The sequence below is a fragment of the Crassostrea angulata genome, unplaced genomic scaffold, assembly GCF_025612915.1.
Source record: "Crassostrea angulata isolate pt1a10 unplaced genomic scaffold, ASM2561291v2 HiC_scaffold_87, whole genome shotgun sequence".
In the NCBI taxonomy this organism is placed as follows: Eukaryota; Metazoa; Mollusca; class Bivalvia; order Ostreida; family Ostreidae; genus Magallana; species Magallana angulata.
Genome location: NW_026441642.1, coordinates 1 through 132,000, shown reverse-complemented (window position 1 = coordinate 132,000; position 132,000 = coordinate 1). Strand labels below are relative to the sequence as shown.

General features: G+C 32.4%; 7 protein-coding genes and 1 pseudogene across 9 annotated transcripts; 5 read left to right on the top strand and 3 right to left on the bottom strand.

Annotated features, from left to right (window-relative positions):
• Positions 1-33,814: 33,814 nt before the first annotated feature.
• LOC128169028 (hemicentin-1-like) lies at positions 33,815-55,438 on the top strand (the record flags this gene model as incomplete). The annotated part of the gene is made up of 16 exons (XM_052835193.1): positions 33,815-34,157; positions 34,783-35,061; positions 39,641-39,910; positions 39,985-40,254; positions 40,421-40,690; positions 40,818-41,078; positions 41,235-41,522; positions 43,030-43,320; positions 44,190-44,306; positions 47,266-47,284; positions 47,679-47,731; positions 47,978-47,999; positions 50,058-50,122; positions 50,562-50,580; positions 50,801-50,880; positions 54,835-55,438. Coding segments are annotated over 16 exons (2,739 nt in total), but the record flags the coding sequence as incomplete, so codon positions are not given.
• A 7,187-nt stretch (positions 55,439-62,625) lies between these two features.
• On the top strand, positions 62,626-66,899 carry LOC128169034 (1-acyl-sn-glycerol-3-phosphate acyltransferase alpha-like). The gene is made up of 6 exons (XM_052835201.1): positions 62,626-62,798; positions 64,596-64,729; positions 65,825-66,009; positions 66,182-66,277; positions 66,383-66,455; positions 66,556-66,899. Exons 1-6 carry the CDS (start codon positions 62,626-62,628, stop codon positions 66,690-66,692), a joined length of 798 nt encoding a protein of 265 aa, XP_052691161.1. The 3' UTR covers positions 66,693-66,899.
• A 796-nt stretch (positions 66,900-67,695) lies between these two features.
• On the top strand, positions 67,696-77,947 carry LOC128169027 (kin of IRRE-like protein 1). The gene is made up of 14 exons (XM_052835192.1): positions 67,696-68,029; positions 68,592-68,870; positions 69,373-69,642; positions 69,958-70,227; positions 70,508-70,777; positions 70,955-71,224; positions 71,412-71,528; positions 71,930-71,948; positions 76,213-76,265; positions 76,584-76,602; positions 77,049-77,113; positions 77,211-77,229; positions 77,325-77,398; positions 77,641-77,947. The coding sequence occupies exons 1-14, from the start codon at positions 67,762-67,764 to the stop codon at positions 77,703-77,705; spliced, it is 2,058 nt and encodes a 685-aa protein (XP_052691152.1). The 5' UTR covers positions 67,696-67,761; the 3' UTR covers positions 77,706-77,947.
• Positions 77,948-79,117: 1,170 nt separating this feature from the next.
• Positions 79,118-82,571, bottom strand: LOC128169033 (uncharacterized; annotated as a pseudogene).
• Positions 82,572-84,167: 1,596 nt separating this feature from the next.
• On the top strand, positions 84,168-88,104 carry LOC128169030 (uncharacterized). The gene is made up of 9 exons (XM_052835197.1): positions 84,168-84,318; positions 84,546-84,644; positions 84,724-85,140; positions 85,342-85,689; positions 86,898-87,008; positions 87,126-87,147; positions 87,237-87,313; positions 87,412-87,460; positions 87,557-88,104. Exons 1-9 carry the CDS (start codon positions 84,246-84,248, stop codon positions 87,591-87,593), a joined length of 1,233 nt encoding a protein of 410 aa, XP_052691157.1. The 5' UTR covers positions 84,168-84,245; the 3' UTR covers positions 87,594-88,104.
• Positions 88,105-88,192: 88 nt separating this feature from the next.
• On the bottom strand, positions 88,193-106,066 carry LOC128169029 (amyloid-beta precursor-like protein). Of its 2 annotated transcripts, none has more exons than XM_052835196.1 (11): positions 105,910-106,066; positions 100,885-101,052; positions 97,761-97,878; positions 97,016-97,228; positions 94,059-94,255; positions 93,653-93,748; positions 93,177-93,335; positions 92,476-92,704; positions 90,642-90,737; positions 90,342-90,532; positions 88,193-89,983 (listed from the first exon to the last, which is right to left on the bottom strand). In XM_052835196.1, exons 1-11 carry the CDS (start codon positions 105,961-105,963, stop codon positions 89,720-89,722), a joined length of 1,785 nt encoding a protein of 594 aa, XP_052691156.1. In that variant the 5' UTR covers positions 105,964-106,066; the 3' UTR covers positions 88,193-89,719. The 2 variants fall into 2 exon arrangements, with proteins under 2 accessions (XP_052691156.1, XP_052691154.1); XM_052835194.1 differs by having other exon boundaries at positions 105,889-106,049.
• A 167-nt stretch (positions 106,067-106,233) lies between these two features.
• On the top strand, positions 106,234-119,902 carry LOC128169032 (sialin-like). 2 transcript variants are annotated; one of them, XM_052835200.1, is made up of 14 exons: positions 106,234-106,391; positions 108,461-108,653; positions 108,939-109,024; positions 110,460-110,553; positions 110,916-111,061; positions 111,841-111,928; positions 112,467-112,560; positions 113,289-113,418; positions 113,784-113,933; positions 114,134-114,266; positions 114,519-114,664; positions 114,766-114,858; positions 116,889-117,099; positions 117,695-119,900. In XM_052835200.1, the coding sequence occupies exons 2-13, from the start codon at positions 108,506-108,508 to the stop codon at positions 117,051-117,053; spliced, it is 1,473 nt and encodes a 490-aa protein (XP_052691160.1). In that variant the 5' UTR covers positions 106,234-106,391; positions 108,461-108,505; the 3' UTR covers positions 117,054-117,099; positions 117,695-119,900. The 2 variants fall into 2 exon arrangements, with proteins under 2 accessions (XP_052691160.1, XP_052691159.1); XM_052835199.1 differs by having other exon boundaries at positions 116,889-119,902.
• A 10,041-nt stretch (positions 119,903-129,943) lies between these two features.
• LOC128169031 (uncharacterized) lies at positions 129,944-130,746 on the bottom strand (the record flags this gene model as incomplete). The annotated part of the gene is given in 1 exon segment (XM_052835198.1): positions 129,944-130,746. A coding segment is annotated over 1 exon segment (668 nt), but the record flags the coding sequence as incomplete, so codon positions are not given.
• Between the last annotated feature and the right edge of the window lie 1,254 nt (positions 130,747-132,000).

Genomic DNA, 132,000 nt, shown 5'->3' with positions numbered 1-132,000 from the left:
ACACAACCTTTTTTGATTTGTTTAGAGTACATATTTGGGAGTTGATTTTAATCAACTCTCCTATGCAGTTACCCAGACAAACACAGGATGAATGACCATCTTTAAGTCCTCCTTAAAGATAGCTTAAAGGTGTTTAAAGGTAGCTTAAAGACGATCTTTAAGCCACCTTTAAGCTATTTAAGCCACCTTTAAGGACAACTTATAGGTCCTTAATGTCCAAACTTCTTTAAGCCACCTTTAAGCCACCTTTAAGCCATTAAAAAATTTTAATTCAATATTGTGCTTAATTTCCAACAAAATGTATTAACTTTATGAAAGAAAAGGTATTAAAACGGTTTTTGTTCTAGAAAGAAAATGAAAAAAAAACACAAAAAAAAAACCGGCCACGGCGAGAATTGACCCTTGGACCCTTAGTTTACTAGCAACACCACTCTTCCTCTGCGCCACGGCAACTTACATATATATGAGTGTTTTTATATCCTATATATCAGTGGATATTGAATCACTGTATTGAATGTGTTTACTTGAAAAGATTTTGACAAACCATTCAGTTTGTAACAATCAATTATATCTAATTTATAAATTACATGCATGCATGTATTTAGAATGAAATACGGAACTTCGTCTTCAGTGAACAAAAATATATCATACCTAAATGGAAACCGTTAGGTTTACTATAGTAGGCTTTCTTAGTTAATAAATTTAAACCGAGTAGATATACGTTCATCTAATTTATAGCTATAAAAATATAAGAAAGAAAATGAAATCATTTCTTTTATTAAATGCATTGATACTATTAGAGTATTTGTTCAATTTCCCGCAATTTCCCGTTTTTCATGATCGCGGCGCCGTTCCAATATGTTTAAATATTTACATGTAATTGTATGTACATGTAATTTAAACTATCAATTCTATAACAAACAAAATTACCAATTACCGGTGACGTATTTACTGCATGTGGCAATTGCAAATGACTTGTACATACAATTGTATGATGTGCCAGGCCGGGTATATTTGACATATTTACCCTTATACATATATTTAAATAATCAACGCCTATTTATGATCACCGGTACATTAATTAATTAGCCTCAAGATTTTACTCTTACATACATGTATCGTTAATTTGTAGACGTAACATTTTTGAAACCCAGAGCTAGGAAATAATACTTTGAAAATGAATTACAAATGTAAATTAACTTTTATTCACTAGACTTATCGGATACTCGTACATACTAAGATTCAACGCCCTTAGAAACCCTGACGTGCACCTGAGCACACGACACACCTGTTGTGTATATCTTGTATATTCTGTGTTAGTTCCAGGGATTTTATTAAGTTGGACAAACAATAGACTTTAATTAGATATACACAAACATGCACCTGGGCACACGATACAACTGTTGTGTATATCTTGTATATTCTGTGTTAGTTCCAGGGGTTTTCTTAAGTTGGACAAACAATAGACTCTAATTAGATATACACAAACGAACAAAACTATGTCTAGACAAACAAAGCAGTAATATCCTGCCCGATATAACAAAGGCAGTTGAGAGTCTTTTCATCTTTAGCATGTATCTAGCAGATCTAGGGTTAGAAATAATGAAAATTGAAAAAAAAAAAAAACCTTAAACCGATTATCAAATTAAATCATGCATTTTTGGTTCATTATCTTTATTTTGTTTAATAACCGGATGAACAGAGAGAGAGAGAGAGAGAGAGAGAGAGAGAGAGAGAGAGAGAGAGAGAGAGAGAGAGATTGTTTTCACCGATTAATTTATAATAGGAAACAAACATACTTTAATTATTTTTATGCACATATCAAGATACAGAGACTGCGCACATCCCTACAATAATTTTGAAACCCCCAAAAAATTATAAAGAATTTTATAACGGCAATCTGTGTCCATCGGAGCGGTGCTGATGATAGCGATCTGTGTTTAATGGAGCGACGATATAACCGCCTGGAACACCCCCCCCCCTTCCTTGGAAATTATATTATCACTCGGATGACCCCCTCCCATCCCTATAGAAGAGCTTTTGCATTTAATATATGTTTTTATTGTTCAGCTTGATCAATATTGACTTAAAGGCCACTTAAAGACAGTGTAAAGGGAGTGTAAAGAGAGCGTAAATGCCACTTAAAGATGCTTAAAGGTGGCTTAAAGGTGGCTTAAAGGTAGCTTAAAGAAGTTTGGACATTAAGGACCTATAAGCACTTGCTTAAAGGTGACTTAAAGGCGGCTTAAAGGTTGTATAGCCTTTAAGCTCCTTTAAGTCACCTTTAAGCCACCTTTAAGGACTTGCTTAAAGATGGTTTTTCGCCCTGTGAAACCGAAAGTGAAACAGTGTTTGGACCTCAGCACAAATCATTGCTGCTGACAAGACTTAGTTCTTGAAAATAATTGATAAATTCGATGTAATGTATGCCAAAGCATTGTTTTTCAAGAAAACTTATTTATGAATACCTTGAAAACTGTCAGATTTTAAATGGTACGAAGAATTTAAATATTTTTTGTAGTCGTATGTATTCTTACGCCAGAGTTCAATATAGTCTCGTTCAACTCGAAGCTCGGCTGTCTCCGTAAATCCTTGTCGGAGATTAACGGAGTCAGTCGAGCGTTTTGTTGAACGAGACTAGAGTTCAATATTGCTTGGATCTATACTATTTTCGAGAAATATTTCTACATGTATTACTGATACATAGTTTGATTGAATTAATTTTATCTTTAAATATTATTTAACATGATTCATATGGGGGTTTCTCGACATTCTTGTCGAAAAAGTCAAAAAATTCATATTATAAAAATGTGCGTAATTCAAATTAAAAACTACATGTACTTGTCATGCAAAATAACTTATCATTGATTTTAAAATAAATAAACATCGACAAAATCAACTCCCGTCAGTTCTTCAGTACTTTGATTTATGCTTAGATCTACCGTTATTCACAATTATGTTATATTGGATATCATTGAATACACTTCTTGCTAACCAATTCAGCTGTTTCAGATGATCTGTTTGAGACAAATTAAATCAGAAATTTTGATTTTCCTTGAATGTTGTCCATAGTTGTTATTTGTTCTTCTTTCACCATATAGGCATGTATGGTGAGCTAATTTTTTTTTCGATCTTTACTTTTTTACTACCCCTTCTACTCTAAAAAGTTTTAATATGTCTACAAAATCCAGTTCATCGTAGAACGGATTACAATTTAAGGTGAACGAGTCTCAAAGTACAGTAACTCGATTTTATAGCCATTTGGTAAAGATGGGGCACCATGAAAAACCCAACACCAATTTTATGACGGAATTTTTCATTTCGAAGTGGATTTTTTTGCTATACATTACAAATGATATAAAATTTAAGTCACTGGAGATCAGAATGATACCTTATTTAACAATTAATCTCATCGGGTGAGAGTTTTATGGAATTTTAAAATAGTATCAGAATTAATGGATCACCTTTTACGTATGAGATATTTAGTCGTTATAAAGAGATGTTAAGCAATAAACCCATCTTCGCTAGCCAAGAGTTTTCTGCCCTAAGAGTTTGCTCCCCGTTAACCCTCCTCAGAACTCAGTGATGCCGTGGCGCCATCTAGCGAGCAACTTAAGTTGCGCCCCTTCCATATTTACATTTTAATTGAACAAAACAACGGGTAATATACACGCTACGGCATATATACAACTGGAAAACAAGTAGACTAGCTAGAATCGGAACGTAATTAACGATGCTATTGTACTGACGATATCACCTAGAGAAAGCAAGGAATGTTTTATTTAGAGCTGCTGTATAGTGTTTGTACGGTGATTGGCTAGCTGCAATAATGTAGCTCTCTCCGATTTTTTTCTATATCTGATGTTAACTGGAGAGGGCTACAATTCCATTGGATTTCTGTAATGGTGTAAAATTAATTTTAAATCCGGCGGAATTCGGTCTAAACAGATCATTTTTATATATGACTTTTTTCAGATAAAATGATTTTAAAATCAGGTTGAACAAACTCACCTTATATAAATCAAAACCAGAGAAAACACATCAGCATGTTTACTACTGCATCAACCTCTAATAAAAAAAAAACCCGCCGCTTAATGATACAAATATCATTAAGCGTTGCAATTGCAACCCCTAATGCTAAAATTTTCTTGCATTAATATTGACAACATCAACCACTAATGATAAAACGCCACTTAATGATAAAATTTTATCATTAACCGTTGTAAATGCACAGCAGACCTAACGCTTAATGACACAAGCCAAAAGCTACATTGTCAACCCCTACTGATATAAACACTTATATCATTAAGCGTTGAATTTGCACTCTTAATGATATAATGATATACCTTAAAATATCTTAATGTAGAACACTGGTCTACAATGAACGTACGACTTGTTGTGAATGTCTTCAGTGGTTATAATACAATATAAGTTAACGTTATATACATTTATAAAACTCAATCAAAATCGCATTTTATATCAAAGAACTTATCCCCCATCTAAAAATGCTGGGATAAGTTGCCAAATAGCGACCTACGTTTCAGAATAACATATTTGTTCTGATTTCAAAAATTATAGTCGAAATGAGTGTCATATTCAGAAGTAAAATATTATGTTTCAGATACAATCGTGAATTGTGAAATAACATAAGCAACATACACATAATATAACTTCAAGAAAGCTTTTCCTTGAAGATTTCGCATCCGATTATTTTTTACAATATCTACATGTATTTACCGTTTAAAGAGGGCATATGCTGCAGCGAGTGATGCAGGCCACTAAATTATTGCAAATGTTTAAAAATGAATATCAATAGCCATTATATGCAAGCTACAATATTTAACATAATGTTTAAAGGTGAATTTTACATTCAGTTCTACATGCCAAAATATAATTAGATAATTTTAAACGGTATATGTCGATAGTCATTTATTGCAAGCTACACGCATGATCACGATTTTGGTTAATTTTTTTCCCAAATTTAATGTTTACAATACTACAGTAAGGAAATTTAATAGTCAACCAAAATTTTAGTTTTTGTCGCCGTATTATAAGTGACATACAGAGCTCACAATTCATAGTGCTATGTTGACAAAATTTACGTTATGTTTTTAATGTTGAAGTCAAAAATACAGTTTGGGACTTAAAATTAATGCGATAAACGCAAGGGGCTTTTTATTTATGCTTCAAACGTACACAGGATGAATGACCATCTTTAAGTTCTCCTTAAAGATAGCTTCAACATGCTTAAAGGTAGCTTAAAGACGATCTTTAAGCCACCTTTAAGCTATATGTGTTGCTTAAAGATGGCTTAGAGAAAGCGTAAAGATGGCTTAAAGGCAGCTTAAAGACTCCCTTTAAGTCACCTTTAAGCCACCTTTAAGGACAACTTATAGGTTCTTAATGTCCAAACTTCTTTAAGCCACCTTTAAGCTACCTTTAAGCCACCTTTAAGCCATTAAAAAATCTTTTATTAATTCAATGTTGTGCTTAATTTACAAACAAAATATATTAACTATATGATAATGATAGAAAAGGTATTAAAAACGGTTTTTGTTCTAGAAAATAAAATGAAAAAAAATAATCAAAACGCCCAAGACGAGGATTGAACCCGGGACCCTTGGTTTACCAGCATCACCTCACTTTTTTTTTTTTTTTTTTTTTTTTTTTTTTTTTTATCTTTTATTGATATTCATCATAATACACGCTGTACATATCAATTCTTAAAAACAGCAATGTCAGCATCACCTCACTTCCTCTGCGCCACGGCAACTTACATTCTTAAAGAGGTTTTTATATCCTATATATCAGTGGATATTGAATCAATGTATACAATGTGTATTTTTTACATGAACAGATTTTGACTTCCATTCAAATTGTAACAATCAATCATATCTAATTTAATATGTTTTACGGTGTGACCGTTGGGGCGAGCGCAGAAGGAACCAAATATTTCTCATCATTGTTAAATTCAACGTTAACCCGTGGACTTGCCCCAGCCTAAAAACTTTGGCTTTGTCTCGAAAACTTTTATCACCGCAAGGAACCCGAAGTTATCAAACCTTTATTCCAATTGTCCATTTTAGGCTTATACACTTAAACAAACTACCACTGAGCATAAATTAAATGTAAAACAGACTTATTAAAGTATGTTGAATCAAAGCCGTTTGATTTATTTTTCATAAAAAGACAATCATGTTTTATCAATCCTTTACGTTTAAGTAATGGTCACTAAAATCAGTAAAGAATAAACTGCTTGTCTGAGTGTGTTATTTCCCATTTTGTTCCTTGTTGTTATTTTCCTCTGTATGATACACAGGAAACTAACAACAAGGAACAATTTTGTGAATTTTTGTGTTCTAGATATATGCGTTGTAGACATTTTTAAAATATTTTTTGTCACCTACCTCACGCATGCATATTACATGGATCAATATGACAGTAAAGTAAGTATGGAACTTGCATGTTTATTTACTAAGCCAATATATGATCAAAACAAAACCAATCAGCCGAAGAGTCACCATTAACACTGATACTGAGTACTAACTACACGTTACACCTAGTACATTTGCTTGATCCACCACTAAATTTATTGCGCGAAGTCACTGTGACGTCATACTTAACTTTGTTTTGCGCTCGACAGTTCTCGTAAATTGTCGGAAAAATTGAGGAAAGGAAATGACGTCGTATGTCAGCAAAAGTACAGTTTTTTACGTAAGCATAATTATGTGTTGTTTACTTTAGTGTTTTTAAAGGATTTTTGTTGTTATAAATGAAATAGATGCATACGATTAAGAGGTAAGAATTTTCCTTAGAAACGCTTCCTGTTCCACCATGTTACTATGCACCGCAAAGGATTATTGGGATATGTAGCCTAGAACTTGTTCACGTGGCCTCATAAACATTTCTTTGAACAATGTGCAGATTTAACTCGAATTTTCTCCGTACACGTTGTATATGGAGCTCGCTACGCGAGTGGCGCTTCGTGCCGCCTCGCTGCGCTCGCTATAAATTACATGCATGCATATATTCAGAATGAAATACGGAACTTGGTCTTCAGTAAAAAAAAATATATTATACCTTAATGGAAACCGTTAGGCTTACTTAAGAAATATATTTAAACCGAGTAGATAAACGTTCATCTAATTCATAGCTAAATGAAATGCGAGGAAGAAGATGAAATCATTTCTTTTATTAAATGCATTGAAACTATTCGGGTATTAGTTCTACGGAATTTCCCCGGTTTTCATGATCACGGCGCCGTTCCAGTATGTTTAAGCATTTAATTGTATACATGATTTTTAGACTATCAATTCTATAACAAACAATATTACCAATTACGGGTGATGTATTTACTGCATGTGGCAATTGCAAATGATGTATACATATACTTGTACAAACAATTGTATGATGTACCAGGCCGGGTATGTGACATATTTACTCTTATACATATCTAAACAATTACCCCCTATTTATGATCACCGGTACTGGAATTAATTAGCCTCTAGATTTTTCTCTTACATACATGTATCTTTAATTTGTAGACGTAACATTTTTAAAACCCAGAGTTAGGAAATAATACTTTGAAAATGGACTACAAGTGTAAATAAACTTTTATTCACTAGACTTATCATATACACATACATACTAAGATTTCAACGCATTTAGAAACCCTGACTTGCACCTGGGCACACGACACACCTGTTGTGTATATCTTGTATATTCTGTGTTAGTTCCAGGGATTTTCTTAAGTTGGACAAACAATAGACTCTAATTAGATATACACAAACGTGCACCTGGGCACACGACACAACTGTTGTGTATATCTTGTATATTCTGTGTTAGTTCCAGGGGTTTTCCTAAGTTGGACAAACAATAGACTCTAATTAGTTATACACAAACGAACAAAACTATGTCTAGACAAACAAAGCAGTAATATCCTGCCCGATATAACAAAGGCAGTTGAGAGTCTTTTCATCTTTAACATGTATCTAGCAGATCTAGAATTACACCTAGAAATAATAAAAATTGAAAAAAAATAAATACATTCAACCGATTATTAAATTCAAGCATGTAGTTTTGGTTCATTATCTTTATTTTGTTTAATAATCGGATGAACTGAGAGAGAGAGAGAGAGAGAGAGAGAGAGAGAGAGAGAGAGAGAGAGAGAGAGAGAGAGAGAGAGAGAGAGAGAGAGAGAGAGAGAGAGAGAGAGAGAGAGAGAGAGAGAGAGAGACGAGAGAGAGAGAGAGAGAGAGATTTATTTCACTGATTAATTTATAATAGGAAACAAACATACTTAAATATAATTTCATGCACAAATTTAGATACAGAGACTGCGCTCACCCCTACAATAATTTTAAATAATTTTGAAACCAAAAAGAAAATTATAAAGAATTTTATTACGGCAATCTGTGTCCATCGAAGCGTTGTTGATGATAGCGATATGTGTTTAATGGAGCGACAATTAAATCCGCCTGGAACACCCCCCCCCCTTACTTGGAAATTATATCATCACTCGGATCACCCCCTCTCCTCCCTATAAAAGAGCTTTTGCATTTTATATATGTTTTGATTGTTTAGTTTTATCACACTTGACTTAAAGCTGCTTGGTCCGATTTTTTTGTAATTACAGTATCAACATTTTTCCATACAAATCATTAATCTTAGAAAGTAATGGACTTTCTCCTATTTACACTAGCAGAATCAGTCTCCTTTCAAAGTTAGAAATATTCAAAGTAAATAAAAATTATTTCTCTTTGGGCAAAAAAAAACAACAAACCAAAATGCATCACGGGAATGTTTAGAAAAGGAAACCGCTTGGTTTCGTCCCCCGAATGATTGGGGTTATTCAACCCGCATGCTATGCATCGATTGTAAAGAAAGCAGACTTTGGAAATATTAGCGAACAAAACTTACACATGTTTATTTGTAATTTGTCTGATCATTTCGACCTTTATTTAAAGCGATGTCAAAGTCGTTATACAACTATACCCGTCTCGTCGTCACGGGTGAAATTTAACATGGGGCGAAATAACGCGGTACCTTTTAATGTCGTTTGTTTTGTTAGCAAATTTTGTACGCATTTTTCTTCATTGAAATTTGGCATTATTGACGGGTAAAACTACTGCAATGTCTATTATTATACATATACTAAGCATAGCCATCGTTTAAAAGCATGCATAAAATTTGATATAAAATCGGACTAAGCAGTTTTAAAGGGAACTTAAAGATGGTTTAAAGACAACTTAAAGGAAGCGTAAATGCCACTCAAAGATGCTTAAAGGTAGCTTAAAGATGGCTTAAAGGTGACTTAAAGAAGTTTGGACATTAAGGACCTATAAACTCAGCTTAAAGGTGACTTAAAGGTGGCTTAAAGATTGTATATCCTTTAAGCCGCCTTTACGCCACCTTTAAGGACTTGCTTGAAGATTGTTTTTCGCCCTGTGGTATTTTCAGAGAGAAAAATCAGCTTGAATAATAACTTTTACCGGTATACTGATCCAATGTAAACTAAACCATGGCATGAGCCTTGTTTACATGACAACGTATTGTGAGCTCTTTAATTTTTTGCTTATAACTCTACGACTGACACTCAGATTTTTGGTTTATCACTAGAGATCTTTTCTAAAGCATTGCTATCGATAAAAAAATATTTTAAAAGAATTGTTTAAAGGTGAATGTCAGTAGCCATTATTTATATGCTACACTATTTTTAGATAATTGCAATATGATTAAAAATGTATACCAAAATGAATATCTAGCTAAGATAAAAAAAAGATTAAGTGATTTAGCCATGAATTTACATCTGAATATGACACTCATTTCCATTATGATTTTTGAAATCAGAACAAATATGTTATTCTGAAACATAGGTCGCTATTTGGCAACTTATCTCAGCATTTTTAGATTAAGAGGTTCAGATTGGGTTTAAATGTATTATTGGTGCTTACCATTCAAGGGTAAAAATAGTCTCATCTCTAATTATTTTCTTATAGGGACATAAAAATGCTTTTGAAAACTATGTGCATTCAATTAAATAAAGCCTTCTTTAACCTATCTGTTTTGTAATTAAATATGTTCTACCACTTATATCATTGTTTAAAGGAATGTGTGTGCAAATCGTTAACAATATTAGTATTTCAATTAGACTTATAGGCATACGCATTTCAATGTCATATATGTACCATTGTTATTGTTTTAAATGAATGTTATGTTTAGTTTTCTCTTTACTAAAGATTTAAGTAACAGTCCAAGGACACATACACACGTGAATGTATTCATGTGCAGTACCATTATAATGCATTATTATTAAGTGGGGGATAAGTTCTTTGATATAAAATGCGATTTTGATTGAGTTTTATAAATGTATATAACGTTAACTTATATTGTATTATAACCACTAGAGACATACACAACAAGTCGTACGTTCATTGTAGACCAGTGTTCTACATTAAGATATTTTAAGGTATATCATTAAGAGTTCAAATTCAACGCTTAATGATATACGTGTTTGTATCATTAGGGGTTGAGAATGTAGCTTTTGGCTTGTTTCATTAAGCGTTAGGTCTGCTGTGCATTTGCAACTCTTAATGATAAAATTTTATCATTAAATGGCAATTTATCATTAGCAGTTGATGTTGTTAACTATTAGTGCAAGAATTTATAGCATTAGGGGTTGCAATTGCAACGCTTAAAGATGTCTGTATCATTTAGCAGCGTTTTCTCATTAAAGGTTTATACATACCAGTCTTTTTCAACAGCCTTGAAAGTACTCGCGTGGTTTTATGGGATTTACGCTTGGACCTTTGATGGGCTTGAAAACGTAAATGTCATTGTAATTAAGCTATCTTTACTCTTTCTTTCACTGAAACATCATTTAAGAAAATGCTAAACAATAGAAAAATCATATTTACCACGTTGAATATGTTTAAAGTAAGGAAACTTCTATATTCAGTTCAAGATCCGCTCCTGAATTCCCATTTGCTGTCCCAAAATTGAACTGATCAAGGTCAGTAAACATGGCGGACAAATTCAACTTGTGTTGTTGACTTAAACGAACCATAACTGATATATGGACTACACTTGATATTTTTGGATTAATTTATACCATACACAACTACAATGCTTGAGTTTAGGTATGAAATACAAAAGTTATTGTCATTTATCAACGATTTGAGCCGAAATCGTTGCGGAAGTAAATCACTCAAGCACTTGCAACATTACGGAGATCCTATGGAGTTGTATCCCTCCCCCTTCCAAAAAAAAATAGGGAGAGGGCTACATTTTTGCAGGTAGGTGGTGTGCCTGTACCGGGAGTGAAAAATTCGCTGATAAATGAAATCATTCATGCCATAAAGCCAGGTATCGTTGTTGTGAATATTGCAGACAAAAGAAATAAAATATAGCTCATTGAACCTTTAAAAGGAAAAACCATATGCAGAGACGTATATACTAACATGATAGACAGCTTCTACATTCGCCACATTTACTTCCCATACAATCACGCGAGCCTTAACAAGTTTGTAAATCTCTGTTAAATCCCATGATGATACAGTAAAATATGTTGGTTTTCAAGTGAACAGGTTACACCATCGTTGGGGAGGCACTGTACAGGAGCACTTGTGCATCACCTTGTTAAAATCAGCGAATGTTTTACAAAAGATCACACGTGTTTTTTTTTTATAGTTTATTTACAAGCGTCTGTTTTAACGCTGCAATTGGATCAGCTACTCGCAGCTGCAGCCAATCATAAAAAAGTTTATGAGGAGCGAAGTGGACCGAAAACGCTTGGCTAGTAAAGATGTAATAAACCGTACGAACGAGAAAATAAAATATAATAAAGAGGTACGTACGATATCAAAAGTCGTTATAACGAGATATTATATCGTAACAACGAGATAACTGCTGTTCGTACGTTCGAGATAATAAATTGTTATAACAAGATAATAAAATTTTAACGAGATTACAAGTGATGCTTAAAATATATTTTAAAAATGTATTAAAAGTTATTTGCATGAGATAAAAGCCCTACTTGTTTTTTCGTACTTACCACATATTTTTTTCTCTTTGTAACGTCCTAGTACGACTAGATCGCGTTTGTACGACACATCATATCATGAAACAAATTGTCTCGTACAAAAACTGAATCTTTATTTAATGACTTAGTATCGCATTCATACAAATTATTATCTTCTACGTACGACATCATATCTCGTTATAACGACTAAACAGTATCTCATTATAACGACGAAGTATCTCGTTTAAGCAACTTATTATCTTGTTATAACGACTTCGTTTCTCGTTAAAACGACTAAGCATCTTGTAAGAACGACTTATCTTTAGTCGTTTGTAAGTATTATTATTTCGTTTGGGTGACAAATTATCTCCTTTGTTGTACATATTAACTCTTTATAACGATTTATCATCTCGTATTTACCACTGAGTATCTCATACGTACAAGTTAAAATTTATTTTGAATGGCAACAATGCGCTTCCATGCATACTCCCATTCCTTTTTAGCTTAAATGACATTGAACATTCACTGCTCAAAATTTGTTTCTCAAAAAGTTTTAGATTTTGATGATTAAATACAATAGCTGAATAGCCGACTGTTTGCTTATAAGTGTCTTTATTTGTTTGATTTAACAGTGTATTGTGGAACAACCATGGTTTTGGAAACAGATTCTTCGGGCTGCATATCTTTTCCCTTTCAACAAACAGAAGTGATTGCTGCTTTTATAGTGCGAAATGGAACGTCTGCTTTATGCTACATTTATCAAGAATCAGTCTTTATGGTACAGTTAGCTTGGAATAGAACATTTACATGTACCTATTCTAATGCCACTTTCAACCTCTGCATCTCTGATCTCAAATTTTCGGATGCTGGTCTCTTCTCCCTTAAAGTATTCAATATTATGGTGCAGAATGTTACACAGGGCGAAAAACCATCTTTAAGCAAGTCCTTAAAGGTGGCTTAAAGGTGACTTAAAGGAGCTTAAAGGCTATACAACCTTTAAGCCGCCTTTAAGTCACCTTTAAGCAAGTGCTTATAGGTCCTTAATGTCCAAACTTCTTTAAGCTACCTTTAAGCCACCTTTAAGCCACCTTTAAGCATCTTTAAGTGGCATTTACGCTCTCTTTACACTGCCTTTACACTGTCTTTAAGTGGCCTTTAAGTCAATATTGATCAAGCTGAACAATAAAAACATATATTAAATGCAAAAGCTCTTTTATAGAGATGGGAGGGGGTCATCCGAGTGATAATATAATTTCCAAGGAAGGGGGGGGGGGGTCCCAGGCGGTTTTAATCGTCGCTCCATCAAACACAGATCGCTATCATCAGCAACGCTCCGATGGACACAGATTGCGGTTATAAAACTCTTTATAATTTGTTGGGGGTTTCAAAATTATTGTAGGGATGAGCGCAGTCTCTGTATCTTAATATGTGCATAAAACTAATTAAAGTATGTTTGTTTCCTATTATAAATTAATCGGTGAAAAAAATATCTCTCTCTCTCTCTCTTTCTCTCTCTCTCTCTCTCTCTCTCTCTCTCTCTCTCTCTCTCTTTCTATCAGTTCATCTGGTTATTAAACAAAATAAAGATAATGAACCAAAAATGCATGATTTAATTTGTTAATCGGTTTAAGGTTTGTATTTTTTTTTTCAATTTTCATTATTTCTAACTCTAGATCTGCTAGATACATGTTAAAGATGAAAAGACTCTCAACTGCCTTTGTTATATCGGGCAGGATATTACTGCTTTGTTTGTCTAGACATAGTTTTGTTCGTTTGTGTATATCTAATTAGAGTCTATTGTTTGTCCAACTTAAGAAAACCCCTGGAACTAACACAGAATATACAAGATATACACAACAGTTGTGTCGTGTGCCCAGGTGCATGTTTGTGTATATCTAATCAAAGTCTATTGTTTGTCCAACTTAAGAAAACCCCTGGAACTAACACAGAATATACAAGATATACACAACAGGTGTGTCGTGTGCCCAGGTGCACGTCAGGGTTTCTAAAGGCGTTGAATCTTAGTATGTACGAGTATACGATAAGTCTAGTGAATAAAAGTTAATTTACATTTGTAATTCATTTTCAAAGTATTATTTCCTAGCTCTGGGTTTCAAATATGTTACGTCTACAAATGAACGATACATGTATGTAAGAGTAAAATCTTGAGGCTAATTAATTAATGTACCGGTGATCATAAATAGGGGTTGATAATTTAAATATATGTATAAGGGTAAATATGTCAAATATACCCGGCCTGGCACATCATACAATTGTATAGTTTAAAAATCATGTACATACAATTACATGTAAATATTTAAACATATTGGAACGGCGCCGCGATCATGAAAACCGGGAAATTGCGGGAAATTGAACAAATACCCTAATAGTATCAATGCATTTAATAAAAGAAATGATTTCATTTTCTTTCTTACATTTTTATAGCTATAAATTAGATGAATTACGTATATCTACTCGGTTTAAATTTATTAACTAAGAAAGCCTACTATAGTGAACCTAACGGTTTCCATTTATGTATAATATATTTTTGTTCACTGAAGACCAAGTTCCGTATTTCATTCTAAATACATGCATGCATGTAATTTATAAATTAGATATAATTGATTGTTACAAACTGAATGGTTTGTCAAAATCTTTTCAAGTAAACACATTCAATACAGTGATTCAATATCCACTGATATATAGGATATAAAAACACTTATAAATATGTAAGTTGCCGTGGCGCAGAGGATGTGTGGTGATGCTAGTAAACTAAGGGTCCCGGGTTCAATTCTCACCGCGGCCGTTTTTTTTTTTTTTGGTTTTTTTTTTCCATTTTTCTTTCTAGAACAAAAACCATTTTAATACCTTTTCTTTCATAAAGTTAATACATTTTGTTGGAAATTAAGCACAATATTGAATTAATTTTTTTTTAATGGCTTAAAGGTGGCTTAAAGGTAGCTTAAAGGTGGCTTAAAGGTGGCTTAAAGAAGTTTGGACATTAAGGACCTATAAGTTGTCCTTAAAGGTGGCTTAAAGGTGGCTTAAAGATAGTCTTTAAGCTGCCTTTAAGCCATCTTTACGCTTTCTTTAAGCCATCTTTAAGCAATACATATAGCTTAAAGGTAGCTTAAAGGTGGCTTAAAGATCGTCTTTAAGCTACCTTTAAACACCTTTAAGCTATCTTTAAGGAGGACTTAAAGATGGTCATTCATCCTGTGTTACTTTGGAAGTTCACGGTAAGACTTTTTTGTAAGAGTAACTTGTTTCAAGTGTAATGATATGTTTTCAAATCTTAGATACAAAAATAGCGTTTTCCTAGTGTATTGAAGCGGGCATCTTATTAATGTTTTTTAGCAAGAGTAATTGTCCTTTGATTTATTGATTTTTGACGATGTAATTGATGTTCTCAATTTAGACCGATTAGTGTGATGATGTCGTTTTTGTAAAACGATAAAAAGTCTAAGAAAATAAGATGGTGTTAATAAGTAGTTTTTGATTAGGTTGGATTAGTTTGTATACATTTGATTTCCCGCCTAAGATACCACAAATTAATATAGGCCGGTGTGAAGTAGAATAATGCTCCCCGTAAAATGATTGGGGGTCATTTTTCGACGTAAAATAATGACCCCCCGGTCATTCTTCTACGCAGAAAAATGACCCCCGGTCATTATTCTACGTAGAAAAATTATCCTTTTGCCTGAAAAAAAATGTCATTTTCATAAAAGTGAGCACACTCTACATGAAGAAAAATGACCCCTGTAGAATAATGACCCCTTATAAATTAAAGCTTTTAAAATAACTTTGTTATTATTTGTGAAAAAGTCTCAACAATATTGTTATTTATACTGCAGTTTATAGAAAGTAACAGAAATTATAATTCATATTAAAATAAACTTAAAGTGAAAGAATGGGTATATAAAAAAAAAATCCTTCCTTTTTTACAAGATACCGCCGTATTGTATCGGGGTATGGTTGTGTTATTAGATATTGTCTTGATCCTTATACTTTCTCCCCTTTTCTTTCGTATCGGTTTTATACTTTATATGTACCAATGTACTCGTTGGGTAGACAAGGTGCATTGAACTTTGACTAAACTTCTAAGTCTAAAGACGAGATCAAAGTAAAGTCACCTTTCCATCATAATTTCCTTTATTAATGCGGGTTTCTATGAGATGTTGTCCATATCATAGATGATTAATTTTAATCTTGGGTATTTATTTTGAAAATCCCATATGTTAAGAACTTACGTGTCCTCATAACAAACCAATCTTTTAAGTAATGCATATCCTTTGGCTCACATATTTGAAATAAAGGAATGCTGACAAAAGATTCTTTGCGAGGTATTTCAGATCACAAACCAAACTGTGTCGGTTTATGATTCAAATCCCTGTTCCTTCGGTGCTCCGAATCAAAGAGATCCGGTCCTGAAGGTCACAGTTTCTGGGGTCCCCCTATCCGTACAAGATACAGAGATAGTATCACTGCTGTTGAATTAAAATGCCAAATTGAAGAGTGAAATACGACGTGAAAATATTAGGAATCTGGTAAAAGGTAAAATGACAAGTGTACTGAACGGCAATCGGTTCGAATACATTGTTCCGGTACGTACCGGCCAAGAGTGTCTTATTGTGTAGATTGCTAATGCCAAATTTGCGATTTCTGGTCAAAACAAAGCTAAACAGGAAATTAAAGGTAAAAACTGCTGGGAACACGGTCACTATGCGCGCAATTGCAAAAACGACAATTGATGCAAGGTGTGCAAGCAAACTGGTCATGAGCCCGGTTCGGAGTAATGCTAGCAATAGAGGAAGAAAGTGAGAATATCGTTGCTTTCCACGGTCATAAAAATGTGTTGTCAAATTTCTATTCCGTTAATGTAAACGTTAACGGTGGAAATCATAAATCTTGCAGAGTACGCGTTCCAGCTGACAAAGGCACTGCGCAACGGTGAAGTGTGAATACGGCACCCGATGCTTAACGTATCTGCTATACAAATTCTGCATGGGAAACTGAAAAGGTAGAAATAATGACGATTATTGTCGAGGCAAATCATAAAGGCGAAATCTTTCGAGATAAAGTCAAAAATGCGTTCTAAGGTGTGTAATAGTGGAAGCAACCTATGACTATTTCTTGGGAAGTGGTATAGACGAGCATGGCATACAACCCTGCACACAAAACCGAAAGCGTGGCCTGGATCTAACAAGCTAGGGCTAATAATAACTATTGTTGCCCAGAAATACCGTCAAAGGTAGCCACTCAGTCCCGAGACAACCTGTACGGAAACCATCGAAACACACACAACAGGAGATCACTGCCTTTGTCAGTCAATTGAAAGATGGTATTATCGGCTTCAAAATATTGATATTGACATTGTTATGCTACAAGAAACTCATTTCATAGAATCAAAAGGACATAATTATATATAATGCAAGATGGCGAGGACACACATTTCATTATTTTTCAAGCTCATCGTCAAGTAGAGGTGTTTCTCTTTTAATAAAAAAGATTTTCCTTTTGAACTTTTGAACTCAATTATCATCGGTCATCAAATGGTCGAAAGATAATACCTAGCAAAGTTATTGCATTTATCTCACAGCTGAACCTTAACAGCTTCCCGATTAGATGATGGTCAATTAAGACTACAAACAAATAAAAAAAATGAGAAAATAGCTTCCATTTCTGAATGGACAGATGCATGTTTAATTTATGCTGCTATATCAGAAAAGTCTTCCTTGTCATGTCCAAGGGATAATTAAGTGTATGAGTTCCGTAAGACCAGGTGCAACACGCTCCACAACGATGGGGTGTAGGGATAATGACATACAGTTTCGGTTGAGAAATGCAAAGAACCATTTGATTATTTGGGAAAACATTTATGCAAAGCTGTGGTTAATAAAAATATATATATATATATATATATATATATATATATATATATATATATATATATATATATATATATATATATATATATATATATATATATATATATATATATATATATATATAAACACAAAGAATAAGTGTTGTTTATTCATCCCCGATACCAAGAAAAAGGATTTATTGAATATATATATATATATATATATATATATATATATATATATATATATATATATATATATATATATATATATATATATATATATATATAAACACAAAGAATAAGTCCAATGCTCAAACAACTTTGTTGTTTATTCATCCCCGATACCAAGAAAAAGGATTTATTGAATATATATATATATATATATATATATATATATATATATATATATATATATATATATATATATATATATATATATATATATATATATATATATATAAACCCACACAATCAAACCTTAGAAAAGGACATAGATGAATTTTGTCGAAAACTACGTTTACGTGAATTTTTTGGACGGGTTGAGAATTTTATTGATTTTAAAGTTCAAAACAAAAAAGGAACAACAATGCAAAAAGGTCGAAACAAACATCTTGATGAGAACATTGATAGTCTGAAAACTACAAAATCTTCATTGAATACAGAAATCATGTGAAACATAATTCAAACGTCAAACAGAAGAAAGCTCTACAAAACTTACAAAATGAAGATACAATCATTCTCAAGGAAGCCGATAAAGGAGGAGCAATTGTGTTTATAGACAAAACGTTTTACAAAACCCTTGTTCTTCAACATCTTAGTGACTATTACTTTTATGTAAAATTACCAGAAAATCCCGACAAAAAAATCATGAGAGATTTGAAACGCCTATGCCAAAAAACATGAACATTTATTGAAAGATAAGGAACTGGACTATCTTACAAATTTTGAAATAAAAACTAGTAATTTTTATGGACTTCCTAAAATGCATAAAAGTAATCATATTAAAACCGCTATCAAAGATCAGAATCAAGCATATATTACTACTGAACCCTTGGATCTGAAGCTTTGACCAATTGTTGCAGGCCCATTATGCCGACCACATCGACTGAGCAACTTTGTGGGCATTTTACTTAAGAATATATGTGAAAAAGTCCCTAGTTACATTCGGGATAGCATTGATTTCCTCAACAAAATTCCTGAAACAACAGCCCCAGATTCTCTTCTAGTAACATTTTATATTACTTGTTTATTTACAAATATTCCACATGATTTTGGATTACAAGCTATAAAATTTTGGATAGAAAAACACCCAGAGCTTATTCCGAGAGACTTTTCATCAGACTTCATTTTAGATTCAATACAGTTTATTTTGGAAAACAATACGTTCCATTTTGATGGAGATTTTTACAAACAAATCAAAGGGACAAAAATGGCGCCCACCTACAGTATTTTAGTAATGGGATATTTTGAAGAAATTTTGTATCAAAAAGTTGAAAACACAGGATGAATGACCATCTTTAAGTCCTCCTTAAAGATAGCTTAAAGGTGTTTAAAGGTAGCTTAAAGACGATCTTTAAGCCACCTTTAAGCTACCTTTAAGCTATATGTATTGCTTAAAGGTGGCTTAAAGAAAGCGTAAAGATGGCTTAAAGGCAGCTTAAAGACTATCTTTAAGCCACCTTTAAGCCACCTTTAAGGACAACTTATAGGTCCTTAATGTCCAAACTTCTTTAAGCCACCTTTAAGCCACCTTTAAGCCATTAAAAAAAAATTAATTCAATATTGTGCTTAATTTCCAACAAAATGTATTAACTTTATGAAAGAAAAGGTATTAAAACGGTTTTTGTTCTAGAAAGAAAAATGAAAAAAAAAAAAACCCAAAAAACGGCCGCGGTGATTTTTATATCCTTTATATCAGTGGATATTGAATCACTGTCTTGAATGTGTTTACTTGAAAAGATTTTGACAAACCATTCAGTTTGTAACAATCAATCATATCTAATTTATAAATTACATGCATGCATGTATTTAGAATGAAATACGGAACTTGGTCTTCAGTGAACAAAAATATATTATACCTAAATGGAAACCGTTAGGTTCACTATAGTAGGCTTTCTTAGTTAATAAATTTAAACCGAGTAGATATACGTAATTCATCTAATTTATAGCTATAAAAATGTAAGAAAGAAAATGAAATCATTTCTTTTATTAAATGCATTGATACTATTAGGGTATTTGTTCAATTTCCCGCAATTTCCCGGTTTTCATGATCGCGGCGCCGTTCCAATATGTTTAAATATTTACATGTAATTTTTAAACTATCAATTCTATAACAAACAAAATTACCAATTACCGGTGACGTATTTACTGCATGTGGCAATTGCAAATGACTTGTACATACAATTGTATGATGTGCCAGGCCGGGTATATTTGACATATTTACCCTTATACATATATTTAAATAATAATCAACCCCTATTTATGATCACCGGTACATTAATTAATTAGCCTCAAGATTTTACTCTTACATACATGTATCGTTAATTTGTAGACGTAACATATTTGAAACCCAGAGCTAGGAAATAATACTTTGAAAATGAATTACAAATGTAAATTAACTTTTATTCACTAGACTTATCGTATACTCGTACATACTAAGATTCAACGCCTTTAGAAACACTGACGTGCACCTGGGCACACGACACACCTGTTGTGTATATCTTGTATATTCTGTGTTAGTTCCAGGGGTTTTCTTAAGTTGGACAAACAATAGACTTTAATTAGATATACACAAACATGCACCTGGGCACACAAAAAAACTGTTGTGTATATCTTGTATATTCTGTGTTAGTTCCAGGGGTTTTCTTAAGTTGGACAAACAATAGACTCTAATTAGATATACACAAACGAACAAAACTATGTCTAGACAAACAAAGCAGAAATATCCTGCCCGATATAACAAAGGCAGTTGAGAGTCTTTTCATCTTTAACATGTATCTAGCAGATCTAGAGTTAGAAATAATGAAAATTGAAAAAAAAATACAAACCTTAAACCGATTAACAAATTAAATCATGCATTTTTGGTTCATTATCTTTATTTTGTTTAATAACCAGATGAACTGAGAGAGAGAGAGAGAGAGAGAGAGAGAGAGAGAGAGAGAGAGAGAGAGAGAGAGAGATTTTTTCACCGATTAATTTATAATAGGAAACAAACATACTTTAATTAGTGTTATGCACATATTAAGATACAGAGACTGCGCTCAACCCTACAATAATTTTGAAACCCCCAAAAAATTATAAAGAATTTTATAACGGCAATCTGTGTCCATCGGAGCGGTGCTGATGATAGCGATCTGTGTTTAATGGAGCGACGATTAAAACCGCCTGGAACCCCCCCCCCTTCCTTGGAAATTATATTATCACTCGGATGACCCCCTCCCATCTCTATAAAAGAGCTTTTGCATTTAATATATGTTTTTATTGTTCAGCTTGATCAATATTGACTTAAAGGCCACTTAAAGACAGTGTAAAGGCAGTGTAAAGAGAGCGTAAATGCCACTTAAAGATTCTTAAAGGTGGCTTAAAGGTAGCTTAAAGAAGTTTGGACATTAAGGACCTATAAGCACTTGCTTAAAGGTGACTTAAAGGCGGCTTAAAGGTTGTATAGCCTTTAAGCTCCTTTAAGTCACCTTTAAGCCACCTTTAAGGACTTGCTTAAAGATGGTTTTTCGCCCTGTGAAAGGAACTAGACCAAAAAATTAGTGAACATCTTAAACATTCCTGGAAACGATATTTAGACGACTGCTTCATTTTCTGGGAAGAATCCGAGGATAATCTTCATGAATTTCACAGTCTTGTTAACTCTTTAAATCCATTTGAGAATTTTGTTATCTTGCTTAAAGTAATAAAATATGATTATAGTAATCCGTCATCTTATTTTATTTTTAAGTCAGGAAACAAGTGTTTAAATTTTCAAATCAGTTTAAACCTTACTCCAAAAGCTGATAAGTAAAATGTACATCAGATAATTCACTGGGTTTTTTTTTCTAGCGATTGGGGGGAGGGGTGATGCAAGAAAAGTTTTACGTGAGTTTCAGGCAAAGCGTGTACATAACATGAGCAAAGCGTGTATCGTGTAAAACGGTTTTTTTTATTTCATGCAGTTCCTCTTTAAGCATTTACATGGACAGTAAGAACAAATAGAATTAGAGTAGAAAGTCTTTCATACTTTTCATACCGTTACAAAGATTTAAATACACAATATCAATCAAAGTTTTATATACAGTTTGAAGAAATGACTTCTATAGACATTTAATTCTTAACCAAGTGTTGGTAATATTTTAAGTTTTTGTTGTTAATAGCATATGACAAGCATCCCCATAGCTCGTACATGTATTTTCCTTCGATAACTGAAATTATTTTGTTGTGAACAATCAGCAAACATATCACTTGCATGGATATTCCATAACACCCGATTTAGCTGAACCAGTATATATTGTTTTGTATATATATATATATATATATATATATATATATATATATATATATATATATATATATATATATATATATATATATATATATATATATATATATATATATATATATATAAAGAAAAAAAGCAACAATGAAAGCGCTTATGTTTTGCAGTTAGTGTTGCTTTTTTCTTTTATTATATTTTTACCGGACACTGAGAAAATGCTTTTGTGATTTGGATATATATATATATATATATATATATATATATATATATATATATATATATATATATATATATATATATATATATATATATATATATATATATATATATCATTCGATGTCTGAGGGTATCCCCGGTTTGACCAATATAGTTTTCTCCACATCCTGCACATGTTATAACGTAGATTAGATTGGACCTTTCACATGTAATAGAGGAATGTATATTAAAATTTCTGCCGTTTTTGAACTTGAATTGGTGGCCTTCTTGTAGGTAAGGGCAGGTTGCACATCTTGGCTTCTGGCATTTACAGACATCTGGTGTTTCTTCGATATTTTCAAATTTGGCACGGGTTAAAATCTTTTTCAGAGACGGACTTTGTCGTTTACTTTAAATGATCTTAAATTTGTTTAAGACTTCATTCATTTTTTTTTTATCACGTTCTAAAAGTTGAAGGTTGCTTTTTATAATTTGGTAAAACTCTTTTTCGGGTTGTGTGTTGAGACGTATGGAATAACACATTTTTCTGATTTATCTTTTATCTGTAGTAGCTCATTTCTATCATGGCATGTGGCTTTTTTGATTCCATGTTCAACTAGTGATTTGGGGTAGTTCCTTTGTTGTAGCAGGTAGCGTAGTTCACTTAGTCTGGAATTTAGAAGATTTTTGTCCGATATTATAGTACAAAGGCGCCTGGCTAAATTATAAGGTATGTTGTTCTTAATGTGTTTTGGATGGCACGAATCATAAACAAGGTATTGTTTGGTGTCCGTATGTTTATGATATATATCAGTAATAATTATATCCTCTCTTTTTATGATCATTACATCAAGAAATGGGAGTTTTTGTTCGCTACAGTCCATTGTAAATTCCAAATGGTTGTTTAGATTGTTTAAAATATTGTAAAACTTATTTAATTCATCCTTGGTTTTAGTCTAAATTATAAAACAGTCGTCCAAAAATCTTTTCCATGATTGTTGTATGAAAGTCCTCCAGGTTTTTATATAGCTTTTCCTCCAGAAATCCTAGTACAAGTGTAGCATAGGTTGGGGCAACTTTAGTTCCCATATATATATATATATATATATATATATATATATATATATATATATATATATATATATATATATATATATATATATATATATATATATATATATTTATATATATATATTGAAACACAAAAAAATCCACAGTGGTTCATTTTAAAATCATTTAATATTTATTCGTTTGATGAGATATCGGCGCTTCGGATTGGTCGAAAAATTTCTTTGATACCAGCATCAATAAAATTTTGCCGAATCTACTTTTCTAAACTGTTCTGATCTAACACTATTTATAGAACGGGAATTTCCAATATAAACACTGTCAACAAAATGTAAAGTTATGTCTGTTTATTGTCAGCAGACAAAATACAATTTTACAAACATAAAAACTTGAAAGTTTAACTTTAAAAAATAAACAAAACACATTATTTGATTCACGAAATAGAAAATTAAGCGTCTTCTCACGATTTCGTCTGCTTGAGATCAATCAACATTACTGCGAGGCTGGCTGTTCCTTTTCCAGATTAATTATAACGAGCATATAGGCCTATACACTTTCACGGTAACACTGCTGTTCAAATTTGGTAACAATGATTTTTAAATTTACACACGTACATGATCGGTCATCAGAATAAGCACCGTAAAGAAAAGCTAAGACTAAGAGTAATGCATCAACTCCTCCGGCGCATTCCAAGCGGCAGATATACCATTTAAGTACATCACTGGCTAGCTAGTTACCACAACGTTTACAAAAGTCGCTTATACATACTATTTTGTGTCGACATATCAACTATATTCGTCCATGATCGCCTCTCCTTGGATGGTTATCTCCAGTTGCATATTCCAGCGATCACACATGAAAACTAGTTTTATTACGAATTTTTCAGCACAGTGAATAATATCACAATCTATCGCATGTATTTTCCTTTTGTTTTCAATTCAGCCGGTTCAGATTTTAACTCACTTTTTGTGCTTAATCCATTTATTCAGCTCAGTAGCTCTGCATCAGCTGAAGGCGCATCCATTTTAAATATTGTTGCTGTTGTTGTTTTGTATTCATACGCACCGCTTCATTTACATTATTTACATTTTTGATCAATGACACTTATCATTTTTTGATTTGAAAATGTTTTATTAAATGATAAGAAATGAAGATAAAAAATTTTCTATTGATCGACGTATCAAAGAAAAAATTGACCGGAAAACTTTTTCATCAATGCGCTACGCGCATTGATGAAGTTTTCCGGTCAATTTTTTCTTTGATACGTCGATCAATAGAAAATTTTTTATCTTCATTTCTTAAATCTTCAGAAGCTTTATAATGGTAACATAGTAACGTGACGTCCAAAAACTTGAACGTTGAACGGCAATGTCTATTATGACGTCATGGCTAGTTTTAGCGAAAAAAAATATAATTTGCAACATAATAGATAATTTAAGAAATGAAGATAATAATTTTTCTATTGATCGACGTATCAAAGAAAAAATTGACCGGAAAACTTCATCAATGCGCGTAGCGCATTGATGAAAAAGTTTTCCGGTCAATTTTTTCTTTGATACGTCGATCAATAGAAAATTTTTTATCTTCATTTCTTATCATTTAATGAAACATGTTCAAATAAAAAAATGTGAAGTGTCATTGATCAAAAATGTAAATAATGTATATGAAGCGGCGCGTATGAATACAAAACAACAACAGCAACAATATTCAAAATGGATTCGCCTTCAGCTGATGCAGAGCTATTGTGCTGAATTTAATGGATTAATCAAAAATAGTGAGTTAAAATCTGAACCGGCTGAATTGAAAACGAAAGGAAAATACATGCGATAGCTTGTGATAGTATTCACTGTGCAGAAAATCTCGTAATAAAACAAGTTTTCATGTGAGATCGCTGGAATATGCAACTGGACATAACAATCCAAGGAAAGGCGACCGTGGACGAAAATACCTGATATGTCGACAAAGAATAGTATGTATAAGCGACTTTTGTAAACGTTGTGGTAACTATTGATAGCCAGTGATGTACTTAAATGGTATATCTGCCGCTTGGAATGCGCCGAAGGAGTTGATGAATTACTCATAGCTTTTCTTTACGACGCTTATTCTGATGACCGATCATTTACGTGTGTAAATTTAAAAATTATCGTTACCAAATTTGAACAGCAGTGTTACCGTGAAAGTTTATAGGCCTATATGTTCGTTATAATATTCCTGGAAAAGGAACAGCCAGCCTCGCTGTAAATGTTGATTGATCTCAAGCAGCCGAAATCGTGAGAAGACGCTTAATTTTCTATTTTGTGAATCAAACAATGTGTTTTGTTTATTTTTGAAGATTAAACTTTCAAGTTTTTATATTCACAAGGTTGCATTTTGTTTGCTGACACTAAAACACACACAACTTTACATTTTGTTGATAGTGTTTATCTTGGAAATTCCCGTTCTATAAATAGTGTTAGATCAGAACAGTTGAGAAAGTAGATCCGGCTAAAATTTTATTGATGCAGGTATCAAAGAAATTTTTCAACCAATCAGAAGCGCCGATATCTCATCAAACGAATAAATATTAAATGATATACAATTCAAAACATTGTTATTACAGACAGTTCAATTTGGGTTTAAAAATACGGATGTTTTTCTTTTTCTCGTCTTTGAACATTACTGTCACTCAACAGTTTGTAAAATGGAAATTTTTTAAACTGTTTATTGCCGCAATTATCCAAATGCTCACTTAACGGTATCTGTCGATATCCCGGGATGTTTATGTGTTGTTTGTGCACACGCACACGGGCCCGAAGTGGATTGCTTGTTTCCCCAATATAGTACTCGATGAGCCTGGACATGTTATAACATATAATACATTCTTAGTGTCACATGACATGTCCGTATTTACGATGAATTCTTTTCCGCTGAAGTCGTACTTAGATCTATCTGTAATATGGTCACAGGTCCCGCATCGTGGGTTTCTACACTTAGTAACCGTGTGTTTAGTATCAAAATGGGAAGTGCACAATATTCGTTTTAGATTTTTAGGCTGACGTCTGCTGTTAATGAAGTTGACATCTTTGTAAATTTCTTTCGTGGATTGGTCGTTGTTGAAGATATTATTCAATTGATGAATTATTGGCGTAATGTTCATATTTCTTAGATTAAAGGTATGTACAAATCGAATAATATCAATGTTTTTTTCCGGAGGTTTACTGGCTAATACTTCCGATCTATCATACTTCCTGGCTTTACGAATTCCGTCGTCAATGAGACCTTCGGGATAACCCCGGTTAGTGAGGTAATGTTTGAGTTCCCTGAGGCATATGTCTTGGGTGTTTTCATTGCTCATAATGGTAGAAATACGTCGACGTATTTAGCTTATTACCAATAAGCCTTAGGGTCCAATAACGTATATTGTATTTTTGGGGATTACGTATAGATTCAGTAAGTACATCAATTTTCATTCCAAAAGAGAAGGTTGAAGCATCAAAGAAAGATATATATGTATTTCAAATTCAAGGAAAATCCAAAGTTACATTCGCATTTATGGGTTATGTCAGGTGTCTCTAAACCATATCATCTCATACCCCTGACAAGAGAAATACATAGTGATCTTCAGATATGGTCAAAATTTCTTAATGAATTTAAAGGAACTAAACATCCAGTTTAACATTGGGAATCTGATATAAACTTGAATTGAGGTCCTAAGGAAGTCCTAAGTACCTACAGTGACTCATTCTATATATGAGCATTTATTAATTAGATCTGCATTTTCAGTTGCATTTTTCGGTCTTATCCGCATTAGTGAATTAACATCTGCATCAAACAACAATATAAAATGTTTTACATCTCTCAGATCTACAATTCACCAAAGATACTATCATACTAAACCTGCGCGTTTTTCTAAAACAGATCATTGTGGAAATGGTTTTATTATTAATATATATATATAAATATAAATATAATGATAGATACCCGTTTTCGATATCACAGCCTGTATCAGCCCTCGACCAATATCATCTCTCGGATTTCCGGTCCTCGGGCTGATATTGGAGTCTCGGGCTGATACTGGCTGTGATATGGAAAATGTTATGTATTATTCTCTATTAAATACAGTTATTGAGAATATATTAGTGAAATTAAAATGTAAGAACATGTTATGCAAATTTTTTTGAAAATATATTTCTATAAATCATGACTTAAATACATCATTTATTCCTGAACATGTGCTCTTGGCACTAATTCTCGGCTGAGTGAAGATGAAAATTTCTCTCCAACCCCTTCCTCAGTTATGAAGGCTGGTTTGAACATATACCTTGTTTTTATGTTTATCAATAGCTATTCAGATACTGTTTGCTGCTGCATATTTTTTTCAATTCCATATATCGGTATGGCATTTAAAAACTTGCAAAAAAAATCCACGGTTGTGATGATCAGGACAGTCACATTGATGAGAGTGTTCACGCAATTTTGACATATAACCATTTGCTGAGTGATACTGTTGTCTCCACGTCCCCCAGTTTTGATATGGTTTGTTGAATGAGTATTTTGTGAATGCTATGCTTCCAGAAGCTTACAAGTGGTAAGATCGTTGCATAGAGTATGAACATGCAAGTGGCATGTTAACTGTGAATGTGGATATGAATAAAAAAGCCATGACAGTTTCGCCATATTATGTTTAATTAATATTTAACATGTCAGGAATGAAGTTGGATAAAGTGGAACTTTAATATAAGATCAAAAAGTGCACAATATCTATATATACTTGTGCAACAGTGGTTCAATATTTATGCATTTCGGAATAACTGATCATTATTCATTCAATTGGTAAAATAGAAAATAATTAATATTTTCCACGGAACTGGGATTAGCGGAAAATAATTGTCTTGTTCATTCGAGTAAAAAACTGTATGAATGAAATTTATAGTTACAAGTCACGTGGTGACGAGTGTATGATTGGTGTTCGATTAGCACGAGAAATCAGTTTTAGACCGTCTTCTGACAAATACGCATCAAATTTTCATCAATAAAAAAAAAATATTTTTTATTATACTATAATTTGGAACCTTTAGATTTTCATATTTTTGTCGCAAAGTCCCTGCACTACCCTGGAGACGGCGTGCACTTGCTACTTTGACATTGTTTGGGACAGAGGTTTCCAGAGATTTTCCTATTTAATAGTTTATATACCCGCACTTTCTAAAGAAAGTTCGGGTATATTGTTGTTACCCTGTTCCGTCCGTCCGTCTGTCACGTGTTACTTTCTCAAACTGCTCTTTCATCTTATAAACCAGCAAACTGAACTCTTGGAGTTTGTTGGACTCAAATTAATTTTCTTTGCACATTTGATGATTTTATTGTTTTTCTTTAATGATTTATGTTCAATACATATCAAACATCCCAAAAGATGGCATGAGTATCTTATAGTGATAGTTCTATTAAATAATTGTAACAAAATAACAATTAAAATTATAGTGCCATGTATATATCACTACAGGTATATGAGTGTTTGATTCTGATAAATTTTAATCAAGTCTAATTTAAATTCTAAAGTACTGAAGAATGTAATGCTGGCCTAAATTGTATAACCATGGTATTTTTTTTCAATGTACTCAAATAAATCAAACTTCTCTCAGCATCGGACAATATCAATGTTACCCTTCTTATATCAACTAATTGTTAAAAAATAAAATAATGGTTCACCCCTGTGTGTTTATTCTAACAAACATCAAAAGTCCCGATATGTTTTGTTGAAATTCTGATAATGAAAATTCCCCGTAGGAGAAAAATTGTATCCTAAATATGCAAACAACACATGCAAAAAACTCTAATCAAGAGATAATGATTTATATGACCATTGCTGAATGAAACAATCGGAGGATGCAATGTTGCAGTCATTCACAAATGACATTAATCAATTTAAGGTATCCAATGTACAATTGAGCCAGAGAGCTCGGGATTTTCCGGGATGAGCTCGGTAGATTACGGAGCTTGAAATAAATTTTCAAAAAGTCGCACTATTTTTGATCTGACATAATAAACGATAAATAATAAACAATTGATGCATAAAGTCAAGCAATATTTTTTTTCTTAATTTTAAAACGAGTTATTTTAACTTTTCCCCATTACGTTGATTGTGACGTTGTAGCAGCTTTACGTCATTTGCCGTTGTATGACGTTATTTTTTTCCCGCGGCGCTCTTGCAATAACGTGAAGAAAAAATCCTAATTTATAGAGTAAAAGTTGCAGTGCACAAGTCACGTATTTCGTCGAGAAATACTGAGTAGGTCGTTTTAATAATTGATTTCGTAGATATTGTGACTGTGCATAACTTGAATTGGTAATTGTCTGTTAATCGTATGCCCCTATTCAATCTGTTCAATTTTTTGTATACCTAATTTCATTAAACATACAGAGTGTTGCGGACCTAACATTTGTATAACGGCGTATTTGCTAATATCTATTTTAAATAAGTACTATGCATACGGATTTCGTGGTTAAAATGCTTGTACACGTTTATTGTAATTATTGTGTTAAAACATCTCCTTGTTATTTTCAAATAATGAAATTTCTAATCATTGATTTATTTTTTCATCGGGATTCCAAACGATTTTCATCTCTCGCATTTCATATCACATGTATGTGCATGAACGGTACATTTTTTACTCCTTTTCAAAATCGCTGGATTTTATATCATTCATATCATACTATAAGATACTGATTCCGACTGCTTTAAAGTCAATTCGTTTCATTTTGCTGTTTACATAAAAGAGGCGCGTCACCATCCAATGAAATACTCGAAATTTGATTGACAGGTTCAGCCAGATAGCCGATGTCCGATGCATGTTATGTGTGGTATTTGTACACAATCTTATCATGTAAAAATGCATGCTTATTACAACATCACAGCGTCATTTATGGTTGATTCATATTTTGTTATAACTGTGTAAAGCATGTTGATGTATTGTACATTCCACAATTGCACCGATACGGAAACATCGTAGTCAAACTTTATCGACAGTCTCCATTTTAAAACTGACTTAATTTTTTTGTTAAAAAGGATACAATTTTGAGTTAAAGATAATACAATATATATTGTTTTCTACGAGTTTGGAATGAATTGGTTTGGAATTAATTCTAATAAAACATTTCACACGGTTCTTGCACACTTTGTTCCTAACGCTTTACACACCTGATGTGACCCGCAATTCACGACTTCGTTGTATTAGTAACAATATTTTTTGTGCAAACATTTTGCTGAATGAAAAAAACCTGAACAGTTTAGATTTTTAATTCTAAAATTACAAGTTCTAAATGGTAAAGGTATAGAAAACAGGAAAATTACCAGGTAACGGGAATATGCGTTGGATTATGAATGCGACGGCTGACGGGGGGGGGGGGTAAAAATCGCGTGAGTCGTCATGGTCATTGTAAAAAAAAAATTCGCAAAAATAAAAAAAAGATATTGATAAAGGTATTTCAATTTATTTAAAAACTTTACTTTTTATTAATATATGTTGGCAATTTTTATTTGATAAATATTATTAATGATTACACATGTTTTCGTCAAAGAAAAGTAGTATTTTACCATGCGTGATTTGTAGAGCTAGAGTTACTTCCCCATAGTGATTCGGCGGGAAAAACATCTATTTTTAGAAACTACATATTCTTACCTATCAAACGAGTACATTGAATATATACCTTACCAGGCATCATTTTTTGGTCAATTGTACATCGGATACCTTAAACCGTGTGAAATGTTAAACGAGAGAGCAGCAATGAATATGATCCCAGTGTAGCAAATTAGCGACAGAAAAGGGTAATATTGAATTTCTGCCTAAGAGGGAAATTTGGGTTTGATTGGTGTTGACAGGTAATTTAAGCAAACTGGCAATTTTAGAGTGCATTACACAGGTATAGAAATTTGGTTCTATTTACCAGTTTACAAATGAATGAGATATTTATTAATCCTTCAATCACGCCAGTCTCTTAAAACGGTTGTTTTAATTTGAATGGGAGAGAGAGAGAAAGAGTGAGAGAAAGAGAGAGAGAGAGAGCTCTTAGTTTGAAGCTGATCGCTTCCATATTGGCATAATCCATTTCTTGGCAAAAGTAAGATCAGTAATGTACATGATAGTCATAGCTATTTATTGTGTGTTTATACATGGATTAAATCAATTGAACTTAAACAGTCAGTCACTTGTCATATATACTTTTCTATATTTAGGATTATTCTGTAAACGTTAAAATAAGCATTGAATTTTCAATATTCTGAAATCAATAAAAAATCAATGCATATCCAAGAAATAGAGAAATTTTGAAATCTGAGGCCAACAATTTTTGAAGACGCCACACTTGGGGCAGGCCAAAATTTGAGGCCAGGCCAAAATTTGGGACCAGGCTAAATTTGAGGCCATAAGTGAGTCCAGGCCAGGTCAATGGGCCTAAGCCAGGCCAGGTTTTAGAGTATGTCAGAATAAATTCATTTAGCCTTAATCTTTGTTATAATCCTAATGATGATCGGGTTAGCTTCAGCCAAACAATCGCGTTTAGTGTTTCCAATTCATACCGGGTTTGATAGCTTTTTTCATCAAATTCTTCCATGATGCTGGATCATCAGACGAAATTTCACCGAAACCCATAATTCTACTTAAATTTTGTCATTATTGTGTCAGTTTGAACGACTTCCATGATTAAGTTACTAACTATTTGTTTGTCTGTTCATTGAGCTTGCTTGCTTTGCAGCTAAATTCTAGATATGTGGTTGTTGCGATGCATATGGCTACTATTTGAAATTATTTTTTTGGATTCATGTTTGACTAGATATAAACAAATTAAATCATTGCCATCAGTTATTCATAAATTAATCATGTCTGTAACTTGGATATTACTTGAGTTTATCAGATACTGCTGGTCTCCTTTGTTTTTGTTCCAGTCAACAACTCAGGCCGGACTTCCTATTATCAACTAACAATATTCCCGTTTTACCAGGGTTTCACTTCATGCTTGGTGTGAACAAATGACTTGCCATTTTCAACTACTATGATAACCATTTTCATGATGGGATTCAATTTACACTGGAATACCTGTGACTTACAATCACTAACTACCAAGACAATAATTCCAATCATGGACTGCATTTTGTGATCAAAATATACATAGTTACAACGATCCCAATTATTTGCATGGCTTATTTTGGCATCCACTTAAATAGTGGTTACCGATTAAGTTGGTTATTTAAACTCTAGAAAAACTGTTTGATTGGTAGAATTTGCAACATTGCAGGGTTTCTCGGGTCTTAGATCTAGGCAACTTTTCCCGGGGCCTGTTCAAAGCTTGGCAGTTAACTGCTCCTTAGGGTCTACCTAACCTAGCCACGAACCCGCTTTAAACAAAGCACTATTTATCCACTATTTGGCTCATTGATTATTCATTGACTCAATTCATCAATTGACAATGATGATTGATATTGATCGATTGATTATGGATTGATGTATTAAATAATTTTATTTACAATGCCAGTCATTTTTATTGATTGATCAAACATTATGGATTGATTGATTGAACAATCCTATTGCTGATGTGATTGATTTATATTTATTGATTGTCATTTTGATTATCGATGTGATGATTGATTGATTTATTGCGCAGCCATATACCTGCTCACTAAGTGTGTGGCAGATCGGTAGTTTGAATTCTTGTTAAATTTTAATAAATAAGACATGACCGAAAACGCCAGTTAGTGTTTAGCTGTTGTCCTTAATAATTAAGGTTTTTTTTTTCATTTAAATATTAAAAATTTTATTTTTAGTAGCTATTTTATAATCCTTATTCTTTCTAAAATCCCAGTTTTAATAATTGTTATCAAGATTGTGTTTCGTTATTTGTCAAAGATGTACTAATTTGTTGGTATATATATTTTAAAGAGTTCATCAATATGTACTCAGTGTATATTTTCATTGAATGATAGTGAAGAGCAAAAGATTCGCTTTACATCTTTACCATCATGTTTCTCTATTTAAATTTGTAAGTTCTAAATTTACTTTTTACTACTTTACCAAAAGATAAACAAATTGTTCATTTATACCTGTATATATTTAAAACCATAGACACATTTATGGATAAAATCAAATTTATTTTCGCAAATTAAAAATATCCAAAAAATGTTAATTGAAAGAAATGAACAACATGTTTAAATGTAGGTAAACGGTACAACCTAACAGGATCAGCAGATTTGGCAGTGCTTGGAAATGCCTTAAACTGGACATGCAGAATGTACATTCCACCTGGAAACAACATACCTAGTGTTGTCTTTAGAAGAAACAATAATCAAGTTGTTGTGATTGGGTATATCAATTCCACTTGTATCATTGAAAGTTCAGCCACTAGATACAAATATCGGTGTTCTTCAGAATCTAATTACGTCCTTACTATACCAGCACAGAACATGACAGAGTATGAACAAGCATCAGTGTGGAGATGTGAATATATTGAAGGCCATACCTATCGTAGTCCTGATATGGTGCTTTACATAGCAAGTAAGATATTGAATTTGTGCTTCTTGGAGTATATGACCTGATTATGTTGTGTTGTTCTTGTTGAAATTATGATAATAACACCAACTTAAATAATTCAGGCCCCAGGATCATAAAGCAGTGTTTAACTTACGTCAAAATGTATACACTGTCTTAATGCCTAATGATTATTAAACGTCTGAAATGAAATACTATTCAAACGTGTCTCTACATTACGTTGATAAATTTCAAGCGTTGTTTATTGATATCAAATTATGATTTTATGCATGATTGAAATTTAGTCTACGTCTTAAAATGGTCGATGTTACATGTTATCGACATGCTCATGATCTAAATAGACCAATTACAATGTATCTAGTTATATTGTCTGTATGAATCTCCGTTATGTTATAATCTAACAGATAGGGAAATATTTCATTCTAAATCAATTCTTAATCAAATATTTCAATAGTATGAAATAGGTCCTCTAAGCTTAACTTTTTCATTGAAGGTTTTCTGAGTTTTTACACTGTACTTGTCAATTTCAAAAACGGTTAGAACTAGTTAAAGATTAAAAAATCTTTTTTCATTCATAGTTTTAATTTTTTGTAAAGATTACAAATGGATATTTGTTTTTGTAATCTTATAGTTGATGTCAATAATATGTCCATGATTCCTACTGATAATCCATTGACAATTAGAGAAGGTACCCGAAGAGAAGTCAGATGTGTTGTCAACAGTAATGCGGTCCCTGCTCCAATTATCAGTTGGTATCTGGATTCCAAAGACATCAATAGCAGAGCTGGGACAGGTACAACCTCTATCATTATAACGGGAAACAGAACAGACAACACAAAGATGATAGAGTGTAGAGCTACAAATAACAACAAATTTCCGAAAACTGCTTTCACGATACTCAATATAGAATGTAAGTTTGGATATTTAACAAACATATTTTTTTAGATACGGTAAACATAAAAGACGTAACTGGCCTTGCTTTGAGTATCATTTAATATTTATTACATGTAGATTGATAAGATATAGGCGCTTCTGATTGGTCGAAAAATTTCTTTGATACCTGCATTAATGAAATGTTTGCCGGATGTACCTTTCTCATCTGTTCTGATTTAACACTATTTATAGAACGGGAATTTCTAAAATAAACCCTGCCAACAAAATATAAGGTTGTGTCTGTTTAAGGATCTAATGTAAAATTGACCAAAAAATGATGCCTGGTAAGTTATACATTCTATGTACTCATTTGGTAGGTATGGGTATGTAGTTTCTAAAAATAAAATTTTCCCGCCAAATCACTATACGAGGAAGTAACTCTAGCGCTGCAAATCATGCACGATTAAATACTACTTTTCTTTGACGAAAACATATGTAATCATGATTAATATTTGTCAAATAAAAATAGTTAACATATTTTAATAATAATAAAGCTGAGAATTAAAATTTTTACTTTATTTATATTTTTTTTATTTTTGAATTTTTTTTAATTTGCCCGTCGCAATAATAATGTAACGCATATTCCCGTTACCTGGTAATTGCACTTTTTTTCTATTCCTTTACGATTGAGAACTTTTAACTTAAGAATTAAAAATCTAAATTTTTGAGTTTTACCATTCAGCAAATTGTTCACTCGAAAAAAATATTGTTACCATTACAACGGAGTCGTGAATTGTGTGTCACATCAGACCCGTAAAGCGTTACGAGCAAAGCGAGCGAAACTCGTATGCAATGTTACATCAGAATTCATGCCGAATCTTTAACTCGTACAATTGTAGAAAACAATTTACATTGTACATGTATCATCTCTTAACCAAAATTGTATTCTTTTTCGACAAACAACATAATATGTCAGATTTAAATGGAGACTGCCTATAAAGTCTGTCTATGATGTCTCCGTACCGGTACAATAGTGAAATACACAACAAATCAACATGCTTTATACACTTATTAACAAAAAATGACTATTATAGAACAAAATTCAAAATCGACTCAAAATGATACTGTGATGACTGTTGTAATAAGCATGCATTTTTACTCGATTAAATTGAGTACAATCACTACACACAACATCGGACATCGGCTAACTGTCTGAACCTGTCAATCAAACTTTGAGTACTTAATTTCTTTGGATGGAAACGCGCCTCTTTTATGTCAATAGTCAATTGAAACGAATTGAATCTAACACAGTCGCATTAATCAGTATTTAATAGTATTTAATATTATTTTAATGATAGAAAATTCAGTAATTTAAAAGAGGGTGAAAAATATACTGTTCATGCACATTATATGAAATGCGAGAGAAGAAAAGTGTTCGGAATCCCAATGAAAAAATGCAATCAATAATAATAAGAAATGTCTTTTTTGACTTATTAACTTTAGTAACAAAAAATAATAAGTATATGTTTAAACACAATGATTACAATTAACATGTGTACAAGCAATTCAACTGGGAAATCCGTATGCATGGTACTTATTAAAAACAGTTGGTGGTAAATACGCCGTTATACAAATGTTGGGTCCAAAACATTTATATGTACAAGTTGCTGTCCTTTAAAAAAGGACTGCAATACGTGGACCATTTGCATGTGTTTCCAACAAAAACGTGAAAGACTTAAAATTATCACAGATTCCACCGACTCTAGCCCCCTGTTTTTAACCACTAAATTTGTACTTTGTATAATGTACAATGTATATGTATTAAGTTGACTTTTAATCCCAGAATTTTTAAAAGGGTTCATACTTCTTAAATAATAAATATTATGATCTATATTAATGAAGATTGCATGTATAGTATCAGGCATTCGGCGAATTCTACTATTTGCGCACACATTACGCTTCGCACTACTTTGTTAATTATGCAGTGACAGCTTTGTGATTTTGATGCATTTTTCTTGAGATTTAAACTTTTATACAACCATCTATTATATACAGTCACATAATTATCCAATCATATTTAAATACTTAAATAATTTTAATCGGGAAGTACTCGATCTAGCCTCGCCTTCTATAAAAGTAAAGTTCAGCTACATGTGAATTCGGAAAACAACAAAACATTGCAAATTATGCTATTTGATGCATGCTGTAGTTTCGGCATAACATTACCTTATTTCATAATACTGACAGTTTATATCACATGCCGAACATTTCTTTAAAAGGAATACTTTGTTTCTGTTATCTTTGTTTCTGTAATGTTTACCGACAACTTTACAATTACAGCGCCTTTGAACTTACATGTGCATATGGCATGGAATCCTGATCCCGATTCAGAAAAGCCTGTGCTTGCCTGGTTCCCTGAGCCATTACGCACAGGAACCAGGCTAGCTCATGCGCAGACTGAATTTTCCTCATAGCATCCGGTTTAACCTCGCTTATATATTTTCTGCGTGGACCTCAGGGTCCTCGCAATAATGAAATAAGATACAAAAAATTAAACAAATGAAATAGGATCATACAATTACCGGAATAACCCAAATTCAAGTTATGCACAGTCACAAAATCTACGAAATCAATGATTAAAACGGACTATTTTTCGACGGAATACGTAATTTATGCACTAAAAATTAAGGTTTTTTCTTCACATTATCGCAAGAGGGCCGCGGGAAAGAGAACAACGTCATACAACGGCAAATGACGTAAAGTTGATTCAACGTCATAATCGGCGTATGGAGAAAAAGTTAAAATATTTTGTTTTAAAATTAAGAAAACAAATCTTGCTTGGCTTTATGTATCAATCGTTTATTCTTGATTAAATATTATAAACAGTAAAAAAAAGTTTGACATTTTGAATTTGTTTTTTAAATCTCTGCAATGTACCGAGCTCATTCCGGAAAATCTCGAGCTCTCAGGCTCAATTGTACAACCGATACCGTAATGGTCAGCAAGCAAAATACAGCTTTATAACTATAGAAAAATAAAAGTTTAACATTCAAAAATAAACAATACACGTTATTTAATTCACTACAAACAGAAAGTTAAGCGTCGTGTTACAATTTCGACTGCTTGAGATTAACGATCAACATTAATGTCGAGACTGGCTGTTTCAATTCCAGGAATAATCATATCGAACATTTAGGCCCATACACTTTCACGGTAACACTGCTGTTCAAATTTGGTAACAATGAGTTTTAAATTAACACAAGTTCATGATCGGTCATCAGAATAAGCATCGTAAAGCAAAGTTATGATGTATGCATCAACTCCTTCGGCGTATCCCAAGTGGCAGATATATCATTTAAGTACCTCACTGGCTTTCCAGTTACAACAACATTTACAAAAGTCGCACAAACATACCATTATTTGTCGACATATGAACTATTTTCGTCCACGATCGTGTCTCCTTGCATGGTTATGCCCAGTTGCAAACATGTATTCCAGCGATCTAACTCACATTAAAAGAGGTTTGTGTTTAATCAATTAAATTCAGCTCAATAGCTCTACATCAGCTAAAGGCGCATTCATTTTCAACATTGTTTCTGTTGTTTTGTATTCATACGCGCCGCTTCATTTACATTATTTATATTTTTAATCAATAACACTTCACATTATTTGTTTGAAAATATTTTATTAAATGATAAGAAATGACAAAATTCAGATATTAGTTAAAAATGGGACAGACAGACGAATTTTTTTAAGGAGTGAGGAATCATTAAAATATTCAAAGGGATTAGTGATAGATACATTTACTAACTTTTATTGCGCCCCTACAGTCGTCATTTGCGTCATTAACAACTATATTGAACTATACATTGCAAGTTCTGTTCGCAGTGTTGTTAGAGACAAAAACACTGGAATTTGTAAATGCTTAAATATCGTTCTTTATGACAGTTGGAACAAGTATTCCTTTTAAAGGAATTAAAGTTTTATAACTAAGGAACATTATTTTGTTTTATTAACAAAGTATTTCAAAAAGTAATGTGTGCGCAAAAAGTAAAGTTTTGCGAAAGCCTCAAAAAACAATTTTTAATTTATTCATAACGGATGTAAACTAGTAGTGATATTCAACGTAGAAACATCTATTTAAGATTCAAGAAAAAGACTTTCGCAACTTTAGTTAAAGTTGGCGACAATTTAAAACAACGAGTTTAAGAAAACAACCTGAATTTCTTTGATTTTGCACGAAAAAACAACAAATGAGAGCTTTAATTTGTTTTTGTTGAAAATTTTATAAATTGCCTTCTCCTAAAATGTATATTTAGTATTGCAGAAGGAAATGAGAAAAAAAATATATGTTTCGTTATTCAAAATTCCTATAAGACACTTGAGAAATTCATTTTATTGAGTAATCAATTACTCAACGTTCTAAAAGTTAATGATATTCTAGTTATAGTAATAAGTAGATTGAAGTATGTGTCAAAACCAATTATTGTTTGCATATTTAAATACACTTTTTACAAGTAATATAAACACACTTGTATATGATATTTTTTATGTAGTTCATTTATCCTACACATTTAATATAAATCATATATTATACCTCTAACCTAATATTACAGACCCTCCACACGTAAACTATTTGCCTCAGCAAAACATTATAGAAGGAAGAAACTTATCAGTCAAATGTTCAACCACATTCAGTAATCCAAGCACTACCACATTCTTCTGGACTAAAGATGACAGTCCAGAATTCAAAGTAAATGGAGCCATTTTAAAGATACCTTTCATACAGAAAAATATATCTGGTATATACAGATGTACAGCAGTAAACATCTACAATAATTTAGAGAAGGGATCAGACAGTCAGTCCATGGTCATCAATGTTCTCTGTAAGTGTTCAATAGTCTGTATGTATATTATATACAAATTTGTTGTTTTAAAAAATGATTTGTTATGTCAACAGACACTCCGATTGTAAATGCACTGTCTCAGCAAGACATAATAGAGGGAAAAGACTTATCAGTTGCCTGTACAGCCACCCCTGGGAATCCTCGCGCTACTTTATTCTTCTGGACCAAGATAGACAACCCAGGTTATAAACAGAGTGGGGCCACTTTACAGTTACATAACATACAGAGAACCAGTTCCGGCACATACAGATGTACAGCAGAAAACAGCTACAGTTATGTAGAGAAGGGATCTGACAGTCAGTCTGTGACTATCAACGTTTTGTGTGAGTAATGTTAATGTACATGTTTCAACGTATGCATATAGATTGTATATGTACACTTTCCTGTTATCTTCAATAAAGATATTTTAATTTATTATAAAATCCCATACTTGTGATAAACTTCCTTTTTTCTGAAAATTCGACAGCTGCATTCGTTTTATCAAAACAGATCCCCTCATTGTTAGTAAGCTGTCTCAGCAAGACATAATAGAGGGAAGGAACTTATCAGTCAACTGTACAGCCACCCCTGGTAATCCTAGCTCTACAACATTCTACTGGACCAAGGTAGATAACCCAGGATTCAGACAGAATGGACCCACTCTACGGTTACTCAACATACAGAGGAACAGTTCGGGCGTCTACATGTGTTCAGCAGAAAACATCTACACCAGTGGAGAAAATGGAATACAAAATCAGACCATGGTCGTCAATGTTCTGTGTGAGTTTTAAATACATCAATTGTACTTGTTCCTTAACATAAATTATGAAATAATTGTTTTAAAATCATAAAGCTACGGACATTTATACAGATATATATTGCAAAAAACTGTTCAAAAATGTTTTAGATCATCCCACCATAGAGAACAAACCACTTCAAATTATAAATACGAGTGAAACAGTCACATTGACTAGACATATATCCAGTAACCCTCCGTCAGATGTATCATGGTATGACAAGTCAAAGTTGTTGAAAACCCAGATATCAGTGTCAACCACTACATTGACCAAAAAAGACGCCACATGCAAAGATATGAAAAACTATACTCTTGTTGTCAGTAATGGAATAGAAAACACGGTGACAGCATTGGTGGAACTAATTGTCAATTGTAATATTTGTTTATTGATAAAACAAAATGTTCACTTTTTGTCATTTTTGGCTAAAATGTAGATCTTTAAAAGAAACTTGCTGGTAACATTTATAGCATGAAAACATGTTAAGTTACACGTTGAAAGTACACATGTATGATTTAATTAATTTGTAGGTGTGCCGATGCCAAGTCCCACCAAAATTTCACTTGGAATTACATTTGCTTCAGAGATTGACTTTTCAACTACAGTAATTGCATATCCTGAGCCCCATTATGAGTTGATGTATAAAAATGGAAGCAGAAACAATCAATGGAAAAGCAACTTAACCAGGAATACATTAAATAATTTTACCATTCATTTCAGTCAGACTGTTTTTGAACTGATTAGTTTTGAAGTTCATCACTTAGTAGTCAGAAACGCATTGGGAGAAGCAACTGTATTAGTCAATGTTTTCAAACAAAGTAAGTAGACAAGGCATTAACTATATGAAACCAAAAAAAGCTTACTAAACACTAGTTTTTCATTCGTTGCATGTATTTGTTGGTTAACATTTTTCGAGTATCATGAAATGTGATGCCAAGCAACGAGAAGGACCAAATCAAATGGCGAGGAAAAAGTTAAACAACATACATAGTGCATGTTTCACACGATACGTTGAACCTTTTGAAATTTGTTGAACCTTTTGTGGTTCTATCTTTATTTCTACCATTCCTCTCGTTAGTTAATAAAATAATCTTGAACTATATAATATAGTTCAAGATTATTTTATTTCAAAAGAACGGCAATTTTCTCCACAGCTTATTCTGGTAATGATGATTATAAAGTTATCCCCTTGACAATGAAACTGTATCCAAAACAGTTGATTAATGTGAGTAGTATTAAACTCTAAAGTAGAACACATTTTAAATACAAGTTGACATCTTTTTAGACAGAGGAAAGAAAAATGGAAATATTGTTCTTATATTTCAGGATGATCTAGAGAAAGATGGGAACAACCTTTTGCATCTCATAATTACAAGGTACATGTACTAAGAATTTTAAAAAGACAGTTTAGGTTTGTTTATTTAATCTTAGCTGTTGATATGCATTTAGCAAAGATTCAAATACTAGGATTATTTGGTCTGCCATTGAAGTAAATGTCATTATGTGTATGTGTTACAGATAATATGCATTTTCAGTTTTATTGGCTGCTTTTCTGTTTCATTTTCTGGTTTTAAGGCCCAGTTTTTTCTACTGAAATATGTTCCTTCGGTTGCACATGTTATTATTCATTGTATTTCTTTGGGAATCATTATTTCCATGCTTATCAACTTGTCTGCTTACTACAGTACCATAGTATATTCTTTACAGTTGCCTTTATTTCCTCAAATAGGTACCATGTGGTATTTTATTCTTTCAACCCATAAATGCAACAATGATCGGTCAATTACCATTCATTGCTAATTATAACAAAATGATTTTAGTTACAATAGTAGGTCACTTACTCGTGAAGCCTGGACTTGATGTGTACCAAGTCATTTGGTATCGGAGAAAATCTATCGTTCAAGGTGTGAAACATGTATTAAGTGTGTGTATGTTTCGTAGATAATGGCTTTATGAATAAAATAGTTTTTGTTGTATGAAATTTGTATGTGCATTACAAAATGACGTTCTTAAGAAGGATGGATGGTCAACAAATGGTCAATCAGATGTACCTTTTTAAAGCCATAAGCTATCACTTAAAAATTTGTATTTTCTTATTTTTTTTTTAATAATATGCTCACTTTGTCGAGGGGGTTATATACATGCATTCTTAAAATGGCCACAATCATTAAGCTTTTATGAATAAAGCCATGTCATTAATTTTAGATTATAAACAGCTTGCTTTAATTAATTGTAAAAATCGTTTACTTATATATTGACAATGTGATATTTATTATACCCATGATCGAATGACATGTTGGATTTTGGTTTCTTTTTTAATAAAAGGAAAACCAGACATTCCAAGAGACATAAAAGTTATATGCGAATTCTTAAAAGCCAGAGTACAATGGATATCTTCTTTTGATGGCGGCGATCCCCAAAAGTTTAGTGTTATGATTTTGAATGGCCTTGATGGAAAAAGTCTCCCTTATCGTTTTCCCGATGAGGGTGAAAACAAAACACATGTCGCATTTGTCCACAATCTTCAACCCTCTGTGACGTATTGGTTTTATGTAACTGCAAAGAACAGTCAAGGATCTAGTACCTCTGAAGTCACCAGCTGTAAGACTGTAGAAGGTAACATACAATTGTTTGTATATTTTTCTGGTGAGGAAAATTATAATTACATCATTCTGTGTTACAGATGATGGGTATCTGAAACAGTATTTTTTTAATAGTAATTTTTTTTTAACATTTTTGGATAAGAAATGAAAAATAAACGTGTCTTATAGAGAAGAAATATAATGCAATATTATTGTTTAAATAAATTGAAAAAAATTGCGAAACTTTCTAATAATTTTCATTTTTGAAATAAAACCAGTAGTTCTTTAGTTTTATCCACAAATTTAATAAATTTATGCAATAATTTTTATTATTTATTAATTAATCTTTATTAAAAAAAAACTTTTTATGAAAATTACTAGATTTGATTTATTAAATACTAATATCTCGCAAATATTCACAAAATAATTTAAGCTCTATGGTGTCTAACCTGCAACTTAAAGAGATTTCTACGTTCTCTTTAAAAATCGTAAGAAATAAGAGCATATATAATTCTTCAAACAACAATAACATGTTTCAGAAATAAAACTTGAACGATTCATAACATGAAATGTTTGTGAAGCATTCATCCTTAAGATAATATAAAAGGATGGTTTTTACTATCCTTTCCCTTTGATGATTTTGGATGTTATTCAAATGTTTTTATAATGGTTGGTATAACTAAAAAAATGGAAAGTGAAATGTTAGCATGTTAATGAATATTTGTTTGAAAGAAATGTCAAGTATTGCTTCGTATACCCATATATATTATGTTTATTTATGAGAAAAAAGCTCTTTTTAATTTCTAAACATAAATAACTATTTCTATAATATTGATTTGTTAAAATAAATCCGTTTTATTTTGCTACACAAGGACTTGAAAGAAACATGTTTTTTTTTTTTAGAAACAACAAGCTCTCAGACAGGAGTAGTTGCTGGAAGTGTTGGAGGGGCGCTGGTGTTGGTTACCATTGTACTGATCCTTGGGATTTTTGCTCACAGGCGATACACGTGTATCATAGGTAATATTTGTACCACCCTTGATGGTTTTCCATGGTGGTTATACTTAGAAGACTTGTCAAAATCTTTATTATCTCCACATTGAAGATTTGTTTTGACATGATCCTTCAACAATATATTTCAATATATTTATTTTGAAAAGGTTTATCATTTAATATTTTATTCGATATTCGTCCGTCGTTGTCGATAGTTGTGCATCCTGCAATGCTGGTCTTGCGTAAACAACTGAAAACTACAGCGCTATAGCAAAAGTATTTGCAATTTTTCAAAATGGCGGTCGTAAACAAGGACGCGCTTCAAAATATAAAACTATGAAAAAGGTATGCAGAACTGACTTACTTTTCTCAATATTTGTGAGATGACCATTGGATCTTATAACAGCTTGGATCCGACGGGGAATTGATAGGTACAGGTTTTTAACGTATTCAGGGGCGATTTTTGCCAAATGTCAAGTATAACATTAAAAAGTTCATCCTGGGTAGTGATGGCTCTGGCCATGCTTTGGAGTGAGCGCTTTATTTTCAACCAAATGTTTTCAATTATATTAATGTCCGGGGACTGTGCCGGCCATGTGATGGAAGGAATGTTGTTATTAACCTTATATTCACAAGTAATCCTGTCTCTACGCACGAATGCATTGTCATCTTGGAAAAGGTAAGGTTTATAAGAAAAATGCCTCGCTATAACTGGCCACAAGTGTTCGTCGAGTATGTCAATAGACTTTAGAGCAGTTATGTTGCCAACAACAAGACACAAAGTCCCAACACCATCATAAGTTATGCATCCCCACACCATAACTGCAACTCGACGCTTACGAGAAGGGCACATGCACTAAGGTAGATACGCTTCGTTTGCCTTCCTCCAGACATGAACTCTGTCATTTTCACCAATTATAACAACTTGGCTTTCGTCAGAAAATAATACTTTGTTCCAATGTTGGTCTACTGTTAATCGTTGTTTCTCTAAACACCAAAAGCTTTTTTCGGTTCACTTCACGAACAACCATACGTTTTCGCAGAACTTTTCGTTTATATCCCTGTTATTTGAGAAATATCTGGACTGTACAATTATGGACAGTTTCTGTACGATGTTTTCCCTCGTTAAAATCCAGTGTAATGTCATTTAAGGTCCTGTACCTGTTACTTTTGACCGCAAACATTGTCCAGTTTTCATCTCTGTGTGACAACATTTGAAGTCTACCAACTCGAGGTGAATTTTCCACACTTCCTCGTTTGATATACTTATTCCAAACAGATCGAACGGTAGATTCACTAATATTCAACAGCCGAACAATTTCACAAGTTTTTTGAATTTTAATTTTCGAAGATACGATCAGATTTTTAACCTCATTGGTAAGTTCACTAGATTTTCGATCCATTGTTAAACTCCGTATGTTTACAATCACAAAGCAAGGGTGCAGACGACAGTTAATGTAAAATAACGTCACTTCCTACCTAAAGATAACCCAGTAAGAAAAAAAATGAACGGATAACTTTAACTTTTCATAGAATTATTGCTCTTTTCCCTATCGAGACGCGCAAAGTAGACTGACGCCATTTTAAAAAAAAATCGCGAATACTTTTGCTATAGCGCTGTACCTCCCCAATTATTTTCAAATTTGATATAATAGATCTTTAAAAATCGTCTTCCCTACTGTCTAAACTAATTTTTATGAAACCAGGAAGCCCTCCAACAAAATAGTCAAATGTCTCAGTTTTAAAATTGCCATATAGCGTTTATGTATTTAATATTTTCCTTTCACTCAAATTGAGTACTATGCATATTAAGAAGATCGTTTAGTCTCGACCAAAAATTACGAATTTCATGACTCCCAGAATAAGGGTTCTGACTTGAGAATGGAGCCTTAAATGCCCATTTGATATAATTGTTCATCATGTTTTAAAGTATTTTTTTTACATCTATTAACGCATAATAAAAACTGACTGCATATTTAGAAAGAACATTGAAGTGTCTTCTAGAATTAAAAATATATGATACTCTAGGAAAGGGGACTGGTTCTACAGCTGGATTGTCATTGATAAAATGATGTTTGTTCTGCCGTTTATTTGAATGAAAACTGAGGAATGTTAAGAGGAGGGGGGGGGGGAGTATATAACTTCAATGTCTATGCTGATTTCCTTATTTTCATATTATTTATTTACATGCTTCCAAAAAAGTGGAAGGGGGGGGTCCACAACTCCATGATAATTCCATTTTAAAAAATTAGTTGCTGCGAGAAAAAGTGAGGGGGGGGGGGAGCGGCCCCCCTGATGCTACGTGCCTGCTATAAGCTTATGATTGTCAAAGAAGCAAAGCTTACAAACAAAATACCTGAATCAAAGATGCCAACAGATACTCGTCTTAAATGTAATAGCAGTACATTTCATTGAAAGGATAACATTTAATAACTGTCCAAACATCTTATATTTCAATTTTTTTTAAATGTGTGAACACCTTTTATAAAAACGTAAAAGACGGGATGCTCTAAATGCATCGGGACTTACGACCGTAATTCCTTATATTACTTTAAAGGGCCTCTTCTTATCATTCCAAGACAATATATGTACACTGTATGTTCGGTTGACTTTGTTAAAATTGCTTACTTAGAGTCGTACCAAAGTATTTTTAACACGTCAGAAAACGGTAGAATTCTAATTTTATCATGCTTATTTGCTATTTTAAGTACATGTACATATTTCGCAACTAAAATTATAATATAAAGCCGAACACCGAAATTTAACGAACATTAAAATTTCATTCTATTGATTTCGAATTCGATTGTGATGCTATCTTTTTGTCTTATGAATACTATTATGGTGCCATTAATGTTTGAAATTTATTAATTATTTGCAAAGACATTTTAATGTCCGTATATCTTAAGAAGATTTTTAAGCATTTTAATGACACACTAAGTAGATCAAAACCTAATGTGATATAATTGTTTCTCTTATTAACCTTTAGCATTTGAAGAAAGAAACAGGTAAGCTTTTTTTCTGCAAGATCTTACACAGGTTTTTCAAATATATTTAAAATTACAAGAATGTAAAAAATTGAAGATACGTTTAATAAATACTATTTTTTTGTTTAAATGACACCTGTCTCTGGTACCTCCTTTTTTGTCACTAAAGCTCTCAGAAATGAAGTTGATATAAAGATATTTGGTACATCTGAAACTCCGTTGACATAAAATAGTTTGTTAGTGGGTTGTTTTGTGTCAGGAATGATTTTAGTACAGTAATTAACGTGGTAATTTCATAATAACAGAATTAATATAGCTTGTTATGCTCAACTTACTTTGTATAATGAAGCTTTTTTGAAATTTAAAACCGCAAATTATTTTACAAATTCATCATTAATGTTTCATGTTTATTAAGGGATAAAGAAGTAGACACAGAGAAAGATGCATCTAACTATACAACCATAAAAGGTAAATAAACGCTTTGAACATAAAACGAAAGTTATTTTTTTCTAATTGCTTTAATCCATTCGTCTGCGGCTGTATTTATATTATGATTTATAATAACTATTGATATTTGATAGTAATTTTTTAAAATTTGATTTCGCATAAATTTGTGATATTCTTTAGTTATAACTATCTATGAATAAATTCATATATCGTAGATAAATTTGATATTTATAAACAGTATTTTAAAGTGAAAATATTCAATTTCAGAACAACAGGATCATACACAAAGGTCTGTGAATAGCATAAAACAGCAAAAATGCTCTATTTGTCATTGCATTGATTTGAGGCTAATTTTGTTTAAAATTATATATATATATATATATATATATATATATATATATATATATATATATATATATATATTATCAACAACACAAGGTATCTTAAAGTAATATATAGATACTAAGCCAGTAAATTGAATATATTTAGCACCAAAAATGGCTAACGACACGAACAATTGATAATCTCAAGTTTTCGGGACAACCAGTCACTTCAAAAGAACTATATATATATAATAAAAGGAAAAAAGCAACACTAACTGCAAAACATAAGCGCTTTCATTGTTAAAAATCTTCGGACGTTTTACAGTCGTTAAAACTATGACGTCACAGTTTTAACGACTGTAAAACGTCTGAAGATTTTTAACAATGAAACGCTTATGTTTTGCAGTTAGTGTTGCTTTTTTCTTTTATTATATTTTTACCGGACACTGAGAAAATACTCTTGTAATTTGGATATATATATATATATATATATATATATATATATATATATATATATATATATATATATATATATATATATATATATATATATATAAATATATACACACGTGTATATTTATAAAACACATGGAAATTCACTGTATTGGGCTTGAAGTAACGACCTTTGGAACCCACTCTCCTGGCAGTGAGCGGCCACTGCTGTCACTAGTCGGCCATCTATGCAAGACAAAAATCTTGTATTCGATGATGAACGGCCCCTAGAGCGCTGGCCGCGCACTACTCGGTCGTTTGAGATAATGGTGGAATGCAGTTAAACGACAATTTGAGAGGATCTGAACGATATACATTGCATAGATATATACATATATAATAAGCGCAGACATTGCACTAACTGACTATTGACATATATCTGACCAAAATGAAGGATATAGATATACAAACAGCATAGGGATATTCACTATATTGGAGCTCCACTTTCACCCTGGCCGGGGCTTGAACTCACGACCGTTGGAACATTCTCCTAGCAGTGAGTGGCTACCGCTCTAACCACTCAACCATCTATACAAAACAAAAATCTGTTCAACGACAATTTAAAAAAGCATAACAAATTTAAGTTAAATCTTATGGTAATTTTTGCGACAAACTAGTACGTACATCTTCCTCTTTGAAACTACATCACAATGTGCAAAATATTAATATTTTAATGTAGTTGCAAAACATTTACTTCTGCGTCAATAACTGTTTTGCGTTAGAACCTTTATTGAATTGTTTACAAATTATATGGTTTTATCGACTGACTTTTCAAAAGAAAAAATAACATATGTATATTTACCTCTTACAAGTATTATTCCCTCTATTCCTTACGGAAACTTATATTTAATTCATAGCTCTATAGAAACAGCCAGATTGAAATCTACACGCCCCGTTTATTGATTGGTCGAAATCTACAGTGGCTGAAACTGACAAGAAAGTGACCAAACTTGACACGCCCTGTTTATCGATTGGTCGAGACCTACAACTACTTAGGAAAAATCACGGACTGCACGAAATAATCATGACGACGTCAGACTCAAAGTCTCACAGGAGATGATTTGGCTGTTTCTTTTAGTTAACGTACTTACGTACATTAACAGTTATTTAGTGAATTTTACTTACTTTTCATAATCAATTTATCAATTGGCTAAAAGAAAGATTTTAATATAAATAATAAAATGCTTTCTTTGATGATTCATTCGGATAATGAAGGTAGCGATCATTGCAGAAAAAAATTTCATAACCCGCTAACGCCGGTTATGTATTTTTTTTGCAATGTCGCTACCTTCATATCCCGAATGAATCACCAAAGAAAGCATTTTATTAATATTGTTTAAATAAAGTGAACATGAAAAAATGACAATAACAAACTCTCAACCATATGCAATAAGTATTCTGTACGAAAATATAATTTGTGATATATTACATCTAAACTGCTAGTGAAATCATTCAAACAGAAACTTTAAAAGTTTTACCCTATTGAAACAATGATTCACTTATATAAATTCATTTTTGGACGTATATTGCAGAGACATGTACGACGACTTAACACCAAATGAGAACGCTAACCAATACGAAGCTATTCTTCAAAAAGGTATTCAAATATCATTGATAACATTTATTAAAAAGTTAAAACTGAATTCTGCATTTTAATATTATTTTGTCATTAAATGGTAATATGGTAAAATGATAAAAAAGGAATGATTCACTAAATTTGTTTAATTTATCGTTCTTTTCTTTTTGTATTTAATAACAATAACAGAATATACACATATACACCAATACTACATTTTAAAGGCTTATCGTTTAAATTTCAAACATTAGCTTCAAAGTACATTTAAACAAACATTGTACAAGTTAATGCATAATTAACTTAAACCTTTTTCTCTGGCTATAGCTAGATATTTCTTAACTATTTTTGTAAAAGTTCTGTATGTTTTGTACATGCATAGAATTATTTTGAACAATGTTCATTTAATTTAATCTTTTAAAATTATGGATCTACACTTATTTTAACATTTTTTTTATCACAGACAATCATGGAAATAATGAGTATCTATTTATCTATCTCTCTATTTAAATCTATTTTTATCTATCTATCTATCTATCTATCTATCTATCTATCTATCTATCTATCTATCTATCTATCTATCTATCTATCTATCTATCTATCTATCTATCTATCTATCTATCTATCCATCTATCCTGTTGTTTGTCTATCTTGGATCAAAATTAATATATTATTGCATTTAGAATTGATAATTGTTTCTAGAAAATTGTATGAACAATTGCAAGAGAGTGTTGCAAAGGAAGGACATTCCAAAAACCGGAACATACCGCTCAAAACTAAAGGTACACGTGCATGAATGATAATTGTTTGTACCAAAATGCTACATAAATGAAATCTCAACTACACCGCAGTGCAATTTAAGAACTTGTTATAGACAAATGTTACAATGAAAACCAAAATATTATTTCAAATCCTATTATTGTCTTAACAAACCAACTATACCAAATGTTAATATATGAAAATTATCCCTAATGATACGTAAACTATTGGGCATAATGAAATAACAATGTATTTAACGTTCACATATCAGCAAAAATACATCCAATGCATTTAATTCTTATATAAAAACAGAGATGCTTATACATCTTTAAAAAAAACCCTGGTAAAATATGTTAATTCGATTTATAATGTTTTGTACAGTATTTAACCTTGTAAACAAATAATAACTCTACTGAACCTATTTTACCTAATATGTAATTCAAACTCTCATTGAGGAAGCCTAATAAGTTTTGTATACACCTGATGACCACTGATTACATTGATGATTTTTATTGTTCTCATCAATAATTAATGTTTTACTCCAAAAATAAAGTTGCTTTTTCACTTTCATTCAAGGATACACATAAAACTTTATAAAATAATGGAATCGATTTGTTTTAGTACAAATGTAGTCTTCAGTTTTTAAAAAAGAGAGAAAACCCAAAAATATGTCAACATACTTGGTGGAAAATTACTTGCCGGAGAAGGGGGATTACCTCTACACTTGTTTCTACGGTTTTGTCATCTATGACGAAAATGTTAATATTTATAATATAGTTTTAATAAGTATATACTTTTTAATTGACTATTAGTTTATGTCTATTTGGTATATTTCAATTTTATCCAATGTTTGCACAGAAAACAACATCTTGTTAAACTAAATCAAACAGTATTGGGTATAAATCTTCAAGAGACTATTAAACAAAAACTAACTGATCAATTAAGATAAAGTCTGGTTTTTTGTTAAAAAAAGATATCTCTCAATAAATATAAAATAAATATAATATGAAAACTGTAAATTTCCAAAAATATGAAATTTTGTGAATTTTCTTGAAAGTTGTGTGAAGAATAAATTTCATATTTTTTTGTATATTTTCTGTAAAAAATTAATAATTATAAGACTTTTTCATTTAACGACTATTATCAGAGTTTCTTAAATTAAAACCTAATATAATGTGTTTTGGTGCATATTTCATAAATGATGAGATCATGCTTTATTGTGTTAAAATTTGGGTGTAAAATTTTTGGACCTTGTGAGCTGAAGCTTACTGTAGAAAAACAATCAAGCAAAGGTATAAATATTGTGGTGTCTTTAGTAAGTTTTTTGTTTTTTGGTATTTTTTTTTTTATTCAAACTTTCAGGTACAAGTTATTTACATCTTCTTATATGTTTAGTTTACAGTGCATACACACCACATATTCACTTCATTTGAGATTTAGAATATAAGTATAATATAAACACAGTCACATAAAAAAGCACACGTACAGACAGGTGTATACACCGACAGACAGACATATATATGCACAAACAATCTTGAAAAATTGCTTTTATCACCCATGAAAGTTGGAGTATTTTTAGTTATGAGGTGGGGGGGGGGGGGTGAAAGAGGGTGGAGAAAGAGAGGGGAACACTATCTATCAAAAACATATGCAAGAGGATACATAAAAGCAGACTTATATTTTTTTTGTTAATATTTGCTTACAATTTCCTTGCAGCTATTATAAACACATTTTTATAACAAATCGCAAATAGTTTGCCAATACTTTTCATACTCAGCAAATTTACAATTCTTCAACAACAGTAGTTTCTCAATATGTATTCTATCAGTGACTGTTTGTTTTAACATGAGCGTCGAGAGGTTTGGGACATTCTTATACTTACTGGCAAAAATAAATTGTTTTACTGTAAGAATCAATATGTTTTGAAGTCTATACATATTTCTGTTTTTGAATTTACCAAAAAGTATAGTTTTTTTTATCAAATGTCATTAAAAAATTAAACTTGCTTCTTAACCATTCTTCAAAGTAGAGCCATATTTCTTTGACATGAAAACAGTCCACAAATAAATGTTCTATAGTTTCTATATCTTGATTACAGAAAGAGCAGGCTGGTGAATCAATTATATTGAGTTTGAAAAGGTACTCATTTGTTGGCAAAATTCTATGTAAGATCTGGAATTGCAACCATTGAAATTTGGATTCTTTCGAGGTTTTAAATGGGAGTTCAAAAATATTATTCCATTCTATTTCTGTAAAAGCAAATCCACTTTCTGTCCACTTCTTTACTGAACGAATTGACTATTTTTTGTTATCGATGAGTACATAATACATATCCTTACATCCTTTGCTTTGTTTGTAAAAAATACTGAGAGAATTTGGAATAAATGGTCCATATTCTACCTTATTATTATTTAAGGCTTTTAATCTTTCAAAAACTGCTCCTTTCAAACTCCTATATTCTAGAAAATTGGTCTTAACATTTGAGTTTTCAAGAGTTTCAAGGCTTACAAAATTGCCTTCTTCTGTCATCAAATCTTTAATAAATTTATAACCACAGTTGAAATAATTCTTAATAAAAATTGATGAGTTATTAATTTTAATATTAGGATTAAACCATATATGTTCATTAAGTACTTTTATGTCATTTTGGCTATAGGACATAAGTTAACTTAGTAAGTTAATAAGTTGTTTTAGCTGTTGAAATTTAAAAAAAACTTTGGTTTGACTGAACAAATTAAATTTTGTGATTTTTCTATTGATCGCGTAGCACATTGATGAAAAAGTTTTCCGGTTAATTTTCCTTTGATATGTCGATCAATAGAAAAAAATTATTAAATTCTGTTCTTTTTATTCAAAATAACATTTTCAAATTATAAAACGTAAAGTGTCATCGATCAAAAATATAAATAATGTTACTGAAGCGGTGCGTATGACTACAAAAAATAACAGCAATTATATTTAAAATGGATGTGCCTTCAACTGATGCAGAGCTAATGATCTGAGTTTAATGGATTAAACACAAATCGAAAGTTTAAATCTAAACCTTCTGAATTGAAAACGAAAGGAAAATACATCCGATGTCTTATGATATTATTCACTGTGCAGCAATATTTGTTAAAACTGGTTTTAATGAGAGATAGATCGCTGAAATATGCAACTGGACCATGATGCAAGGAGACATGATCGTGGACGAAAATAGTTGATATGTCGAAGATGATAGTATATATGAGCGACTTTTGTAAATGTTGTGGTATCTGGATTGCTAGTGAGGTACTAAAATAGTATATATGTTGCTTGGAATACGCTGAAGTAGTTGATGCATTATTCATAGCTTTGCTCTATGATGCTTATTCTGATGACCGATCATGTACTTGTTTTAATTTAAAATTCACCGTTAGCAAATTTGAACAGCAGTATAACAGTACAAGTATATAGGTCTATATGTTCATTTTAATTATTCCTGTACTTGGAACAACCAGCCTCGCCATAAATGTTGATCGTTAACTCCAGCAGACGAAGTCGTGTTAAGACACTTAATTTTCTATTTAGTGAAATAAATAATGTGTACTGTTTATTTTCCAACGTTAAATTTTCGATTTTTTATATTTAAGAAGTTGTATTTTGTTTGCTTACAATTAAACAAACTTAACTTTACATTTTGTTGACAGCGTTTAGTTTGGAAATTCCCGTTAAGTAAATAGTGTTGATTCAGAACAGTAGAGCTTTGTAGATCCGGCAAAAGTTTTATTCATGCAGGTATCAAAGAAATTTTTCGACCAATCAGAAGCGCCAATGTCTCTTCAAACAAATAAATTTTAAATTATACAATTTTTTCAACACTGGGTCTACTTGAACTTAATTGTTTAAAAATTACTTTTGTATTGTTGTTTCTATCAAATACAAATTTATAATTTTCATTTCATATATTTATATTGTACTTTTAGTTTTTCAATGAAATATTTGTAATCCTTATACAGATTCAAGCGATGATGAATTTGTGCCACTAGATGCTGAAGAATATGCGAACACATCATTTATGAAGTTAACCTTTATCCACGTATGCTTCTAAGCCAATTTTAGAGTGCTTTAAAGTGTTCTGAGGAGACTTTGTAATGGTTAAAGCAAAGTTATATATGAAATCTTTATATGCATATAATATATGGATTAATTATTGAATGTGAGTTTATTGATTTTACATCGAATTGATGTTTTATTCTGTTTTATTCTCTATCTTCAAAGACGTTTGTTGTTTTGTAGAGTAAAGTTGTAAGTAAAGTAAATCAATGAATACTTTAATTTTTACTTTAAACTTCAGGTATGTACATGTTTATTTCAAGTTTAAAATAAATAGTTATTCCTTTACATAACCTATGCACACATTTTGTTCATTTATTTATGTAATTTGCATATCGTTTGCATCAATATAAACGTTTTTGTACAACATTCATGTTTTAAAAAACAAAATTAACCACTACATTATGGAACCAAGATATGCAATTTATTATTGTTGCTATTTATATCATATACATGTATTTACATGAACAAAATGGAGTTAAACAAACTAGCATAAACACGTGTGTATGGTATATTTACATCCACCAAGTAGGATTCCATAGATATCTTACGGAAAATGATTGCTATTTATTATGTGCAGAAACTGACAGGACTGAAATCTACACGTCCCTTTTATAGATTGGTCGAAACCTTCATCGACCTGAAAAAATAATCATGGACTGAACGAAATAATTATGATGATCCAAAGAACTTGGTACGCTTTCAGTCATATTATGCCCTGTTTTAAAGTGATTTTTAAAAATATCACAAAAAATGGAAATGCGATATTTATTTACACAAAAATACCCACAAATTAAGAATCTATAAATAATTACATGATTAGACTTTTCACAAGGGTAATTGTGACGTCATAAACAGTGCATTTCCCGTAATTTTCATAAAATGAGCAGAAGATACCAATTCGTCGGTGGTTTTTTCAATAGAAAAATATGTCCGCAGCTGTCGCTGTCGGCTGTGGACACATTTTCCTCTTCAAAAAACTACAAGAAAATGTGCCATTTTCATCATTTTTGACTAAATCTTAGTAATATGCCAAAATGTTGAATTCAAAATTATTTTTTTGAAACAGGATAAAAGCGTGTAACTCGGTACTTATTATACACGCATATTCAAGATGGTATATGTGCATTTTCAAGAGATTTAAGCAACTTTTAAATTTTAGGGCAAAATATTGAAATAAACTGTTCCGTCTTCTTTTATACAAGCTTACGCGGTTTATGTATGTTTCCTTCAATGTCGCGAAGTTCATTACCTGCATGAATCACAAAAGAAAGCAGTTTATTACTTAAAATAAATTAATCACCTGGTGATACATTTACTCATTTAATAATTAAACAATAATAAAACAGAAATCCCCATTCTACAAAAAGTGTTAGATCCGACCAGTTGAAAAAGGTAGATCCGGGAAAATTGTTATTGATGCAGGTTTCAAAGAAACTTTTCGACCAATCAGAAGCGCCAGTATCTCATCAAACGAATAAATATTAAATGATACTTAAGATATATAAAAAACAATTTAAAAAATAGCATATCCATCAAATTAAATATTAGAAGGGGCCATTTCAAAAATTGTTTCCATTATTTTTCTTTTTCAATTGAACATAATGTTTTCTTGTAAGAAAAAAAAGAAGAATTTTGCATTATATTTTCTATCCAAATTAAATAATGATACTTACATGATGATTTAGAATTATAATCGTGTAAAAAAAATGACAATGTAATTGACTTCGTTTTTACGGGAGCACATGCTAAAGTGCGATGTGTCGTTATTTTTCTTTAATTTTTCATGAAAAAATGTGCGCAAACTCTCAGAAAAAGTTATGTATCTCACTTTGAGGAGGTTTATTTATAAAACAAAACAACTAATAGATTGTGCTATATATTTTTTATGATAAAATATTAAAAACTTTAACACAGGGGCGGTTTTACTTTATTTGTAATAAAAGCATTGAAGCGGATCAGCATGTAAAACGGGCTCAACCTCTGTTTACTACAGTACCAGACCCAACCTAACAGAAAGTAAACCGCAACTAAACCCTGTGTTTACTTTCTGGGTTTACTTCGGGTTTACTAGAGTGGACCCAGAGTAAACCCAGAGTAAACCCAAGTAAACCCAGAGCGGACACAGAGAGTAAACCCAGTCAGAAGTAAACCCCTGAAAACAGACGCTAACTTTGTATTCGGAATATACAAAGGGTAGGCATTACAGGCAGTAGGATGGTAAAATACTAGTCTGCTTCACACTTCAGTGCATACAGATGACCTCAAAAGCAATTTCAAAGTAAACCCAAAGTAAACCCCGAGTGGACCCAAATTTTCAAAAAGTAAACCAAAAAAGTAAACCAAAAAGATTCGATGTTCGTAGCAATCACTCCTTTTAGGTGCGCGAAACGTTCGTTCTTTCTGTATAAGATACTCACAAAAAAGTTCAAAAATTATCAGCCGCGATTTATTATCAAGTTATCATGAAATCGATAATGCATTCCAAAGGCTTATATGTAATTTGAATACATTAGTTCATTGACAGCAAAATTTGGAATAAATATAAGCCAATTATTTGATTATTGCATTGGTTACTTTTTCAAAGTTTGAGATGTTATTGATAAGGCTATTGCATGTAATTTAATCTGATATGAGAAAAGAGCAAAATTATGTTTTTAACCACTTCTGTGCCACCGGGCCGATTTTGGGCCGATTTAAACATAAGATATTTTATACATCTTTTATGGTTCTAAAGATACAGACCTTGAAACGTGCTACTACACCAGTTGCACTGGTTCGTTACGCTTTTTGAACGGTACGGTTCGCTTTGTGAACGGTACGGTTCGTTTTGTGAACGGTACGGTACGCTTTGTGAACGGTACGTTTCGTTTTGTGAACGGTACGGTTCGTTTTTTGCACAGAACGGTACGGTTCGTTTTAGAGGTGTAGTAGCACGTTTCAGGGTCTGTAACAGTAATGAAAGTTTTGCAGATTTAAAATATTATATAATGCAATTTTTGTGGATTATATATAATTTTTTCATAAATTAACAATAAAAAAAATATTATATGTACATATGTCCTACATGTAATATTTTAAGAAAATAAATTTGCGACACAAATGATTCCATGTTACATGAATGCTTTGTTTATGATACGAGCGAGTTCTTGCTCATAGCAGTATTGAATAAATGAAATAAAGATCAACTATTTTATAAATGAAATAGTTTGCACTGAAAATCAGGTTAGAACAATCATTGATGAAACCAATAGACACACGAAGCGGTTTAAAATGACGTCATTTTACGTAAGTGACGACATAATTACCGGTACATGTGCGTGCTCGTATATTCTGCTGTTTGGTGTCATGCCCCGCCCACCCAAACAAATTTTATTTACAGCACAGAAAAATGCATATCACTTATCACTTAATTACAATATTTACGTCTATTTTCTAACTAGAAATCTCAAAATATAGTTATTTGTCATACGAGTATTTGCCGAATACAGTGAAAAAAATATGAATAAAAAAATGTGAGCCATGATTTTTATGTGACATGGTGATCCAAACAATTTGCCAGTGTAGAATTCTAGCATGATACCATCATATTCTGTTTCACATATAAAAAATTATGTTTTGAAAATGTTATATGAATTGATCCCTGTCAATCTTTTACCAACAGAAAATCTTTAAGTGTAATGCTAATGTTTTACATGCGTCACAATTTCCTGAACATTCATTTTCATATTTACACCTTCCGAGTATAATTCCTTCTTCTATTTTTTACGGAAACGTATAGTTAATTCATAGCTTTATAAAAACAGCCAGACTGAAATCTACGCGCCCCGTTTATCGATTGGCCGAACAACCATCGACTGAAACTGACAGGACTTTAAATATTCACGCTCCGTTTATGGATTGGTCAAAACCTACAGCGACCTTAGAGAAATCACGGACTGCACGAAATTATCATGATGATGTCAGACTCAAATTCCCATGCGAGACGATTTGGCCGTTTCTTTTAGCTAACTTATTGCGTGGACCCTGAGGTCCACGCATAAAATACATAAGCGAGGTTAAACGGGATGCTATGGGGAAAATTCAGCCTGCGCATGAGCTAGCCTGGTTTCTGTGCATAATGGGTAGCTCAGGGAACCAGGCTAGCACACGTTTATCTGAATCGGGATCGGGATTCCGTGCCATATGCACACATAAGTTCAAAGGCGCTGTAATCGTAAAGTTGTCGGTAAACATTACAGAAACAAGGTATTCCTTTTAAAGAAATGATCGGCGTGTGATAAAAACTGTCAGTATTATGAAATAAGTTAATGTTATGCCGAAACTACAACATGCATCAAATAGCATAATTTGCAATGTTTTGTTGTTTTCCGAATACACATGTAACTTAACTTTATATTTATAATAGGCGAGGCTAGAGAACTTCCCGATTAAATTTTTTAAGCATTTAAGTATGATTGAATAATTATGTCACTATAACAGTTTAAATCTCAAGAAAAATGCATCATAATATGAATTTTTTTAATTTACACAAAGCTGTCAACTGCATAGTTAATAAAGTAAAGCGAATCGTAATGTGTGTACAAATAGCAGAATTCACCGAATGCCTGATACCATACATGCAAACTTCATTCATAGATAAATCATAATTATTTTAGAAGTATGAATCCTTTAAATTATGTTATGTTCTCTTTCGCTTCGCTCAGCCGAACATAAATTATTTCAAGTTCATAATCATATAAATAAACAAAACAAACGCATAATGAAGAAGGTGACAACATTAGCCAAATTTATCATCGTTTTTATATACAAGTAAATTTGGTTTCATCCATGGAACAGCCAGCCCCGAATATAAAGTATCCACCGCAAAAAGTACTGCATCCTAAAAAGATATTCTTGCCAAAAGCAGGACATCGAGATCAGCTATCTTTTAAAAAACGAGAAAAAAGAAAAACATCAGCCATTTTGCGACTAAGTGGTCGTAGCTAAGTTGTCGAATGGCAATAGAGCCTTGGTCCTGGGTTTAAATACCACAAGAACCGAATAACTCATTACAAGAAAATAGTTCCCAGCTCTAATATTAACTCCTAGGGTAACCTTTACTTATATAAAAACGCGATACAAATTGAACACCGAATAGTCAAGACAGCCTGAGCGCGGCACCCAAACCCAAAGGCACCGGGATCGAACCTCAAATGTACAAACCAATTTTTAAAAATTTTATATGGAAACGAAAAGAAATATATAGATAAAAAAAATCAGGGCTATACATGCATGTATACGCAATACAACGTACAAATTAAGTGGTTAAAAGCAGAGGGCTAGATTCTGTGGAATCTCTGATAATTTTAAGGCTTTCACGTTTTCGTTGGAAACACATGCAAATGGTCCACGTATTGTAGTCCTTTTTTAAAGGACAGCAACTTGTTGATGTACATTAACAGTAATATAGTGGATTTTACTTACTTTTTACTATCAATTTATTATTATTTTTAAAAGAAAGATGTAAAATATAGACAGTAAAATGCTTTCTTAGACGATGCATGCGGGTTATGAGGGTAGTGATCATTGCAATAAAAAATATGCATTCTTTCTGCAATGTAGCCACCTTCATATCCCGCATGAATCACCAAAGAAAGCATTTTATTGTTTAAATAATTATATACATGTGCTTATATCAGTTATCGCCTTTAAAATAAATTTTAAAAAAATTTCAAATAGCTATTTGCCATTCAATTATTACGTAAAATTGTATTTATTTTTAGAACTTTGTCATTTATTAATTTCATTCATGTCGGGTTCCTTGAGAAAATAATTCAAAATCTTTAAAGTCAATTAACTGGAACGTAAAATGCATACATAATTTTGAAATCATTCTAAAAGATTAAATGTTCTCATGACAACTAGTGTTAAGATCGAGATCAAGTTAAATCAAGTGTTTTTCTAGGTGTTAGATTAGTTTGACTGTTCAGTACGTGTTTACATAAATTGATTATAGGCGATACTTAACTCCCTCTGTCTCTCTTGAGAGATCTAGAGCAATATTTCAACAACATGTTATCTTCTGATTTTTTTTATTTTTTATTTTTTAGGAAAGTCGCCCTTTTAATAATCTTAATATCGTTTACTAGTCACGGAATATATGAACATTTAAAACTCTGTCCCGAGTTTTTGCATCACCACTTTCTGCTTGATATTTCGATAATAATAAATACCTTTGTGCTTAAACTACGTTCATCCACTAATATGAAAAATGTCCAGATTATCTGTTTTGAAACGCCCCCTTCTACCGCTTCAGGTTTTAACAAACTTCCAAAAATAAAAAGTCTACGGGGATTTTGCATTTCATCAACTATTAATAAGCCCGGATGATAACGCTCAAAAATTGCGCGAGGTATCCCGAGTACTTCCGAATTGAAAAAAGATGTAAACATTTCCCATTATAAATCTCCGTAAGTCTGTTTTTGTTCCTGTGAACTTTTATGAGTGAAAAATGATAATTGTTCCATGAAGATATCTTGGATATATTCCCTTTTATCGATTTTAACTGTATTTCTCCTACAGGTATGTGTATTTTAATTAAAAATATCATTATTTGTGAAATAAATAGACTTTCTATTTTTGGAAGTGTATTGAAACCTGAAGCGGTAGAGGGGGCGTTTCAAAACAGATAATCTGGACATTTTTCATATTATGAATATAATAAATTATTAAAAATCATTATAAAGTGATGAAAGCAATAACTAGGGAAAGACTATAGTATATAGGAGTACCAGTAATTTAAGTTGATTTCAATCAACTTAATCGAACTCCTTTTGATTTTTGTCCAAAATGATTGCCCTTTTTTAAACATAAAAAGATGGCTGTCTCAAAGTTGTGTTAGCAGGAATATGCATACAGTCAATAGAAGATACGGGAAAAACTTGTGCCACAAAGGGGTATAATAATTTGCACTGTTATTTATCATTAAAGAAATAAACAACAAGTTTAAAAGTTTACTGGGATATGAATATAGTTGGTCACGTGATCAAATCCTATAAAGCCCGAAGGGTTTCTCAGAAGATCCGATCACGTACCAACCAAGTTCATATCCCGGTGAACCTTTTAGCATTGCATTTACTTAAAATTACGTTTAAAAAAGGCAAACCTTTCAGAATTTTTGAATTTTGAAATAACGGTGTTATACATGTTTACAATAATGCAACCGTCAATCGATAAGCGCGTGCTGTAACCATTGAGACGTTATGAAAAAGTATACACAGAATGAAACGTTTTCGCTCTTTTTTTAGGTTCATGGAAGAATATTTGCAAATGTTAACATAGTGAAATGAAAGCATTTTTTGTGATATTATAATCTATTTTAATTAAACAAACTTACAATACATAAATTTTAAATAGCTTAATGTTGATTTATATGTCTAATAAACACATTTTAAAAGTGAAATGGGCTTCATGTTGTCGTTAGAATGTATATATTATTAATATCATTCTGCCTGTAGGCGAAAGATGTATTTTATTCATAGATTAGTATCGTATTTTTCATGATGTTCCCCTTTGTAATAAAAACCTCATCATATTTTATTGTGTTTTAATACATCTGTGACATACAGATGTTCAGAAAGTGATAAGATAAAAAAAAGTATAAATGCTTTACTAAATGCGAATCCTTTTTCTCGTACACGACAATCATTTAGATGTATTTTCTTGGAGTGATTTGTGTTTTAGTCATTGGTAGTTATTATTTCAAGAGAACTATATGGTTTTGCTTAAAATGCAGTCTGTTTTATTTATGTCTGCTTGCGATGTCGGTCATTGTTGTAGTTTGGTCATTACTGACTCGGTGTGGAAGGACAACCAAAAACTACAGGTAGGAAACATTTTCTTTTTCTTTTTCAATGCAAAACTTATTAAATATCTTTTCCATTTCTATTTTAAAAATGTATTTTTAAGAAATTTTACTAACTTATATGATTGAATTGCGTAAAAAATAAATTGATTTTTTTCTGTATAAAATAGTTATTCTTACAATGTATGGGCAGCGGAAAGGGCAAAAAATACATTTTTTACAAAATCAATGGTGATTTAAATTTAACAAAGCAAAATAATATCATCAATGACCATAAATGCCAAACCAACAGTCTTCTTTGCAATATAAATATACATAAAATCAACCTATGGTGTCTTTATACAAATCAAACAAACAAAAAGTAAAACCAACATACATAAATGCAAAACGAACAGACGTCAACAACAAACAAGATGGCGTGTTTATGAAGCATTATGGGCGGTGTCCAGTGAAGTCTTATATAGACCATCTCGTACACAGGTCATTTCGTATGCAAAAAATCATCTCGTAAACAAGACAGAAAAGAAAGTGTAAATCTTTGACAAAATTTTTGTATATAAAATCATGTTTTACCCAAATGGCTCAAACATGTTGTTGTATATGTAATTGTATATCCCGATGATCTAATGACTGCTTTAAAATCCCTCATTAAAACAGAGATATCTATATATACTACAATATGTATATAAAGTTTTAAGTGTTAATTGATTAATTATTTAATTAATTATCAGCAAAATAAGACTTAGTCTTTAAAATTCAAAATTTGAACCGGGATGAATTTGAATTTTGTAATCGCAAAGACCTGAGCTTTCGCTTCACATAGAATCATATATGTAGATAGAGCCTATCTACATGAAGTGTATGTGTTTTATAGAGGATGCTGTCCATCACTGAATTTAAAAAGAATATAAAGATTTTATAAAACTAGGAATATAGCTAAGTCAGCGGAGAACTGGTTTCTTTGAGTGCATGCACGCATTTATAAACTTTTCGCGGGTAAGGGGTGAGATTTAATTAGCTAAAGTCATAACTTGGAACTAAAAATGTGTGGTTTTTCTTTTTAAAACACATTTTAAAAAAGAAATCAATCTTTGCACACCGCATTCTTTTTCTAAAATAGTATTTACAGTGGCGTAGTCCCACCTTTGGAAAGTGTTCGAATTAATTGATCGCGATATACATAACACTGTGTATGGATTATATTGATCATATCTTTACTGTATTGACTATTTGATTCAACATATTGTGAACATGTTACATTATCCAATATCTACATGTATTAAGACAATACCTTTTACGATGTCTACACCAAATAAGTGTAGGATATTTTAAGTCACTATAAAGTAATTAATATATCTTAAAGTATACTTTCCGTTTTGCATACGAACTTCTTACAATACATTAAACATTTTTAAGCCTTGTGTACGAATAAAATTGTATACGATTTGACTTTTTGTATACATGAACTGTGTACGAGATGGTCTGTGGACGACTTCACTAGACACCGCGCATATTGTTTCTCCAACACGCCATCTGGCGTTTGTTTTTGTGCGTCCGCTTGTTTTATGTTGATGTCTGTTCGTTTTGCATTCATGTACATGTATGTTGGTTTTAATTGTTGTTTGTTTGATTTGTATAAAGACATCTTTAGTTGATTTTATGTATATTTATATTGCAAAGAAGACTGTTGGTTTTGCATTTATGGTCATTGATGATATTATTTTGCATTGTTAAATTTAAATTACCATTGATTTTGTAAAAATGTATTTTTGCCCTTTCCGCTGCCCATACCAATGTACACATCTACATGTATACTAGGTTTTTTATTTGGGGATGTCGAAATGTGAGCGCTATCTATGGTTGGAAATATATTGTAACCGGAAGAAGATACATAGAGACAGATGACCCCTTTATAGCTGTTGTTAATCACCAAAGCGGACTTGATATGCTATGTGAGTACTACTGTGGTTATTGCGACATAAAGATGAATTAAAGCATAAAATTATACCCATAAAATTCTGATATAATCATTTTCATCTGTAATTTAGTCATATTCAATTTAAGCGTTGCACAGGACGAGTAACTTACCTATACAAAATCCAAACATCACAAGTTGAAAAAATTATTTTAAATATTTTAAACCTCAATCAAATCTGAATGAAAAAGCTTCCGGGAGTCTAGATGATGAAATGATTCTGTTTGTTAATGTTTGCATGCATTTCTCATTCGGCGATTTTGTTCAATTCCCAGAAAGGTCTATTGTTGTCTATTATAACTGGTGGAAAAATATTAGATAGATAAAAAATATTGGAAGGAACATGGCAAAGGAGTGTAAATTACAGTGGTTTATCGTAAGATTTATATTTTTTGTTTATGATCGGTCTACAGCATGTTGATACTAAGAAATCAATAATTAAAGATGCCTGATTAAAGATGCCTTACCTTTTGCTGGTTTTTGAACCCATTAACTTTACATTAACTACACAACCGAATTACAAAAGTCCAGTTGTCAGTTATGAAACAGTAATGGTAAGCTAGGAAATAACATCCAATCAAACTGATATACACATGTAATTAATTATTCCACAAATTTAAATGAGTTCAAAATAATATAATAAAATTGAATCCCAGCTACGGCTCGTAAAACCTTTTTTGTAATTAAATTTTTCGTCAATCTCTCACCCAAGTTGAATATCCGTTTTTGATACTTTCTTTGTTTTAAAGTGGTTTATTATAATTAGTTGAATCTTGGGTTTATTGAATATATACAGCAATCGTAAAAGTATCACTCGTTTCATACGCTTCAATAAGTGCACTGATCACGAATCCGTCAACAGCGGCTTGAACGGCATTGATTTCTATCTACTACCTACAGACAGATTGTGTTTTTCTCAAATGTTGGACACCTGTTTGACCTACCCGATAAAGACTAAACGTATCACTTATCTAACTGAATCACATATCTATCCGGATCATTTATCTAACTGTATCACTTATCAACAGATTTTTTGTGTATTATTGTTAATATTTATCTTTTCATTTCTTAGGTATTGCTGAACTGTGGGGTAATAAACCATATTCAAACACTTTGATAGCAAAGCACACTCTGTTGTATTATGGGGTATTTGGAGCTGCCAGTTATCTGTGTAATACATTGTCAATCCACAGAAACAACTTGAACAAAGCCGTAGCGCAAATGAAGTCCATGAGAGAGGAAATAATATGTAAAAAGGTGAGTCAGGTAACACCTATCAAAATTGTCACTTCTCATTTAACTATTACATATAACGTTTGTCACTTTTTTTCTGTGTAATCTTTCATGTTCCGAATCCGTATTTTGAAAATCACAAAGTCTGAAATATTAATTTCGAGTTTGTCCCGTATAATTGCTTAATTCGTTTAAGTTGAAGGTATTCGTATTTCCCGAGGGAAGACGAAACCGTTCCGAAAATTTACTACCCTTCAAAAAAGGAGTTTTTCATCTTGCAGTTGATGCACAGGTATATGATTATTTTAAGGTATATTGTTATAATAAATCCAAATAAGAGAAGAATTTTGATATGAATATATTCTTTTAAATTAAAACATTTTAATTTTTTTTAAAGGTTTCTATTGTACCAATAGTCATTTCTTCATTGAAACCATTATATCACAAAGAAGAACAACGTTTGGATTCAGGTAAGTTGGTAAATTGAATGTATTTATGTTATATTTCAGTATAAAAAATGAACATTATCATACAGTTTGCATAATTAGGCTCTTTACTCAACCTCAACAGGGTTTATCACAATGACATGTCTACCACCTGTCTCCACCCGTGGTCTGTCCAAAAATGACATCCCAGAGCTGATGGAATCCGTCAGAAGCTCTATGATAAAAACATTCAACAATACTTCTAAGAAGAGAAATGTGTGAGAACTGTTCGAAAGTCATAGTTATGTTCATTTTTATACCGATATTAGATATTGATCTTAACTACTCAGAAAGACATGTCAATTCGTGTAAATTCACTTGTACTTGAGCCTTAGTATAAAGAGTTTGAAAAGTTTCATCATTATTTTTTTTTGGGTTACTTGTGATTAAACTTGCATATAGTGGATTGCTATTATGTAACTGAATTCAGAAAATCATGATATCAGAAAATTTATTATACCTCCAATACGATTTATACAGAAAACATTAATAATGCAAGAGCTTGCAATTCTTAGCTATGTAAACAAAGCTTTTGTTTACATTTTAAATGTTGAAGTAAAAATTCCAATTTTAGACCTCAAGTGAATGTGTTAAACGTTAGGAACTGTTTATTTCTGCTTAAAACGAATGAGAAGATAGACAAATCAGCTTGAAAAAGAATTTTTCCTGGTATTTTGAACTTATGTAAACAGGGCACGAACGAGCATTGTTTACGTACATGACAAAGAATTGTCAGCTCTGTATCTTGCTCATTACTTTACGACTGACTCTCAAATTTTATTTGATCATTAGAATTGCTTTCCTAAAGCATTGTAAGTAATGAAAACAGAAAAATAGAATTTGACCAAAATAGTGATCACGCCCCTTAAAGCGTCTTCTGTCAATGTTAAATTAGTGTGAACATACCTATTGATAAGTGATTATATCAAGAATGTGGGTACGCTTTTGGAATTTGGTTGCAGTTGTTTTGTAATTTTCGTTTTCAAATTCGTAATGTGTTCCAACTTATTCCTTCGTGAGCAAAGTATTGATAACATTGGTATTTTTTGTTCCGCCACATACATCTTAATAGATACTAGACTAAGTGTGATAACAAAGGAATGATGTTGTTGAAAATGTCATCAACAATCAATGATAATATCCTTTTTATGAAAAAAAATCAATAAATGAGAAAGATAAACTTTTTACGGAACAAAAGTTTAAAGGATATTTTTTCTCAGGTCAAAGATACAACCTGACGGGATCATCGGAGTTTGCGGTGCTTGGGGAGGCCTTTACATGGACATGTGATATGTTTGTACCACCTGGGTACACTTCAAATGCTGTGAAGTTTTTCAGAGACAACAAATTATGCGTCGTTATTGCAAACACAAATGCAGCGTGTGCGACTCAAAGTGATAACTGTGAATACAGTTATAAATGTGTGTCGGAGTCAATGTTCAGTTTAACTATACCAGCAGAGAATATGACAGAGTATGAAAATGGATCAAAATGGCGATGTGATTATGTGGTCAATGTAGCTGGAAATGCTAGCCCACAAATCGTTCTTAATATAGCAAGTAAGAAATTCAAATAAAGATTCCGGAGGCATCATGATATTGAATATTGTTTAATTATGATCAAATTAAATGCAATTTGTTTTATATATTTTACAAAATGAGAAAAAATATGTTTCACGGTCATATTTTGCAATGCAAACAAATAAACGGGTTTTTTCTTAAAATTAGCATGCCAAATTTTTATTCAAGTACTTACACAAATTATGTATTACTATCATAAGCTAAACAAACTCATATTTTGATCTAAATTAATATGTAAGCTTGCGTAAGTTGATGTTCGACTGCATTCATTGTCATTTATGTGCCAATGCAAACAAATAAAAGTGAGAATATTTTCGTCTAATACATTTTGTCTATGATATATAATCCGATGGAAGTGGAGATCAGAGTAAATCATACAAATAAGATGCTCTGTTAAAAAATTAAAAAGTTTTTCTTTAAATTATTTAATAATATCAGTATTATTATTATTTTTATCTAATATATTTTACTCCGATGCCTCTTTTTCATAATTTTGGAAACGTTTGAACAGACTGGTGTTAATCAAATATCGATTTTTTAGTTGATGTCCATAATGTTTCCTTAATCCCGAGTGACAAGCCACTGACAATAAGCGAACATAAATTGATTGAAGTCCTGTGTGAAGTCAACAGAAATGCATTCCCTGCTCCTCTAATCACTTGGTATCTTGATTCTACTATCATCACAGCCATAGAAGGATCACATGAAACCTCAATTACTTTAGTTGGAAACAGAACAGACAACATGAAGACGTTACTATGTACAGCTTCAAACATGAACAAAAGAACAGTGAACGCAAGCACAACACTGAATGTAGAATGTAAGTTCAACATTTAGTTATCAGAGCGCACACTCTTCTCCAGTATATACACATTGTATATTCAATTTCAATATACATTGGTTGGAGGTATTTTCAGATATATATATATATATATATATATATATATATATATATATATATATATATATATATATATATATATATATATATATATATATAAGCTGAATTTATAAAGCACTACAAACGGCTAACGACAAAAATTGTCAACTTTTATGATAGCCATGTTTCATTACACCAAAAAAAATTGCATATAACAAAAACAGAAATTAAAAACTAGCATTACAACTATCACTACCAGCTATAGAAATAAAAACGAAATAGTAACTACATTTTGTAGAATGTTGTATTTCATAGACCCTCCAATGGTATATGACCTGTCTAAAAAAGACATAGAGGGAAGACATTTCAGATTCACATTAAAAGTTTCGTATGTTCTTTATAACATAATGGAAATTTATATCAGTTTTGCTTTATATATCAGACCCTCCAATAGTAAATGCACTGTCTAATCAAAACACAATAGAAGGAGGAGACTTAACAGTCAACTGTACAGCCACCCCAGGGAATCCTAGTGCTACCACGTTCTACTGGACCAAGGTAGACAACCAAGGTTTCAGACAGAATGGCGCCATCTTACAGTTATACAACACACAGAGAACCAGTTCTGGTACATACAAGTGTACAGCAGAAAACAACTACAGTAATGGAAAGAAGGGGACACATAGTCTGTTAATGGTCATCGATGTTCTATGTAGGTATTTCAAAAACCATAATTTGAATAATTTTCATATATCGTGCGGGAGATTCATGTAGCGTGTGTCTATAACTTTAACTGAATTTTACGTCAAGTGTTTTAAGTATTTCGGGTGTTTTTAATTGTTCTAACTATATACAAATGTGATATTTACCTATGATATTTATTTGGATGATATATAAAGACACAAAGAAGACTAAACTCGTGTACTGAATTCACTTATAGAAACAAATATACAATTTGTGTGAAAATATGCTTCAGCATACACCTAGATACATATTATGAACGTCTAATTCCAATATTACTTAATAGACCCACCAGTGGTAAATGCGCTGTCTAATCAAAACACAATAGAAGGAGGAGGCTTAACAGTCAACTGTACAGCCACCCCAGGGAATCCTAGTGCTACCACATTCTACTGGACCAAGGTAGACAACCAAGGTTTCAGACAAAATGGCGCCATCTTACAGTTATATAACATACAGAGAACCAGTTCTGGTACATACAGATGTACAGCAGAAAACAACTATAGTAATAAAGAGAAGGGAATGCATAGTCAGTCCATGGTCATCAATGTTCTATGTAGGTATTTCAAAAACCATAATTTGAATAATTGTCATATATCGTACGGCAGATTCATGTAGCGTGTGTCTATAACTTTAACGGAATTTTATGTCAAGTGTTTTAAGTATTTCGGGTGTTTTTATTTGTTCTAACTATTATACACAAAGCTGATATTTACCTATGATATTTATTTAGATGATATATTAAGACACAAAGAAAGCGTAAAATACATATTAAATGACGTAGGGGTGAAAATGAATTCATACAATTGAAACTTGAAATTATTATATTATATCAGACCCTCCGACAGTTAATGCACTGTCTCGACAAGACATGATAGAGGGAGGAAATCTATCAGTCGACTGCCTGGCCACACCTGGGAATCCAAGCTCTACAACATTCTACTGGACTAAGGAAGATGACCCAGAGTTCAGACAGAACGGATCCATTATACAGTTATATACAATACAACGGAACAGTTCTGGTACTTTCAAATGTACAGCAGAAAATGTGTACTATGATGAGGAGAAGGGAATACACAGACGTACCATGGTCATAAATGTCCAATGTAAGGTTTGACGATATGTAATCTTAAAACATTGCCTTGATGACTTTTCTTTGTTCATGAAGACTTTACTCGTGTACTGAATTCACTTATAGAAACATATATACAATTTGTTTGAAAATATGCTTCAGCATACACCTAAATACATATTATGAATCTCTAATTCCAATTACCTGACAGACCCACCAGTGGTAAATGTGCTGTCTAATCAAAATATAATAGAAGGAGGAGACTTAACAGTCAACTGTACAGCCACCCCAGGGAATCCTACTGCTACCACGTTCTACTGGACCAAGGTAAATAACCCAGAATTCAGACAGAATGGTTCCACCTTACAGTTATACAACACACAGAGAACCAGTTCTGGTACATACAGATGTACAGCAGAAAACATCTTTATGAATGGAGAGAGGGGGACAGACAGTCAGTCTTTCGTCGCCAGTGTACGATGTAAGGTTATGATATATTATATTCTGAAAATAGTGTATAATAGGATGAATCAATTAATTTGTCTTTTGTCTTTTCTGACAAAAGAACCTTCTTTTGGATCTTTATAATCATTTGAAATAGACCGTTTCATAAAAATATCAAATCAATATTTACTTTTAATAATACATAAATTATTACGTTTTATCAGATACATCTGACCCGGGGGTCGCTGTGGTTGCAGGAAGTGTAGGAGGGACTATAACAGTAATTGTTATTGTCATCTTCACAGTGATTCTTGTTTACCGAAGATATTATTCTCACTCCGGTATATTTCTGTCTTCTTAATGTAGTTTTTAAAAAACGGATTATCATTGATATACAATTTTATAATGAATGAATATTTCTTGTATCATATTGACATTTCCATAATGATTTGTTATAATCTATAGTTTGGCAATCTACATTCGTCAGTATTTAAAAGTTGTTGGAAACGTATCTGGAATGCATTGTAGTGGGCAATGGCTGATATATATGAAGACCAAGATATATTGAAATCCTCTCCTATTTCCAACTATCATTGGAGAGGGGGTTCAATTCATTTATGACTTTTAATTTGCAAAAAGAAATGAGTCTCTGATTATAATTCTAACTGGTATTACTGTTTGTAAAACAAATACCAATGGTAATTTTGTAGTTATGTAATAGAGCATAATGTTGATATTCTAGAGCAACAGAAAAAAGACAAGTAAGTATTAACATTTATTATAATTAATACGTTGCATAAATATTTTTAGACAATTTATTAAAATATGTTTAAAGCAAGTGGATAAATGTGCCTTACTATATGGTTTCTAAATACGAAAGGAAGATAAGCAAATCAGGTGTTAAAATTGATATTTTGTTCTTTTTACAAATGTAGAATATACGACGAGAACAATTTATGAAACCGTGTCTATAATCATCAAAGACTTGGTAGTTGGTGATGAAAATACAAACATTTCTTAACAAATCATTTGTATCAGAAGTGAAGAAAAAGATTTTTATTGGTTAAGGGTCCTGGTAAAAAATCTGCATACAAACCCATTCTCCAAGACTACTTAAAGATATGAAATTTTAGCATGTGTTAGACTTGAAAATGGCCATACCAATTTTTTTTAGGAAAAAAAATAAACTTAAAATTTTACCACTCTTCATAAAAATTATTTTAAGGTTTATTTCAGTGAAACTTTACATTAAAACAGTAAGATTTATCTCAGGAATGACGTACTAAATTGTATTGCGCCAAGGTCACAATAGCCGCAAAACACAACGTTGCATCATCGTTTTTAATCAATTCGGGTCACATAAGGGGCTGTCTCAAAAGCTTCATAATATAAATCAAATTGTATGATATATATATATATATATATATATATATATATATATATATATATATATATATATATATATATATATACACCCTTTCACAATGACCTGTTGCGTCTAACAATTAATCGCAAATTAGCAAACAAACGGGGTGTCCCAGAATATCTGATACCTTTTGAAATTCATATAAATTAAATTATGTTTGACCAAATACTCGTAAACTGTGACTCAAATAAAAAATAAAAAAGTTTAGTTTTTAATCACAAAGAATTAAAAAAAACCGTGCCTTTCATTCACTTATGATGTCACAAAATTGCATTATATTGTTTTGATGAATTGAATTTTATTCAAAATGATTCGGATAAAACAGCAGGCATCTTCCGTATATGGTTTTAAACTGTATTTTCGAACACAGACTACAAAAATAGTTGTACGAAATATGAAATAAAATACCCTTGGGAAAACAATTGACAGTAAATAGTGAGAAGGTTTGAGAAAATTATATCCATGCAGTATTCGTTGTGATGAATTTTACTTTTACAATTGACGTTGTATAGTCTGCCCCAAGTTATTGCTTCCATCAATTTTGATGATTTTTATTAAAAATACACATACCTGTGAAAGAAATACAATTGAAATCGATGAAAGGGAATATATATCCAAGATATCTTCATATCCCTTTTCACTCATAAAATTTCACAGGAACGAAAACAATTTTCTTACGGAGATTTATAATGGGAAATGTTTACATCATTTCTCCATTCGGAATACACTCGGAATACATCGCGCAATTTTTCAACGTTATCATCCGGGCTTATTAATGGCTAATGCAATTCAAAATCTCCGTAGACTTTCAATTTTGGGATGTGTATTGAAACCTGAAACGGTAGAGGGGGCGTTTCAAAACAGATAATCTGGAAAATTTCATATTAGTGGATGAACGTAGTTTGAGCACAAAGGTATTTACTATTATTGAACTATCAAGCAAAAAGTGGTGGAAGCAAAAACTCGGAACAGAGTATTGTTGATAAAATATAGCTGCAATAATGTAGCCCTCCCCCGATTTTTTTTTTTGGGAGAGGGCTACAACTCCGTAGGATCTCCGTAATGGTGCAAGTGCGGGAGTGATTCACTCCCGCAACGATTTCGTCTCAAATCGTTTATAAATGACAATAACATTTGCATTTCTTACCTGAACTCAAACGTTGTAGATGTCTATGGCATAAATTAATCCAAAATTATCAAGTATAGTCCATATATCGGTTATTTTTCGTGTATGTCAACAACGAAGGTTGAATTTGTCCGCCATGTTTACTGACCTTGACCGGTTTTATTTTGGGACAGCCAATGAGAATTCAGGAGCGGATCTTGAACTGAATATACGAATTCCCCTTTTTTAAACATAATTAACGCGGTAAATATGAATTTGCCATTATATACCATTTCCTTAAATGATGTTTTAGTGATATAACGAGGTAAGATCGATTATTTACACTGACATTCACGTTATCAAGCCCATCAAAACTCCAAGCGTACATCCCATAAAATCACGCAAGAACTGTCATGGCTGCTGAAAAAGACGACTGGTAAACATGCTGATGTGTTTTATCTGGTTTTGATTTATATACGGTTAATTTGTTCAACCTGAATTAAAAAATCATTTTATCTAAAGGAAGTCAAATATAAAATCGATCTTTTCAGACCGAAGTCAGCCGCATTAAAAACTTAATTTTGCACCATTACGGAGATCCTGTGGAATTATAGCCCTCTCCAGAAAACATCAGATATAAAAAATCGGAGAGGGCTACATTATTGCAGCTAATAAAATAGGACGTCATTTTGACACACTCTCTTTTTGGTTGTGTTCATAAATCATGCTCAAATTGCAAAATCTTATGAATGTTTGTGAAATTTGTTGAGTTAAAATTCACATCTCATTTTTTATGAAAATGCCTTACGTAGTTAGATTATTGTGAAAATAATTTAATGAAAAGTTATTGAAGAAATAGTTGGTATCAGATATTCTGGGCCAGCCTGTATGACAATCAAATCTTAAAAACTCTGGAAAATTTCGAACATGCCGATAATCAAAACAACACTTCGGTTTAAAAAAAAATGTGCATTAAAGAGACTTCCAAAAGACATCAGATCGCCTATACTGTAATTCAGGTGTAGAATGGTCCTTCTTTGCGTGGAGATTTGGGTTATTGCGATGAGCTGCTAAATAACAGGATCTGCACATTTGTAACTTGGACAAAAATGAAAATGAATATGTTAGACGATATCCATTACCTAACGACTCAAACAGCTATATTTTAGATACTTAAAATTTTATGATAATAATTTTTACAACACTGCTTTGTAACCTGACAACAATGTGCTCAATTTTTAAAGCATATGGGCTTAAGAAGTCAAAAGTTCTAAATGCACATCAACTTTAAAAACAAGTATTCCTTTTAAAGGAATGATCGGCAATAATGATATATTGATAGCTAGAAGCAATCAACATGATCAGTTTGATGTAAAATGATTTAAAAAGTACTGTATTTTTACAAAATATAGAATATTAATTTTAAACCTGTACACCAAAATTTCATCATTATAAACCGTCAACAAATTCAATTTTGAAATAAATTTGGGGAAAGCCGTTCGTAAACTTCTTGTCTAGTTATATATTTTTAACGCATTTATTAAATGTTAATGTATCTTCTTCTTCTTCTTCTTCTTCTTCTTCTTCTTCTTCTTCTTCAGAATACTGAGTAGGGCTATTCAAAGAGCATTAACACGTATACAAAGAAAGAGTTGTATTAAAATAATTTAATACGACGGAAAAACATTGAATGCCATCATAACTTGCTATTGAGGTCGCATTATAACGTAACCTTGTTTATAAATCAAACCGTCTTTCTAGCTACTATTATGCAACATCAATAGATCGAGGTCAGTTCATGGAGCATCTTCTTATGATTGAGGTCAGTTCAATGAGGTCAACTGCATTACTGAATGAATCTTTCGATCGAAATTCTTACGCGTGAGACAAAATGTGCATTTTTGAATTAACAGGTCGAACTGTATTTTATGTATGTTTGCATCTCTTAAGGTAAATGAATTGAAATAAAACTGAGTAAAATGTCATATAAATACTAAACCAAACTTCAAGTTTTTATAAGAACTACTTATGCAAGCGGAATGTGTGCGTAAATGGAAGCATTTGCCGGATGCCTCATATGGACACAACAGTGATCGGCCGAAGCCGATCACAAAAATAAATTGTTAATATTTATTAAGTGACATATTGGTCTGATATCCGGATGGAATACTTATATGGTGTATTATAATAAGTATATGTATATTTGATACACATGCCACTCTAAAAAACTACAGGCAAGCATGCATATACTCACTTACTTTAGTGATAGAACAATATCAGTTTCAGAAATATTAGGATCTTTTCAAAAAAGGAATTTGCGTGTGCTAGATTTCATTAGGCAATATTAAAAATATATATTTATAGTCTTTTCTTTTACGTGATTTGCTAATGCAAATTTAAAGTATTTATTCGTTTTGTTTTTGTCTTAGGTTCGTGTTTTCTTTCGATGGTATAACGTTTCTGTATTTTTATTATGATATATGAATTATTTCAGGAATACGATTGTCACAACAAATGAGGGCACATCTAATTACACAACCCTAGAAGGTACATAATGTGTCCGTACTATATTTTATGGTACATGTAATACTAGTATATAGTCTGAAAGGGACTCACTGTCCCGAATATTAAAAATTTGCTTTGTTCTTGTCATCGGTCATGTTTTCTATTTATATTATTGACAAGAAAAGATTGCCCGTTAAGTGATTTAATACTTTTGAATTTGAACACATTAGTAGTTCCGATCCTGTATTGCGGTAATTTTTTTCTCCTGCAGGCAACTTTAAAACATTTACAAATTTATTTTCTTTTTTGTTAAATAATTTTATTTTTGACATAATATCATTACGTGACCTATAATTGTAGGACATGAAAGCAGAGAACGGTGAGTGTTATTTAGAAATCTATATGGTGAATTATTGATATTGAACTAATCATTTGTCTGTACATAATTCCATCCGTATTTTGCTTAAGTTCGTTTCAGTGTGCTTTTGCTTCAATCTTATTCTCTGATATTTAATCAGTATATTGATCGGAACTGAAAACGTGCGAAAATCCATCTTTTCATTTAATGATCCTCCATACACTTAATATATGATCTGCATGCAAGCTCATTTTTCTAAATTACTTTACAATTTGCATTTTCAACATATGTTCGACTTGAAAATGACCAAAAAGTTTGTATTTTGGGGGTAAGAAAAATCAACTTTTTAAATGTTAAATTTACCACTCTTCTTGAAAATAAAAGTCCCTGCAATATTTAATATTCTACCTCGGGACCTGTGGCTACTATGTTGAATAATTTAACGGGTTTTTTTTTGGTTGTTGTAGAAATGAATATGATAAATTGGAAAAAAGCAAAGCTACCAACCGCTACGCAGATATTTTATCAACCGGTATGGTAATTTTTATAATATTTATCAACTGATTTCATACATAAAAGTATCTTCATTTTAGTACTAATTGCACATGAATATATATTTTTTTTCACAGAAAATAAAGAAAAGAATACGTAAGACCTCTTGTTTCTCTTTCCCTCTCTATCTCTCTATGTTTTTTCTCTCTCAACCACAGAAGCAGGTGTTTAATAATGATTTATTTCTGTAGAATTACATATGAAAATTTGCAAAGACCTGTTGATGCGAAAGTTACCGAGTATTACAACTTGCAGAACATGGATGGTAAAAAACATGATAATTATAAATGAAACGGATATATGAAAATTAGCAAATAAAATAAACATGGCAAAACAATTATGATTTTTACGTTAAAAAGGCAACAGTTCCGATGTAAGTCCCGAAATATAATTACAAATCTAAGGTGTTTTTATTAGTAAAATAATTTTAAAGTGACATACATTAAAAACAACTAATTTTGCGTTAACATTTGATGATAATTCAAATTCATATATCTTATTTTATAGGGGAATGCGTTTTTAAGATATCCTTGGAGGAACCGGGCGGTCATTTTTACGAAAACACGTTTTAATAAGTTATCTGTGTCTTATGCAAATGTTTTCTTAAAACAGATGTAATTTGTATTCTAACTGGTATTCTTATATTATATCATATAATATTCTCCAATTGATTTTACAGTTTATTAAACAATACTAGCATAAAAAATATGAACTAATTATTCTTTTTTTTCATTTATGTTATTTTCATACATTATAGATCGATTTTGCAATGTATATTCCCATACATTTATCAATTACTGTTTTTATGAATTTTTACATTTGCTGAAAATTATATAACAACAAGTAAAAATTAATAATTTTTTGAATGTTTTAAGTTGGTCAAATACGGTCAATCGTGATCAAATCTTTCATAAAGACCTTCGGGATTTATAGGATTTATAGGATGTGGTGATAACGAACAGCGTACAATATGAAAAGTCTAAAGGAAAAATACAAAATGAAGAATAAACACGGTAGGATCATGTGCCAGGGAGGAGTGAGCATCCTCTGCTGACCGGGTACACCCGCCATATGCTCTTTGTTGTAATCGGGAAAACGTAAAAATCCGTAGACAGTTAGGTAAATAATAATGGCTGAACAATAAGTATGATAAACGTCGGTCGGAATTCGGCAGAAGATTGCATTTGCTGACAGGATCGTTGTATCGATCATAGAACTTACGAAGTGATGACTTCAATCGAGACTGTTGATAATCTTGGTTTATAAACTTGTTTGTCATAAGCATGCCGTGGTTTAGAAACTGGTTATAGGTAAAGCATGCCCTTGCGTATCGAATCAACTTAAAGACAAAATCTTTTATACAGGTTATAAAGGCATAGTTCTACATAAGCAAGGAAAGTTCACTATTGAAAAATTGAAGTCTTCACGTTTATCAAAGTTTTTTTTTTCGGTTACCATTTATGTCTTTTTCTAGTAAAATATGTAAATATGATATGTAGTTGGTTTGCGACAAGACTTAAGCTGTAGTTGCAATTCAGTAAAGTTGAATGTTTTAATAATGCGCTGGAACTAAATGAAATGTGGTAATAAAGAACAGTGCTAAAAATCAAAAGTCCAAAGGAAAAATACAATACATCTTGCAACAAACAAATTTTTGATGACCACTGTTCAGTGTGGATAGCTTTTGCCTTTGATAAAGCATTGTTTTAATTTTAGGGTAGATCTTTCCTTTTTAGATTGTCGGGGGATTCTCACTGAAACTTTTCAATATCGACCTTAAAAACACAAGTACTTTTCGTATGCCCAGTGTCAAGTCGTAAAAATCTAAGGTATATAAACGTATTCTATTAATACGAAATATGAAAACAAAAATAAATAATAGATTCAGGCAGTTTGAAATAGTATAACCACATATGCAAATTTAGACTAAAACATTTCAGCAAAGTAAATAAGACCAAAAAAAAAAAAGTTTAACAAATTGCAATTGAAGTGGGAGTGAATTTATTTCTTATAAAATCATATTTCAAATGATTTCAAATGGCACACATGCCGCAAATCGGCATTATAAAAAGCAATCATTTTTTACTTTTTAATTTACTGTTTAATTTACGTCAATCACAGTTTTCTCATTCATACTTGAAAACCACTTTTGGTTTTGATATGTCTTATTAAATAGATGAGATATTTATCGTTGTAAAACATATAACTATGTAAAATAATCGTTTTCAAAGGAAAAACAATATTCATATAGGATGAATTTGCAATCGGATATCAAGTGGGGATTGAATTTAAGTAGAATTTGAACAAAAATCCTATACGATTTATATGATCCGATCGGAAAACTAAATTTTCTGTAAGAAAACTTCCCATCTATATTGATGAAATACCTTTATCCCTATCCCAGAAGTCTATCATTCAATTGATATGAAGATAAAAATATGGTTTGATGTATTTCGAACAAAAGACATTAGTGTATCAAGATAAAATGAATTTCATTCTCCATACAATTAATTAACAAAAGTACAATACAGACGTTCTATCTGATGGATCAATTATATTGAATAGTCTCAACAGCAAGGGTATAAAATGATAATTTAGTTTTAGAAATAAAAAATATATATATTTTAAACCTTAATAGGTATGTACCTTTTTTTAAATATTACTAAAACAAAGTTGTAATAAAGGTGTCGATAAAGATATCATTTCCAGAATTTTTAACATAGGCGATAATTATTCGATTTACTTTCTAATTAATTTTTTTATTTAAGGACATCATCATATCTTCGTAGATTCCAAATTATCTTAAAACTTTCATCAATCAAGCAATGTTTAACATCATAAATCCAATTGTTTTTTCTTATGATACCTACATCATCAAACAATTTGTCATTGCAATCTATAGTATTTAATTAATACAAATTGTTTGTGGTAAAACAATAAACAATGGTGTCCGTCCTGGCTCTGCATGTACAGTTTCTGTATATATAGATTTTCATCCAAGATATGTGTACAAAACTGTAAGTGTACATTTTCAACATTTAAACACTTTTGTCTGCCGTATATAACGGAGCTATTAACAATGGAACCTTTATGATTATCAATCAAAATTAACAAGGCTTTGTAGTTTAGAAAAATGTTTTGAAATGTTTTTTCAATGAAAACATGAGTGTTTTGTTTTTTGCAAAATAAGGAAATATACAATCATGAGGTTAAATTCCAGACTCGTGTGCAAGTGAGTATTCAACTTCGTCGTAATAATACGAATGGTCGTTGAATAGTTATTCGATTTTACGTCGAGACGAGCTGACCTGCAGTTGAAACAAAATTAAATGCGGAATTCATGTAAACTGAAACAAAATTCCAAACATATAATGATGACAATGAGGAAATATACATGTAATACCTCGTAATTTGATCCTCCTCCTGGTGTCTGTGTTTTGTATCTAAAAAAGGATGATTTGTCAATGAGTGTAAAGTTTTAAAGAAAAGACTTGATAGTTTTACCTTAGCTCATTGATTTCAATAAAATATGATATGTTTTCCATACAGTGGTACTTAATACCTTGCTTCTTCCTTGCGACACAAAAGTACATGAGAACCATTACGACTCCAATCATTATAGGAAAAGCTATCAGGGACACCCAAAAATAGATGGTGCAGAATCCATGGTGACCTGTACACAGTTTGATCATGAAGTAGTGTGTTATGTTCGCTTAGTGAATTATAAAAAGAGAAATGAATAAAAAGTTATCTTTATTGAAGAATTGCATCGTCTAAAGCAGCTGTAAATAATCATAAAATTTAAGTGAATTGCAACATTTTTACAATTTGCTGAGAAAGAAAGTTACCTGTACACATTGTCATTTTGAAATCATTATATATAAAATATAAATACATTGTACAATTTGGATAGCAGTATAATTCAATACACATTAAGGTCAAGATCAAGTAAATGATTCCAGAGTGTCTTTTTGATGCTAGAACCATTGTGGCGTTATAATTGATTTGAAGAATCTTTTTCCCGTACTTTACGGCTTCAAAGGAATTATTTTGAAAATTAAACAATTTCTTTACATTCTTTTATAAAATCACGGGAAAAGTAATTGCGATACCTATATTCAATTTGACATCATTTAGGTCAAGAGCTTCTTTAATTTCGTTTTTGGAGAGACTGTAGGCATTCTTGGTATATTTTATTAGTCAAAAGTGGACAAAACTCCGAAATGTGTTTCTTATTTCCTTCATATTAAATTGAAAATGACAGTTTAAAACATGATTTTTTCATTGTGTTTACGAAACATTTTAGCCCACGTACACCCAATCAAACTCAGCTATTGTTATGAAGTATCATTGAAAGAATTTATCTTGACCTTAAATAGGCGTTCTCTCTTAGTACACATGTTAAAAGAAATTTGTTCTTTGTACAGAAGGCCCGTAAGAGTCTCCTATAATTTGCCATAAGCCGTATTTGCTTATTTGGATTCGTAGTACTAGTAGTTTAAGTATGACTTACATTATTTCATCTATATTCAATCGTGTGCTACAAATTACTTTAATGACTCGACATTAGAAGCGATAAACCTTAAAAAGTGCAATACCAAGAAAATGCCAAAAAACAAGTATTCAAAACTTACCGAGTTTGTCAAATTCTGTAGTCATATCCAGGGTAAAAGTAACCTCGGTGGAAGTTTCAGCAACATCTATAGCTATAACTTTAAAGCCAATTACAGTTAATACACCATACAAAATGCTTAGATACTACAATTTAGAAATTTAACCATTATATATATATATATATATATATATATATATATATATATATATATATATATATATATATATATATATATATATATATTCTTCTACAGTATAGTAATACCCGTGTTTTGGTTCACTGTCTCTTTTGATGCTAGATGTGTAGTCAATGATTCAAGGAGGCATTCTAAATAATTATACACTACATATACACATCACATGTGATAAAAACATTTACAACACTAAAAAAAACAAGTACTATGAATAAATTCACAAATGTAAACATACCGCTTGGAACCAGAACTGTTATTTCTTCAGTTAAGTTTTCAATTCTTTTTCTATTTTTTATTGGGTACCATATTATTTTGTATTCTTGACCAGGCCGCGCTTCACCAAATGTAAATATGTTACTGTTTGTCTCAATGTTGAAATAATTTGTATCCTTTTTGTCACGAATAGTTATGAAGTACTCGGAATAAGTTCTACTGTTCCATTGTATGAGTACTGAACAACCCCCTGTTGCAATGCTGGAAATCAAACCTGTTGCGCCTGTGTACATAAAGCAAAACATTTAAAACATCTCTATACAACATATGTAACAAATTGCTGTGATAATAAAAATACCCACTGATAACTTGGAAAGACACCAATGTGAATATCAGCGTCAGTAACATAATTTTCATTGTTTAACTTCAAATGTAATATGATACAGAAAAAACATGTTTTACATTTATATACCTTGCAAAACCAGGAAGGCATGTTGTTGATTGGTTGGGAAGTAATAATAGGTGGGGGTTTATTAGGGTCTTCCGTTTTTAACGGAAGACCTTCTTGTTATTCTTCGGTTTCTTTTTATTAATATTTTTTTCTTTTTTTCTGACTCCTTTTTGGCTTCATAACTCAAAATGTTTTCAACCAATTTTAATGAAACTTTCAGAGTTTATGTGCAACTATTATCCCTCAAAGATGATAAAGTTTCGATGACAACGTCACTTCTGTTTTTACGTTACGTCGTTTTTTAAATTTTAAAAATTTTGTCCGGGAAATGTTCCGTGGTTATAAATTTTCAATTTACCTATGCCATAAGGCTGGAAATGAAAATCTGTCTCTTCCGGTCAAAACCGGAAGTGAATCTAATTTTTCGAAAATTTGAATTTTTTGATCAAATAAAAAACGTATACGTATTTTGTAGAGCTGTTTAAGCTGAATCTAATGTTGAAGACCGTTTGAAAATCGGAGGATGCATTACAAAGATATCGAGGTTTAAAAACTGATTTTTCCGGAAATTTTGATTCCGCGGTCTTGGATTGAAAAATAGTGCAAAATTCACACTGATAGTAACTTCTACTGAAAACAATTCGTACTGATCATAAAACTATAAGCATTAAAAAACTTATTCTTACGGAAATTTTGATTCTGCAGTCTGGACTAATAGAATAGATGTTAGGTAAAGGTTAAGTTATCTTGTACCTAAAACAATTCAAAATTGTTAAGTCGTACTTAAACACATTCAAAATTTTGTTTTTTGTTAGGTTTTTGTTAATTCGTACTTAAAATCATTCGGTCGTAGCTAGAATCATTCGATTTTTTAATCTTTTGTACTTAAGATACTTTTGTTACGAGTTCTTTGAGGTTCTTGTAGCTTTACTTTCGATATTCACGGAAGACCCACTCGTTGCTTTGCAACGAGCTTTGCTCTAGTTTTAAATATCTAGCCTTAAGTGTGTTTCTCTATATGTTTCATGCAAGAGTAAACAATTGAAACCTTCTGCAAAGTGGCAATAATTCGGATCGTTCATGATAAAATACATCGTCGGATACGTTTTAGAAATTGTTGTTATGATAAGTTTACTGAAATGACAGCAATTCCTTTACTCCTTTTATATGTGGATATTGAATGTTGAATAAGTTACAAAACATTTTATTAATTTGTCATCAGCAGAATGTACAACGGTAGTAAGTAGAAATTCGAAAACATGTGATACCTATCTAATTATCTTGCCATTCCTATTCCATAAACATACATGTGTTTCTTATGCTACAATCGTATTACTCACTTCATAGTACATACACACCTTCTTTAAATGACAGTCTCTAACCACATGCTAAAATGATAACTTTTGTACATTAATATGCTAAATATGTATTATTACAACTTACAATAAAAGATAGGAAAAAAATATAGATGTAGCATTACTATTTATTTGTATGTATTTTTAAGATATCAAGTGTGATAAATGCACGCTTTGGTCGAAATAGTATGAATACGAGGACTGATCGTGCGATACTGTGCTGTTGTGAATTTTGATTACAATGTTACATCCTTCCGTATATGTCATCAGTGCGGCTGGATTAAAATGTGCTCTTTGATATCTTTGCATTTGTTGCCAGTTTTTATGAGCATCACAGGTTTTGGAAATTTGTTCTCAGGTAAGGTTAACCTAACGGTTCTTGAATAAGCTATACAACTAAAGATTACATTTGCCTACAAGTTACATATGATTCTAAATTGATGTTAAATAGAGATAACATTCAATTGCTCATAATGACAGCTAGGTGTTTTATTCGAATTTCAGATCTTGTAAATGTTTTGGCAATCAAATCAAGCATACTATTTGTATCTTTAAAGTAACCATCGCATGATCACACTTTTATAGAACTCAGTTCTTTTGAGGAAGAAGATTACGAAAGCGGTTGTCATGGTGACGAATATATTCTAAACTCAACAACAAATGGAAATATATCGCTATCACAAGGTAATCTAAACAAACATAAACAATGTTCTGAACATTTCTGTTAATTTAAATTGTTGATAAACCTTAGTACTTTTTGTAGAGTTTTATGAATTACCCAATACAACTGCTGTGAATTTAACAACCAGCACTGAGCTTCATTGCTTTATGTCAAGTATACGAGTGGTTTATCTTCATGCATATTGGAGGAAATCAGGGGCACAAAATATCATCAGCAGTAACAACACCCTTCATTTAAAAAATGTATCATTCAATGACACTGGATATTACGTCTGCTTTGTTCAATACCAAACGTGTGAAGGCTTTACCGTGTCAAACACCTCAAGTGTCTTAACGAATAATAGTAACGGAACCAGTCCCAGTAACGTAATCAGGGACAGCCATGTAACCAATAGCAGTGACGTAACTACGGGCAGTAACGTAACCGCTGGCAGTAACGTAACCAAGGGCAGAGTCGTAATTAGAAACCTGACCAGAACTGTACACGTCGATGTTCAGGGTAGTAAAGTTACAGAACAATTAACTAGATAAAACTTTCTTTTCCAAAGTTGTGATTCTATATTTTAATATTTACATGTATGTCTTGCGTACTTTTTGTAATCGCGTACGTGTATATATAGTTATTCTTGATATGTGATTTGCCTTTTCATTTCACACTTAAGCTGGAAGGGAAAACTCTTAGTATTTTCTTTAAATTCAGGCCCACCTCTATTGATTCAACCAACTGACAGAAAAGTATTTCATGTCGCCGAGGGACAGCGTATACAATTCGTCATCTCCATAGCCAGCTCTCCAACACCCAAGCAACGTTTGACCGTTTCCAAGGCAAACATGGAACAAAAACGCAGCATTGGTGTAGAATTTTATAGTACAGAACGTTCCACACTGAAGGCAGTGGTTGTTCCTCTTGAAATGCCCCTCTACTCAGCAGACGTGAGATTGACCAACATTACATCAACATGGACAGGGGACTACATTCTATTCGTCAATAATTCGCATGGTTACGTCACTTATAATTTCTCTGTCGACGTTGTCATACAAGAAAAAGGTGACATTTTTTGTTAATTAAAATCTTGACAATTTTCTATAAATTTCCATTGAAAAATAACATTTCTAACTTCATGCATTGTAGTAACGTCTAATGATACAGTATCCACCAATGATATAAAATTGCGTTAGTGTTCAGAATACTGACCATTTATAGTATAATTTTAACATCATTAACGAACTACCTAGCCGTCCACTTATGATTCAGTTTCATAAAGTTATATCATTAAGGGTCAAAATTCACATCCACTTATGATATTAGAGGAAAACGCAAAATAAGTACATTGTTGACCTTTAAGGATATAACTTTTATTGCATTAGAGGGTAAACTTCTACCATTATTGATTCAATTATGTATGAAATGGTACTGTTTTAAATTTTGCATATACCTTTTCATACATACATGTTATTGTATCATTAATGGTTGAAATCCATCCATTAGACAGACCATCCACTAGGAAATATTATATTTTAATAATCTATCTTATACTTTTCTGAGCTAACAGAGAAATAGACAGAGTGGCACGCAAACGTGTCTTGTCTTGTCTATCCACTAGGAAATACTTTCCAGTAGGCCTAATGCAATATAAAGATTTCTCATTGCTGGTCAACGATATACTCATCTTAAATTGTCAACTTTGTTGATAATCCAACTAATAAACCCCTCTTAGCCAACACAGAAGTAGACAAATGGGCATACGAAAGAGCATGACTTGTCTAAAACTTGTTTAAAACAGTACCATTGAACACATAATTGTTCCATGATGGTTGAAGTCCATTCACTAATGCTATAAAAATTATACGAATAATCATTATTGGTAAACGATGTGTACACATGTTTTGCGTTTTTGTTTCTTATCATTAGTTGATGTGAATTTTGACCAAAAGTTATATAGTTTTGAAATTGTATCAATAATGGACGGCTAGATAGTTCGATAATGATAAAATTATATCATTAGTAGTCAGGATTTTGAACACTTATGAAACTTTATATCATTATTGGATATTGTATTATTAGAGGTTGCTTCGGTGCTTTCTATAATAATATTGGTTGATATAAACATTGAAAGATATCCAAACTTGCTTGGGTTGATACATTTTTTATGTTTTTCATTTATTAATTTCTTTTATTTATTTGTCTATTCAATAACCTTGATGAATTGTAAATACGCAAACTCACTCTAATTTCACACGGGAACCTGTTTTCAGCGTCTCTATGGAACACAAACTCAGAGGTCATAGTGATAGGAAGCATCGGGGGGTTGGTACTTCTGACTCTCGTGGTGGGAAGCGTTGTAATGTATCGCACCCGACACAAACGTAAGTGTTTAATAATTGTATTAGGCGGAATTTCCCTTCTCATTATTCAAATTTGTACTTTAAAAAATTCTGGCAATTACCATATTTTTTTTAATTGGTGTTGGTTTGGTTTCACAGAAAAATTCTTGCAGGAAACTGTGTAAGTATAAATCGATTTGGAGGATTTTTCTTCGTTCTGTTTCGTTTATCATCTGTTCAATGTGTCACGATAGTTATCTAATCTCGCAGGAAAGAGCTAGAGGAAGCAGAGAAGAAAGGAAGTATAGACAGTCTGGATATCTGGCGCCGTGAAGACGGAAATAAAGGTTTTTTTTTAATATCCATCATATTCAACAACTGATACAAATACTTCATAAAATCTCACGCCTTTCAGTTTCTAAATATATTCTATTTCTTTCCACAGAATTCGATAATTCTACACAGGAAGACGACCCATATCTTCGACTCCAAAGGTCATTTTTTATGCTCAATGTGCTTACATTTTTGTTAATCCGTCATCCATCTGCCAATATATGTAAAATATAATTTTGAAATACTTCCCGTTACAGTTTGAACACTTTTAACAATCCGGAAGAACCAATCTAAAAATGGACGTTAAGGAAAGATCTTCAGACGGTGACGTTCGGATTTATCACCAATTCAAGAACGCTGTGTTTTAACTTTCACGTCCACCTTTTTTTCAATTTTTAAAAGAAATTGTCATTTAACTTCAACTCTTTAGATTCCCATACTGACATTTTCATGTTTAACGATGAATTCTTTATCTTACAAGAAATCTTTCCAAAATACCAAGTACTGTTACATCTCAGCTAGACCATATATCTTTATACCCATGCAACAAAGCCACAATGCAGGACTGTTATATTTAGGATGCATTTCTATGGATCATTCAAAGGGCTTTATTATAGTCGTTGACCATGAAGGTCATTGGTCCACTTTGTTTCTTATGGAAGGAAATCAGTCTTTCACATATATGTAATGACCATAATACGTGTTGTTGCTATGAGTTCAAAAATCTTGCAGCTTCATTCTGTCATTGTTTTATCAGTTTGCTAGAGTTGAGACACATGGTTAATAAAATGTTCAAATCCTGACATTAAGGGTGAGTTTTTTTTTTAATCTTTCAACTCTGACTTCAAGTAAATAATGCATTAAAGAACATAATATTAAATAGTCTACCAAAATATGAGTGTACACTTTTATTTATAAAATGAACAAGTCACAGTATTAAATATTACATGAAATCACATCACAAGCTACTGGCCAGAAAGTTACAAAATAGACAACTTTCTTGCAATAGGTACAGAAATGGAAACTCTTTAAAGACAAGAATAGGCAAGATAGAAGAAAATTTCCAGTTTTGAAAAAAAAGTAAGCTTGTACACTCACATAAAATTTTGAAATATGATAATCATAATCTCTTCCACATAGTATGGAGATAATTTCTAGGGAAGTTTAAGAAAACAACTGAAAATGTTTCCAGAGAAAGTAATTCTCTACAAAATACCTCCGAGAGTTCACAAATAAGCAAAGTGACCATAGCAGCAGTAAATACTAAAAGAAAGAGACTATAACATCAGTTAAACTCGAATATTTGGTTCATATACAAAGTATACCAAAGCAAGCTTAATACGTAATGAATAGCAATATACATATACTGGTAGTTGTAATATACTGAGAAATCAGCTTCGTGTGTCTTTGGTTTTCAATACTAGATTTGATACATTTTTCATGATTTAATTTTCTTTGATAAAAGCCTTTACTTAAAATGAAATCACCCTAAACTCCCATTACAAGAATGAATGTTTTCATATTCAATTTGATATTTCATAAATAAAACAATCACAACCATAAAATCATCTTAAAAAGTTAAGAAAGTTGCAAATCAATAAAGTGATAAAAACTGTTGGTATAACAAAAAAAAAAAGCTCTTCACAACAACTATACATTAAAATGTTAATTGTTTCATGAAATTTATATTTATGAAGACATGTTAAAATGTACAAAAACAATAAAATCCACCAATTTTACAGTCAAGTCTCGACACACTTCCAAGTAATGTATCGATATTATCCCATCCCTCTTCAAAACTCAGTCTCCAAAATCACGCTATTTCTCCCCAACCCCTTTATGCAGAGATTCTTTATCGATTGTTTATTGCTAAGAGGGGCACTGTGTGAGACTCTGAATCCCATCTCCTTCTTTCCTCAAACAGGCCTGGAATGGTTTCTGTTTCAGGACGACATTAAACGATTACACTGTATATAATTATAACAGATAGATACATGAGAAGTGTAAGTAGTAGTCTAGGGATACAGTGGCTATATTACAGGATCATCCAGGGGCTACCGAAAGAACTCCATTTACAATGACCATCTATATGCAATTGTTATTGAAGGATGATTAGGGACACAAATAATGCTAAACTGGTGTTCATATATATACAAACTATATAATAAATACTCCCAACAATCACTACCTAGATTACTTTTTGTAGACAGTTATGTTCTAGCCAATGTGTTACGAGTACATTACCCAAATTTCATGCAATCAATATTTTACAAAAAAAAAATCACAGCGGTTTTCAGTATTTGTTCACAACAATTAAGGCTTCACCCTGCAGGATAGAGTTAGACTCAGTGGAATGAATATGTTTTACATTTTGTAAGTTTCTTTTTGTTTTGGAACAGTCTGAGTTTTCATAAAAACAATTATTTCTTAGCATTAGTATTCAATTCAAAGTATTTGTAGGTAGGATTTTCATAGCCATTCATCTGCATATTAGCGACATGTCGTTCCTCTGGAGAAGCGGCAGGGTCCATCTCAGCAAAGCCGTGTGTGACAGGGTGTCTGTGAGAGCGCTTCCTCAACATCACAATAGCAACAATGATAATGACAAACACAGCTACACTTCCAATAGCGATTCCGAAAACACTGCCAGTGGAGGTAGCAACGTGTGCTGAGGAGTAGCTTCCCTGCAAGCAATGAAAACAAGTTGATTTTAAACTTCAATAAAATATCTGCTGTATCAATGGTCCACTATGCAGCATTTCTATAGATTTAACACTTTAGAAATAGTGGTACAAATTTCCTAACCAAATCTTAAGCGCTAATAATCAAAGCCCACTTTTCAGGATTGAAATTACAAAATAAACAAACCCATAATTATACAATTTCTATACTCTTCAATATGACAGTTTTCAAATCTGAACACAATTATTCTAAAGTTTAGGAACCTGAGCTACTCACAAAAACATGGTATGAAATTTCAGCAAGCCTTAATTTCAACACTTTATCAACCCTTAAAATATTGACAGCTGAAAGAGGACCTACCTGATTGAAGCTGGCTTGGTCATTTTCACGATGAGAGATGAAGACTTTGTTTTCCTCCTGGTGATTGAGTTCAATCCTTGGCATTAGTCCATCATCTTCCACAATGGGAGTCTTTTTCACCTCCTGAAGATGATCTGCAAGATCTCCATCATCATTCTCATCATCTATCATCACTTTCTCTGTCCATGTGGCTGAAAGATACATAAATCATACAAAATGCTGCTAGTCTAAGACTTCCATATTATTATTGAATTTTGTACAAGTTATCCCTCTTTGTTCAGAGTTTTCCCCCACTGTTACCTTTGTTGGATTCTTTTTTGGTCTGTACAGTTATAGGTCTCATAACAATGTTCTTTGCACTCTCTGCCAAACCACTGTATTGTTTCATGAATTTATCTGGAGGAAAAAAAATGAATTCCATAAACCTTTTTTCTTGACACATTTGAAATAGTAGATATTCATGTATTAAAATGCTTTTAAAATATATACAACATAAGGACAAAATGTACTTCAGAAATATTTACAGGTTAAAGAATAATAGGTTACTATATCAAACAAATATAATGGGGTTATTTAAATTACTGTACAAGTTTAGTCAGAATAAAACTGTAAAACCAATCGAAACAAAGTTTAAATGTCACCATATTAATAAGGCATTCTAGAATCTACTTAGAATCTCAATTGAGAATAATGGATGGAACAAATAAACAACAAAAAATCCGAAAGATAAGTTAAACTAGACACGATCTCGTTGCGAGCAACGAGGAGGTCTTCCGTCTGATTTTAGAATTTGAGATATATGTTTGATCTTGATTTTGCTGTGAACATCTAAACATGTTTAAGAATAGAAAAACAGGGTGTACATTCTAAGGACCAGATACTATTTTGTTTCAGGTGTAAGAACTTTGTTCAACAAGTGTTTAGAAATGCGTCACCATTCTTGAGATGTCAGAGAAAAAACGTTTTAGGGGCCGGTCCATTATCTCCTTATTGGGGCCACTGTACCAAACTTTGAAGGTTGCAAGATTAGGGTTGTAAAATAAATATATTTGCTTCTATAATACATTACAAAATATACCTTGGTAAAGAGCTATAGAAAAAGACTTTAGAGCCCTTTTAAGTCCCTAATATTAGGGGCCAGTCCCTTTTTCATGGTATCAAATGAAAGGTCATTTAATTTTAAAGACATTTTGTTCAACGATTGTTTAGAAATTCGTTACCGTTTTTGAGATATCTGAGAAAAAAAAAGTTTTAGGGGCCGCTAACTTATCTCCTTTTTAAGGCCACTGAACCAAAGTTTGAAGGTTGCATGTTGTTAGGTTCATCATTTTGAGCATCTTTTCTTCTATACTGCATTTCAAAATATTTTTACTTTTTGAGATATAGGTGATCAAAGTTTTGGACTTTTGACCCCTTAAAACCCCTAGTTACGTAACAAATGAAAAAATCGTTATCCTGTCGGGCTTCATAACTATAAGATAAAGATATTTGCTTCTTTAATTTATTACAAAACATCCCTCGGTAAAGAGCTAAAGATAAAAGATTTTAGAGCCCTCTAGGTCCCTTATGTAAGGGGCCAGCCCCTTTTTCTTGGTATCAAATGAAAGGTCTTGTAAATTTGAACGTTTTTTACATTACATGTTTTAACAAAATATTTTCCAGAAAAGAGATAAAAAAAGAAAAGCACGAAAATTCACAACGTTTTTTTAATCTCAATTTTCGGGTCCAGGCGAGCGTCGGCGCTTTTCGAGATAAAAATGATTTGAGACATTCATGCATAACTTCAGTCTTTTGTCTACCAACCCTGAAAATTTCAACTTTATATCTGCAATAGTTAAAGAGGAGTTCCACCGACAAAATACCCCTATAAAAATCATAAAATCGACGATATCTCAAAAACGGAAGTGACGTCATCAATGAAAAAAATTTGCAACAAGGTTCAGATCAATACCTATCAGATCTGAAAGTTTCATAAAAATTAAATGAGCCGTTGCTGAGAAATGGCGTGCACAAAATTTTTAAGAAAAAAAATAATAATAATAGGGAAGAAGAAACAGATAATAAACAAAGCAATAACAATAAGGTCTTCCGATGGAAACGGAAGACCTTAATTAAAAAGAGGAATAACTAATACCTATCTGGGTTTTTAGCTTAGATTCCACTTTGGGGAAGTGATGGAGCATGTCCAGGCTCTGCTTGATGCGCTCATCTATGACCTTCATGTGCTCGATGACCTGTGACTGGATAAGCTTGGCCTCCTCGGGGTTGGTTTTCTTAACGTGAGTGAAATGATTCAAAGAATGAAGACGATCCTTCTCTTCCACGCGAATGTAGTGTTCCAAGTGTTTAAGTACAGCAACAGACTGCAAAACAACACAGAGCAACATTGTTTAAAATCAGTTACTGGTTATTAAAGTACTCATCGGAAGGATCTTAGTATTTCTTTGTTCATGGGGAAAAAATTGAAACTATGCAATGAGAAAAAATTAAAACCATGCAATATCCCTCTCTTTCCTTAAAATCTCATATAGCATCATCTTAGGATGAGCTTACTAAATCTATATGTAATTTGATTAGATTGAAAAGGCAGAGAAGTATTAATGATCACTATATATTGATTTATTGATTAATTCTATAACCCTTTTTAAGGAAACTATATGTTTTAGCTTTAAATTTTCCTATATCTTTATACAGTGCTTATTCTCAAGTATATAAACATACAAACCATTCAGCCCTCTTAATATTTCCAAATGACAGAATGCAATTTTTGAAAATTCAAATGAAAATCCTGCATCAAGAGGTTTGACAGAGAGAAGATTCCTTGTGACAACTTACTCTGACGGGGCTCTTCTGTAGTTCAGCCATATAAGCTTCCAGCTCCTTCCTTTTCATGCCGTTCAGTTCACCCTGTCTGTGCTGGAGATGGAGGGCCACTAACTGCTTCTTCTCAGCACTGTCTGACTGCTGGTAGCCATTGTACAACTTCTGGAATCTCTAAAAACATAAAGCAGAAGGGATAGATTCAATGGGGGATTTTTTAAAATCTATCATCCATGACACTGTCAGTTGCATGTAATTATTAATTTTTTAAATAATTTACTGTCATTTTTTTAATATATATTTATTAATTTGTCACAAAACGAACACCTACATCTTGAATTGAAAATTTTAACATTCAGTTAATAAAAAATATGGATTTTCAAAATCAATAATGATATTGGATAACTTTCTTCATTTTGTCTAAGCTTTCTGCACTTCGAGTGTCCTCCCCTGTGCTCTTTGACGAAGCAAAACAGTAAGTAAGCACAAACCTCCAGAATATTTTTGTTCAGTTTGTCAGCAGCTTTGGGATTTGTCTTCTTCAGATTGTTGACATGTTTCCTAGCTGTCTGCCATTCCTTCATCATCTGCAATTCAAATCAATAACTAATTACAGAACCAATCCTCCAAAGCTCCTCTAAGTAAAAGCATTTACCTACTGGCATCGTATCTTGTCTGACAAATTAACTTGCCGTGCTAACCCTTTATTTCCTGCGATCTATAAAATTATATTGTATAAAATCTCTATAATTAACAATTATTTTCTGAATAATGAAACTTGCTTTGATGTCAATTAATATAAAAAATTTATAGTGCACGCTTCTTAATTTTTTAAATAGATTCCATACATGGGATGTTAATTATCGATCAGTGAATTTTACATAACCAAACAAGAACCTTGGTAATTCTCTCATGGTGTTGCATGTTCATGGCCTTCAGTGCAGCCAAGAACTTGTTGTGTTCATTGCCAAAATGTTTGAGGTACTTCTCATCTCCTTTGAGATAAGCCATGTATGCATTGTATGTGTCGTCCAGTTTCATGTGCTCTGTTTCCTCCTTCACTGGTTTCAAAGTGACCGAGCTGTCAATGACTTCTAAAATGTACAAGACAGATACAACACTTAAAACATCTAGAAAATTAAAATGTGGTTTTCCAACCAAGTTTCATTAAATGATCTTTCATGTAGGGTAAATTTGCTTTCAGTAGTAATTGCGGTTTGATGTCTTTCTCTATTAAAGCACTAATTATAAACTATCTTATTAATTGTAACACTATCTTCTTTTCCTCTTGGATAAGATTTTAAACAGACACCTGCATGTGATGAAGCATTTACTTTTATCAGGGGCTTATGTAAATCAATGATAAAGACACTAAGAAATGGCTTAGTTAACAAAGCAACCTAGATACTAGACCGCATTAACCAATTTTCTGGGCAAAAAGTTAGATAAACAGACTTCAAAGATAGAAACCAAAATTCACAAGATCTCTTCATTCCCAAATGCATGAATGATGCACACCCTCTCCTGTCACAAAGGGTTATACGGTGTACTACGTAATTATCTTTAAAAAATCTCACCCCTTAAATTCATTTGTATCATTGTTCCTAATAATGATATCTTTTTTTTACTGACTTGTTTAATCATCTCTTATTTGTCTCCCTTGCACTCTGGCACATCAGAAATAAATATTCTGTGCACCATGATCAGCATTCTAAGATGTAGAGCAAATGAAAATTAAATCTGAATGTCAACGTTATATATGGTATCAGAATACCATGAATATAGCTGGCTTCATTATATAGTAGTCCTTTACATATTGATCTAAATGCGGCAAGGTTCTTTTTGACATGAGAACATGATAGAAACCTAATGGAAGTTAAACCATAAAAAGACCTGTCTGCTCCACATTGCCAAATCATAGTAAATCACCCATTTCAGGAGTTTGCTGCATTTTGTTTCCAATTTACATAACTTAACATTTCCAGCATGGTATATTGATCAAACGTAATTGATGGAAACAAAATGTCTGTTAGGGCTAGTAGCTCTGTGTTGGAATTGCAGCATAATCCATTTTTTTCCTGCAGGATGCTGGATCAATACAGGGAAACCTTTCAGTTTATTCACTATTTATCAACTGAAGAACAATGCTAAATGAAATCAATTGGTTTTTTTTTTAAGTAACAAAGAAAAATGAAAAGAATTGCCAGGTTTTTTTTTTCATTGATTGATGGAGGTAGACCAATCTGGAATGAACTGATTATTCACTACATCAATGTCATGGCTTTGGACTAAGGTTTCGCTGAAGCACAAGATGAGTAATTCTGGTCTGATGATTCATTCTATACTAGACTGCCATGCCATGATTCAGCACCAAGTGAATTCCAGCCTACCAAAGACCTTGCCAGTACTTGGACAATATGTACATAATTTCACATGTTGTACAAGGGCCAAATGCTGTATTTTAATGAGTACCATAAATGTATTGTAAATTTTTTATTTGTTCTTATAAAACTCAAACTCACTGTTTCTAAAATTTCCGCAAAATATACAATGCATACCCAATTATCTTCTTCTCAGGAAATACAAATTAATTATTTTTTCATTGCCATATCCATGTAGGATTTTTGGCACCAGTTAGCTAAGGAATCGCTTTGTGGATGAATTATTCTTGCTTAATTTTCCGGCTGTTATAAAAATCAATATTTTTATAACTCATCATAGAGAGGGCATCAAACAGACCTGGAAGACTGCCAACACGGTAGCTGGTGAAAGCTCCCAATATTGAAGTCTTCTACGCAATTGCCTATAGACACAGCTTTGAAATCATCATCATTAGTGACTTTTATCACTGAGCAACTGAGAAAAGTCAACAAATTACAGCACAATTCATTCTGTATGATGATTAAAACCAGAAATTCATATACCTTAATCACTGTACTGATTGCAAGACACAAGTAACATATTCTTCAAACTAAATTTTCAACAAAAAATTTCTCCTTTTTGATATCACATGCAAGATAAATCTACTTAGTAATTTCCACATTTCATAATGAATTAATAGAGGATCAATACTCATTAAAGGCTAAAACGACAGCATAAACTTCAATCATCATGTCAGAGTCTGGCCATAGTTCAGGGACAATAGGAATAATTCTCTCTATTTGTACTGTGCATAGACAAGCATCACTTTATGTATTGATTTCTACCAATGGGGATTTAGAAGTTATAGTATTGATTGTCGGTGAATTCTACACAAATAGGAACTTACATCCATAGAAACTGCATCATTTAGATTTTGTGTATGAATTCACAAATGACTACCTGGTTATAATCAAATTATTTCACACTCATTAGATTTTCCCCAATTATGAAAACAGAGAAATAAATCAGCCTTATCAAATCTGCTTATCATTTTTTTCACAGTAATATGAAGAAAGTAATAAGTTAATTCTTAGGCTAAAATATATTGGGATATTGTTAAACAATGCCCATCATTATATGTATTTCTTTTACAAACTGTATGTAGAAAAGAAATTCTTTATCTCCAACTTAATTGTTCTTAAAAATAAAATAAATGACTTCTTTTCATTGTGGTTTTTGCTTCCTGTACAATTTTCTTTCAGTTGGAAAATATGCAATAAACATCTAAGTGCATCTACATTAAAATTTTCCAAATATAAAAATTAGTTATGGTATGCCTTCCGACAAAAAAAAAAATTGGTATCATCTGATAAATTCATCTATTAATCTTATGTTTCTGAATAACAATTTGTTTACAAAAGAGATAGTGCATACCATCACCTGTACAAATTATGGCAAACATTGTCTGACAGGTGAGATGATGGACGACTTACTTTTCTCTTTGGGACAGCAGACATACTCCACCCCAGCGAATCTATCGATGTCACAGTCCAGCAGCATGGAGAAGCTGTCGATCCTCATGTCCTTGGCCTGGCAGTCGGCAGTGGCCCAGTCCCCCCACTTCTTGTACGTGTCACACTGATTGTGTTCGTGGTAGAAGTGGCAGTGTTGAGGAACAAGAAGAGCATCGCTCTCAAAAGGACCAACTGTTAAAAGTTTATGTAAAACAAAAATTCAACATCACTCTCAAAGGGACCAACTCTTCAATGAACAAACCCAAATCCAATCTTTTCATTGAAGTTTGAACATAAAAATAACAAAATTATTCCATGGCTTTGTCAAACATAGTACAGGTTTCATAAATACTCGTTGACTACTACATGTAATTTTTAAGGTATGGTTTTGAGTGGATCCACAGGATATAAAAATGTTTTATCATTTTACAACATATTTTTGGGGAGAGAGTTTAGATTTATAAGCAGATTGTCTGTTGTCAAAGTTTATACTAAAACATTGTTAAAAATAAATTAATGTTCACAAAACCAGTGTCAAAGAGTTCATAACCCTCAAAGCTGTAGCAATTTTTACTCTTTATTAACTTAAAATTCATTTCTACCAATTTTAATGAAACCACAGATTAAAATGATCAGTAATGATAATCCCCCCGCCCCCCCCCCCCCTAGAAACCAGTACTATTTCTTAAATTATTGTACATAGTTATATAATTAGGATACCCACCGACACATCTGAATGGCTGCACAGTGTGTCCATGTTTGTGACCGTGGGAATCAGGCCAGTCTTGGATCGTTAGCTTGTGGTCTTCCACTATGTTTGTTATGGTCATGTTAGGGTACAACTGAAATAATGAAACATGAAAACACTAATAAAACACTAATCTTAAGTAGTTTATCTAAAACAAGTACATGTATTAGCTAGTACGATTTACAGTTACTATTCTATTATGCCATATATCATGTATATGTTAATAATACTGAAAAAACAAGGGTAATGAACATCAGATTAAAATAGAACTTTGGAGAATGTAATCTATGATCCAAATCTCCACCATCTGTGAATTAAGGTAACATGCATAGAAATTTGCTAAATCAGGTCATAATGTATAAATTCCTTAAAATGCGAGTAGAATGTTATTACATGTATCAATTATTCATTTAACTCTTCATTTTACACTAGTCTAAATGTTTATATGACACAGTTCTTATCAATTATTGATATATATTTCGTATTGGTACTATATGTATCATGTGCGTAAGAACAAATATATATACACTATATATGCTCATTCATGAGTATCTCATCCAGGGAAATAAGTAAATAGATCTGTATATATCTGAATTCAACTTTAAATATTGTTAAATGAATGTTAATGTTTAAACATGTAGTACCTTTTCTTAAGTGTACTACAAGAAGACAATTTATCCCCCCCCCCCCCCACACAATCATTTTAGCATATATCTGGATCAATATCTCAGTATATGCTGGCAGCTGTATGTAGTGACAGTTACATTTTCTATAATTTGGGACTGTGTTAAAATCAACATTGAAATATAAATTAATTACAAAACAAGATTGTAGCATTCATACATAAAATCAAATTTTAAAAATTAATGTTTGGAATGTTCAATTATTCATGGTAGGACAAATTGTCCATAAACATTTTCTTTTATTATAGTTTAAAATTGATCAGAAATTTTAGAATTTTTTTAATTTGAGAAGAACAAGAACAATTCCTGTGATAGTAATTTTGTTAATAAATAATCAGTTATCTTGGTCGCCATGCATTTGTTGGCCACACACAACGAATGCATGCATCAATGTTTGCAGCCACTAGACAGATCAAGTAATACAATGTACTTGAAATGAATCAAGTCAACTAATAGAAAAATATTAGCATTTACGAGCGGTTAATGAAATCAAAACCCTTGAACTTCAAATCAGAAAGGATGTTTGGTGAAGAACACAAAGAATCAATTGGTACTTCCCGAGCACTCCAACACACACAAACAATCAAGTTGATTCATTTAGGTTGTTTAAATAGCAAAGTTTGTTACATGATATCTGGCTACCTCTGTCATATTATATTTTATTCATGACTACTTGACTGTAAAGCTCACAGTCAGTTCTTTTCTAAGATTAAAGAAATTCCTTAGATCAATAATCATGAATATGAATAAGGTCTGGGAACTAGCATAAACTGGTCCCTGGAGTTTGCGATCAGACATATGTGATGGACGTTGTGGTTCTTAGACTAATGCCTACTGTTTGTTACCTCAAGCAAACCCTTACACAGTATTGTTCATTGCAGTAGCACATCAATACTTTAGACTGCTTATGTCATCTGATTATAATTGGACTATCTAATGCCCCCGTTAACCCCTAATCTACAGGCACACTGGGTACATGCATGTTCGTCTCATTTGTGAAATGTTTACGGTGCAACTAACTCAGACCTGATTATCGACAATCGATTTTACTCATGCTTAGATATGTTTTCATGATCATATTGGGATTTACCAATATGCACAAACTGATGCAAGAACACCCACAATACAGACAATAAACATTGCCAAATGTTTAATTTCACAGACAATCAATTAAAACACAATAGATATCATTATTATCTCTACATCTTACCACAATCTGATCACAAAATATGATAATTTTTCGGTACTTGAGAGCTCTAATCAAAATCTTTACAGGTGTTGCACATACATAATAATTTTAAATGAGCATGCTAATGGAGAAGTCAGTGAAGCCAGTTAACTTAAGATCAAGATAACGTCAAACTGCATGATCCTTTTGACTTGAAATAGTGGGTATAATATTGGTATAACCTATTACTGAACAACTTTTTTTCCATATGAAATTAACTTTTTTTAAAACAAGTTAAATTTCAAATGTAATGACATTCAATTTACAAGTACAAGTGATTCATTGCATAACTATCATTTTTTTATATTACTATTATAAAACATTAACTGCTAGCTAACGTGTAGTACATGTACCAGTTTTAACTGAAGATATAAAGGAGTTACTTTCTTGCTAAAAACTATTGTATGGAGAGGGCGACAATTTACGTCATTCATTCAGGCTTTCACGATTAAAGACTGTGTGTTTAAAATTAATATATATCTGACTGTATTTACCACGGAAAAATCACTTGAATCTGTTCTTGTCGTAGAGAAAGGTGAAATAATCAAAACAACCTGTTAAATATTTAAATTCATCTGACATTCCTTTACTTCCTTTGGTGAAATACCATGCATCTGATTAAGTGTGCACCAGGTAATAGCCTAGGTATTTAACTTATGGTAACATAAATAATTCTTTTGATTACAGAGACTTTCCCTTTTGTGTCTGATGTGTGCTTTGCTCCATCTGTCTGGACACCTACACATACAATCTGTTCTTGCCAGAGCTAGTACATCTATAATTAGGTTCAAGTTTGATTTTTCTCTAAGAAAGAAAACAGTGGACATTCCACTCTCACTCTATCAAATTTACTAACAACATCATTTAATAGACTGCAAAACTCATTCAATCTCAATGGATGCTTATTAACATCACCTTTTAATAGACTGCAAAACTCACTTAATCTGGGATGCTTATACATCACCATGTGCAACTTGTTCATTCTTGGATGCTTAGTAAAGCACCATTTCATAGAGGGCAAAACTCACACAATCTTGGATGCTTATTGACATTACCATCTAATAGACAGCACAACTTGCTCATTATTGTATTCTTAGTAAAGCACCATCTAATTGACTGCAAAACTCACTCAATCTAGGATGCTTATTAAATCACCGTTTAATAGACTGTAAATGATGGTGATAAATACCTTCTGACAATACTGCAGAATCTGTTTCTCATCATGGAGGCAGTCCTGTTTGGAGTCTGCTACCCAGCCCTCTGGGGTTGTATGCATCGTGGGTTTATTACACATGAAGGCAACCATTGGAACAAACTTGTAATCATGGCGCTGGAAGTCTGTGTTTGCTGCCAGAGACTGCAAGAGAATTAAAAAATGCATGAAGTTAATACTATTTCTTGAAGAAAAAAATTTAAGGGAATTAAGTTTCATGAAAATTTACAGTCGGTCGTACTTCAATTCAATGTTTGGAAATGGACTAAAAATGAATATTACAAGTATTATAATATTGTCAGCAAAGAAAAATGTACTGCAAAGAAATATGAAAGATCATAATGACAGTGCAGTATTCAAATTTTTATACTGAATTAAAGGTGCAAAAAAATAAACTTATAAAAGTGAGTTTCATGGAGTTTGCTCGTCTCTAACACAGGCTAACAATTTTTTTTTCTAGCTGCATGAAATACAAAAAACACCTATTCTAGAGGGACTTACACCCAGGGTATGAACTTTTTCTTGTAAAAGTATATAATTTGTATACAAGTATACATCCATGATGCCACTGCATTACCGAACTATTCAACTTAGCAACTAACTGTTATCAACCGGAAAGTACATACAATCAAACTCCGTTATCCCGAACTAGATGGGACTGTTTAAAAACTTCGAGATATCAGAGTATACAAGAGATCAAGGGTAAAATACTTAAAATATAAGTGGTTGGGACTTACAATTAACTTTGACATATCCATTGCATTCGAGATATCAGTGTTTGAGATATCGAAGTTCAACTGTATCTTAATTTACAAAACACAGTCTGCACATCTGATGTTTATAAAAATTTTGGAATTCAAATGTTGTAATTAATACAAAAGTGCAACAGGCAAGTGTACCCCCTCCTTCTTCTTCAATCAGTTTCTTTTTACATGTATACATAAATGTAACTTTCTTCAAGTTCATCAGAAACTGATTTTTATCAACATTCTATATCTAACTTCACAGCAGTGAACATACTATTTCATAAACCTAGCTTTCTCCAGCCTAATAAATTGATGCATTGGTCACATGCCAGACACATAGATTGTTACAGAATCAGACAATTTAGCCTCTCTTTTCCCAGATTGGACTCTGATACAAACTTAGATTTTTTACTTTGGTTGACCCGAAACAATCACCATGAGTTTAAAAATATAAACATTTACTGTTGACAACTACATTACTACATTTGGCTTTACCTGGCAAAACAAAATTTTCACGCAGTTAAACTGAGGCCATGTATATTCCAATTCTGCATAAAAGACTAGCTTTTTTTTTTTTTTAGGCCTATTTAACCTTAGATAGTTTGACTGCATAGCTATGTAGACAAATATTATATAGATCTGATTCTTCTTTGAATTGTTGCAAATAAATATCATATGCCTATTATGAATATATGTTTTAGTTACCAATGCCAATGAATTAATAACATTTAAGGTTTTAAAATGCTATAAATTGCTAGTACATGAACTATTAAGGTGGCTGACTACATTTTGAAATCAATTTTCAAATCAGCAGAGAACTGCTTAATTATGAAAGATAGTATGATGAATAATTATTATATAAGTCATATACATAATATAGGCGAAAAAATATGCAATTTTGGATATAAAAAAAAAACGTTTATTAAAAGTTTAATTTAGTAAATATGAACAAAAGCTCAATGCGGATTCGAACTTGGGATCTGCTATTCACAAGCCTAATCCTTTAACCACTGAATTATATGATGATATTCAAATTAATCAATTGATACAAACAATTTATGAGAATTAACATTTATATGCCCATCTTAAAAAGTATAAAGCTTTGATTCAGTGAAGTACCTTAAGATTTTGGCTTGCTTACAGCCTTACATTCAAATTAAAGCTGCTTGGTCCGATTTTTTTGTTTTTACAGTATAATTTTTTTTTTTTTATACAAACCATTTATCTTAGAAAGTTATGGACTTTCTCCTATTTACACCAGCAGAATCAGTCTCCTTTCAAAGTTAGAAATATTCAAAGTAAATAAAAATAATTTCTTTTTGGGCAAACGAAAAAACAAACCAAAATGCATCACGGGAATGTTTAGAAAAGGAAACCGTTTGGTTTCGTCCCCCGAATAATTGGGGTTATTCAACCCGCATGCTATGCATCGATTGTAAAGAAAGCAAACTTCAGAAATATTAGCGAACAAAACGTACAAATGTTTATTTGTAATTTGTCTGATCATTTCGACCTTTATTTAAAGCGATGTCAAGGTCGTAATACAACCATACCCGTCTCGTCATCAGGGGTAAACTTTAACATGAGGCGAAATAACGCTGTACCCTTTTGTGTCGTTTGTTTTGTTAGCAAATTTTGTACGTATTTTTCTTAATTGAAATTTGTCTTAATTGACTGGGAAATCTACTGAAATGTCTATCATTATACATATATACTAAGCATAAGTGTGCATAAAATTTGATATAAAATTGGACCAAGCAGCTTTAAATAACTGATCTATATGACAGTTAAAACATAGCCTGTCCTGTACTACACCTATACATGTATGTGTACTGCAGCTGGTTTCACTCCATTATGTGAGGAAACATGAGGCCCCTCTATTCACTAAAATAATTAGGGCATAAATCTTCATAATGGACTGAATTTTCCCCTTTACTTACCTGAGTCCACACCAATGAATCTTATACAATATGTTGCTTGTGTGGTATTTAAATACACAGTGAATGAGTGATGATTGAACAAAAAAAATTCAAATAATTCTTATAATGCATCTGATGACACAAATGACTGAAATTACTGAATCAATAAATTTATTAATAGTTTAATACATGTATGTACCATGTCATCAAGACACACCAAAGAATTTTAAGACTTCCAAAATTCTTTCTGACTTTCTTTTGGATCTCATTGACATGTACCCTCTTGCTGTCGGATAAATTCTCAAAAATCTCATAAATTATCCAATAATAAATTTCTTACAAGATTTTTTTTATGGAAGTAATTGATATTAATCAATTAATCATTTTAATGACTTTGTATCCAATAAGAACTATATAAGGTTCTTGGAAAGCAATACAAAATTTGCTAATAAGTATATACATGTAATTGCAACACATGTAATTCATTACCATCAGTGTATTTCCATGTCACTGCAAATCAAATTTCCCATAAATTTCCACTTTTTATTCAGTCTTTTAACCTTAGCAATAGAGAAGGTGTATCAAAACAGACTTCTTAGTCTTATTTCATTATGATTATTTATTTTGTATAATAAAAAAAAATTCAGATTTTGTACAACCTAATGGATATCTATTAATTACCGTAACAATAGCCTTTGATTAAAAAAACTGCATGTATATATATTATATTGTTCTTTTCTCTAACAGAAACCAACTCTCCCTTTAAATATAATATATTATAAAAGTCAATAACAGAATTAATTGTTCTGTGCATGTTACTCTAGCTATAGTCCCACAACTTTGCTACATGATATACAAGTGACTGGTTCTAACAGAATAATGAATTCTTTATCAGAAACAAGGGAAAAAATCAATTGATCGGTCTTCTACAGAAAGCATACGAACTATGACCATGCTTTATCAAATATGTTGTCTGATTTGTCATAGAAATTATAATAATGATGTTTGAAAATTTTGTTTAAGTTGTACCACTCATAAGTCATATTAGTGCTAAAAATTTGAGTTGTGCAGGAGTTTCCAGCAAACCAGTTTTCTATGGGGTTGACCACTGAAGTAACTTTTTTTCTCTTAGTAATATTTGTTTATATTTACATGTACAGAACTTATATGGCAGTATGGCACTTAAAACATATCACTCAAGTATTATCTATAATTATCATTAACGAAATAATTAACGAAATTCATTGTGTCAACTGAGAAATAAAAATCCTGCAGACAGGTTTTTAATGAAAAATATTAATACCGGTATATGTTTATCTATTAAATACCTTGAAAAAAATTTTTTTAATGTCAAATTAATTTGGACAAACCAGAACAGGGTACAGCTGCTTTTTTTTTTAAAAATGCAATGCGTGGATATGAGGAAAATCCCCCCATCCCCTACTTTCCAAAAAAATATACATGCAAATTGTCCATGTCACCCCCTCTGGGGTAAAAACCCTCAAAAGATACCCCATGTCTCTTGTTTGTCATATTAAATGTTAGTTAAGGGAAAAAGCTTAAAACCACAATATTCTCACATTCAAACTCAAAGAAGCCTTTGTTGTTTTGGGGATTTGTAACTTTAAGTCATTGACATTATACAAAAGTCCCTATTCATCTGTAAAATATTGCATTTTGATTGTCCAAGGATGGGGCTATTCATGTATTCATGTATTAAAAGAAACCATCACATAATCAATGCATACATTAATTGGTAACAAATTTCCCCAAATTTCACATGCATGTATTTGTAATGTTGACCCAACATGGCCAACAAAGGGACCTTTTAATGAAGTTGATGTTGGTGTGGAATGTAATATGCTTACCTGGCAAACATAGCGATAAATATAACATCCATCAATTTAGACCTTTATGAAGCGTTTCATACTAAATTATTTCAAATTACACTTGGGAATAATGTAAGTTGGGACAACCACCATAATCCTTAAACTGCATATTTTGAAGAGAGAACAATTAACGTTACTGTACATCAGTTCACTGTATGCTATACTGCATTCCTAATGCCCCTTCTACGGGTAACCCCTCAAACCGATTAGCAATTAAACACTTCAAGTACATTCAACATTTCTGAACACGTTTGATGTCATAACTGAGCTATACACTGTTTCATTTACAATGGGGGTGACATCATTAAGATGACATTCCCTTTAGCTATGCTTTAAAATATTCAACATGGACGACAATTTCGACCATTCACTGTGTGATCTTAGAAAAATGCGACAATGGTCTGTGAATTACAGTAAAATAATCACCTCAATATATCCAACACTGACCTGGACTAATACACAAATGCAGGCTAGCACCGATGGAAGCGTAAGCTGCCCCATCTTGGTTACAAAATCTAGTTGTCCGCTTATTATTCCGTTCTCACTGTTTGTTCTTTCACCGAAGTCACAGATTAATGAGACCGACACAGTGATGTCATGGGGTATATATATCGGTGTTTCTGATTGGCTAATTTCTCTGATAAAATATGAAATATTTATCATAATTAAACACCATGCATCTTTAGTGTTACTATCATTTGCAATAAAATTAGAGCTATTATATTGGAAATTAGAAAATGATTCAATATGAGTTGGTTTTTAAGATGAACACTTAAATTTAATGCATTTCGTTTGGTTCAGTGAGAATTCGATAACCCTAAAAGTAAACCAATGAGAACGCCCGTACGTTATCCCTGTTGGATGCTAATCGTAAACAAAAAAGATGGCGGAAAACTTGACATGTGAAACCATATGGTGAACAGAAAGAGGTCTGTAGATCAATCTATATGTCTTTATCAGTTAAAGTGACTGGAGAAAACTCATTTTATGCATGATGCAAGTTGCTGAATTTTTCTTAAGCTCTGTCGATATTTTATCGAACACTTATTTAAATGTGTTGGTCACTTCAAAAATTATTAATTGAACAGCTGAAATCAGGGACTTTAATTAATTAGTATATACGTCCCTGCCGAAATGAATGTAAGCATGTGATATAATGTACGTATATTTATGTTCAGGGACGAATATACTGACGTCCATGGTATGTTAAATTCAAACTTTTTCTTTAGCATGTTTAGTCAGAATTTGATTTTTTAGCTCTAATGATTCACATCACAATCTCTTGATTCTTTGGTGCGTTTTAATTGAAATTATTTCTATTGTAACGAGATGGGAAAAATTATTACGGATCAGACCGGTATTAAAACCCAGCCACCCTGAATTTCTAGTCAGGTGCTTTACCAACTGAGCTACATGTATATGACGCCGGCATTTGAACCTGTCTGACCATCACATTTATGATCACATTCTTCTCCCCTTAAATGATCTTCACCCTTGAAGATCACCCCAGGCTCTTCCACTGGCAGGAGTTAACCTGTCTGACAGTGCCAGGGGATGGCACTGCACCAAATGTAATGGGATGGGAGAAATAAAGACACATGGGATTTAAACCCAGGCCCCCTGAATCCCTAGTCAGCTTCTATAACTGACCATGTTTATAGTTATATGGTGCTGGTATTGGAACCTATCTTACCACCACACTTTGAAATAGAGCCATCTGATCATACTTTAAAAAGATCTCTGAAACATTCTTAAAATGAGGATGCAGATTTCTTGTTTAGTTGGAACACTCTATGTTTATGTTTAATAGAATTAATGAAATGCCTAAATTACCAAAATGCCTTGTAAAATATTTTAAAAAGTCCATATGAATTGAAACTCTGAGAAATGCCTGCATCTTGTTACATTGTAAATGTTACAAATGTATATTATATGTGTAGAAGTTTAAGCTATATAGACCATGGATATCGCCTGGGTAGCTCAGTGGTAGAGCTCCTGACTAAGTTTCAGGGGTCCCAGGTTAGATTCCCAACCCAGCAATATGCTATGCTCATTCCTTCTTTCCTATTATATTTGGTGCCGTAACCTCCCCCTGGACCTGACAGGTTAACTCCTGCCAGGGAAAGAACCACGGTTGATCTTCGAGGCCGAAGTCTTAATTTAAGGAGGGAGGAATGTAGTAGTTAGGGCTATATGGACCTTGGATATCGGCCTGGGTAGCTCAGTGGTAGAGCTCCTGACTAGAGTTACAGGGATCCCGGGTTCAATTCCCAGTCCAGCCATATGTTTTCAATATTCCTCCTTTCCTATTAGATTGTGTTGGGCCTTATGGGTCGAAGACTATATAAGGAGGGAAGAATGTAGTAGTTGGGGCTATATGGGCCGTGGATATTGGCCTGGGTAGCTCAGTGGTAGAGCTCCTGACTAGAGTTGCAGGGGTCCCGGGTTCGATTCCCGGTCCAGCCATATATTATTATTGTATTTATATGCTCATTCATCCTTTCCTACTACGGTACATATGATTCCCGACTGGGATATTCATTTAGAACCATTTTAACAAGAGCTTGGACTTTGGGCAGTACGTGATAAACTCCGATTTGATGAAGGCGGGGTCTATATTCATGGTTAACTTTCCTGCAATTTTCTAATATATATGCATACATTAAACACAATGACACTCGCCCAACTTCATCCAGGGATGTATATTTCGCTGAAACGTCAGTTTCATACGGCAGAGCAATGGTTTAATTTAAAGTCTATGAATAAAAATGAGGTTCTCTTAGAAAGGAGGTCAATTTTTGACAGCTTGTTTTGATGAGCAAACCAGATAGTAAAATCCCACCAAAAGTCCAAGCTCTTGTTAAAAACAGTTCTAATATCGCAGCACTTACGTAGTTTAGTACATGTACCGTAATCTAATCAAAAATGCATAAAATAACCAGTATCAAATTAACTGCATGGGTATGTTTAAATTTGATCTTATTGATTATTTTTTTAGCCTTGACTTAAGGGTGAATAGCCCTCAGCAACTAGTCATATAACCATGGCAGAGAGTTCTCTTGAGAAACGGCCAATAACAGCCTCATTCCAGACAGCTGAGGAACGCCATGACTTGTGCAACAAAAAGCTATCTTTCCTGGGAAGATTCCCAAAGAGATATGTCGTCGGAATCATGGCCTTTTTTGGCTTCTGTAAGCAATTTTTGAGAAGCCCAATTATCATGCAATGTATAATGTTGATCGATGTACAGATTTGTGTATAATAATGATGAAAATTTAGTACATGTCTAACAAAGCATTATTTATAGGTTATAATTTATAAGTTATTTTATGAAGTTTATTTATTAAATGTATATGCAAGTTTTTGGTACATCTACAAAGTAGATGATTTCTTGTTGGAAATATATTTATAAATGAATTTAAATTATGTTACATGTATTGTGATTATTATTAAAGTTCATTGACTGTGTTTTTCAGGTAATATTTATGCTTTAAGAGCAAATTTGAGCATAGCCATTGTGGCTATGGTTGCAAAATACAATGTCACAAATGAGTCAAGTACGGTAAGTAAGCAATTCTAATGTATTTCTGAAGTTGTTATATGTTGAAATATTAAATGCAACATATTTTTTAAAAGATGAAATAATAACATGAGAATGCAAAATACATTTATGTAAATGTTTTTTTGTTGTTTGAATGCCAAAATTAAGGAAACCAATAATACATGAATGAAATATTGGTATATAAATCTTTATAAATCAATTTATTTTAAGAATATTATGCCCCACGCAATGAAGTTGCAAGGGTATAATGTTTTTTACCTGTCTGAAAGTCAGTTTGTCAGTCCTGTTTCTTCGTAAGCACAACTCCTCTTTAACCGCTGTAAGGAGTTTGTTGAAACTTTAAAGGTATATATAGGACACTAGGACACCATGATTAGATACACATGTTACAAGGAAATTCCGATTCCATCAACGTTATTTTTCTGAAAATTTGGCCCTCTTGAATTAAGAATTTTGTGGTTGAGAAAGGAAAAGATGTGCATATTTGCAGGAAGTTTTCATCTGATAATATTTTGCAAGTTATGTTCTTTATCAAATCATTTTGTGTATTTGATGGGTACCCTGCGAGTCATTATATGTAGAATTGTCAAGTAATGGGGGAGTTTGTGGTATGTAAGCTTGCTCACTTTTTTCTTTAATGCTTACATTGTCTGGAATATATCTGTTTGTAAACTTTTTACATTTTGACAGTTTCAGCATCTTCCCTATAGAAACAATGGGCCAATTTCAAACAAAGTTGACATAATATTCTTAGTTAAAGGAGAATTGCATTTCTCAAATGATTCTCTTCCTATACCTTTCAAAGTGAATTTAAGATATAATAATTATATTTATATTTAGGAGAAAAAAAGGCAATTATTAATAGCAAAACAGTGCAAATAGAACATATACATGTAGTTAATTTTTTAAATCTTCGACTCTAGAACCAATATGTTGTATGTTGTGTAGAAGGAATGTCATGTAATATCTGCTACCCCTGGAACAACATTGAGAGTACAAAGTTCTACATTTTAAAGATAACAGAAATTACTTAAAACGCTGATACATGTATTACTGTAGATTCCTAATTAAACGTGAGAAATTAATTTTCGCATAAAATTGCAAGGAGCGACCCTCGCAAATTTTAAATCTCACTTTTATTTTTCAGACAGTTTTGAACTATAAGAAATTATTAATAACAAAAATGTTGATCACGATTTTATATTCTCGCAATTTGATACAAAACTGCGGAATTAAGTACTCGTGTAAAATAGGGAATTTACATTATCATGCAAATATGCAGATCCTGTAATAGTGTTGTATCATAATGCATATTATATTGTTAATCAAATACAGATAACCAAGGAAAAGGCCTTTTGAAAAGAATTGTTTCTATATAATGGTACATGTATTTTAATGATGATGATGATAATTTACAGCTCAATGATTTTTTTAGCTGATTGAACCAGGATTTGACTGGAGTCCTAAACAGCAGGGCCTCATTCTAGGGGCTTTCTTCTATGGATACATCTTCACTCAGTTACCAGGAGGTAAATTATGAAATCTTTGTTATTAAGTTTAGCTGATTTGAGTAATAAAACATGTTCATTTTATGTTTGTTGGATTAACACTACAACAGTCTGTAATTCTATAAATCCTATTATACTGTAAACATTAAATAAGTAGAATTTAGAATTGTGATTCATATAAAGTGGAGAATTATCAGCTAGTTTATTTTAAAAATTTCTAACTTTCAAACTTTTATGTAATGTATAATTTGTTTTAATAATTGTTTACTGCATTTAACTATAACATTCAGAAGCTTTAAAAATAGCTCATAATCAGCAGATTTATAAAGTCTGAATTTAAGATAGGGTGGATACTTAATTCAGTTTTTGCAATGTTTCAATAGGTTTCCTTGCCAACCGGTTTGGAGGGAAGTTTCTCTTTGGTGGTGGGATATTTATAACGGCAGTCTTGACTATCCTCACCCCATTCTGTGCTCAGCCCAACATAACTTTGTTAGTGGTTGTGAGAGTTCTGGAGGGGCTGTGTGAGGTATATTACCTTTGTTTCTGCATATACCTATATAGAAAAAGTCCAATATATATAAGTGCAGTACTTTTGACATTTCACTTTAATGACATATTCATTTGAAATTGTTTTGTCTCTTTTACTGCACTGAGGCAAATATTGATAAACATCAATTAATTATTAACTCATTTTCAACCAAAAAATCTAGTCTGCATGGTTGCCGTCACGAGAAACCATATTCCAAAATAAACTCTCAGATATCAGAGATGAACACAGCTATGATCAATATATCATATCATAAGAGAATGAATCCTTTAACGGGCCAAATTTAACCCACCACATTTTCCTAAAAATGAAATGAAAGATATTTCTAAAGCTTTGCCACATTTTTGCTTAGTTTCTTAATCATGATTTTTTAATTCCATACAGTTAGATTAACGAGACAGGAGTATGTTGGGGAAAGTTTACCAAATATTGACAACAATGATAAATAAATGTAATTAAAGTGGTGTACCTATTTCACTGTGTGTTATATGTGTACAAATTATTTTTGTATTCCATCCACCTTTTGAACAAAGTAAATGGGATTTGTGCTAGGATAGATCTCAAACCTCTGGTTAGATTGAAAAAGTTAAGAGAAATGTAATCAAACATGTATATTAACAGTTTGATTTCTGATTAAAGAAAAACAAAGTACATGTATTTTAAAGCCCATTAAAATGAGAACATGATACATATATATATATATTATATTATGAGAAAAATTTACATATCACAACTATATGGCTTGTTTCTGACTTCAGGGAGTTACCTATCCCTCCATTCATGCCATATGGGCCAAATGGGCACCACCTTTGGAGAAAACCAGACTGGCTGCATTTGCTTTTTCAGGTTTGAATGATAGATTCTATATGTTTATTCTGTTGTGTTATAAGCTGGTAATATAATACATTTAATAAATGATACAACATAGTGGCAAATGTATTACATGTATAATAAATTTGGACTTCCTCATATATGTTGTAATGAATGAAACAAGCTAGTAGTTCATAGTAAATTTGTCCATTTTGCTTTCAACAAGGTGTGATTTACCCATCTCAAAAAGTTTAATCCTTTAGAACTTAATTTCATGGCTGTAAACATGGCACCATATGAAGATTGATAATTAGAAAACTGAACCTAATACTATGTTTTTGGATTTGCTCAGGCTACTTTGAATGTGACTGTATTATAGAAATGAAGTGATGATATGATCAGATAGCAAGAAATGAAGGGAATATTTTAGAGGACCTTGGTGTACATTAACAAGTATTATGATAATCAGAAGCTGATTGATATGTTCTCATAGCAAGTGTTACCCATGTGCTGACCATTAGTTCTTAAGTTCTAGTATGATATACATTACGATCTATCCCTGGAATTTTCATAGGTTCCTATATTGGGACAGTGCTATCGTTGCTGATATCTGGAGGTCTGTTTTCTGCAGGATACAAGTGGCCATCTATCTTCTATTTGTTTGGTAGGTAAATACAACAGGTAAAACATGACATGATTATCAATTGAATGATATATTTGTTTTACTACTCACTTTTTTTTATTTTTATTTTTCTGTTTTAAATACCTGTACATGTACTGTGGTTTCATTAATATTCAAGGGCATCAATTTTCATGGATAAAGCGAAAATAACAGTTTCAAGGATACTTAAATTTGTGGCCAATGACCCTCTCAATACAAAATGTTAATAAAAATTGCACTTCAATGAACATTTAATTTTGTGGATCAACCAAACAACGAAATCCACGAAAAATGGTATTCAACGAATATTGATGAAACCACAGTATTACCTGTGATGTTATTTAGTCAGACTGATCACATTTGTGAGTTATTTACCTTAGGTTTATAGTAATGAAAACTATTCATTGACAGCATTGAATTTCCATTGCATTCCATCTTTTGGTTTTATATGGATCATGATATAAAATTTAAGGTCTAATAATTTGAACTAATATACCAACTCCAAACTTTGCATCGCTGACATAATTTCTGTTTTGGTATTTTGAATTTCTGGAAATATTTTTCTAATTGAATTCTCTTTGCAATGATTTATTTTAGTTAAACTCCCTCCTTGAATAATTTTGAATTCTAATTATAAGTCTACTCAATGTTTTCAAGGCGTTAAAGAAGGATTTCCTGAGATAAAAGAATAATTAAAGAATCAAGCATTCTAATAACTCATTGTTTTACAGGTAGTTTTGGCATACTGTGGTTTGTATGCTGGTGTTTTATGATAGCAGAGAGTCCTGCAAAACATTCCACCATTACAGACACAGAACTAGACTACATCCAGTCCAGTATAGGTTACACAGAGGAACAGACAGAGGTAATATTGTGTACGCAATGTCAGATTAAGTCCAGTCAAATACAGGTATATTGCTAAACTTAATTTGTTGCATACATAGAACTACAAATCACTTTGACATATCCATTGTATATGAGATATCAGTGTCCAAGATATCGAAGTTCAACTGTAGTTCTAGTAATTGTCAATAATTGATATTTGAGAAATGAAAAAATAATTATGACCTCTTGAAAACTATGGGCAATGTTTTTGGCACTAAAAAATAATACTGAGGAATGAACTATTACTTATTATTAACTAGAATTAAGTTCAGGAATTCATAAGTAGTTCTTTTCATCCAATTAATTTTTCAAAACACATTTAATCTTTTTTTCATTTTCAAACAGAATTTACTCCCACCATGGTTGGACATTTTAAGATCTCCAGCACTGTGGGCCATTGTTGCTGCCCATTTTGCTGAAAACTGGGGATTCTACACCTGGTTAACTGAGCTACCAAGTTTCATGAAATATGCTTTGAATTTTGACTTGCAAAATGTAAGTACCGCATACATGTATTATGGAGAGAGAGCAAGTTATGATTTATTATATTATTTTTTAGCAAAACATTACAGGTCGTTGCCAAGACTTCTTAATAAAAATATAATCATGCAGTATGCTATCTGCAATTTCATGAAAGATAAATGTTGGATAGAGTTATTTACATGTATATACCAGTGTCTTTTTGCTATGTTTAGGCGGGATACTTGGCTGCCCTGCCCTACTTTGTGATGGGCTTGGTAGTGATGAACTGTGGGTTACTGGCAGACTACCTCTTGGCTCGCTTTGAGATGTCAGTAGTTGCAGTCAGAAAAATCTTCACATGTGGAGGTAAGTGAGCTTGTATCTTCAGTGAAAAAGGAGATTACAGTCATACAAATTTTGTTATATACTTAATGGTTGTGTTCTTAAACATCTTATGGTGGTCCATCTCTACATGCTGCATATCTATTTTATTATCTACATAAGCAATCAATCTAATTGCAATAAAAATGTGTTACCTTTGGCTTTACTGTGCGTTCAGGTTGTTGATATTGCACGCAGACAGATATCTACCAATTTTCTCATTCCATGATATTGCAGCTTTCTTGAGTCAGATGGTGTTTATGGTTGCTGCCGGCTATGTGATGACCCCAGTGGCAGCCATTGTCTGCCTCACTATCGCAGTGGGGCTGGGAGGCTTTGCTTGGGGAGGGTTCAGTGTCAATCATCTAGATATAGCTCCACAGGTAACGGCACGTTATCATCATTCATTGTAAAACTTGAATTGTTAAATTAAGTCTTATAACATTATACCTCAAGATGTATTTGTAAAATTGTTGATTTTTAGTATGCTAGTATCTTAATGGGAATTTCCAATACCTTTGCTACTATTCCTGGAATTGTTAGTCCAGCATTAACTGGTGTGATAGTCAGTGACCAGGTAAGTTATATCTATTTGTCATATATTTTTAGTCTTTTTTACTTATTATCATCGTCGGAACCCAAGGGTTTTCTATCCGTTACACTGCTTTTAACAGTGTAACGGATAGAAAACCCATGGGTTACGACGATGACTTATTATATAGCAATGTCATATAAATAAAAAATTATCAACTGCTGTAGATGTTTTTCCATTATATATAAGAGCAATGCATGTTGATACTGTCTGCAACATGTATCTGTCGCTTAGTACTAGATGCACATAACAGTGTAATGATTATAGTTATTGAGTTCATTGCACTATTTCCATTTACAGTAAAACACGCTTATAACGAAGTCCCAGGGACGGGCAATTTAACTTCGTTATAAGCGTAATTCGCTATATCCGTCAAGTTTACAATATGAAATAGAGACTTGGGGAATGAAATTTACTTCGCTGTTAGCGTCAATTCATTATAAGCGTGTTCGCTATACCGTAACCGTGTTTTACTGTACTTTCTTCCTTAACTATTTGTAATTTCCCTTCTCTGTACAAGAGATTGAAATATGGTTTATGTTCATTGTGATATTACTTCTTGTAATTCCCTTAACTGTTACTCCTCAGTTTTCCTCTCAGTATCTTGGACATGCCCGGTTTCCTCATATAGTGTAAATAACTTGATTTATGCATTTCTGGAAGAAGTTTAAGCTTTTTGAATGTGGAGGAAGACAAAGAGTTACACTTTGATACCAGTGTGAATTTAAATTATCTCAACACTTTATATGGGGAAATAGACAGAAATTGCAATTAGTTAAGGGGCAGGGAAGTATACACATCTCACAAACTGGAGTTAATTGCAAATAAATCTCCATGGTTAAGTCAGCTTTTACCAAAAAATCCTTGACTCAAACTAAAAGGTACAAAGAGTTAGAGGGTAAATGAGGTTAACACTGGTGCTGATGACAAGAGGATATACCTGAATTTTTCGTAATAAACTTGGATTCAAAACTTATTGTGTACTCAACATTTGGTTATATGAACATTTGATTATGAAATATTTATAAAAAAAAGGAATATTCTTTGGGTACCAACAATCAGAAACCTTTCCAAGACAATGTGTCATGCTTATTAATCTTGTAAATCCAATGACATCCCTTTGGATGGGATATAACTTGACAAGACTATATTTCTCTCCCTTTGGCCCAATAAGGATCATACTTTACTCACTGATTATCTTTGATTAAAGAATATAAACTGACATTTAACAAATTGTCTAGGTCATTGATCAAGGTCAAGCAGATATCTGAGTAAAAACCCGGTTTAATACAAAAGGTTCTCTCCCCCTGGCTTAATCTTATGTGTATTGATCTTTATCAATGTTTCAGATTAGCAGTAAAGGTCAAAACATAACTCTTTTGTAGAAATCCTTGTTCAGACAATATTTGCTCTCTCAGTTGCTCGGTCTGGATCATGCTTGTTGCTTATGCGGTACCTTATCCCAAGTTTCTAGACCAAAGATCAAGATCATAGCAGATTTCTATTAATCACAGTCAAAACCCCTCTTCTTGACCCAATGTAGCCCAAACTTTATCTGACTTTGCCCATGTTCAGTGACCTTAAATCAAGTTTCTTTGTCAAAAGTCAAGGTCAATATTTGCAGAATTCTAGTTTATAGCATGTTTTCTATCCAGTTTTATCACCCTGGCCCATGTTTCACTCATTTTGTGTTAACTTGAAGATAGTTCATTTTCTATGTTATCGATGTCATATCTGTATGAATACCTAGTCCAGACTGTATAGCTCCCACCATTCCTACTTCACAAATAGAGTGTTTGTGGATTAAGGATGTGCAATGACTTTAAATGAACTTTATAGTTCATTTCTTAAGGTCAAACCATCGTTTCTCATCAACAGATTTCTTCCTTATATTCTATACTAAAGAGTGCATTTTGAGATGGCCACCATCTCAGTGATGTCCTTGCTTAGGAAATTATTTTGTCTAAATGACCAAATATCTTCAGAAAATGAATTGTAAATTTTCTTTGTTACAGCATGATAAAGGTGAATGGCAGGTGGTATTTTACCTGGCTGCAGGGATCTACCTGGGGGGCTGTGTCATATATGGGCTGTTTGCCTCTGGTCACAGACAGTCGTGGGCGGAGGTTCCCACTGGCTATATGTCCCAGGTAGATGAGAATACCAGAGATGATCTTTAAAGATGGAGGATATCCTCTGAACCAATGTAAATGGTGGATAAATGTTGTGAGTGGTATAGATGTATCTTTGTATTTTGTCTGCCTTAAGTGTGGTAGATCTCCAAGTTGACAATTTATAATGCAGGTTTTGCATAAAAGAGCAATAATTGGTTTTTTTCCAGATTTTTACTGTATAATGTTATGATTTATACCAAAAAAGAAGTTGCTTTAAAGTATGCCATTAAATTCTTGTTGTAAGGAGTATATAAGATAGAATGTATATTCTTAGTTTTAGAACACTTGTAATCACTCATTGTTCAATGGGAGCACTTCTTTAGCCACAATGTTTAATTTATATATTTTTATATGTTTTAATTATTTTTTATTACAATTAGACTTACCTACTCATTGGAGTTCATGTATTTGGCATACATGACAATCACCAAGATAGAGTACTTAATATTCTTATTTATTCATCATTTGTCATCTTTTATAAGAGTCATAGAACTTGAACATGTGCAGATCCAGAAATTGTTAATGAGCTTGAACATGTGCAGATCCAGAAATTGTTAATGAGTGGTCTACAGGAGGATTGTATTTGTTAGGGAAGGTCCAAAGTCTATTTGACTATGTTATTAATTTGATAAATCTTAATTTATTAGGGGGTCTGGAACACCCTTCCCTTCTAGAACTCTAGAACTGCACATGGAAATAGTCAGAAATCCACAGACAGTCTGGCATTCACTTAATTACTATGGTATCATATTTCTACTGCTGACTGTAGAGTGAATAGAGTCATTCATGTTACCATATATGTCATTGGGGAGATTTCCTGCATGAAAGTGTTGAAGGACTGGTTCCACTGCATGAGGTGCTTTTATTTTGTTCAATTGATCATGTTTACCTGAATGTGAATTTAAAGTTGATGTTATGTTAATGAAATACAGAGTGAAGCTTTTTAAAAGATTTGATAAACTAGTCAAATACATGCACATGTGTTAGCATTGAAAATAATTTTACATTTTTTTTTTACCAATGTGTTTGTTCTGAACATATCATTTTGTTTGTTAACTCACTAGTATACTTTTATTTGTTAACCTTGTCTTTCTGCATCAAATTCTTTTGGATGGCGTATATTATCATTTGTTTGTTTGATAGAATATTATTTTGATATTGGAATAAGTTATTGCCATAAGGTACTGCATTTTTAAAAGATAGTCTCTCAGTTTTTCAAATGGTGATAGTTTTTACTTTTATTTATTGAGAATGACTGTTTGGAACATATTGTGGTTTATAATTAATTATTATTTGTTGGTGCTGAAATTTAAGGCTCGCACATTTTTCTTTTGCCAAAGAACACGCAATTGCAGCAAACATATAGCAATATAATTATAGGCAAAGTGCTATTACTACAGTACAATGTGTCATTTAGGTAAGGACTCCAGTTAATGTTTATACATGTAGTTCTTTATCTGCTTTAAACTTGGTGCTTTGCAACCAGAACATATTATTATAGTACATTATCCACAGTAGTACAAATCAACATTTTAGTATATACAGATAAACAGCTTTTAGAATATTGAGGGACAACATGTAGTTTAAATGATAATAGGGTCTGTGATTTGAGAAAAAATATACATGTGAAAAATGTACATAATTTGTACAGACTGATGTATAATATTTTACCACATTCCATTTTACCTATACATTTTAAAGTTTCATTCCAGTCCTGTTTTTTTCTTAGGAAGTTGTACAAGCTAATGTTATCTTTGTATGTGTTACAGATATTGATAGTGTGACAGAATGAGGAAGGTACATCTAATGAAATTTATTCTGAGTTCTTTTACACCATTTCTTATTGAATTTTATTGATAAAATGTGTTTTCAGGTGGGACCAAAGTACATATTCTTCAGCATACAAAATATACCTGTATATTTATTTTTTGATTAAGAATATATTTTCTTAAAGTATTAAACAAAAATTGATATTTATCTTTTTCACATTTATATTATTATCTTTAATTAAATATTTGCTCATATTTTTATTTTATCTTGCCTATTAACTTAACTCCTGTCACATTATAGAATGTGGAACAAATGAAATCCACAATATATAATCCCTAACAGTCATGATAACAAGATAAAAAAGATATATGAAATGTTGTAGAACATCAAATGTAGTGTTATTTGTGATTGCACTTTCATTACATAGCCCATTATTAAGAAAATCAACTTTGGATACCGGGGGTATATATTCTTTAAAATGAGTGAAAATAATACAAGGTATTTGTCATGTATGGTATCAATGAACTGTAGTTTAAATCTAGCACATGATTTTATTTTACTAAAACGATCTTGTCTTGATATACAACAGACACTAAATATGTATTTTTATAAACCATGCAAAACGGATACAATTGTTTTAAGCCATTATGCAGGGTGTACACAGCTTTCTCAGATTGGAGAAATTGGTACATATTTTCCGTGGTTTGCAAAATATACATAGATCCATATTGTATTTTGCTGTCATATTTTTCTGTTTAATGTACTTATTATAGTTATTTATTTTCTCTATATATTGTGCTAAAACCAGATATTAAGATATCACTGTACATGTATAGTGATGAAATATCAAACGTGAAATGTGTTCCCAAGAACTGAAGTATTTATTTACAATTATACCTCTGTTTTTGTTATTTGTTGTCAGGATCTCAGTGTTGTAATGACTTTACTGTTGTTTTATATGTATGTCAAAAATAAAATAGATTAACTGTTTACAATCTGTTTGGAGAGAGAGAGAGAGAGAGAGAGAGAGATTTTTGTTTTAATAAGAACCTGAAGACAACATTTCTCATTCAATGGTATTTAGTGCACTTATAGTCACTGTGACAAAGGACTATGTTCGGTTTTATGCATTTTTTGCCCCCAAAATCAAAGTTTTAGAAAGAGCTTTAAAAATAAGGTAAAAGATAGTTAAAATCATATTGGAAATAATGGTGTAAAAGGTTATCACCACAGTAACGTCATAATGTAGTAATGACGTCATGAAGATTGCATTATTTTAATAAACTGATGTTTTGTAGCAAAATATGGGTGTTTTCCGATGGTTTTTCGACTGGGAAACATTGAGCGTAGGCTTGCTCAAGTACCACTTTTTAGTATAATATGTATAACTATCGCACATGAGCAGACCTGCGCTCTATACTTCCGAATGCAAAATATAGAGCAAAAATGAGAATATCTTCATTTTTTTGCAAATTTGCGGGAATAAGGTCATTTAGGTGACGTCATAGATAAACAGCGAGTGCTCAAGAATCTGTATTTAACGAGGCCGAGTACTGAACGAGTACGCACGCTTTCGCGCAGCGTTTCATTTGTATTGTGACGTCATCTTTTTGCGTTTACGCCATGGCGTGGTAGTTTCAACTGCAGATAATCAGCGAAATTTGTTGAAAATAGCTCGTTTGATGCGTAAAATTGATTTTATATTGTGGAATAAACATAAATGTCTCGAAGTATAAGCTATTTTTGGGCTCGTGAAGAGGGTTCATCAAGCCTAGCCCTCTCACGTTTTCTTAACCCGACTAAATATAGCTTAATTCATATATTTCAAGACAGAAACCATGTTTTTTTATATAAATGACCCTTAATACCGAGCGCAGCGAGAGGCGGGCGAAGCCCGCCTCGCGAAGCGAGGATTAATGGTAACACGTATATATAAGAAAATCAGTGAAAAATGAAAGTTGAATCAGGGGTACTAAGGCCAAAAAAAATTTCTTCCAGCCCTGGGCGCCGCCATATTGGCAGCCATTTTGTTTTTAAAAAGTTAGTTTGATCATTGATTGACTGGTACTTATCGATGTTTATTGCCCCTAAACTCGATTAAATAAGTTCCAGTGTTTCAATAGAAGGAAATTTGAATTAAAAAAATTAAAAAGGAAACCAGATATGTTTCAATAGTGCTTCAATCAAGAAACACGACTAGTTCTATGTATGTCTTATCAATTATCAGATGGAAAATAAAAACATAAACGTCAAGGAACTGATCTTTTAGATTCTGAATAAAGTATTCAATTTTATTACATTGACATTCATATGAATTAAATTGGTGAATAATGAAAGAAGAAATAACAAAAAATTCGGAATCACGTAACTCTCTTCGGCTATTTCCGAAGACAAAACTAGAACGTTTTACGTCTGAAATATGACGTCATAATTAGACTGAGCACGCGACGTTTGGTTTAACTTTGACGAATGATTTGAGTAGGCAACCATACTGGCGGATCTTACTCTGTGCGTTTTAAATAGATTTTAATATGTTTTACGGTGCTACCGTTCTGGCGAGCGCAGCAAGAATTACACATACCTTGCATCATTGTCGACGTCAAAAATTTTTTGAGAGTATTGCTCTACAATGAGTATGCCAAAGGTACTTATTTCAATGGTCATGATACATACAGCGCAACGTCCTACCCAGAGAGAGAGAGAGAGAGAGAGAGAGAGAGAGAGAGAGAGAGAGAGAGAGAGAGAGAGAGAGAGAGAGCCCGTTACCTGTTTGTAGGTGTGTAATTTCCCACTTTTAAATTTAATGGTCTGACTATATGCAATATCTACATAATTTTTTTTACCTGTTTATTGTTTCATTTTATTCCTTTTTATTTAGTTCAAAATGTCCTATTGTTAATTTCCTCCCTACTCACATACTTACCTGCCTACTGTACATGCATGCACAATTAGCTTAAAAATGGATCGATATGACAGTAAAGTATGGCTCTTGCTAGTATATATATATAAAATCTCTATATTAAAAAAGATTAAAAACAAATCATATGTCAAGGAGGCAGGTATCGCAGACTATACTGAAATAGCCAGTACACGCATTACAGATGCTTGATCCACCTCTAAATTTATCGCGGGAAATATGGCGCGAGTGCACTGTGACGTCATCGATGACTTTGTTCGTCTTTGTTTACGTTTCTCGACTCAATACGGAGGTATGGAACCATGTAACAAATCTTTTGAGTCTCGCCAAAGCATATGCGGTACTCAAAACGTGTCTTTAAACTTTAAGTCACCGTAAATTACGAGTCAAAAGTCGGCCATTTTTGGCATAGCACCACGGGTGAAAACATTAGAGAGCATTATGGGACGTAGACAAAAAAAATTGTTTGATGAACTGTAGGTTTAGCTCGTTCTTTTTCCCGCGCACACTGGTTCTTAGAGCTCGCTTCGCTAGCCGGCGCTGCGCGCCGGCGAGCTGCGCTCGCTATTATACAAAAATCAAACTACACTGTGTTAAATCTGCGCTCGGTCCAACGGTCACACCGTTTACATATTATGTGATGTTATATATTTATTTATTACTTAAATGTGTCTGAATGTTTTAATAATACTATAAAGATCACCATTTCCGCTTTTTTTCAAATAAAAAATAGCCATTATCTTACAAACTGGGAAATTGGGTATACAAAAAAACAACTTTGATAAGATCCCTGGAACAAACCAGGAGGCAAAAGGTTTTTTTTATTTGACCATTTGATGCCTTTTAGCAATAACTTTAATATGTAGAACAGAAAAAGAAATCCCTAGGGCAGAAGTTTAAAAAAAATGTAAAAAATGTGCAAAATTGATAGCGAGCGCAGCGAGGCGGCGCGAAGCGCCGCTCGCGTAGCGAGCTCCATAGACAACGTGTACGAACGGAGGAAATTCGAGTTGAAATCTGCACATTGTTCAAAGAAAATTTTGTGGACCCGCGTGAAAACGTTCTACTATCCCAGTGATCCTTTGCGGTGCATAGCAACTTGGCGGAACGGAAAGCGTTTCTAAGGAAAATTTTTACCTGTAAATAGCATACATCATTTTCATTTAACAATAAAAAATCCCTTTAAAAACATTAAAGTAAACAACACATATGCTTACGTAAAAAACTGTACCTATGACGTCATTTCCTTCCCCGAATTTGTCCGACAATTTACGAAAACTGTCGAGCGCAGAAAGTTAAGTATGACGTCACAGTGATCTCGCGTTTTATATTCCCGCGATACATTTAGAGGTGGATCAAGCATCTGTACTGAATGTAACGTGTAGGAAGTACACAGTAGCCTGAGTCACCGTTAATACTGATACTGCGCTCACTATTAACGGGAACTCTTTTGCTGATTAGTTTTGTTTTGATGATTTTTTTTTGCTGAGTAAATACACATGCAAGTTCCATGCTAAATTTATTGTCATATTGATCCAATCATTGTATACGTTAGGTAGGTGACAAAAATTTATTAAAAAAGAAAAGTCTATAATCATAATCATTATTAGATCTACGTGTAGCCACGTCATTTTGTAATGAATAAATAAAAGAAAAAAATTAAGTGTTAAAATATCTACATGTATTTGTTATACTTGCATATGTGGTCAAACCTTTCAATAATATTGGATATCACAAACTAAAAAAAAGGAGAGGGCACATGTCTACAACGCTTATATAGCGTACAAAAATTAAAAAGATTAAAAACAAAATTGATGTCACAGAGGAAAATTAAAACACCGGTAACAACAAGGAACAAAATGAGAAATAACACAGACACACAATTTATTGATTTTAATGATCATTATTAAAAGGTAAAGAAGAGATAAAAAATAAAAAAAAACCGGCTTTGTGTTTATCAAAATATTTTAACAAGTCTGTTTAACATTTTATTAATGCTCAGTGGTAGTTTTTTGTTTAAGTGTATAAACCTAGGAAGGGACCATTGGAATAAAAGTTTGATATCTTCCGGTTCCTTGCGGTGGTAAAAGTTTTCGAGACAAAGCCAAAGTTTTTTGGTTTGGTTAAGTCCACGGGTTGCATTTAACAATGATGACAGATGTGTGACTCCTTCTGCGCTCGCCCCAACGGTCACACCGTAAAACATATTACATTTCAAGCAAAATCCCATAGGGTCCTATGTTAAAAATTAACAAACTTTGAGATGACCCCCTAAACAAACAGTGTGGTAAATGTTTTATTTTTTTTTTATCTTAAAATAATAATTATATCGGTAGAAATTCAATGACATGTAAAAAATTTCATTCAATAATCTAGGGCAGAAAAAATTAAACCCGGCCTCGTTAAATCAAGATAAAAGTTATAGGCATCCTCTATACAATGATTTGTGAAGATTTGATTTTTATACGATACTATTTAAAAATTGGTTGAAATCGGGGGCAGATATTTGACCATACCGCACATAGTCCTTTACTAGCGAATGTGTTAGAACTTTGAAAAAAGAATAGTTTAAAATCATGCCTTGATTTTTTTTTTTTTTTTTTTTTTTACAAAGTATTCATTTCATAAATGGTGAGTCTGCAAATATTCAGGATATGAAGTATATCCAGATAAAAAAAGTTTCAATTCTACTCAAAACAATTGCATAGTGAGTTCATTAAACTGCACGATGTAGAAGTTTACATGATATTAAAGAGGCTGGGCGGTCAACAGCTTTCAAATATGATATGTTTACATGTAGTTAATATAAACTATCATATTAAAGAAAAAAAAAACCCCAGATATTTGGATATTATGCCATTTCTTTATTCAAAGCTCTTCTTTTTCGAAGTTTAATATAGTGTAAAGATGATCATGACCATCCAGCCCTCTTAAAATATTTGCATATTCCACTGATGTATTGTTATCCGAGCTATAGATCCCGTGTCGATGTAAACAAGAAAGGAGGCAAACAATGTAGACATGTCAACTCGATGTTGGTCAACATTGCGATGTCGACAATGTTAACAGGATATAGGGCTATAATGTCCATTACATATTTTTTTTTTGATATCGTCAACATCGCGATGCATACATTATTGATAATATGTTTTACGGTGCGACCGTTGGGGCGAGCACAGCATGTGATCAAACATGCAATGAATTATAATAAATTAATAAAATAAAATTAACAACGTGAAATTTGAATGCCAAAAAATAAAACATACCTATTTTTCAGTAAATTTTCATTATTCATAGTTTATAAGATTTGTTATAATTTATTAATTTATATGTAGAACAATAGTTTATTCTCAGATACAATAATAAAGATTTTAATATAAAAATATTCATTGCACTGCATCTCCTCTTTTAAAGTGATTGTGATTATGATTGATTGATTGATTTCCCCCTTTGTTTTGCCGTAGACATTTTTTCTTAAACTTACATATAAAACTTGACTCATCATAGAGCTCCCCCCATCATTTTTGTCAATTTATACATAGAAAATCGACTTACCGTGGATTTGCCCCTCCACTTAAAAAAAAATAATTAATGTTTAATTTTATTTTTAATTTACGCTTAAAAATATTTGCTTATCATGTTAAAAGAACATGGTGTTGCCCCCCCCCCCCCCCCCCCCCCCCCCCCGCATGTAATAAATGGAAGTGAAAATAAAGAAACCATTGAACTGCTAAAGAGCTGAAGGATTAGAATTTTCATGATTTATTTTTCTTTTTGCTTGCAAAGATTTTTTTGGATGAGGCTGCCATCCACCCACCCACCCCCTTTAAAAAAAGGGCGCTGCTACGTATAATGTTACGTTTCAGAAAATTACCGTAATTATAGTGAATACAATATTTGTGAGCATTCATCCAAATTAGTGCAATTTACAACTGTTTCCTGTATCTGAAGAAATGTCCTTATTCGTCAGCTGTTCTTTATCTTAGCCTTTGCAAGATTTTAAGAGGATTTTGGTCATTTCAGCAGATTTACAATAACTTCAATTAGAGTAATTTCCCCTTATCAGTGCTTATTGTGACGTCAAAGCTGACGTTGGTTAAGTGTCGCCTTACTCTTTAAAACTCCCCTGAGAAATAAAAGTATGGGAAGTATACTGTTTTATTTACTTAAAAAGCATGATATTCTTAAAATTACACATCTTATAGCGAGCGCAGCTCGCCGGCGCGCAGCGCCGGCGAGCGAAGCGAGCTCTAAGAACCAGTGTGTGCGGGAAAAAGAACGAGCTAAACCTACAGTTCATCAAACAAAATTTTTTGTCTACGTCCCATAATGCTCTCTAATGTTTTCACCCGTGGTGCTATGCCAAAAATGGCCGACTTTTAACTCGTAATTTATGGTGACTTAAAGTTTGAAGACACGTTTTGAGTACCGCATATGCTTTGGCGAGACTCAAAAGATTTGTTCCATGCTTCCATACCTCCGTATTGAGTCGAGAAACGTAAACAAAGACGAACAAAGTCATGGATGACGTCACAGTGCACTCGCGCTATATTTCCCGCGATAAATTTAGAGGTGGATCAAACATCTGTAACGAGTGTACTGGCTTTTTCAGTATAGACTGCGATACCTGCCTCATTTACATATAATTTGTTTTTAATTTTTTTTAATATAGAGATTTTATGTATATATACTAGCAAGAGCCATACTTTACTGTCATATCGATCCATTTTTAAGCTAATTGTGCATGCATGTACAGTAGGCAGGTAAGTATATGAGTAGGGAGGAAATAAACAATAGGATATTTTGAACTAAATAAAAAGGAATAAAATGAAAAAATAAACATTTAAAAAAATTATGTAGATATTGCATATAGTCAGACCATCAAATTTAAAAGTGGGAAATTACACACCTACAAACAGGAACCGGGCTCTCTCTCTCTCTCTCTCTCTCTCTCTCTCTCTCTCTCTCTCTCTCTCTCTCTCTGGGTAGGGGGTTGCACTGTATGTATCATAACCATTAAAATTAGTACCTTTGGCATACTTATTGTAAAGCAATACTCTCTCAAAAATTCTTTGACGTTCGTTGATACCTAAATAAAACTATAAGTTGACAATGATACAAGGTATGTGTAATTCTTGCTGCGCTCGCCAGAACGGTAGCACCGTAAAACATATTAAGCTTTTCAAAGGTTTTACTTTGATTCTCGGGAGAACGTGATGTTGGAACGTGAGGTTGGAAACCATTGGTACTATGAATTGTGGGTCAAAATTTACTGACTCCGAAAAAATATATCGGATCAATGTGTAAACGTTTGTGACGTCACACGATTATTTTTGATTGAAAGTGTACTGAGGTGAACTTTAGAGGTAACATTGACTGTATGTCGCTTACATCGTTATTGTTTTTACTGTCTTTTGTCTTGCTGATTCTCGTGAGAGTGTGAAGTGATAAAAATTGCCATGATTACAGGGAACTACTGGGACGATTAAAACGATGCATTACTGGTCCGATTTACTGACGCCAAAAAAATCCGTTGAATGAATGTGCAACTAGTCCGAATTTTCTATTCACACACGCCTTGCCGGTAGAGCTCGCTTCGCGCCGGCGCTGCGCGCCGGCGAGCTGCGCTCGCTAATACAATATCGATAATATGTTTTACGGTGCTACCGTTCTGGCGAGCGCAGCAAGAATTACACATACTGTACCTTGCATCATTGTCAACTTATAGTTTTAGGTATCAACGAACATCAAAGAATTTTTGAGAGAGTATTGCTCTACATTAAGTATGCCAAAGGTACTAATTTTAATGGTTATGATACATACAGCGCAATCCCCTACCCAGAGAGAGAGAGAGAGAGAGAAAGAGAGAGAGAGAGCCCTGTACCTGTTTGTAGGTGTGTAATTTCCCACTTTTAAATTTAATGGTCTGACTATATGCAATATCTACATAATTTTTTTACTTGTTTATTTTTTTTTTTATTTTATTCCTTTTTATTTAGTTCAAAATGTCCTATTGTTTATTTCCTCCCTACTCATATTCTTACCTGCCTACTGTACATGCATGCACAATTAGTTTAAAAATGGATCAATATGGCAGTAAAGTATGGCTCTTGCTAGTATATATATATAAAATCTCTAAATTAAAAAAAGATATGTCAATGAGGCATGTGTCGGAGACTATACTGAAATAGCCAGTAGACTCATTACAGATGTTTGATCCACCTCTAAATTTATCGCGGGAAATATAGCGCGAGTGCAGTGTGACGTCATCAATGACTTTGTTCGTCTTTGTTTACGTTTCTCGACTCAATACGAAGGTATGGAAGCATGTAACAAATCTTCTGAGTCTCGCCAAAGCTAATGCGGTACTCAAAACGTGTCTTCAAACCTTAAGACACCGTAAATTACGAGTTAAAAGTCGGCCATTTTTGGCATAGCACCACGGGTGAAAACATTAGAGAGCATTATGGGACGTAGACAAAAAATTTTGTTTGATGAACTGTAGGTTTAGCTCGTTCTTTTTCCCGCGCACATTGGTTCTTAGAGCTCGCTTCGCTAGCCGGCGCTGCGCGCCGGCGAGCTGCGCTCGCTATAACATTGCACGATATTGAACCGATATCGATTTTACAGTGTCGACATTGCCGATATTTCTTTGAAGTTAACATTGTTGATATCGCAACGTATACAATGTTATGTCGAAGACGCTATGTCGACTCGATGTCAATCAATATTGTGATGCATGTCGACGATGTAAACAAAAAAGAAGGTGCACGATGTAGACACAATGTCGACTTGATGTTGGTCAACGCTGCAATTAAATGCCTTCGATATATACGATAATAAAAGAATGTCGTCTCGATGTTGGCCAACGCTGCGATGTCGACAATATTTATAAAAAAATTGTGCTTTGGACATATTTCACAAATGTTGTTGCATTGCGCTGATATATTATACATGGAGATTTACACTATAAATGATATGACTTTAAATTTATTCAATTTGATATATACTTTACTAGTATTCTATACTTTAAAATGAGGTTGTTTGTTACATCATATATAATTATCTTGTTGACGTGGCTTGTCAAAAGGATCTAAACGCTAAGGTAAAGCATGAATATGCACTGCCACGGCTGTAGCGCACCCATTTTGCAGTTGAGGCAAAGGGTACATGTTTTGCAGTGAAAGGCTATGATAATCGTTCTGAAAGAAAAATAGAGAGAGTAATTCCAGATAATAGCAATAGAACAATCTCTCTAAAAACAAACAAATGGGTGTGAAGAAACATTATGTAGCTAACATTGCAGAAAAAAATATTTTTCTGCACGCTAGCTAAAACTACAAAGCCCATACGAAACATCAAAGAACTATACTAACTGTCATGTCTTCCCATTTCTCTTATTTAATATTTTGTCAGTTCGGTCCATAATGGAAACAGTAAATATGTCCGTCTCATTGCTGAATCTGCACAAACTTTCGTTAGTAAAATTAATTTAAAAACTCTTTGTTCTTGAGGACGGAGTAATAGGTTGTGACAAGTGGAACTTTTGTCTTTTTTTCTTTGTACATGTATTGCAAAAGGGTTTCAAACGGGTTTTTTTATATTTATCTTATCAATTGCAGATTGCATTGTGTGGGCTTTGTAGCCTCGGACACACAGATGGGATTTTAATGTCTTGCTCTGTTCTTTAACACCTCTAAAGGCGTTGGGAGGGTGGCAGCTAGACGTAGAGGTAGATAACCATGTATGAGAATCAGCGGGTTTCACATGCATCGAGACTGAAATTTATATAGTTATTTGTTTTCATTTTTTTTATAATTGTAAATTTGACGAGTTTATGTCTTCTATAAAAATGATCGTCGTTTCAAAAATGAGGCATTTGCTATTACGCTACGGCCGTACCAAATTTTGCAATATCGTAGTTATCAATATAACACAAAAGTCAGAATTTCAATTTAGAGTTAAAGATCGCTAACGTATTTCTTTGTTAGTTGCTTGCGAGTTTATCATAGATTTTAGAGAAGATATGTTAATCAATCGTTTGAAATATCGTTGATATCATTGCAATTATAAATGCTTTTGTGATATATGGTGTATTTGATGTTATAAAATACATGCACATTATCCTAGCCTTTTCTACACACCAAAAGCGAGCCGTTATCTATGTCCATAATGGACAACCAATGTAGTGTACAAAGAATTCAGTGGATGGATATTGGCATTCTTTATTAATGCATGAAAAGCATAAATACCGTCACAGTTGCTTTTAAGTTCATAACATTCAGAGTAACAATCTAAAAGGTCAAAGGCTGCTTAAACATATAGTTTCCTCTTCATCGTCTCCTCAGTAATATCTAAATTTGCTTTGATATTTTGCTCTGATAGCATCACGCTTAAAATCTCTAAGATATCTCGAAATTTGATCTTGCTTTCTATCAAGCCTTTGCAACTCTGATAGATCAAAATCCCTCTTCGAACGCACCGCCGATCTCCCCTTGTTGGCGTACGATGATCGCAGCGCGGTGTCAATGTCTCGCCGTAGGAGGACACGGTTCAATGCGTCCGTTTTAAGGTCAAGGTTTACGGAAAATTCATCTTCTTTTGGAGATGGGAATGGGACCCATCTGGTTCTACTGTCAAACCTTAGCTGTCTGGCGTATTTACCTGCAGAGGGAGATCTTCGGAAGGTGGGAACAGAGGCGACGGGGGCGGGAGAGGGCAGACGACTTCTGTTTTCTTGGTAGGATACAGGAACGTACTCTCGTGATACAGATCGCGAGCGCCGCCTCACGGGAGAAGCGTGTCGTCTGGGAAGCGGGATGTAGTCCCAGTCATCTCCAAGAAGCTGGTCCTCCAAGATGTAGCGACGACGACGAATGTCGAAGGTACTGTCATCGTAACTTCGGACACCGCTGTACATGTTTTCCCTTGGGTTGATGAAGAAACCCAAAGGTTCGTCATCGTAGCTGTATGCCGGTACATAAACGTAGGTCCAAGCTGGATCCTCGTAATCTGCAACAAAATGACAGAAAAAATCTTAAGTAACCATAAATGTAAGTAGCTTACGTGCATTGTCTTCAGACATGTCATCATCAATGAAACTAAACATGCTTTTACGCGTGACAAGGGAGGCTGGAATGTTGTATGAAGAAATGCTGACTCACTCTGCACAGAATGTCTACAATTTAACAACGTTTTACAAGCACCAGCATTTTATACATCAGGAATGTTTCATTCAGAAAGGTATTTTGAAGGAAGCAAGTGGATTTTGTTTACAACAAGAGACCACTATAAAAGTGTGGCGTTATACTCAGTATTCATATTTTGTAAACTGTTGTATAATTACTATCGGAGAGCAATTAAATCCTCCTCAAAATATTTCGTAGTAATTTTTGGAATTTCTATGAAAATATTTATATTTCCATACACCTACGTAATGATAAATGACAACAGACACAGTCACTACACATAAATAACTGACGGGTTTAGGGTTCCCCCATGACCACTGTCTGCCAGTGTGCTTGGAATCACTGGACAGCAATGGGAGTCAGCTGGAGATAGACATGTGTTGTGGATTACCAGAAAACAGTGGTTTTTCTGGCACAGGTAAGATTGTACTGAATATACACGGAAAAGAATCTCGTTATAGCAGTACTAAGCACGATATGAGCAGTTCACTCTAAAATTAAGGAAACCAAAGGAACTAGCAATAGATGAACATGTCTCATATTTCCCCCAAAGTCTTACGAGAGTTTGATGGTATCATATAGTAGCTACAACAAGCATAAGGAAAGATTGGTTGACAAGTGTCGGATCAAGGCTGCAGAGAATGGAGAACGTCAAAAACAATTACATATGCACACATACTCATAGTCGGAGAAACACTATGCAGGGTTGCAGGGTACTTATATAGGAACCAGTGTATTATATAACACTGGAATCCTAATAACTTTGTACTCGAAGAATGAGACATGTTGAAAGTATTCAAAACTATTGCAACATATTTATTTTAAATGTGACGATACAGCTGTTAATAATAAAATAATAAAAATATAGCAAAAATATAGATATAGATAAATGACCCATTTTATTTTAAAATATACCGGTAAATTAGGTGCTAAAGAGTTGATGTGGTAAAGCTAAACATAAAAAACATTAACAAAACTTATATTGATTGGTTTTAATATGTAAAGAATTAATTGCAGAGGTGTCAAAAATGTATGTACAATCTCGAACCAACTGATAGAATTTATGAAATACAAATTA

Bases quoted from the DNA above. Each gene is read 5' to 3' on its own strand.
- LOC128169034 (XM_052835201.1), top strand. From the start codon at position 62,626: ATGTATTTTCTTGGAGTGATTTGTGTTTTAGTCATTGGTAGTTATTAT. The intron at 62,799-64,595 runs GTAGGAAACATT...CATGTATACTAG, and splicing joins AGGACAACCAAAAACTACAG to GTTTTTTATTTGGGGATGTC. The intron at 64,730-65,824 runs GTGAGTACTACT...TTCATTTCTTAG, and splicing joins AAGCGGACTTGATATGCTAT to GTATTGCTGAACTGTGGGGT.
- LOC128169027 (XM_052835192.1), top strand. From the start codon at position 67,762: ATGTTTGTACCACCTGGGTACACTTCAAATGCTGTGAAGTTTTTCAGA. The intron at 68,030-68,591 runs GTAAGAAATTCA...TCGATTTTTTAG, and splicing joins AATCGTTCTTAATATAGCAA to TTGATGTCCATAATGTTTCC. The intron at 68,871-69,372 runs GTAAGTTCAACA...TTTATATATCAG, and splicing joins CACAACACTGAATGTAGAAT to ACCCTCCAATAGTAAATGCA.
- LOC128169030 (XM_052835197.1), top strand. From the start codon at position 84,246: ATGTGCTCTTTGATATCTTTGCATTTGTTGCCAGTTTTTATGAGCATC. The intron at 85,690-86,897 runs GTGACATTTTTT...ACCTGTTTTCAG, and splicing joins CGTTGTCATACAAGAAAAAG to CGTCTCTATGGAACACAAAC. The intron at 87,009-87,125 runs GTAAGTGTTTAA...TTGGTTTCACAG, and splicing joins GTATCGCACCCGACACAAAC to AAAAATTCTTGCAGGAAACT.
- LOC128169029 (XM_052835194.1), bottom strand. From the start codon at position 105,963: ATGGGGCAGCTTACGCTTCCATCGGTGCTAGCCTGCATTTGTGTATTA. The intron at 94,256-97,015 runs GTAAGTCGTCCA...TGTACATTTTAG, and splicing joins CTGCTGTCCCAAAGAGAAAA to AAGTCATTGACAGCTCGGTC. The intron at 92,705-93,176 runs GTAAGTTGTCAC...GTTGTTTTGCAG, and splicing joins TACAGAAGAGCCCCGTCAGA to TCTGTTGCTGTACTTAAACA.
- LOC128169032 (XM_052835199.1), top strand. From the start codon at position 108,506: ATGGCAGAGAGTTCTCTTGAGAAACGGCCAATAACAGCCTCATTCCAG. The intron at 108,654-108,938 runs GTAAGCAATTTT...TGTGTTTTTCAG, and splicing joins CATGGCCTTTTTTGGCTTCT to GTAATATTTATGCTTTAAGA. The intron at 113,419-113,783 runs GTAATATTGTGT...ATTTTCAAACAG, and splicing joins ACACAGAGGAACAGACAGAG to AATTTACTCCCACCATGGTT.